The following is a 144,179-nucleotide window of genomic DNA, read 5'->3' as shown; positions in this document are numbered from 1 at the left end:
AAGAACATGCCCTACTTAATAAAAAAAAGTAAAGCAGTGGACACAGGCCCTGTTGTAAAAGAATATGGCAGCTCATTTGATGCTGTAGCAGAAGAAGAACAAAACTAACTGGACAACTATCCCAAACAAACAATGACAGCAAAAAATCTCAATGAATGGAGCCAATGGACATTGGGAGGGTGACATCATCCTTGGATCAGTGAAATCCACAGCATTTCAGAACTATCCAAGCCACTTGGACAGAACCCTCAGAATATGTACACATTGAGACTCTGGGTTGATACGGGGTGGCGGTTCCTCATTCCTGGGGACTGGGATGTGTGGAGAGTCATGAGTGGTTTCCCCCTTTTTTTCTCCCCTTTCCCCAGGAATAACAAGAAAAAATAGCAATGAATTCAGCCAATTTTTCCTAAATCTCGATTCTTCCTACCATGATTAAAAAATAATTTTTGATCATTATTTTAAAATAAAACTTATTTTAAAATAAAAAGAAAAGAAAATGTTTAATAAGACATCTTTATTTTTACACTCTACTTCATGTTACAGAAAGCTGAAGTCATACAAATTTCCTAGGGTCACACAGGAGTGTATTCAGACTCAGATGTAGCCAACCTTGGATTGCAATTTTGGGAGTGGCATTTTGAAATGTTTCATTTATACAATCATTTTTTCCTGTCAGAACTCCATTTTAAAATTCATATAAAAAGAATAGATTTCATGCATTCTGTAGACACAGGTCAGGTAAGACAAAACTTCCCTCTCACACTCTCCAGTTCATCAGTTTTTGAAACAGACATAATTGTAACCCACTGTGTATTCACAGGCCTCATTCATTCCAAACATCATATTCAACAAGTAAAAAGTCGGAAGGTCACAGCTCCACTTGAGTATAAACAAGGGGAAACGCCACAATTGTAAAATGTCTGCTTTATTCCAATTCACTTTTGTCATATTCTGTATTAACTGCTTTAAAGCAAAGAACATGGTCTTTGTCATTTTGATACTTTCATTATATCCATTTGCTGGTTCTTTTCTACTCTTTAGCTTATTATAGTGTAAAAGGAAGGAAAATATCCTGAATTCAGTTTCACTCTCCATGTTTTAAAGGAATTGTTCTGTATTATTTGCCTCATTGCAGTTGCATTGACTGTACCTAGCCAGAGGCCTGTGATTTTCACGAAACAGACGATCTGCCTCATGGGTGAAACATGAATTTAAATAGTAGAATGCATCAGTAATAACACTAAAGAAAAGAAGAAATCTTGGCATACTTATCTCTAGTAGACAGTTAAGTGGATCTATAATAGTAATATCAAAATGTAGTTATGAAGAATATGAGGGGATCAGATTTTTATCCAATTTATTTATTTGTGAGACAAGGAGAAAAAAATGAGAGGAAAATGCCCCCATCCACGATTTCCTTTCCCATATCCATGCAATGGGAGTGGCTGGGTTGGAGCTGAACCTGGGAGTGCAGTCCAGGCTTCCTGCGTGTGTGGTAATGTGTTCCTGATTACTTGAGCCATCATAGCTGCCTCCAAAGGTCTATGCTTGCAGAACACTGGAGTCAAGAGCTGGAACCAGAAATTGAGGCAAAGTATTCTAACAGAAGGCATGGGTAGCATCCTCACCACTCGGAGGAGATGACTGCTTCCTAGTAACCACAGGACCGCAAAAAAAAAAATCATGAAAAGTGTTTATATTATTTTTAAAAGATGGTGATGACTTTATAGACTATGCAAATTTATACTGTTTTCATATAAAACAGAACACCAAAAAAAAATGAAATTTTGCCAGAAAGGTAATGGCATGTAATCTGGTCTTGACATTTATTGACCCAGAAAATGAAAAAAAAATAAGAAAAATAAACTAATATGTAGTAAATGCATAATCAGCCATGAAAGGGTGGGAAAATGCTAGACGTCAATTGAGGAGATGGGGCTACGTGGTGGTTAATTTTATATCAACAAGGCTAAGCCACATCAGCCAGATATTTCACCAATCATTTTTAGAAGTTTATGTAGTAATGTATTTGAGATGAAACCAAAACATATAGTTGAATAAAGCAAATTATCCTCCAAAACATGGATGGACCTCATGCAGTCAGTTGACTGATCAAAGACTGGCCTCTCAAATGGAAGGAAGGACTAAACAGTCTTTGGACTCAAACTGCAACTCTGCCCTGAAGCTTCAGCCTGCCTGGCCTCCCTGAAAAGCTTGTTTGTTTCAAGCTTGTACTGTTTCATGAACCAAGTGCTTAAAATGGATTTACATCTGTTCATATGCAGTGATCTTTCAGAATCCCTGGGGGGTGTTGTTTGCAGCAAAATGGGATGAAACTGGAAAACATTATGCATAGTGAAATAAGCCAGTCACGGAAAGAGAAATACCAAATGTTCCCTCTCATCTGTGGTACCTAAAACACAGAGTACAAAAATGTATTCTATGTGAGTGAAATGACATTTTGAAGTTTGATTACTTGCAGATTTTGACTATACTCTATATTGATTTGTGATTTATTTGTTTGCTAATTCCTTACCTAATGGAGTGTTAACCTTGTGCTTATGAGGGGAACTGAATTTGTGTCACTGTAAAACTTTAAAAATAAATCAGAAAGGAAAAGGGTGAATGAGGAAGGCAGGCAGAAAGATGAGTAGGGTGAGAAGTATCATTATGTTCCTAAATCTGTACCATGAAATACATGAATTTGTTCACCTTTTATAAACATTTTAAAATATAGAATCCTTCAGATTTGATGCTGGGATTCCTTACGTTCACTGCAATCCAAGCATATTCAAATCCTTTCTACAAACAACAAGTACTACTTGGTTATAAGCACTTCTCACATCTACTTTAGATCATATCGGGATTATCAATAATTCCTAATACAATGCAAGCCGTCAAAAATTGCTAATGTATTATCGAGCAAAGCATGGCAAGAAGCAGAACCTCCACAGGTTCAGCACAGACACAAACACCCCAGGCACGGCTACATAACACATCACCAACAATATTTTCTTTTTGAACTTCAGTGCTTGAGCCTGTGATCCGCCACTACACAGGTTACCTCTTCTGGGGTGCACACATTCTCCAGGACTTGTTTTTCTGGTGAGCTATTAAAATCTACCAAAGGCCCCTGTCAATCCCAATTGGGAGAGCAAGAAATGCAAATGTTGAGTGTAAAACTGGACAAGACTCCAAAAGCTCATCTGCAAGTACCAAACCCTCCCTTCTGCCTCGGCAATTCTCACTCTGCTTTATGAGTGACTAGAGGCTAAAGTCCTCACCTTGAACGTGCCAGGATCCCATACGGGTGCCAATTCTAATCCCGGCAGCCCCACCTCCCATCCAGCTCCCTGCTTGTGGCCTGGGAAAGCAGTTGAGGACGGCCCAAAGCCTTGGGATTCTGAACCTGTGTGGGAGACCCAGAAGAGCTCCTGGCTCCTGGCTTCGGATTGGCTCAGCTCCAGCTATTGCGGCCCCTTGGGGAGTGAATCAATGGATGAAGATCTTCCTCTCTGTCTCTCCTGCCTGTACATGTGCCTTTCCAATAAAAATAAAATAAATCTTCCCAGAAGAAGAGAACAGTGATAGTGCTCAGGAAGGCAGAGGCTACACCAGGCGCTTGCTGGCCTGGGGAACCAATGTGCCCATGGAGGAGCATGCTTGAGTGGGGAGCTTGTTCTTCAGGAAAGGTGCGGTGAAGGCAGGTGACTGTGGGTCTAAAAGGTCTGTGAGTGCTGGGAGCCAGGCTGTGTTTGGGTGGTGGTGGTAGATTTTATGAAACACAAAGTAGGAGGCTCACTTCTTAATAAAAAAATAAATAAAAAATAAAAAAAGAAATTAAAAAAAAGAGAAATGAATCTTTGATAAAGTAATTGCACTATTGAAAGTGATACATAATGGAAATGATTCTTTAATTAGCATTGAGTTCCATGACTGGCAGCTCTTCCTTCTCTTGTAATCCAACAGAACTTGGAGAGGGGTGATAATGGGTCAACCTACGGTGACATACAGACAGGAAACACATGTTTCTCTCCTTCTATAAATCCAGATCTTATAGAGTTCGTGCCTTGACCAACACCAGAGACTTGTTTTTGTAATAGATGTAAGGCTAAAGAAAGAGGCTTAGTTACACATTTAAATCAGTTCTTATCAAGAACTAACATCATTACAGCATGATTTTCAATTTTCAGAGGAAAGATTTCCACTTAGCACAGAATCTTATCCTCCAGTTTTGGTTGCTACCTCTGTCACCTTTGGCTGTCTTCCTTGAGATGATGCCAGTAACCCAACACTTGTACCCAAACTTGCATTCTGTTTCCTTTAGCTGCAGCAGAACTAAGGAGCATCCCTCCTGCAGTTGTTTCCATAAAACTCAGAACCATGTTAAGCTGCCGCCTTCTATGTGTGGTTTTCCGCTCTCTAGGGAAACCTTGAAGCTGAAACCAGAGCAGAAAAGAGAAGCCATGTGTGTGACTGGGGAGGAAGGTAAAGGGAGTGAATGACTAAAGTCCCACAGAGAATTCTACAGCAGAGAAGATGGAAATTGTGATGCTGACGAATAGGTCATGAAACAGTAAGAGCAAGGAGGTTATGCACAAGTTCCATAATCCATGAATGTGCATCATCTAGCTTCTTTACTTCGTTTAGATGTGCATCTACTCTTTCAGATGTCATACTATATATATTTATGATCTATACATATATATATCCTAATAAAATTATCATTGCAAATCATTTAATATGTCACTAATTAAAATAAGTACAATAGTCAAGATATTAATTTGATTCACTGCACTAAATCTGTGATGCCTATCCTTTCATAAATATTTCAAAACTAGAAACAAAAAAATCAATATACACTCTTTCCTGACACAAGCTCTGCTTGTTCCTTCCACATCAGAAGGTAAGCCTCAAAAATTATCTTCTAGGGTCCAGGGCCTTGGCATAATGGGCTAATCATCCTGTGGCACCAGCATCCCTTATGGGTGCCAGTTTGCATCAGTGCTGCTCCATATCTAAGCCAGCTCCCTGTTTATGTCCTGGGAAGGAAGCATAGAATAGCTCAAGCCCTTGGGCCCCTATACCCACGTGGGACACATGGAGAAGCTCCAAGCTTTAGCTAAGAACCAGCTCAGCTCGCCATTGCAGTCATTTGTAGAGTGAATCAATGCATGGAAGATCTCTCTCTGTCTCTTCTCTCTGTGACTCTGCTTTCAAACAAAAATAATCCTTAACATTTACCTTCTATATGTCTTATGACTAAATTTGTTATTCATGTATTGACCCACTCTAATGTAATTTTTTGTAATTAATCCTAAAAATCAATAAAAACTCCAATTGGCATTGCCATCTAATTTTGTAATGTAATGAGAAATTCTATATACCAATTTCATAAATTCTCTGTCTCATTCAAAACAAAAATTGTATTTTCTTGGTAGACTTTTATCATTCCCTTTTCTCTTTCCCATATTGGGATATTTCGCTTTATTTTTTTTCTCTGATTTGGTCTACCCTGCAAAACTTGAATGTTCTCACAATCAAGTTTGGGTTGCTTTCTCCGCCTACACTTTCTTCCCACAACGATTGCCACGATTGAGCTTTTGATAGCCACAAGTAAACCTTTAGCAGTTGCATTCATTGTAAGCTACATGCTCATACATCCAACTGATAATGAATGATTGCACTTCAATGTGTTCCAGGCAACTTTTGGAGGATGGCCCTGCTCTTATGTTCCACTCTCGAAGACTGTAGTCCACGATCAACTAAAATAATTTCACTGTTCCTTTTTCTTGTAATACTTCCCATAGCCAACAATAAGTGCTGTTGCTGATTGTCATTCCTTTCCCCACAAAAAAGAGAAGCCAAAGGGCGGCTGAACTATATGTGTACCATTCATCTCTATATCCTCAATAACTCTATATCCTCAGTAACTCATGTTACGTCAGTGGGGAAAGTGAATTTTTTTTAAAGATTTATTTATTTTTATTGGAAAGCCAGATGTACAGGCAGGAGGAGAGACAAAGAGGAAGATCTTCTGTCTGATGGTTCACTCCCCAAGTGACTGCAACGGCTGGAGCTGAGCTGATCTGAAGTCAGAAGCCAGGAGCTCTTCCAGGTCTCCAACACCGGACGTTCAAGGAGAGAACTTTAGTCGCTAGGCCATCGTGCCGGACCTGGGAGAGTGAATTTTAAGTATAACTTGAATGTAGTTGTAAATTAAATTAATTCTGCCACTCATATTTTATATTGATAAATATTAATTGCAGAATTTGGCTTGAAGTTTCATGATAAAGAATAAACAAATGTCAGAGGCTTGAATAGTAAAAAAAAAAAATTCAATAAACAATGTAAAATAACTTTTGAATACCGACACCATATTTACCATATTGTTCATGGACTTCTGGTCAATGACCATTTAGTGAGGGAACCAGCAGATGGTACTTCTGTTTCTCCCTCTCTAACTGTGATTCAGTGGTTCAAATGAATAAAAGTCAAGCTTTTAAAAACATAGTACTTAGGACCTGGTGCAGTATGCCAACGAACGTGTGGTGCTGTCTACAGAAACGATTCAATGTCTGTATGAAAGTAGAAACATTTGGATCTATCATGATCGCTTAGTGACGCAATCCTTGCCTTGCAACTACCAAGATCTAATATGGATTGAAAATTCGCTCCAGTTCTATCCAGCTCTCTGCTAGTAGCTGGGAGGGCAGTGCAGGATGTCTCAAGGCCTTGGAGCACTGCACCTACGTGGGAGACCCAGAGACGCTCCTGGTTCCACTTCAGGTCTGCTCACTTCTGCTGCTTGCAGCTACTTGTGGAGTGAGCCAGCAAAGAGAAGATCTTTGTCTTGGTCTCTCGTTCTCTTCTTCACTCTGTAGAGCTGCCTTTCCAAAAAGGATAAATAAATTTTAAAACAATAATTTGAAAAACCAGATACATTGAATGAAAGACTTCCCTAGCTCTCAGGAACCAATGACCTTGCACATGGATGTTGCTAAGCTTTCCTGGGACTTCTCTACCTAGGCAGCATTGTTACTCAGTGGAAGAGCAAACCCACAGTGACAGTGAAGGTATCAGGTCTAGTGGTTAAAAAGTCTGATGCTAGAAATGAATCTGTGAAATGAAGATTGTACTGCAGACGTTGACGCACAATGGAACTGACTGCCTTCCGAACAGCACGGAGTTCCATGCTCAGACTCACAGCTCTCCCTTTCCTTGCTCTCGCACAGGACATTGAGGGACCAAGGCTGGGGATGATGTGGTCTACACAGGGAAGTAGAGGCAGGGACCACACCTTTCTGTTTCTCTACGATTGCTGTGTCTCACAGGTCTCCCAAAGTCCATACCCTGACAAAGACCAAAGTTTCTTTTTTTTTTTCTTTTGAATGGTGAAAGAGTAAGGACAGAGGCCCACGCAAGCACTGAAATCAGTTCTTTCCAAGAGCCGGCATTTTTTCTGCATGAATATTAATTGCCATTCAGAGGTAGGATTTCCGCATTGCTCAGAATTCTGCCCTCCAATCTTGGTTTGTCACACTTGGCCCCAGGGTGCTGTCTTTCCCTGAGATGATGTCAGTGGCCCACAGAGAAACCCAGCTCTTTCTGTTTCCTTTAGTGGCAGTGGCTTTTACATCATATGCAGTGGAAGGGAGCAGAGTCTCTCTCGAATACGTTTTTGCAAAGCTCAGAAACTTTGTTAAGCTGCTGCTTTCTACTTGCTGTCTAGGAAAGCCATCCAACTGAAACCGCAGAACAGTGGGTGGCTGTGTGAACGGGCAGTAAGGTGAAGGGAGTGAATGAGACAGGGCCTCATGGGCAATTCAACCACAGAAAGGAAGGACATCCTGATGATGTGGGGACAGCTCCTGGAAAGCTGAGCGTGAGGGTTAGGGTGAGTGTTAGGTGCCAGAATCGGTGACCATCCATCCTCCGTTTTCTGCACCTCATCTAGATGTGTATATGTGTCTCTTTTAGATGTTTACACAAGGCATCATGTCCTGATGCATATTAACAGGACACATGATGCCTGTGAGGAGTGACAGTTTCTCAGGCTCTCTGGAATTCGTGACAGCATTTTGGGGTTTTGGCTGCCTCCACTGATGCATTGTCAGTTACTGAAATGTTGGGATGTGGTTCCCAAGAATTTAGAGAAAAAAAGCTAGTATCTCAGAAATGTAAAACAGTTACAATATTGTGAATTATGACTGTAAATAAGCTATCTTGCTGAGCACTTTAAAATGTCTGTTCTTCTAACATATACCTTAAAAGACTTTCTGAACTAATTCTATTTATGAGAAAGCAGATTGAGAGAAACTAAGCCTGAATAGAGCATTATCAGAATGAAAACAGTGAATTTTCAAGTTTCATGTTCTGGATTTGCATCTTAATTGGTAAGTTTCCTTCTATATCTGAACTATACACAAGTCACTATTGCTGTTTGGGTTTCTTGGTTCATGTACCTACAAATGATTTTAATCTATATAAAAGGAGATTTATTTATTTATTTATTTATTTTTTAAAGATTTATTTTTATTGCAAAGTCAGATATACAGAGAGGAGGACAGACAGAGAGGAAGATCTTCCGTCCGATGATTCACTCCCCAAGTGAGCCGCAACGGGCCGATGCGCGCCGATCCGAAGCCAGGAACCAGGAACCTCTTCCGGGTCTCCCACGCGGGTGCAGTGTCCCAATGCATTGGGCCGTCCTCGACTGCTTTCCCAGGCCACAAGCAGGGAGCTGGATGGGAAGTGGAGCTGCCGGGATTAGAACCGGTGCCCATATGGGATCCCGGGGCTTTCAAGGTGAGGACTTTAGCCGCTAGGCCACGCCGCCGGGCCCAAGGAGATTTATTTTTAATTGAAGGGAAGATTCACAGACAGAAGAAGAAACAGATGGAAAAGGTCTTTCATGTACTGGTTCACTCCACAAATGGCCACTGAAAGCTCAATTTGAGATGATCTGGAGCCAGCAGCCAGGAGCTTCTTCCAGGTCTCCAACGTGGGTGTGGAATCCCAAGGACTTGAGCCATTCCCTGCAATCCTCCGAGGCAATTAACAGAAAGCTAAATGGGAATTGGAACGTTAGGGATATGAACTGGCACTCGTATAGGATGCTATAGCCACAGGGTAGAGAATTAGCTTGTTGCACTACAGCACTGCCCCAGGATTTTTAGCCATTAAAAAATTTTGTTTATCATTTTTGTTGATCAATATATTTCATCAGATTTTGTGACCACTAGCTGAGGGCATTGACTCATAGTTTTCTTTCTCACATGGAAATGGAGGCAGTACAGCCCAGGCTATGGTGTCAGACAAAATCAGCCTGCTTTCCTTTACGGATTGCTAGATATATTATTTCAAGTGCTTCTTAAAAAAAAAAGTTCTCTTAGTGCTTCTGAATTGCTTTCTCTTTCACCTTGAGGCTAGAACCAAAGTTGCAATGTGAAAAGGAAAGCTTAAAGCTTATGGAAGATTATTTTCCATACTTTTTGACTCAACCGTTTTCCTCTATTTAGCATTCCCATAAAGCTGTCATTGCATTTACATAGGTGTAGTTGAATGGAAAGCCCTGCAGTTCTCAATACCACAAAGAAGAAAAAGGGAATCAGAGTCTTCAGATGATAAGACAGTCATGGGATTTTCTCTCTTTTATTCACTCTTCCACATACTCTATGGTGATTTCTGTTTATTGATCCTGCCAGTTTAGTGCCCACCAAGGCCTCCAGCTTCTCCTGCTTTCCCATTGTAGCCTTATGGTGACCGGTTTGAATCTACAGAACAGCTTTCTGTTATGCAACACAATTAACACTACTAGTATTCATATATTAATTCAAATAAAATTATCATTACTAACCTTAAATATGGCATTAATTAGAGTAAGTACAATTTTAGAAATGCTAATATGATTTTCCAATATGCTCCACCTATGAACCCTGATGTAACACAAATGTTTGAAAAAGCAAACATCGGAGAGAAAAATACTACATACTCTTTCATGGGACAATCCTATTTGTTCCCTTCACTGTAGAAGGCCAAACTCTCAAAACTACTTTCTGTTTGTGTTATGACTAGCCTTTCTTATTCATATCTTGATCTACTCTAATGTGGTTTCTGGTCATTCATTCTAAAAATCATTGCAAACTCAGGTTGTTATTGCCATTTAATTTCCTGCTGCTTGCCATTTATTTTCCACTGATTGCTGTTTGGAGCAAGTTATTTTATTTAGTGCACTGCTATCCCTCCCATGTTGTGCTATTCTATTTCAGATTCCTCTGTGACGTTTTGTCTGCAAAATTTGAATATCCTCACAATTCAGTTTGAGTTTTCTTTCCTTCTGTTCTTTTTCCTCAAGATGGCCTCCATGGTTGAGCTTTCAGTGGCCAGAAGTGAACCTGCAGCAAGCTCATTCTTTGTGAATGCTAATCTATCCCACCTGCAATGAATATTTTCATTTTGATGTGCATCAGGCAGCTTTGTGAGGATGGCGCTGCTTGGATTTTCATCTCCTAAACAGCCTCGGTCTACTGGTAACTAAGAGTACTTGATTATTGTTCATTTCTCCCATTCTAATTTTTCCCATCATTGGTGATCAGTGTGGTTATTGATTTGGGTCTTTTTTCTAGGCAAAAATCAATGCTAAAAGACAACAGATATACATTTGTATATGGGTGCTGTTCACCAATATACCCTATGGACGAGAGGCAAAATCACTGGAGGAAAAATGAATTTTCAGAATAGTTTAAATACCATTTTGGCAGGTAAATTAGTTGTATTAGACATTTTCTTAATATTGAAAAATAGCTATGGATGTGATAGCACAATATTATGTGTTTGGCAGAGTAAAACTTCAATGCTCAAAATAAAATAATAAACAACTGGATATGTCAAATATACTTTATTATATTGTTAAGCATGTGGCAAAATAATTTAAATCTCATAAATAAACAAATAAATATTTGACTAGATACACAAATAGATATCGGTACAGTCATCTGAACATGATTATTCTCATTTCTATGTGTCTTACTAATCCTTAAAATGTCTGACAAATTGGTTGAATTCACATCATCGGTACAAGAAACACGACCTTTGAAATGGTAGCACTTCACCAAATGCTGCATTGTGTATTAGAGAATGACAGTGATTTTTATATTGAATCATAGCTTATTCCTTTTTTTTTAACCTGTTTTGCATGCATACTGAAAAAGACATGGCTCTCAAAACTTCCATTCTGACAATCTCCCAGGCACAGAGACTGTATTTCTTCTTGGTCAGATAGCGACGGATATTTGCAAAGTATTTCTGCACAGCACGTTCAGAAGGAGTCTCTGTTGGAGTTGTCTCTTTCATCTCCACTTCCTGCATCACACAGGGTGCCAGGTCATTTAGCTGCCGGAAGAGTCTAGAGCACAGCAGATCACGCAAGATGGCCTTGTCCCAGGGAGGAGATGAGCGTCCTTTGCAGAACAGCGTAAAGACCTCCTCGATCATCTGAGAGACTAGAGCGATGGTTTGCTCATTCAGAACCTGGGGTTCTTCAAACACCTCCTGGGGTAACCCAAAATCATGAACGTCTTGTATGCAGGAGGAGTCCAACACCTTCTTCATTTCTCGCAGATTTTTCAAGGTCTTCTTGTTCTCGTCGCTGTGAGACTGAGGCAAACTACAGTTGAGAGAGAAGGCTGCCTTGCAGCTGAGCAGCGCCAGGACCAGCATAAAAGACAATGACAAGGCCATTTGGTTTTGCAGATGTGGCTTGATTGGAGAAGGTGGGTGACTCTGTCCCTTGGCCTCCTTGTTCTGTGAAGACCCTGCTTCATTCAACTGCCTAAAATAGGGGATGTGCTACTTTCCATTTCTGAATGCCACCCCTTACTTTCCACTTCTCTTTGTGCTTTTCTTCTGCACTCCTGACGTTGGTTCTGACCACTCTTCAACCCCCTTTTTCCATTATTGCCTCTTCCCTTCTGCCCAGTGTGCTGATTCAGAAACTGTTTAACTTAACATTCGGGTTATTTTTTCTTCGCTTTGCTTTTTGCGCTTTTATTTGTTGATGATAATGAATATTGAAGGACAAAGAGGGGAATTCCCATTAATTGGTTTACTCACTAAATGCCTACGTGAATGTTACTGTTTCTGCTGAAATTGAGAAAGTGGAAGCCGGAAAAAATTCCTTTTAGGTGACAAGACTTTTAATTATTCGAGACATAACTTACTACATGTGGCTTCTGCATTGGCAACAGGTTGAAATTTGAGCAGGAGTTGGGATTGGAACCCAAGTACTTTGATGTGAACATGAGCATCTCAACTGTTGTCTTCATTGTGAGGCCCAAAGTCTAACCCTCTTAAATTTAGTGATGGAACTATGTTTAATATCTGTTTATGTACATCTAAATATGTAACTTAATATTTTTATTCAGTTTGAGGTTAAGGATTTGAGGTTAAATGATAGCTACAAGCTCAGTTTAAACCTTAATTTTTTGAAAGATCTAATTTATTTGCACTAGTAAGAAATACAGAGAAGAGCAGAGACAGATAGGAAGATCTTCCATAATGACCAGTGCTGAGCCGATCCAAAGTCAGGAGCCAGGAGCCTCTTTTGCATGTCCCATAGTATTCAGAGTCCAAAGGCTTTGGGCCATCCTCCACTGCTTTCCCAGGTCACAATAGGGAGCCTGATGAGAAGTGGGGCTGCTGGGATTAGTAAACTGCCACTCATATGCAATCCCAGTGCATTCAAGGCAAGGACTTCTGCTGTTAGACTACCACACCTGGCCTCTTTTCTTTTCTTTTTTTTTTTTAATTTATTTTATGACAGTTTAATAGGCATTGGGGTCTCCCTTCTCCCTCCCCAAGCTCCTTTCCCTCCCAACGTTCTCTCTTCTAGTCTTACAATGGGTGTCTTTTGTCGATTTTCACATGTCCATCATACTGCTACTGAGGTATCTCCCAACAATGTAGAAGATTATCAAATTTATTTACTCTTCATTGGAAAATTAGATCAGATCTACTAAGAGGAGAGACAGAAAAATTGTCCATTTGCTGGCTCTAAATGACTAAATGGCTACAGCAGCTGGAACTGAACTGATCTGAAGCCAAGAACCAGGAGTGTCTTCCAGGTCTCCCATGTAAGTGTAGCGTTCCAAGGTTTTGGGCCATTCTCTGCTGGTTTCCCATGCCTCAAGCAAGGAGCTGTATGGGAAGTGAAGCAACTGGCATCAAATTGGAGCCCATATGGGATCCTGGCACTTACAAGGTGAAAATTTATCCATTGAGCAATCAGGCCAGACCTTAAAATTTGATTTTGAAATCACTGACCATATAACAAAATTTGCAGAGGTAACTTGAACTCAACTAATTTATCACATATATTAAAATGTTTTACATCCTTATGTAGATTAACAATTTATGAAAATTATGAAAGTCAATGTAATGAAATATTCAGCAATCATTCAAAACTGCTACATGCTATTGAAAAAATATTTCCTTAACTTTGTTTTGTCAACTTAACTGTCATTCTTGCTTCATATGCCAAAATATTTAATGTCCATTACTATTGCTATTCAACTAGATGTTATCAACATTTTTGTCTTCAGTACTTGACATAATTATCAATGTGTTCATTTTCTTCAGTAAAACTAAATAATAAAATCTGTGCATTTCTCAAAGGCCACAACAAGGTTAAAACTGTTGAGAATCAAAAATACATAATTTTCACTTGATCATTCACATTCTGAGACCAATTCTCAGAATGTGACTTGAATATCTAGCAATCCTTAGAAAATCCTTCAGACTCGGGCATCTTTTCTCCACAGGTCTGTAGCATTGATCTTACATACATTATGCCATGTTTTGTCAACTCAGTGTCAATATCTCATATGATATACAAAAAAACCTCATCAAATAAAAATAAACATGAAAAGAGTAACTTTTTCTTGTATATTGCTGAATTTAGGGATACCATGAACAATTATGATCTGTAAGATTTCTCACCTGCTAGTAAACTATAACACACTTGGAAATAATATGGTATTCAATGAAAATATTTTGCTGTGACAATATTCATTTTGTAATTTTGCATTAAATTTAGGTTTCCTGATGAGTTTTTAGAATTCAAATTCCATTGATTTTTCTCAAGTATAAGGAAACTGTCACCTTTTTGAATGTCAATTATGCCACAGGGAATGGGCTATGAAATCACCCTTTATGGCATGCTTGACATCGGGTGCTCCTTGACCTTACTTCCTTATTCCTAGAAAGCAAACATCATTACTCTTGCATTCCAGTTAATGGGAACAGAAAGAAATGGCAGCTGGTCCTGAGAAATGTACAGGGTTTCTATCCCAAACCGTTGATTTGCATGTCTATTTTGGAGACAGTACCAGATTGTTTGGATTATACTTCCCTGCAGTGTGTATTGAAACTGGATATTGTTATGTCTCTGGCTGTGTTGATTAGAATACATTAGTTATTCAGAGTCTTTTGTGTTTCCTCTGTTTTTTTATCATCAATTTTTCTAGATGTGAGAAGAATGTCCTTGGTATTTTACTTGGGATCATATTGAATCTGAAAATTGCTCTAGAAGTATGGACATATTGATTATATTAATTCTTCCACTTTAAGAACATGGAAAATTTGCATTTCTTGGTGTCTTCTTCTATTCTTTTATTGAATGTTTTCATTGTGTTGATCTTTTACAGTTTTAGTTGAATGTTTGCAAGTCAATAAACCTTTTTGCAAATATTCTGAATGGCACTGATGTTAAATGATATTCCTCAGCCATGGCAATGTTTATATCTATAAAGGCTGTTAATTTTTGTGTGTTTATTTAGAAAAATATATTTAGTTTTATTTGAAAGGTAGATTTACAAATCAAAGGAATGATAGAGAAAGATCTTCCATCTGCTGTTTCACTCCCCTAAATGGCCTCAACAACAGGAACCAAGCTGGTTTGAAGCCAGAAGCTTCCTCCAGGTTTCCATTTGGATGCAGGGTCCAAAGGTTTGGGCTTTCCCAGACCACAACTAAGGAGGTAGATCAGAAATGGAGCAGCTGTGACACAAACCAGTTCCCATATGGGATGCCAGCAGTAACAGTTGGAGGATTAGCATATGAGCCTCCATGCTGGCCTCTGTATGTTGAGTTTATAAACTGCAATTTTCCAGGTTCTCTGATTTGTTCTAATGCTGATGAGGATGTAGAGAGGAAGGCACCCTAATACACTGTTGGTAGGAATATAAAATATTTGTCTTCAACCATTATGTAACACAGGCTGCAGATTTCATGAAATCTGAAAATAGGTGTCCCATTTGAAATTAGCAGGTGAAAAGTTATTTGTACCCCATTGATTTTTTCTGTTCAAATCATAATAATATAGAATACAATGGGGCAAAGTGCTCTATAATTATCCTTTAGCATGCAAGGCACCATATATCCCTGGAATTCGGTTCCTTATTCCTGGAAAGCAAGCATCATCACTTTTGCATCCCAAAGAGCAGGAAGGAAATAAAAAAGCAAATGTCTGAATGTGATTTTGAAACGTAAAGAGAACAATATCATAATATAAAAAATAATCGCCATATAACTAAGGCACATCCAACCTGACCAACATGGAGATTAAGGAATTGAGAAGAGAAAGCCAAAATAATGGACGGAATGCATATTAAACATAGCAAGCAAGCAAAGGCTCAAAAAATACATATTACTTCTTTTTCTTTCTTTGAAAATAGCCTTTTCTCCCTGGATTAATTTTTAGTTCACTTGTCAAAAATTAGTTGGCTTTAGTCACGTGGGTTAATTTCTGGGATTTCTATTCTGTTCCATTGATGCTCGTGTCTTTTTTGTTTGTTCATTTATTTGTTTGTTTACTTGTTTTTTGGTTTTTTTGGGGGGTAGCTTCAGGGTGTTTTCACTATAATTACCTTATAGTATGTCTTTAAAATCTGGTAGTACTATGCATCCAGTTTTATTTTTATTGTTCAGATTGCTTTAATATTTGGGGTCTTCTGCATTTCCATGTACATTTTAACATAATTTTTTCTAGATGTGAGAAGAACATCAAAGGTGTTTTGATTGGGATCACATTGAATCTGTAAATTGCTTTTGAAGTAAAGGCATTTTGATTATATTAATTCTACCCATGAATATGAATGACTTCTCCAATTTCTTGTGTCTTCTTTATTTTGTTTTTAATGTTTTGTATTTTTGTTAAAGATTCCTTGCTTCTTTGGTAATATTTATTCCAATGTATTTAAACTTTTGCACTATTGACTTTTTTGTGTTGATTTGTATATCTTGTAACCTTACCAAATCTCTTATGAATTCCAACAGTCACTTGGTTCTGTTTCAGTTTGTATCCCCGTTTTTTTCCCTCTAATGGTTATAGCTAAGACTTATAGTACTGCATTGAATAGCAGTGGTGATCCTGGGTATACTTGTCTAATTCTGGGTCTTGGTGGAAATGCTTCCAGCTTTTTCCCATTCAATATGATGCTGGCTGTGGACGTGTCATGCATTACCTACTGCCTCGATTATACTGAAGAATATTCCTCCTTTACCATATTTGCCTAAGGTTTGTATCATGAAGATACTGTATTTTATCAAATGCTTTTGCTGTGAATTTTGAGATAATCATGTTTTTTTGTCCTTCAATGTGTTGGTGTGATTTATCACTTTTATTGATATGTGTAGTTGAACCATCCCATGTGCCAGGGATAAATCTCACTTGGTTTGGTTCAATGATTTTTTCTAATGTGCTGTTGGGTTTGGTTGGCTAGCATTTTATTGGGGATTTTTCAATGTTTACTCATCAGGGATATTAGCCTGTAGTTTTCTTTTCCTTTGTTGTTGTATTTTCTAGTTTTGATATTAAGATGATGCTGATCTCATAGAAGGAGTTTAGAAGGATTTCTTCCCTTTGAATAGTTTAACAATAATTGAAATGAATTTTTGGAAAAATTGGTAAAATTTAGCAGTGAAGCCATCCAGTTCTGTGCCATTCTTTATGGGAAGGTTTTTAGTATCAATTCAATCTCTGTTTTAGTCATAATTTTATTTAGGATTTTTATGTCATCATGCGTTATATGTGTCCAGGTTATATCAGGTTATATGCATCCAGAAAGTATCCATTTATCCTAGATAGTTTTGGGGGCATTACCTATTCATAATAATCCCTGATGATTCCTTATAAAGCTTTGGTTTCCATTATGTTTCCTCTTTGATCTCCTATTTTTATTGATTTGCATTTATCCCTCTTAATTGATCCAATGATGTATTTAATTTATTTTATTTTCAAAAAACTCCTTAAATTAACTGATCCTATTTATCAATTTTGTTTATTTCTTTGTTAATTTCTCTGATTTATTTCTTCTTACTAATTTTGGGTTTGCTTTACTATACATTATAGTTTTCTTGAGATGAACTAGTCAATCATTGATTTGATGTCTCCAATTTCTAGATGTAGGAACAATTTTCTATGAAATTTGCTCTGCTTCATCCGTAAGTTTTGTTATGTTTTGCTGACATCATTCATTCCAAGGAAATTTTAAATTTACTTTTGATTTCTTCTGTGGGTTCCTCTTTACTCAGTGATGTGTTACTCTTTCTCTGTGATTTTTTTAGAATTTCTTAAGTTGTTGATTTCAAGCTTAATCCATCAGTGATCAAACAGTATTTATGATATGATCCCAATTTGTTGAATTTGCTTTATTTTCTAGCATATGGTCTATACTAAAGTAATTTTCAAGCACTCTTGAAAAGGATGTGTGTTCTGCAACTGTTGGATGAAATGTTCTATAAATATCAGTAGATACATTTGATTCTTTTATTACAGATTAGCTTTGTTGTTTCTTTGTTGATTTTATATCTAGTCCACTTATCCATTGATGAAAGTAGGGTTTTGGCCTGGTGCAGTAGCCTAGCGGCTAAAGTATTGGTCTTGCATATACCTGGATCCCATATGGATGGTTCAAAGCTTGGGACCATGCACCTGCGTAGGAGACCTGGAGGAAGTTCCTGGCTCCTGGCTCTAGGGTTCGGATCAGCTCAGCTCTGGCCATTGCGGCCATTTGGGGAGAGAATTATTGGATGGAAGATCTTCCTCTCTGTCTCTCCTTCTCTCTGTGTATCTGACTTTCCAATTAAAAAATAAAAAAAAATCTTAAAAAAAAAAAAAAGAAGGGCCTGGTGCAGTGACCTAGCGGCTAAAAGCCTTTGCCTTGAATGTGCCTGGATCCATATTGGTGCCAGTTCTAATCCTGGTGACCATGTTTCCTGTCAGGCTTGTGGTCTGGGAAAGCAGTTGAGCATGGCCCAAAGCCTTGGTACCCTGCATCCACATGGGAGACCTGGAAGAAGCTCCTGGCTCCTGGCTTTGGATTGGCTCAGCTCCTGCCGTTGCGGTCACTTGGGGAGTGAATCATCAGACAGAAGATCTTCCTCTCTGTCTCTCCTCCTCTTCTCTGCATATATAACTTTGCAATAAAAACAAATAAATCTTTAAAAAAATCATTGTAAAAAAAAGACAGCATGATGTTGAAGTTTCCCATTGTTACTGTATTAGAGTCTATGTCTCCCTTTAGATCCAATAGCAATTGTTTTAAATAGCCAAGAGCACTGGCATTGTATGCAAATACACTTAGCATAGTCACAAATGTTTGTTGAATTGATCATTTAATCATCACACAATATCATTCTTCATCTCTTTTAATAGTTTTTCTGTTAAAGTCAATTTTTCTGAAAAAAAATTAAGGAAATAAAAAAGGAAGAGAAAAAGTCCAAATTTTTTGTTAGAATGGCTGCATCTGCTCGGTTTTTCTTTTTCTGGCATAGAATATCCTTTTCCATCTTCCACCTTCAGTCTATGTATATTTTTTTAGTGTGATGTGTTTCTTACAAGCCTTGAGTGACTGTTCTTGTTTTTTTTTTTTTTTAATGCATTCAGCCAGTTTGTATCTCCTTATTGGAGAAATTAGACATTCACAGTATTAATGGAAGGCAGCAACTTGGTCTTACCAGTTTTCAATAAATATTCCTTTTGTTTCTTTGGGTTTTTTATATTTTTAATAGGAAGTTGTCTATCATTAAATTCTTTCATTGCAATGTTTATAATTCTCTTTTTCTATATGGAACACATCCTTAAGCATCATTTGTAAGGCTGAACAAGTAGTGACATATTCTTTCAACTTCCCTTTGCTTTGGAATGTATTTCACCTATGTGTGTAAGTGAGAGCTTTGCTGGATGCAGTATTTTGGGTTGGCAGCTTACATATTTTAGAAACTGTACTGTGTATCTCTATTCTCTCCTAGTTTATAGGCTTTCTGATGAGACATAGGCTGTTAGTGTAATTGGGGATCCTATAAAAGTAATTTGGTGATCCTCTCATGCAACTTTGGAATTTTTCCTTTGTGGTTTACTGTTGAGAGTTTGATTATAATGTCTTAATGTGAAGAGTATTTCTGATCATTCCTAGCTAGAAGTGTGCTTCTTGTACTTGGTTGTTCTTTTTTTTTTTCCACATTAGAGGGTTTTTTCCTGCTATTATTTCACTGAATAGAACTTCTAATCCATTCTCCCCTTTCCACACCTTCAAAAATTATAATATATGCATGTTTGGTTGCTTGATAGTATCCCATAAATCTTAAATATGGTTTTCAGTTTTCTAGTTGCTTATTCTTCCTGCTTCTCTTCCTCCACTTCTTCCTCTTCTTTTGTCTGACTGAGATATTTCCATGGATTTGTCTTCTAGCTCAGGTATTCTTTATTCTGCTTTACTAAGAGTGTTGTTAAGGTTTTCCACTGTATTTTCTATCAGTCATATTGAATTGTTCATTTCTAGAATTGGTTTCCTTTTATTATCTTCATTTCTTTGCAAAGTTTTTCATCCATATTATGTTGGGGTTACTTTAGAACAACAATTTGTTTCTGTTTGCTTTTGAATAATCATCTGACCCATTTTTTCATTCATTGTCAGGTATTTGATCTATCCATCTTCTCATTCCAAACTCAAAAAGTCAATATTCCTCTGGTGGAATCATAATGTTTTCATTGTCTATATTTCTTGTATTTCTGTGTTTGTATTTAGGAATTTTTGGGAGCACTTGGCTTTTTGCTCTTATGATTTTTATCTTTCAGCTATGCCTCTGTGACTTGGTAGAGTGACTGATCCTTCAGTCGATATTGGGAGATGTGTAGTGGGTGGAACCAAAGTGCTCTGGTCAGTGCTGGCATATGCCATCAGAGTCCAGGGTGACTCCCAGGTTAGACATTGTGGATCTCCTCTTTTGCAAGCACGGGGAAACAATGATTCTGACAATACCCCATAACAGAAATCTGTAAGAATCTATGTTCTTTTCAGGAACATAAGATTATAGAGATTCTAATTCCAAGATAATTTACTTCAAAGATCTGCCTCCCACACAAGGTGATCTCACTTGGTGACACTCTCACAAGTGGAGTCATATAGTGTTCTCTATCCAAGTGTTTCCCTAAGAGCAACCTCACAACCTCACTGATGAATCAGAACTCAATATTGAGTCCTCCAGGATCCCTGCCCTCATCTCTACAATATGTGAAGTGCTCTATACCCCAGTGATGATCTTTTACTCTTACCTCATGACTTCCTATGCCATAAGCAGGGAGCTGGATCAGAAGTGAAGCAGTTGGGATTAGAAGTGGAACCCATATGGGATGCTGGCATTGGCAAATGGAGGATTTTAATAATCATCATAATAACATATTATATATTTATATATTGTTTATGTATTATATATTTAATAATAATATATTATATATGGTATGTATTATATATATATATTTCTCTTCTATTTTATTTTTAAATTTATGATACAATTTAATAGGCTCTGGGATTTTTCTTACCACCTCCCCAAATTCTCTCCCCTCAATTGTTTTCCCCTCTGTTATTACAATAATATAGTCCTTCATAAGCAGCCATAAGTCCATCAATGTGCTGTTCAAGTGTGTCCCGACATTGCTGTTACAGACAATGGCACACAGTCCAGCATCTTATTGTCAAGCTACATCCAACAATTTCATCTGGAGTCCTTTGATTTGGAAGCAGAGATGTATATTGCACCGCATCTTCACATCCGGATAAGTAAATCTCTATTACATCATTACTATACATTACCCTAAATGGAAAAGCAATAAAACAAAATTGACAACAGGAATAAACTTAAAAAATTACAACAAACATCATGGAGTTAAATAATCTGCTACAGAATTACCAATGTGACAACGAAGAAATGAAACAGAAAACTAAAAACCTTCTTGGAGAAAACGGTGTTACTTTATGATCTGTGAGTCAATGAATCATAAAAGAAAAAGAAACTATTTTGAATACATGAAAGTAAGAACAAAAGTATCAAAACCCACAGATTGCAGCAAAAACAGTATGGAAAGGGCTATTGATCTCGTATTTTGCATGAAGGATGCCTTATATCATAGAGAACATAAAGTATTTGTCCTTTTGGGATTGACTTATTTCAGTGAACATAAAGATCTCTAGTTGGGACCATTTGGTTGCAAATGACAAAATTTAACTCTTTTTAATGGCTGAGTATATTCCATGGAGTAGATATACCACAGTTTCCTTAACCACTCCTCTTTGGATGGGCTTCTGGGTTATTGTCAGTTGTCATAGCACTCTCCATATTGAATTCTATAGTGGTTGTACTAGCCTACATTCCCATCAGCAGTGAAGGAGAGTACATTTCTCTCCACATCCACACCAGCAGATGTTATTAGTAGAGTGCACAATTCTAGAATTCAAGACATACTACGAAACAGTGGTCATCAAAACAATATGGTACAGAAACAGTAAAGATCAATGGAACAAAATAGTAACATCAGAATGGAGCACACACATGTATAGCCATCTAATCTTTGGAAAAAAAAACTATAAACAATCCAGGGAAAAAGCCTGGTCTCTTCAACAAATGCTGTTGGGACAATTGGATAGCAGCCTGCAGAAGTAAGAAGCAAGACCCCACCAGTTACCTTATACAAAAATCAGCTTCAAGTGGATCAAAGACATAAATCTGCATCTAGAAACCATCAATCTATTAGAAAAAAAAACATAGAAAGCACTCTCCAAAATATAGGAATGGAGAAAGACTTCTTAGAAAAGACACCAGGAGCACAGGTAATCAAGGCCAAAATAAACAAATGGGACTACATCAAGCTGAGAAGCTTCTGTACAGCAAAAGAAATGATCAACAAACCAAAGAAGCAACCAACGCAATGGGAGAACATCATTGCACACTACACAATTGCTATGGGACTAATATCCAGAATCTACAGAGTTTAAAAAAGAGTTTCAGAAACTCAGTGACAGCAAAACAAACAACCCTGTAAAGAAATGGGCATAGGAAATTAACAGACATTTTTCAAAAGAACAAGTTCAAATGTCTAATAGACATACAAAACAATGCACAGGCTCCCTAGCCATCAGGGAGCTACAAACGAAAACCACATTGAGATTCCACCAAACTCCAGTGAGGTTGGCCTATGTTCAGAAGTCTTTATTTTAATAATATATTTTTAAATGCATGAGTAATTTTTGCCTGCACTGAGATGATGGCCAGGCTTTCAGGGAGGAAACAAAGTTTGCAACAGAAAAAAATAACCCACTTCCCTTTCTGCCCGCTCCAGACTGCTGTGGGGCCAGTGTCACCAGTACTGGATACACTGCTGTTGGCCATGAGAAGTTCATCACTTCAAGCTTTACCCCCTCTTATGGGATCAATCTGAAGAACCAGTTAACTTGAAACTGCACCCATTGGTATAGCTTGGTTGCCTGAGGACCTGCCAATGAGCCAATCAATATTGAAGACATTTATTTACTTCCAAGTTCTCAAGCTTTATCTGGCTCTGTCACTTTCATATTTTTAGATGTATGATTTGGTTTTCTGAGTAAAAGGAGTCATTGCCCAATGCACTCTCCTCCTAGAGTAATCAAAGGGTGGAAATGTCTAAACAGAGGCACAAAAGAGCTGTGGGATTCTATAACAACTCCTTGTGTGTAATGGGGAGTGATTCCTGCTCTTACTGTGTACTTGTGAGAGACAGAACATCAATGGATCTTAACCACTGCAGCTCAGTAATCAGCAGCTGAAGCTCCAAATTTTGACTGCATGGTGATTTTAGCAACTTCTTCCTAAGCAGGTGTTTGTCTCCTGCCTTCCCATAACTTCCCATAACATTTTCAGGTAGATTCTGTGCACCTGGAAGGACTGGTTTGAGATTGGGGTTAAAGTTTGACTGTACTAAGCAATGTAGGAGACATCTGCTAAATCAGTCCTCTTTCTTGCTAACTGGGAAACTGACACTTAGTCAGTTGATTCACACTTTCTGATTACCTTCAATTATAATATGCCACACTGTATTCAACTATGCCATGATTGATACTCCACGGGTTTCAGTTGGCCATCATCCTCTTCCCTATCTACTCCTACTTACGCCTTGCTCTAACTACTGAAGCAATGTCACAGTGATGTAAGCTGCCTCATTACTACAAGTGGTAAAGCTTTCTCCTCAATTTAAAGGCAAGCTAACAGAACCTCACATTTGTGAAATAGACAAGTTACTCTTTTATGGACCTTGGGACAGATTCCTCCCGATTCCCCTTGCACTATGTTCCCAACACAGACATACGGGCTTTTCCATATGCCTGTGCCCTATAGAACATAGAGCCGGGTGAGTCAGGAAGCCTTTGAAGACAGAGCACATTGTAGTTAAGGACATATTCTGGTCCTTTTTGTCTTTATACAGTGACCCTTTGCCAAAAGAGGACATGCTGTGCTTGAAGTTGGGATTATTTCTGAGATGTACAACTTAAAGTAATGGTCTGATTCTAGACGAAATTCAGTTCTTTCTTGGATGGAGTTTCTTTTTGGCCACAAAGAAAACTCTCCTGCAACAGGACAGATTTCCTCACCAAACTGAAACCTCTTATCCACACTGATGCCCCCTTTGTCCATCCATGTTGTTTGGTGACAAGATTCCTCTGTAAGGATCCCTAGCTATCAGGGAAATACAAATAAAAACCACACTGAGAGTCCATCTAACTCCAGCGGGATTGGTCTACATTTGAAACTCTGCCAACAACACCTGCTGGTGTGGATGTAGAAAGAAAGGCACTCTCCTTCACTGTTGGTGGGAATGTAGGCTAACACAAGCACTATGGAAGTCAGTGTGGAGAGTGCTATGACAACTGAAAATCTATGTGCTGAATGACCCAGCTATCCAACTTCTGGGAATATAGCCAAAGGAAATGAAATTTGCATGTGAAAAAGTGACCTGTAATCCAATATTCTACAGCAGCACAATCTATAATAGCCAAGACATGGAAACAACCCCAGGCTTGTTGAAAGTGAAATGGAGAAAGAAACTGTGGTATATCTACTTGGAATACCACTCAGCCATTAAAAACAATGAAATTCTATCATTTGCAATTAAATGGTCACAACTAAACTATTATGCTTTATGAAATAAGTCAATCCAAAAAGGATGAATACCATATGTTCTCTATGATATAAGGCAATCTTCATGCAAACACAAGATTTAGAAAGATAGGAAGGGAATGGGAAACATTGCAGGTATGAGAATTAGAAAAGAAATGTGATAAATCACTCATTTCCGTTTAAAAACTCAACTATTCTTCTAGGTTTTTCTATCTCTCTGCAAGCCACTATTTCAGGTCATCCATTCAAATGAATCAAAATTGCCTGCCATGTGAAAGGCAACTGCTTATCAGGCTTTTTAGAAGATAAAAAAGGGCCCAGAGCTGTGGCCTAGCTGCTAAAGTCCTCACCTTGAATGCCCCGGGATCCCATATGGGTACCGGTTCCAAACCTAGTTGCCCCACTTCCCATCCAGCTCCCTGCTTGTGGCCTGAGAAAGCAGTCAAGGACAGCCCAAAGCCTTGGGACCCTGCACCTGTGTGGGAGACCTGGAGGAAGTTCCTGGCTCCTGGCTTCGGATCAGCATGGCACCAGCCATTGCACTCACTTGGGGAGGGAATCAGCAGATGGAAGATCTTCCTCTCTGTCTCTCCTCCTCTCTGTATATCTGACTTTCCATTTAAAACAAAATAAATCTTTAAATAAATAAATCAGAAGATTAAATAGGATTGCAGTTTTTTAGGATGTCATGTAGTTTCTGAAAGAAGGGTGAAAACTCTCACTATTCTGCTATATGGCTTTACATAAAATATAAAATAACAGTTACCATATCCCACAGAACTCTCATGCTCTGATAGTATTATAAAAGCAGTTTAATTACAAATGAAATAAGCTACACCCAAACTGCAATTGCCACAAATGAACCTGCAGTAATTGTGCTCCTAGTGCAGTGCACAGTGTGTCTAGGAGGGCCTTGTGCCAGACAGCAGAAGCCTCCTATGTGTCTGGCCCCTCTGTCCTGGCCTTCATATGAGCTGGTAGATGTTGTGGCCTAGCTTGCCCCACCCCTATCCTTGTGTGTGCTTGTGGGTGCTACATCCTGGACCATCCCAGCTTGTTCCTAATCCCAGCACTCATGAGTATGGGAGAGTTCCATGGTCATGCCTAGTTAGGCCATCACTACTCCCAACTCTTAAGCAAACCAGCAGAGGATGTAGTTCCACAGGGGTGGGCCCACATATTCCTTACGGAATCTGCCCCTGGACCTGGTTCTCTCATTTGCAGCTGTGGTGGGGCTGTGTGGCTAGTTTGAAACAGGAAAATACTCATGTAACACTGTAGCTGTAACTACTCGAATAACCAGCTCCTCCCTAAAGCCCTGTGCTGAACTTCTAACTTGACTTCAGCAAATGAATACTTTTTAACTTCAGTGGCTAAATTGGCTAACAGTTTGGTAAGTTTTGGTAGTACTTATTTGCACCAATATGCGTTGGGGATAAGGGTCTGTAATTGTTGTGGTATTTTTCCCATGTAGTATCTTTGTGTGGATGATACTGATGTCTGGAACTCCTGTAGCTACTTGATATTCCTCCACATACTGTCAACATGTTTCCCTTTCAGTACTTGACATAGTAAATAATCTGTTGAAAAACTTCAAAGAATTAAAGAAAACGATATAAACTGTTTGTAATAATTTTCAATCCTATCTTGCGATCAGAAGCACTGAGGTCTGACATTAGCCCTGTTCACACGTCAGGCCCTGGGATTCCAAATTTCAGCAGTGTGTGCTGGGGCTACATGGTGGTCCCTGCCTGCTTTCTTCCTTGCAGGCACCAGAGTGGCGCTGCCCTTTTTTCTGTGACAGTTTCAGGTGGAATAACGAGTTTTGGCAGGGCTATATGGAGAGGAGCAAGGTCTGCCTCTGCTGCAGGACGTGGACCTGCAGGATGGAGATAACTTCCACCTTGACCTGGTTTCTCCACGATGCTGCCAGGCTCCTCGATGCTCCTGGACACAGAACAACTTAATAACTCCAGGATAGAGAACAAGACATGGCTGTAGGGATTTTCAGGGACAAATGACATTATGATGTAAAAGCATAATTTTTTCCATGTAGTATAAACCCAATATAGATAACTGAAGTATAATTTTAAAAAGGCATTTTAAAGTGACCCATGGGGCTGGCATGAGAGCTCCACTTTCTAGTCCTCTATCCACAAGTGCCAGCATCCAATACAGGTGCCTGCGCATGTCCAGCTACTCAGCTTTCCATCCAGCTCCCTGATTATGGCCTAAGAAGGCAGTGAAGGAGGGTTCATATCCTTGGTACCCTTCTCCCACATCGGGGACTGAAGAGAAGCTCCTGACTCCTGGTTTCGTCTCAGCTTTGGCAGAGGCAGCTATCTGGGGAGTGAACCAGCAGATGGAAGATCTTTCTCTCATTGTCTCTCCTTGTTTCTGTGAATCTGCCTTTCCAATAAAAATATAAATCTTTTTTTAAAATATAAAGAAAATGGCTCTTCATGAAGTGGTAAGGAGGATAAGTGAGGTTTGCAATAAAAACCCTTTAACATGCAAATGGATGCCCACTGACCCATGGCAGAATAGCAACCTAAAGGCTGGGTCTCTAATCCAAGGCACACTTCAGATTGCTGCCAAATTAAGGCTCTCCACTGCTGAGTGACACACACACACACACACACACGCACACACACACACACCCTGATTTCTCTTTCAATTACAATGTGTTACAGTTTACCTTAACACCTCTCATTGCATCCAGATGCCTACATACATTCATTGTCTTCTGTGAAGTTCTGTTCTTAGGTCTGTGCTCAACTATGAGATATAGTAACTGACGTCAATTAATAAAATTATTTCCTGATTATAAAATAAAGATAGATATATAGTACCTATAAACTTAACAAGCCACAAATAGGAAAGAGTTCATGTACCTTTAGGCAGGGGTTCTGTTGCTTTCCTTGCAGTTCCCCACGCAGAGGGGCAAGCCCTTCTGCTTCCATGTGCCAGACAGGCCCTGGAGGCAGTGACTAGTCAGGGGCTCTGGTCAGCTGAGCAATTGGAGACAAGGGGCCAAGTCACCCCAAAATAAACACCCATTGCCCAATGGGACGTGTTCTGCCGTTCTGCCAGAGGATGGGACTACTACTCCTTTCAAAGACACTGAAACTAAAGAAATTGAAATGTGGCTCAGCTCTTTCCAGCAAGGGGCTTCTTCTGGGGCTTCTTGGAGGAAGCCAGTTGGAGGAGTCAGGCCTGGTTTGACAGAAAGGAATATATACATTTAGACTTGATTGCCTTTGTTCCCCGTGGCCAGCAGGTGGCGGTGTGGTCCGGTAAGTCATCTCCTAGTCTCCCTACAATGGATTCTGCTCTCTCCTGTTCACTGCCAGCGCTGCTGCCTTGTGGTGACAGGGGTACTCCCTGCTTCCAAAAGTGTCATCAGGGAAACCTGTTATACAGAAGATTCTGAGAAAGAGTTTTGACAACTTTCGCTCTTCCTTGGTTTTGGAATCGTGATGGGAAATTAGTGGTGAAAACCCACAAGGAAGGAGAGAGCAGCTTGATGATGCAGCACTGGGTCACGCAGTGAGGCTGAAGGGCACGCCTGGGAGTTCTGCCCCGAAGAAGAAAGTGACTGTTGTGCTGTGGGAAAGAGAATGTGATTCAGGAAGTCACGGGGGAGAGGAGAAGGGTGCCAGGTGTCTGGGTCAGCCAGAGTGCTTGACGTTTATTTCAATTCAGGAGACTGCCTCCCTTCCACCTGCCGTCTGAACACGAGAACTGAACCTGTGTTTCCTGCGCAAAGTGACTACTCCACAGTCTTCTGTATTGCATTTTCAATTTTTGCTCAGTATTAATTTTCAATATAGCTAGCAATATATTTAGTTACTTGAATGTCCTGATGACAGTTCAATAAGCTGCCACTTTTAACATAGACTGGGTCTATGCTAGGAATTGATTGAATATTTAAATGAATCACCAAGCCCACCCCTGTTAAATTTCACTCAGAAAATCAGGATTTGAATTTTGTTTCCAGAAAAAGTTCCCAGAAATTTTCATTGATAATAATTTATTAATTAAAACAAATCAGTAAAATGTAAATATAAACATGTTTAATAAATTCACTTACAAAGCAATATAATATAAAATGTGTAGATTTTAAAAACAAGGAAATAATAAATACATATAAATAAATAAATAGATAAATACATAGATAATAGCTTCAGGGCTGATATCTCTTAGGCATTGCTACCCCTGCAGGAGCTGAACAACTTTTTAAGGATGTATTTCCTTTAAAATATTTGGTGAATTAATTATTTTTTAAATGCTAGGACTGATGCATAAATAAGAGCCTTTAGAAATGATCAAAGATCCATGTGCAGGTGTAATGTAACGTGTTAGTCAGGACGACCCTGAGTCTCCATCCTGGCTTCTTAGGCTTTCTTGTAATTTGATTGTTGAAGCCAAGGCTCTCAGGAGTTCCATTCTGACAATCTCCCAGGCACAGTCACTGTGTCTCTTCTCTTCCAGGTAGACATGGATTCCCTGGAAGTACCTCCTGAGGGCCAGTGTTGGGCTCTCAGTCGTCAGCACAGAGTCTTGCTGTGCCCTCCCCTGCACCAGGCAGCTGTTCAGGTCTTGCAGCTGCTGCTGAAGTGCGGTGTGCAGTTCTGCCAGGAGAGTCTTGTTCCAGGCAGCAGAGGCCTGCTGGGTGTGGAAGAGGTTGTAGATCTGCTGCAGCATCTCGTGGGGGACAGGCGTGTCCTGGGTCTTGTGGAAGTGGCTTGCATTCAGCACGTCCTGGGGGAATCGGAAGTCTCTTCTGTCCCTCAGACATAGACCAGGTGAGATTGTCCTCATCTGGACCAGCAGCCCCAAGGTCATCCTGCTGAGCTTGACAGAGTTCTCAGGCAGCTCACAGTCCAGAGACCCAACAGGGCCATAGCTGCACAGCAGCAGGGCTGTCAGCAGAGGGAGCAGGTGGGCCATGGGGTGATGAGGATGGTGCTGGCCTGGGTGAGCTGGAATCTGGCTGAGCCTAGGAACCTACGTCTCTGAAGACCTTCTGTTTGTGAATGACTTTTTATGGAAAACAGACAGTTTTTAGTTTCTGAATTCTGCTACATTTTTACTTTCCTTTTTTTGCTGTTATTTGTGTACTTTCCAATTTCCTAAGATGTCATCAATATAAACTTCATTTTTTTAATCGATGTTTAATGTTCCCCCTTAAGCTTCACATGTGCTAATCCAAATAATTATCTCTGAATTAAATAGAAAACTTTTTTTGCCCTGAAGTAAGTCAATAGTGAACTACACAGCTATCCATATGTATATACATATAAATACATGTGCCCACACTTATAAACATAATATATATGCATGCATACGTTTACATATATGCCCATGTATATGTATACCCATATATGTATATATGTGTACACCTTTATAATTTCATATGTGGACACATTTTTCATTAAACATTGTTTCCCTTTCTCAGAACAAGTCACTACACGTTTGTATATTTGCTACCTAGTTTCCCTTCCATCAGTGGTAAATAAACTCTTAAAACGAAAGAATGCCATTCTGCGCACATGGCTTTGTTTTTAGTGAGGGTGTTGATGACTATCAGAGAATGATCACTCACTGCCATTGTATTTTTTCCTCCCAGAGCACAAGCTGTGTTTTGTGTGTTTATTGCTTTACAAGGACCACAAAGTCATGGTCAATCAGACTTTGTCCTTTCCTTCCGCTCTTTCCTTACAACAGATCTGCGATGCTGCTAGGGCTGTGGCAAGTTCCTCGCAGATTAAATCCTGTTGCTTTTGAGATGCATATGTTGTGGAAACTCCACTTGCATGGTAGTATCATTTCCTCAGCACCACCTCATGGAGAAGGCAGTTGTCATTCCTGGTGACATTCTCTTCTCTGGAGACCAAGTGTGCTCAACCTGAACTCTTCCCAACTGAACCCCTGAGAGCAGCCTCAACATCCTGATGACTGCACAACTCCTTCCAGATAAGGGATTTGACTTGTTGTTAAGGTATTGACTCCACCACAATCCCAAATCTTGCCTCCAAAGTGTGTGAGGGATGCTTACCTGTTCATCTCTACCCACTCCGGGCATCCTAGAGTCTGATAGCCATAGCACAGTTTTTCTAAGTAGGTAAAAGAATTCTCCAATTACAGTTATTTGAACTGTCATAGCAAAGAATTTTTATCTTGCCATACAGCTTTTGTTTTGTTTTGTTTTGTTTTTTGACTCTTTTGCTAAACTACTGAATATTTTGCGCACTCAGAATTTTGGAGCTGAGCACATGGGCTTCAGTAGCGAGGTTTTCTGTCGTTTGAATTGGGGACCTTCTGTGTCCCTTTAGTCAGTGTGACCCCAGTGGGCTGTTTTGTTGTTTCTGGCTCAGCATGTGGGGAAACTGGGGTACTCAACTAATCAGAGGGAAATCGCATGCTTTCTTTGCTTGTTAAGTTTTCTTCTTAAAGTTTTATTCAGTTACTTTTATTAATTTGAGAGAGCGAGAAGGAGTTGTCAATCTCTCATCTACTGGTTTACTCCCACATCTGGGAGTAAATATCCGTAATAGGCAAGCAAGCCTGGACCTGACCAGAGCTGGGACATAAACCAGGATTTGGGTATCCTGATTGACTTAACTGTTAAGCTAAACACATGCATCTGTGTTTTTTTTTTTTTTCATTTTAAATTGTATAACTCCTTTTTCATGTAGTGGTTCCTTGAGCTGAGCAACGTTTGCTTATTCTTAGACCCCATCTGTTTCATCTTGAAGTTAATACAAGCCAAAGGAATTAAAAGAAGGAAAGCAGCTTGCTCCATTTTTTCTTTAATTTTCATTACTTCCGACTCTTTCTCTTTTCAGCTTTCCTAGAGAGCAAATCTCAGTTGTTTGTGAGCCAAAATAAAATGAATGCAACTCTGATGGTTATGAGGTGAAATAAGGGAAGTGATCCCTGATGATGCAAGGGCAAAATGCAAATTAGCTAAATTTAGAGCTGCTGCATTGGAGACCACAGACCATGACAGAAGGGAAGAATGAAGGTTGTGGCTGAAGAGTGCAACGGTAGGACAGTGGTTGCTACTGCCAGGAACTTCGAGATGGATCCGTCCTGGGTCAGTGGACTGCCCTCAGCCATAAATGGCCAGTGACCTGTGACTGGCTCTGAGGAGAGACCAGAGCATAGTCATAGCAATCACCTCCCAAGAGACTGAAAACCAGTCCCAGTCACTAGGTCACCAACCCTCTCTGCGGAAACTGTGGGCATTAACCCAATCTAAATACCCTACATGTTCATAACCCACCAAGGCTATGGAGAAACTGCCTTGAGTAATCTAATATTTTAAAAAGAAGGAATTAAATGATCCTGCTTTTAATTTCAATAAAAACAATGCTAATATTATTAAGATAACATTTTTCCATGCTAATGATAAATGAGCCATTTTTCTAAAATCTTGGTAAATATTAATTCAGTGCTTGTATCAATATTGTTTCGGTTACACTGGTTTCTATAGTATATTGGACAGAAATGTAAATAGGACAAGAATTTCGGATCAAAACCATAGATTTGAGACAATGCCATGTCTAGAACGCCTCATCTGAATAATTGAAGACTATATAGAGATATCAAAATTTTCATGGAAATGGAATGAAATAAGTTTAGTACTGGTATAAATTTTTTTTAGATATAGGTGTATGAAGGTCCTTCAAAAAGTTCATGAAAGGGCCCTTCGCAGTGGTCTAACGGCTAAAATCCTCGCCTTGAACGCCCCAGGATTCCATATGGATGCCAGTTCTAGTCCCGACAGCCCCACTTTCCATCCAGCTCCCTGCTTGTAGCCTGGGAAAGCAGTTGAAGACAGCCCAAAGTCTTGGGATCCTGCACTCATGTGGAAGACCTGGAATAAGTTCCTGGCTTCAGGCTTTGGATGGGCGAGCACCAGCCGTTGCGGTCACTTGGAGAGTAAATCATCGAATGGAAAATCTTACTCTGTTTCTTCTCCTCTCTGTGTATCTGACTTTGCAATAAAAGTAAATAAACCTTTGAAAAAGAAGTTCATGAAAATTGTGTATCAAAATACTGCATGGATTTCAAACATTTTTTTGCATTTTTTTAAAGCTTATTTTAAAATTCTATTTTCCCACACACTTGTCAAGTCCTCTCTTGGATGAAAACAGGGAATCTGTGAATCATTGAGAGACCGTGGCGTAACCTTTATGGGGCAAGGGCAGGTGAGTGGCCAGGAAATTTCAACTCTACTTTAAAGCAACAGGGGAGTGTTATCAGAGTTGTTCTTACGCTTTAAGGAAAGTGGACAAAATATCTTTCACTTTTTCAAGGGAATAGATTTTTCTGCTATTTGAATAAAGAATGAATGAATGAATAATTTCTTCAATGAACTGTAATAAAGCAATTTCATTCATCCATTAAATACAAATCCCTTTTACTGTAATTTTAGGAGTAAACCAAACGTACCCAAAAGTTTTCATTCTGCCCAGAGTCTGGTTCTGTGAGTTCTGGTTTTCTCCTTCAGGTCCTCACTTACCCCACCAGACTCTCCCCAGTCCCGCTGTGGTTCTCATTCCCAGATGGCAAACCACCCATCTCTACTAAAGTTTTGTCTATTGGGAGCCCAGTGAACAGTCTCTTTGCCTGTTTATAGTTCCATTAAGTGCTTGGTTTTTGAGTGTCAAAAACAAAACAAAGCAAAACAAAGCCTCTGTAGGAGCACAATTTGAATATATTCCGCTGAAGGATCTGAGAGGCTCATTATAAGACAGGAACATGCGTTTCTGACTAACCTTGGAACACCAAATATCAGACTGAATCCCCCAGTGCTATCTCTCCTTGTGCCTCCCTCTGGTTAAAGATAATAGAAGAAAACATCCCTGGCCTCAATACTACCTTTTCTTTTTGCTTTCCTTGACTTGTAAATAATGGATCAAAGCATACCAAAATTCTGTGTTAATGTCTTTTCCCTTTTTAAGCTTTAGTTAAGGTAAGAAAAACTATTCTACAGAACTTCTAGCTTCACGTGTAAGATAAAGATTAAAGAGAGCTTTGCAGGGCACCTGGGTTCTTTGGGGTATAGACTGTGTATTCTTAAACAAAATGCATCATCCTGAAAGTATGGATGATGGTCGCAATGTAGAGTAATGAAATCATTTCTCTGTTAAGCATCTTCTCTTTCTTTGGATCAGTGCTGACTTTCCACCCTTCCTCTGAGCAAGCAATGAACGCTTTCTTAAAAGGCTGTTTGCCAAGGAGAGTTCGGCGTTGACTCTTGCTCGGTGTGTTTGTCTCATAGTGATAGGGTTTTCTGTATGATGCACCAAAAGAGTTGCTTTTTTCTAAGACTGCAGCTCTGTATTGTGTGGGTCTTACAAGCCTTAACACATAATTGCTTCGCAAACATTTACTGAAATCTGAAACAAAGGCCTTGTCTTGGCTGAGCTCTAGCTCTATGACCCACACAGACACAGTCACATGGCCTGTTTCCTGCTGGCCCCGGAACATGAACACACAGGTTCAATGCAAGGGTCCTTTGAGTGAGGGAACAAATACAAGTTTTCTCTAGTAAAAGCTTAATGAATAAAACTAAATAATAAATCGCTGAACCATAAAGAACATTTTATTGTATTAGTCATATTGTAAGAAATCACATATACACAAAATAACATGAATCTCATAAATATTTAAATTTCAATAGATATTTAAATACATCCACTAAATACATGTATCTTCATAGTAATCTCTAAGGGAATAAATTTAAAGAGAAGAATACAATATTTAGCAGTTGGAAAACGTCTAATAAGTGACTGAATTCATGTCATCATTGTGGCAGGAATGCGAATCTTTGAAACGTCAGAATTTGCCCATGTGTGATATGTGTGTTAGCCAACAGGAATCATTTTCATGTTGGACTCAGTCTCATTCCCAGCTCTGTAATCTTTCTTGCAAGGTGCTTGATAACGACATGGCTCTCCAGGCTTCTGACTTCAGAAACTTTCAGGCACAGGGCTGTGTTTCCTCTCTGTCAGGTACAGCGTGATTCCATGGAAGTTTCTCCTCACAGCCAGCAGGGAGTCCTCAGGCATCAGGGGTGTCCCCTCCAGACTCACTGCCTGTGTCCTGCAGGCTTCCAGGGCACATAGCTGCTCAAAGAGTGCAGTGCAGACTGTGTCCAGGAGGGCCCTGGCCCAGGCAGCAGAAGCCTCCTGTGTGCTGTTGAGGGTGAAGAGCTGCTGGATGCTCTCATGGAACAGGAAGTTGGCTTGTGCCTTCTGGGCCTGGGGTCCATCCCACTCCTCCAGAGGGGTCTCAGTTGTGTCTGTCCTTCAGGCAGGAGAAAGGGGAGACTCTCCTCATTTGTCCCAGGAGCGTCATGGTCCTCCTGTGACCAAGGCCGTGACTGTGAGGGAGGTGACGGTCCAGAGAGCAGGTGGACCTGGGGCTGAGCACCAGCAGGACCAGCAGGAAGGGAAGGGGCGAGGCCGTGGGGGATCTGGCAGAAGCTGCTGCTGTGGCTGATGCTGTGACTCTGAGCCTGGCCCTCGAGGTCTCTTGAAAACTTTGTTCTGATGTCTTCAATAGTGGACATACTTTTTCTTTCTTTTTCTGAATGCCTTTCCCTTACTTTCTACTTATGTTTTTGCTTTATCTTATGCACTCTTTACATTGTTTGAGAGCATGGCTTCTTAAGCATTTTCTTTTTCATTAACAACCTTCCTCTTCCTGCATTCGGGCTCTTGCTAAATATTGCTCCTAACTGAACCTCAAAGAAAACTTAATAAATCAAATCTATTTATGTATATATACATATGCACTTCCCTATTTGTACTTTTTACATAAAAATTACAACCATCTTTTCTATTCAGTCTAGGAGCCAAAAATGAGTAAATAGGGGTCCTCCTTGAGGTACAGTAGATCAAGGCACTGCCTGCCACTTTAGCACCCCATATGAGCCATGGCTTGAGTCCTAGCAATGTCAGTTCAGATCCAATCCCTGCTAATGCACATGAGAAAAGAACAGAAGATGGCCCAGGTGCCTTCCACATGAGAGGCTCAAATGGAGTTTCAGTGTCCTGTAACCATTTGGGGAATGAACCAGCAGATGAAAGATCTCCATTTTAAAAATCTGATTATTTTGCTTATTTTAACTTAGTTTACTACAATTTTGCTTTGAGTGAGTAAATCAGCTTTAACTTTACTTCCTGCCACATATCCTGAGATTGAATAGTTTCCAGTTCTTAAAATAATTATTGGTGCCTTAAGCAATTTTAGAATTAAAAAACAAAACATTTCTAATTCTCAAAGCCCACAGCACAGCAGCCCCCTGGCAGGAAGCAGGTAAAGCTGACAAGAGAATCAGTGATGGCCACCTATTACGGTAGGACTCCTTGAGCAAACCTGGGGAAGTTCCCACTGATTTATAGCACTGACTTTTCATTTTTAATATCAGTGCTTCCTGTAAACTCAGGAAAAGGATCCTGCTAGAATTGGGCTTTGGAGAACTTACAATCACTGTAGCAGGTTATTTTATTTTCACGTTCCCCAAAACTGATGTTCACATCTCTGGTAGTAGTATCTGCCTTAATAAGAACACATCATTGTGAAAATATCGATTTGATTTTTAAAAACTTTGCAATAATGTTCAAATTTCCCAAAGAGTCTTTAGAGATTCTAAGAAATCCTTTTCAAATACAAGGGAATCATTGCTGTCCTAAATGTTAATATTGTATTGCAAATGTGATAAAGTAAATGGGCTATGCAAGTCTTCTACATATTATAACATTCTTATTTCATAGAAAAATACATTGTCATCATTTTCAGCTTACTTGATGGAGACAAAAGGAAATCAAATGGATGTCTAAAAATAACAGCTTAAGAAGGCAAGGCCAGCACTGTGACTCCACAGGCTTATCCTGCACCTTCAAGTGCTGGCACCCCATGAGAGCACTAGTTGATGTTCCAGCTGCTCCACTCAAGCCAACTCCATGCTTACGGCCTAGGAAGGCAGTGGAAAATCATCCAGGTGCTTGGGTCCCTGCACCCTGTGGGAGATCAGGAAGAAGCTTCTGTCTCCTGGCTTCGGAATGGCTCAGCTCTGGCCTTGTGGTTGTTTAGGGACTGAACCAGCAGATGGAATATCTTTTCCTCTATCCTTCTTTCTCTCTGTAAGTCTGCCTTTCAAATAAAGTAAATAAATCTTTTTAAAAGATTTTAAAAAGAGGAAAAAAAAGGAAAGAAACAAGAAAAAAGATATAGTATAACTTAATTATATTCAACCCAGCCAATGGAGTAAAGCAGGGGAGAAAATAATGGGAGGTTTACAGATTAAGGGAGAAATCAGGCCTGCACTGGAAAAGGTACTGAATACAACCTTAACAGAGAGCCAAGGAGAATGCAGAAGCCAACTGACAAGACTTTAGCCACAAGAAGGGCAAACGTTCTGATTAATGGACAAATGTGAATCAAGTCCTCCTACAGGTTAAATTTGGAAAACAAATTTTTTGTCATGTCTCAGATTCTATCTTCATCTAGCATGTAATTAAAGGAATTGATAATATGAAAGAACACTTTTCCTAACTTCTATAAGAGTCTTAGCTAATTTCTGCTTGGTTCAATATTTTTCCAGTTGAACTCTGCTTAAGTAATGGTGAGTTTCTTGTTTGTAAGCTACCATTCCTCTTCTTCACCATGCAGTTCCACATGCTTGTGCCAGAAATGCTACACCATGATTAATAAATTGGCTTCATATATCCTAGTTTTGCCTTTTTGAGAATATGTTATCATCAACCAGAATGCCTCTAAAAATGTTGTTATTACCTCAGTAATAAATTCAAAAGCAACTCTAAAACTCGGCACATATTGATTCATGTGTTTCAAGATCCATAAGCCCTATGATGTGTATTTATTGCATATTTAGGAGTGTGGCTCATGTTCAGGCAGGAGCAAAGTCACAGATGAATGAATGAGCCAAGGCTCCTGGAATGGAGCAAGTTGTGGACAGGGAAGCCCCTGTGGGGAATCAGGGAGAGTCCAGCGTTTGAGAAGAACTATGCTGACCAATGACCTGAGCCATCTGACCTGCCTGCTGGGTAGGGCCTTTTAGTTTGTAATCCTGTTAGGTTTGCTTGCCAGGCTGATTGCAAACTGACTTTGAGGAATGGACCCCGAAACTGGCAATTTCAGGATGGGACTAAGGAGGAAAGGCTTGGAAAACGTACTTATACAGGAGTAATGAACAGGCACAGAAATAGAGCAAGCCATGATGTGATTTTTCACTTTCTAAAGTGTATTTTAGATAATGTGATAATTATCAACCTTTATCCTTCAAGTCTTTGGAGTGACTTCACATACGCACAAAATAGTGAATGACCATTTGTGTCTTGTTTCTCCTTCCGTTCTCATGGAATAGTGAGTTCCAATCAATTTTGCTTTCCAAAGTTTGCATATAAGCTTTAGAATGCTGCTACTTTAGGTTCAAAACCAAGACTTTGGATCTTGTATCTTTGATCCAATGTTTTGACCTGTTATGAATCTCATCCTTCCCTATCCAAGGCTTTAGTCTCTTCTGTCCAGGAATACAGCCTGCAGTGCCTAATCTTCTCCATAGAATGCCTTTCCAAAATTAGTACATACCTCTGCACAGAGGAAATATCTTACCCAAATTTGTTTTCTTAGCTTCTTAACCCAATTCCTATAATTTAAAAGTCTTAATTTTCATGAAAAGAATAATAATTAAAATAGTAGAAAAATATGGAATCACACTACAAACATGTTCTGAAAAGGCAACTTAAGATACTTTAGAAATTCCTTGCAGTGTTTCAAAGGATTTTAGAATTGAAGATTGTGTGGAGTATAAAAAAATGGATAATGATTTGATTGAAGCAACATTTTCTACACTGATATTTTTAGCATTTTATTTATGTATCTATCTACCTATTTATTTGTTTATTTAATTATTCGAAAGGCAGAGACAAACCTTTGGCGAGTGAAGCCGCAGGCAGCAGGTCTCTATTTCTCATCTTCCTCTCTAATTCTGCTTTTCAAATAAAATGTTCTTAGAAAGCACAATGGAACTGGCTAGAGAAACAGTCATACTTACCTTCTTTCTTGCCTACCTTTTCCTTGAAGATTGTTAACTATAAAACAATGCACGTCAGTTTCCCTGCTGAGTTCTCAGACACAAGGACTGTATTCCCTTTCCTTCAGACTGAAGACGATTTCTTGGAAATACTTCTGAACAGCAATTCCCAGATAGAAGCAAGAGAGATTCTCTGTTCTTCCCAAAGCTATCGAGGAGCTAATCAAAGGAGATCTTACTCCAAGCAGCTCAGCACTGAAGTTGTTGAAGATCTATTGGAACAGGTGGAAACAGGTGGCTTGTGTCATTTCGATTTGGGTGACAGTCTTCGGGAAATCTGAAGCGGCATCTGTCATCCAGGCATGGTGTAGATTCCTCATCAGCTGTGTCAGTAAGCACGGAGGTTCCCCTGTTTTCCAGCCTCCATAGCGGAACCCCTGCGAATCCTGCAATGCCCCAGAAGGGCCGTGAGGCGGCGCGCGAGCACCGCTACACAAGGAATGCAAAGCCTGCCTCGCAGCACACTGGAAGCTGTGCCCACCAGGAGGAATCTTTGCTTCAGCTTCTCTAGATATTTGTCTTAGCTGGCAAGCCCAGCAAAACTCTTCCCTATGTTCTGGGTTAATTTTTTTTTTCCATAGAAACTTGGGTGAGGGTTTTTTTGGTTTGTTTTTTTCGTTTGTTTTTTTCTTAAGGAGGACTCTATTTAATCTGGAATATAAGGGTTCAAGGTCATACAAGTTGTAATTTGTATAGATTGGGGCGGTGTCTGACGCACAGGACTTTTCGGAAGACGATCCATTCAGAGACACCTCAAGAACGGATGGAGCGTGGCCATTCATTGAAAACCCCAGGAAGAGCGAGAGGTGCTCCTTTGTAGTACTTGTCAATGCTAGTTTTTAAAAAGCCTTATGAGGTTAAAGTAGTTGAAAAATAATCAGAACCTATTAAAACCACATCATTAAGAAAAATCACTGTCTAGATACTTTATTTGACCTATAAGAAAAATTTTTTCTCATTTTATTTCCCCTGGCTAATGAAAGTAAATGAAATGCAAGAACATCACCACTCCAACTGAGCATTGCCATGTATGATAGTTTAATGGGACTGGTTGACAGCTCTAAATAATTTTTGTTTAACTTCAAGTTGTTGAAGCTTCCTTCACAGGACTCCATCTTGATTCACATGGGTGGAGAGAAAAAGTGAATAACCTCGTGTACAGGCAGTTTGAGGTCATTCAGCAGGTCAGAACTTGTCATTTTCTTGGGAGAGAATGTCATAGACTGAGTGGCAGCTGCTGAGCTGGAGGGCTCTGGCCTGGTGAGAGGAGGTACACCTGCCGCGCCAGCAAGAGTGTTCACAGCTGCAAGGCTGCGGCAGTGCGGGTCACAGTCCTCGTAGCTAAGGCGATGGGTCAAAGGTAGGACTAACGACTAACACAGATATTAAAAGGATAGGCTGCTTGCTTCATTTGCGGACTGCCCTAGAAACAAGACATCTAAGTCATTTTCTAGATAAATCTTCCAAAAGGGAAGACCAAAATTCAAACCAGAACGCTTCCCTTACTTATAAACAAAAACAAAAACAGGAGCCTTTTTTTCTTTTCTTTTTTTTTAATCATGTCCTAGTAAGAACTGGAAGGAGCTGCTGTTCATTAATGTCATTTCTGTGTCAAAGGCTTGAGCTGTCCACCAAGGGAAAGCACTAAAGCAGTCATCACCACAGCCATTCCATGAAAATCAAAAACTCCCATGGGTACTTCACGTTGACAAGTCTTGCTTAGCACCCATGCACCAGCCGCAAAGGACACTGAGAATTTACATTCTACTGTCTGAAATTGGTGGATTAGTTTTTCATGGGTGAGTAACACCACAAACAAAACAAAACTCAGTGACTTAAAATCACAAATGTATGGCAGGTTTATAGGGCTTGGGATCTGTAAAGAAGGTGTAGTCAGGCTCTCATTTGGGGCTGCCTTCATTCACTTGAAGCTTATCTTGAGCAGGAAGTGCTCCTGCTTACTGGGGTCACTCTCAAGGCCACTGGCAGGAAGCCAGGGTGCCTACCAACAGTAACCTGAGCTGCTGCGAGGTGTGATGATGTTCTCTCATAGGTGGTAGCTTGCCTCTACCATTCAGTGATTAAGGAGAGATAAAGATGGAGGAAGCCAGGAACTCTTTTATGTCTTGGTTTCAGAAACTGTTATCAGTTCAAATAACATCTATGGTATATGTTTCATAATTATTAGTTTAATTTTTATATGGGAATCACTCTATGCAGCACATAGTCAAAAGAAGAGATTGAGAAAATTTTGAGAATATTTTTGAGAGCCATACTTAACAGAAACAGGATTTGTGATGTGGGTATGTTCCTTTGTGTAGAAAAGATGCTCTAGGGATAAGCAGGCACATCTTTGATAGACGATGTCAAAAGGAAACCATGATCATGCATGAAGGCTTGGGATCCTGCACCCATGTGGAGACCCCAGGAGGAAGTTTCTGGCTCCTCTGTTGGGACACAGTCCCTACAGGTGGGCATAAGAACTATGGTAGGGAGCAGCCCAAACCAGGCCGGGGAATGGTACCAATGGGTGTATATTTGGTACAGGTTGGGAACGAATCAGGCTAGGCTACTTCATATTACTCGCTGGTGAATCTGAGCACCAGAATGGGGTGTGGGTTGGGATGGGCTCGATCGCAACATAGACCAGTATACATTACTGACTTGCTGAAGTTAACAAAGCATTTATTATAGGTTTCTTTTAAAAGAATTATTTATTTGAAAAGCAAATCGACCGAAGATGAAAAGAGCTTCCATCTGCTGGGACACTCACCAAATGGACACAACAGCCAGAGCTGAACTAATCCAAAACCAGGAGCCCAGGAGCTTCTTCCCAGTCTCACACCTGGATTCAGGGGCCCAAAGACTTGGGCCATTCTCCACTGATTTCCCAGGCCACTGGGATATGAGCTGGCACCCTTATGGGATGTTAGCCCTTGCAGGTAGAGGATTAGACTATTGAGCCACTGTGCCAGCCCCTAATCTTGACTTCTAAAAACAGAAAACACATAACCTGAAAAATGAGTATGAGTAAAATCACCATACCATAAATTAGAGAAAGTTCTGTGACAAACTAGAGTGCATACATTGTCATTTTCTTCTGCTGAATACACACTTCCCTACTGATCTGGTCATTTTTATGGTTGGCCTGATACCATTGTGTCCAGTCATCTCCTTAACAATATTATGGATATCTCTACAGTTCTGAACTTACAAACCTATCTGTAGTTCAAAACTGGTTAGTAGCTGAGTTAAGATGGCTTCAATTGTTATTTCCCTGAATGAATTTCCCTGCTGCTCCCATCCTCCCAAGACCAAAGCTTTAGCAGCACTAGGTTACTCCCAGAGCTATAATTCTAATTGTTATCCACATCCTGACGCAGCTTCTCTTTCCTGTACCCACACTTACTCACATCTTTAGAGGTAGGATTGAACTGGAGGTTTAACCAGCCAGAAGTGCCAGCAAAAAATCCCAAATCCTCTCCCAGACATGGAATCTGGGGTTAAAAGAGGGATCTCTGTTTAACACAGAGGTACTTTCAAAGCCAGCTACAAATCTGTTACATTGATACCAGGTAAGTGATGGGATTAAAGAGACAATGAGCAAGCTAGACAGGAGTACAGTTCTAGTCTTCCGATGGGCATTGTCCTCCCCACCCACCTTGTTGATTGTTGGGTTATTCTGCTCACTCAAAATGTTCTTAGAGACATACACATGGTCCGGGTGTAGTGGCCTAGTGGCTGAAGTCCTCACCTTGAACGCACCGGTTTCCTATATGGGTTCCGGTTTTAATCCGGGCAGCCCCACTTCCCATCCAGCTCCCTGCTTGTGGCCTGGGAAAGGACGGGCCAAAGCCTTGGGATCCTGCACCCATGTGGAGACCCCAGGAGGAAGTTCCTGGCTCCTGGCTTCGGATCGACACAGTACCAAATGTTGCGGTCACTTGGGGAGTGAATCATCAGACGGAAGATCTTCCTCTCTGTCTTTCCTCCTCTCTGTATATCTGACTTTGCAATAAAAATAAAATAAATCTAAAAAAAAAAAAAAAGACATACACACTATTTTCTTGGGTTTTACTCTCCTGAAGCACTTCTCCTGATGCTGTGGCAGGTTTCTAGCTTTAATAAGCCCCACTTTACTTACACACACAAAAAAATGGAAATGAAGCTATCATAGGCTCAGCAAGGAAGAATTGTGGATGAATAGATGGAATTCATGAAATCAGTAATGACAAGCCACTCTAACTGGCTAGAAGACCCCTTTCCCCAATCTGCAAGATGAGGTGATAAGGTCCTCAAGTGTGTATGTAAATTGTAAGTATCATAGGTTTTGTGAAATATCTGTGATTTTACCATCTAAAGAAAGAGATTACTAAATTGAGCAAAAACTGCTCAATATAAATGTGACAGTGAATTTTAGTCCATAATTTAAGATGAGTTAAAAGGTAGTTTTTAGAAGATCCTAGTCCTGGTAGGAATATTTTTCTTGTAATGTTAAGTGTACTCCACAAGCAAGTCACATTCTGTTTCAATCAGAAGTTCAATCTACCTTTCACCTAGATAAACATGTACTCTGCTATCTGGCTTTGGGTAACAGTAAGCAAATAATAATAAATCTATTGTATACAAAGGAGGTTGTAAATCTTTATTAGAATGATATTATACTGTATGGAGGTCGAATGAAAAAGGGGCTGAACATGAAACCGGAGTCACATGACTCTTGGCATGCCCAATGCGTCCTAAGACTGAATAAAATATAATCTCACTCCTTCATTGTATAGAGCAGAGGATCAAAAGCTACCCTTCACAAGGCACAAAGAATCCAGTGTTTCCTGTCACATCCATCCTGAAAACCCCTTCCTCTGAGATGCTTTGGAAAATTAGGAAATACACAGTTGATACTACTCTTCTGGCTCACATAATTAAAATGACAACAACAACAAACCTTTTTCTAGTCCAGGAATGGCACTAAGAAAATTTGGATCAGCTCTCCAGCAGTCATCTCAATGAGAGTATGTGTGTGCTTCTATATGTGTGCTGTGCCCCCAGGCCATGCTATTCCCTTAAAAATCAATTGCTTAGGGCCTGGTGTGGTAGCCTAGTGGCTGAAGTCCTCACCATGCACGTGCCAGGATCCCAGAGTGCAGGTTCTAGTCCCGGTGGCCCCTTTTCCCATCCAGCTCACTGCTTGTGGCCTGAAAAAGCAGTCAAGGACGGCCCAAAGTCTTGAGACCCTGCACCTGTATGGGAGACACAGAGGCTCCTGGCTCTTGGTTTCAGATCAGCTAAGCTCTGTCCATTGCAGTCACTTGGGGAGTGAATCAGTGGATAGAAGATCTTCCTCTCCGTCTCGCCTCCTCTCTGTATATTTGACTTTACAATAAAAATAAATGAAAAAGCAATTGCTTAGAGACTCTTATCAAGCCAATAGACTAGGAAATGTGTTAGTGCACTTAGCACTCACAACCTCAACAGTTGTACATTATGTGCAATCATCGAAATAACTACCTTTTATTTTATCTTTCATTCAGCCATTCAAATGAATGCCCAATAAGGGGATACTACAGGAAACAGATACAAAAAAGTATTACATCATAGTGGGACAAATTTGAAACAATCCATTTTTTAAAGAATTTTACAGAAGTCTGGTGAGGTTACACTAGGAAGTAAATAATCAGAGCATCATACTGAGTTGGGTATCTTTTAAGTAGACTTATTCTGTATCACTTACTCCCGAATTACTATTCAAAAGGTTTGAAACTTACAAGGTCATGTTACTAGTCTGGCCAAATTCTCTTCTAAACTACTTGTACAAGTGGCAGTATGCTCAGCAATGCGTGAGAGTACATTAAGTCTGCTCTCCTGTTTAAGACACTCGTAATCCTGGGACGTGTGGAAAGTCATAAGTAGTTTCCCTCTTTGTCTCTCCCCTTCACCCAGAAACAACAAGAAGAAATAGCAAATTTGGAAGCAATGAATACACCCAATTTTCCCTAAACCTCAATCCTTTCCACCCTAATCCACCATGTAATCATTAAAATAGAATTTATTAAAAAAAAAAAGCAAACCCATAATCCAACACTGGAATATCTGGGTTCACTATCCAGCTTGCCTCCTGGCTTTAGCAGACTCCAGAGAAGTGGTGATGATTAAAGCAGTTGAGTTCTTGCTTCCCATGTTGGAGACCTGCACCAAGTTTCCAATTCCTGCTTTGACCCAGATCAACCCATTGCAGACATCTGAGTGAGCAAGTAGAAGCGAACTTTTTCAAACCAAACAATTTGCAGACTTGACCTGAGAAAAACGAAGTTGTCACCTCAATATGTGCTAAGTATTTGTGATGAAGGTATGTAACTTTAATTTCCTAGGACTCCCAATTAAAGCGGTATCTCCCTTTAACAAAGTAAGTTTAAACCTAAAATTATCACCCTTTAATACTACCTGTAAGACACAATGCCTTGTGTCACCACCGTAAATTTTTCAGAAGTAATCATTTATTTAATATGTGAATAATACAAACTAGGTCTCCATAATATGCAGACAATATTACTCTTTAAAGTAAGGACAGAATCCATCTGCAATCACTCACTGCAGGAATTAGTAAGAGCCAGTAAATGCAGATATAAAATCATTATGCAAAAACCACATCTCATACTACTGCCAATCAGACTTCATAACGAAAACAAAATCCCACTCATAATAGAAATCTACATACCAAAGAACACTGCAGAAGACCGGGAGGCAAAAGGATGAAAACTAGGGCATGTGAGGCTGCAGGGTGATATAAAATGGAAGAATTGGTTTACCTGTTTAAGCATTATTTAATTACAAAGAAACAAAGTTAGATAGGAAACAGAAACTTTCTCACAGAAAAAAAAAATTGTACAGTAGGAAAAAGCAGGGCAAGTACCAGCACGGTATATCATTATCAGCAATAAAAAAGTAACATATCAACATTACATAAAAAATAAATGATAGCAAAATTATCTCAAGGTCAAAAATGCAAAATGATGGACAGATTTCGCCTCAAAAATTAACTGAATGGCCTTGTGGCTATAAAACTATCACAGATTGATTACAAAAAACCAATGCAAATGCCAGTTAAATTATATTTATTATGTAAAGAAATTATAGAATTTGATATGAAAAACAATGCAACTGCAATAGTTATCACAAGGGCAAAGGACAGGAACATCTGACCTAAAATAAAATACAGCTACCAGAAATACACAATTATTCAATCTCATTATCAAAAAAAAAAAAATGATTAAGATGCCGTTTCTTGCCTATTCAATACATAGTTAACAGCAATTTCTACATTTTTCTATCTTCTAAATAGATGCCAAATATGCTTTTAGTGATAAAAAAAACTGAGTCATTAAAAAAAATAGTATGAAACTTAGAAAACATAGAAACCATTAAAATGAATCAATACTTGTACAGGCAGTTAGTAAAGTTCAGATCCCTGGAAGCCAATTCCTTTTGCCTTGGTTCCTGAGTTTATTTATGAGATTGACACTAGAGCTGTTCCTGATTTACGACAACAGTCCACCAGGTAGAGGGATATACATATAAAAGCCTATATGTATATATAAAATGTCTTCTTTTCAAAGTAAACAACTCTTCCCAGAAACCATCTCTTCAGAATCACTCATTACAGAAGACTTCTACAACTCCTTTTGCTGATAAGGTCCCACTAGAACCTCTCCCAAGTAATTCTCAAGCAGCAGATTAGCACTGATAGCCAACAAGCTGCATATCTACTTTAGTACCATCTGCAGCACAACCGTGCTTTGCCCTTTTCACAGATGGCTTCTGAGGGAATCTGAAGTTGGTCCTGTCCTTGAGATGTGGCCAAAAGGACATTTTTTTTGTTTTTGTTTTGATACAAAAGAGTGTATCTACTGCTTGCTCAGATCATAACCTTGAATCAGACCACACAGTTCATGAAGCGCATGAGCTGGAGTAGCACCAAGGGCAATCAATCACCCAATCCGGAAATAACCCTGGTACAGTGACTGAACTTCAAATCCTGTAGTTTCATTCAGAATGTTTTTCTGTGCTTTTTTTTTTTGTCATATCCTAAACCTTACTGAAAAGGTAGGAAGAAAAAAAAAAGCCATTGTGCTCACTTCAGCAGCACATATACAGAAAAAAAAAGCAAATTCTATGAACTTTCCAAAATAATGTGTATAAAAGCAACTCTAAAGAAAACAAATATACAAGAAAATATATGAGCACAAAAATTTAAGCTTCACAATTTATAGCCAAATTCAGCCAAATGGCAAATATGGTTGCCAATTTAATATGTTGTAAAATGTACCTATCTAAATTCAGTATGACTAAACTGATTTTTATTTTGATACTAAATTTCCATTTAAATAGCTGATTTATGGAAAATAAATTCAAATTTAAAAACAATGTTACTGTGGCTAAAGTGCCAATTAATTTTAAAATTATCAGTGTGCATATTTTTATAAGGTATGCATATATTTTCTTTCACTCATTCTGTGTCTCCAGGAGAGAAAACAAGTGCTGACTTAGGGCTATACTGGTTTCTCTGATTAATATCTTGCTATTTCTCCTATCTGCCTAAGAAACGTCACATATTCTGTATGCAACTACAAAACCTAATGAGTTGATAGATATATCAAAAACTGAAAAGAGGGAGGTGGCCAGAAACTGGTGACCTTTCAGTTATTATTTTTAGTCAGAGCAAACCTCCCTTTGATGATTTCCAAAGATGAAAACTTTGAAGGACTTGAACATAATTACACACTTACTACAGTCACCTACAATTTGACTTACATAACACCACAAAAGACATCTAATTGAAACATTGTTCTACATAACTTCTTTCATTTGTTAACAGTTGGCTATGTGGAATACATTTTCCGAATGCATTTGTTAACCATTAGATAAACACACTACGCCTAGCAAGACAAATAACATTACCTTTATATCTAACAACTACCAATCACTGTAAGAAGATACAACTGAAGGGGAAATAGGTGACTACCCATGATGCACGGCAAGGATACTGCACGTTAGAGCTAAGAATGATCTGAGGGTGCTGAAAGGGGCGACTCCCGAGAAGGCGATCCAGGGTTTTCTTCAGGGGGAAAAACCGTGAGGGTACAAGCGCGAATGCCACCAAGTGACTCTGGAAGGTCAAAAACTTTATGCCACTCATCTTTTTCAGGGTCATATTTCTGGACTATTTCCACCATGCAACGATTGTTCCAAGAATATCCACCAACGACATAGATTTTATTTTCAAAGACAGCAACTCCAACATCACTTTGGCCCCTCAGCATGGCAGCAATTGGTGTCCACTGGTCAAGGGTTGGTGAGTAGTATTCACAGCTTAGAACGTCATCATAATCACTCGTTCCTCTGAAGTGGTTGCCTCCGATGACATACAGCTTGTCTCCAACTGTACACATGCAATGCAAGCCTCTGACGGTGGTCATCGGAGCCTTCTGAGTCCATTTGTCAGTATCAGGGTCAAAGCACATGAGCTCGTTTTGGAAAGTGTCATGAGTGATTCCTCCAGAAATGTACATTAAACCCCCATACACTGTTCCAGCATGGCCATAGTGGGGCTCACTCATTTTTGCAACATAGCTCCACTCATTCATTCTCGGGTTGTAACATTCTACTGTGGCCAGTTCACCAGCTGCACTGCGTCCACCAACTGCGTACAAGTGTCCTTTGAGAGCGCTCAAGTGGAAGAACGTGCGCTTTTCATTTAATGATGCAACTTGCATCCATTTATTATACCGAGGATCAAATCTGAACACTGTGTCCACGGCAGTTTTTCCTTTTGTATCGTAATTACTTTGACCACCAACCACATAAAGGAAATTTCCGATGACAGCAATGCCATGCTGGTACCGAGGGGCATCCATGGGGGCTAAAGATCTCCACTCCTGTGCCCTTTCATCGTACATCCGTAACTCTTTACTAACGACCAGCTGCTGCCTCAACACTCCCCCTAACGTAACCAAGTGAGTAGAGTCGGATCGGATGGCAGTTCTGTCTGTTTGCATCACTGGCTGCATATAGGGCATCATTTGGTAATTGCTGGCCTCCAAAAGCAAATTCACACAGGTGTTGTCTGTTCTCATGAAATCTACAGTCTGCACGTAATTGATGAGGTCCTGTGGGGTCATCAGTGGAAATCGAATATTCTTCATTAATTTTGCAGCATAATCCATCCGAGGATCTTCCAGCCTTAGCCAGCGACAAGCGGCCTTGAAGAGTTCAAGTTCAGTACAGTGCTTAAGACTGTTACTGGAAAGCACAAAGGCAAGCCGCTCAAAAGGGAGTTTGAGAAACTCTCCAGTACTCAGTAATGCAGGGAAGTTCTTCAAGATGAAATTATTAACATATTTATCCACTTCTATAAGATTGTAGGTGTTAGCAATTCGTCCAACCTCCACACAGTTATCTAATGAGACTCCAGATATGAGAAAGACTTTGCAGAAATCCAAAACAGGTAAGATCTGTAAAAAGCTAGCAGCTTCAAGAGTGTCCTGAAGATTGTCCATGTTAAGAGACAGCTTTGCAGTATAGATAAAATCAATGATTTTCTTCAGACCAACCTTGTTCACGCCATGAAGCTTAATGCACATCAAATCTTGCTCTTTCATTCCACCTGTGAACATAGCCTTGAAATAATCACTAGCAGACGCCATCATGGCTCTGTGAACGGGGAAGATTTCATCCCCATCGCCCGGGACCAGGGTCACATCACAAAGCAATCCTTCTATTCTCAGCTGATCGAAGCCTTGCAGAACCACTGAGCTATGAGTATTGCTGGTAAAGAAACGCGTGGTTCCTGCCTTGCCAGGCTGTAGATGGGCAGAGACGCCCATGTCGCCGTTACCGAGGGACACTTTCATGTGAAAGCCTTCCTCTGGTACGAAGGCGCTCACTTCCCTGACTGAGGGCCGGCAGTCTCCGCGGCGTCCCTCAGGACACACCAGGGCCGTCGCCCTCTGCACACCGTTCAGCAGCTGAACCACAAAAGGCTGTGGACCTCAAAGCTAACTCTCAAGCTGATGATTCATCACCTGAAGGCAGGGAAACGACCCGGTTCACCTCGTCCGGCCTGCGCCGCCGCAGCTCCTCCAGCAGATCCGCTCGCCGCCGCGGGGGAGGCGCCGCCACGTCCTGCCGCTCTGCGGCTCGCTCACCGGCGACGCCGGACACGCCTCGGCGGCCGGCTGCGCCCTTCGCTGCGTCGCCGGCCCGTCGCCACGGCCAGCGGCCAGTCTCCGAGCCAGGGCCTGGAACACGGCCTGCGCCTGTCGCCTCAGCCTGGAACACAGGATCAGCGCAGGACGCCGAGCCGATCCTTCCGGAAAGGCCAAGTCCCAGGATCCCCCGGGCTAGGAGCGGCCGAGGGACCCACTGCGCCTGCGCAGCCGCGTCCACGCCCCGCCCCCACTCCAGCGAAGTGTCCGGGAGGGGTTGGGGCGGCGAGCGTGTGAGGCACCCGGTGGCCGGTTAGCTGCGCCTTTGTGGTAACGTTTTCGCGGTGCCTTTCCTTTTACACGTAGATACTTTTTCTCCTAAGATTTAGTCTTTTTTTTTCTTATTTGAAAGGCAGATTTTCAGAGAAAAGGAGAGATCTTGCATCTGCCAGTTCAGTACCCTAGTGGCCGCTTTCTCAGTTCATAATCGGGGAGCTGAATGGGAAGTAGAGCAGCCAGGACAGGAACCAGTGAGCATACAGTATGCTTTCACTGGCCGGTGGATGATACACCTGTTGAACCACCGCACTGGCCCTGCAAGTATATAGTTCGTTAAGGTCTATGCTTCCAGGGCCCGGCGGTGTGGCCTAGCAGCTAAAGTCCTCGCCTTGAAAACCCCGGGATCCCATATGGGCGCCAGTTCTAATCCTGGATGCTCCACTTCCCATCCAGCTCCCTGCTTGTGGCCTGGGAAAGCAGTCGAGGATGGCCCAAAGCTTTGGGACCCTGCACCCGCGTGGGGACCCGGAAGAGGTTCCTGGTCCCGGCATCGGATTGGCGCAGCACCGGCCTGTTGCGGCTCACTTGGGGGAGTGAAACATCGGATGGAAGATCTTCCTCTCTGTCTCTCCTCCTCTGTGTATATCTGGCTGTAATAAAATGAATAATAAAATCTTCAGAAAAAAAAGGTCTATGCTTCCAGGGTTCTGGTTTTTGAATAACAATGAAATGAATAAAAGCTCCTTATTGAGCGGCAGTGTGGCAAACTAATGGTAGGGGTTGGATGCTTAACAGTTTTTCTCTGTAAAGCACTTTATGATTTTTATCCCATGCAATTTTTTCCATTTATTTTTAGTTATTATTATTATCATTTTATGATACAGTTCTATAGACTCTGGGATTTCCCTTACTCCCTCCCCAAATCCACTATGCCTATTGGGTTCCCCTGTATTATTACAATAAACAGTCATAAATCCATCATTGCGGGCATGGACAATGGCAGAGAGTACAGCATCCCATTGTCAAGATATATTCAACAGTTTCATTGGGAGTTGATCTTCGATCTGGAAGTGGTTTTGGCTCATATTTTAAAATTTTTATCCTTTAAAACATTTGTTGCTACTAAAGTGTGACCATGTGAATGTACCTGAATTCTGCATTTCTAGCTTACTGATGCAATGCCATGATTTTTCTCATTTTTAAGTGGCTACATCATTTTCTGCTACCTACGTAATAGAATTTGTCCGTTATTTGCTCCTCTCTATAAACTTTGTTGTCCTACAGAAACTGAAATCAGCTTAAAGAATCTTACCCCTTGGGGGTGATGTTTGATAGAATATTGGCAAAGTCTCATATCAGGCCAATATTTCCGAAGTACACAATGGGTTTTCCACTTTGCTACTGATTTTTCCTCAGTAAGCACTTTAATAACTTGCATTTCATTAATTAATATAATAACATTTTGACATGAATAAATAAATACCTTGATGAGAACTCTTTCAATATTTTCAAAGTCTTAGGTTATTACTTTCCTAGATCCTGCTATTGTTTTTATGCATATACAGACTAATTATATTTTTATTACACTCACTCTCCCTATTTGATATAAAAATGGCATACCATACACGTGATTCTGCATCTTTCCTGCTTTCAGCTTCATGTTTTCACATGCTCCGTGATTTCATAATTCAGTTTCTTTATAATAGCTTTTTTTTTTAGTTATCATTTTTTGAAATAGTTACAAAGGGAGGGGGAAAGACAAAGAAAAGAATCTTGCATCCCCTGATTGAATTGCTCAACTCCAGCGGAAGCCTGGAGTGTGAAATTGTGTCTGGGTTTCCCACTTGCATGGCAATGGAATAGCTGGGACTTCAACTGGTTGTCAGTAGAGGATACTTGTGTTTCAGGCTGAGGCTTAACAGGCTGCACCGCAGTGTCAATCCCTCTAGTTTTAAGCAGTTGTGTTTTTGCCAATGGACTAAGCTGGTCATGAATTATGTCATCAATCTTCAAATGATGCACAATGAATCTTCTTCCTTTTTTTTTTTCTGTTGTTTCTGGTGGGTCACAGCAAGGTCTGAAAGACTCAGGCTACCGTGATTATTCAGGAGATGATCCAGGGCGTCACAAAGCTCTCAGCACAAGAAGTGGGTGGTTGGCAGGAGGCTGCCTGAAGAAATATTCCACAAACCTTGGTCAGCAATGGGAAGGCCTGGAGACTTGCTGCAGGAGTTGGGGGTGGAAGGATCCCCATCTGTATAACTCGACACTGCCTGTGAAGAGGTGTGTCCAAGGAGTCAATTCCTCTGGAAAAGAAAGAATACATCTATACCTGGAAAGTTGTCACAGAAAGAAATGATCTGTATTTCCTGTCATGCTTGCCAACAAAATAATAGCTCAGAAACAAGACCTGCATGCTTGATTGATTTGTTATTTTTAATGTTTGTTGATTCGATTAAGAGAAAGAGAGAGACAGAGAGTTCCCATTTGTTGGTTCACTCTACAAATGCCCATAGCAGTGAAGGCTGGGGCAGGAACGCAGTCCAGGTCCGTTTCACATGTGTGGCAGCAATCCAGTTACTCCGGCCCTGCTGCCTCCTATGGTTTGCATTGGCAAAAAGCTGGAACCAAGAGCTGGAACTGCACCCACATGGGAGACCCAGAAGAAGCTCTTGGAACCTGGATCCTGGCTTTGAGTTAACTCAGCTCTGGCCATTGCAGACATTTGGGGAGTGAATCAGTGAATGGAAGACCTATCTCTCTGTGTCTCCTTCTGTCTGTAACTCTACCTTCCAAATAATATAAAATCCTTAATTTAAAAGATTAATGATAATATTATTATAATTAAAAGATTTGGAGATACTTCCCTCATCAGATGGAACAGTAAATCCAGATTATGAAAACTCTCTTTCACAAAACCTCAGGTAAAGGACCAAGACTGGATTAAAACCACAGAAAATGCTAATAGCACCAAAAAGAGAGGCTCAAAGAGCAAGAGAAGGAATAACTTTGTAAGTAAGAAAGTAGATTTTTAAATGGCAAAAATCCAACTTAAAGAAACCATCCATAACTCACTATTTGAGATTCTGCATGAAATTTCTGATTACAGGTAACTCAACTTCTCTGAACCATAGCTTTTCAAAGGAGTTTAAAAGGTGGGGTGGTGGCAGACGCTGATATAAAGTACATTTTAAAGCAATGGGATATGTGCTTGCTTTGGCACAGCTTTACTAAAATTGGAATGATACAGAGATGACCATGGCTCCTGCACAAAGATGAGACACAAATTCATGAAGTGTTCCATACTTATAAATAGCAGAATGTTGAACTTGTGATTGTTGCTGAAGGACTGTACTACTGGAATAATATGGGGGAAAACAGTGGGTGGGTGGCATCATGGCCGAAGGGGAAATCCCTGTGCCTATAGAACAGTATCATGTAAAAATAATAAGGCACATGTGGTAGTTCTTTCCTCAAAGTTCATGTCCCACTTGTCATTTGCTCAATGTAGATCTGTGTCAGGACATTACATTCTATAGAATTATTTGAAGTGGTACTATCTCTTTGCAGCTGACAGACCCCAACTCCCTTCTGCCCCCCCAAAAGAGCTGAAATCTGGCAAAACCTAAAACACTGAAAACCAAACATATATGAATCATATCCAGAATGTGGATAATTTATATAAAGTCAGCGTAGTAGCTTGAGTCACTCTCTGAACTAGCAAGGCATTTCATAGGATGAAGTGGGAAAGCTATATTGTATTCTGTTGCTAATTCTGAAACCTGGCACACTTCTCCTGGCAGCTCTCCCTGCTTTCCTGGATCTATTCCTTTGTGTCCAGATCACGGGAGCCTCCTTCCATGCAGAAATTACTGGATATCCTCTTCACTTCTCTGTTTATGTATGTTGCTTCCCTTTAAGCAGAGCTACTTCCTATTCTATATTTAAAGTACTTAAAACTTCCCTAGATAGTTATAAGTGAAAGTAAAAGCTGAGTGATACTTCAGGGTTTTTGCAACACATATGTAAGAGAAATCTCCCTTTAAAACATTAATATTTTTAGAACATAAAGGCAGTCCAGGTAGTTCAAAGGAAACTGAAATCAGAATCCTGTAACAGGGTTGGCTAATAAAACCTTCACAAGGGTCTGTCCCCCTCTCCCCCCGCCGATGGCCAAGTGTGACAGGGCCAGAGACCAGATAGGTGAAGAGTGTGTGCCTGAGCTGCATGGTTCCCAAGTAGGAATTGACAGTAATGTTGACAAAGTCACAGTGATTGTAACAAAGAAGGTATATTCCCTGTGGATCATGGGCCCACTGTAGAGAGAAAAAAAAAGGACCAAAGTGTGTCCCCTTCCTTGAGTTTCCTGTACAGATCCAAAGATCCAGGTTAATGATCCCCTCAACATTCTGGCTGATGTTGAGAAGAGGGCAGAGTCTATATATCAGTTGCAAAGGAACATGTTTTGAATGCAGTCTCATGTAGTGGGGCATGAAATTTTTCAGTGAATAGTAAATTCCCAGTTTCAAAAGTTTAACAGGCCCCTTGACTTCACAATTAAGAAAATATATCAACTGTAATTTGTAGGTAAGTATTTCTGTAAGGACTACAACATCTCTTTTGCTCCTGAAACAGCAGTAAAAGAGAACAATTCTGATCCACATATGCTTGACAATTCCTTGTTGTCCCTTTTGAAAAGCACAGCTAATGATGATGTTTTCACTGAACCTTATTCCTTGGCAGAACTGTTAACTCATGATGCCAAATCCTAGAACCTGAACCTGCTTCAAAGCTCTTTTAAAGCAATTTTTAAAGTGGTCAGCCTGTATTACAATCAGTGATATGGGACCCAGCGTAGTGATCTAGCGGCTCAAGTCCTTCCTTTGCACGTGCCAGGATTCCACATGGGTGCCGGTCCTAGTCCTGGCAGCCCCATTTCCCATCCAGCCCCATGCTTGTGGCCTGGGAAAGCAATTGAGGACAGCCCAAAGCCTTGGGAACCTCACCCACGTGGGAGACCCGGAAAAGATTGTGGACTCCTTGCTTCAGATCGGTGCAGCTCTGACCATTGCAGACACTTGGGAAGTAAATCAACTGAGAGATCTTCCTCTCTGTCTCTCCTCCTCTCTATATATCTGATTTTGCAATAACAAAATAAAATAAAATAAATCTTTTTTAAAAATTAGTGATATGTTCCTTTTCTGCTTTGTTCCTGAAAGATAACAGTTGCTCCCGAAGGAGAAATATTTGCCTTGATTCATCTCAAAATATCAAAGAATGGCTTTTGACAATTCTAACCTAAGTTAACCATATTTTTAGCATTTAATTAAAACACACTAGTGATACCCTGAGTGTCTTTAAATCAAACTGTCTTTTGGTAGAACTTCCAAATAAAAGGAAATATTACTATGGGAAACTCAGAGAAGATATATGATGGCTTGAGTCCCTGCTAACCACATGGGCGATTGGATGAAGTTCCTGGTTCCTTAGTTGGGCCCAGCACAAACTCTGGTGAGTGAATGGGGAATTAATCACTGGATGTGAGATTCTCTTTTTCTCTCCTCTCTCCCCTCCTCTCTCCTGTCTCTTTTCCTTTCAAATTTCCTTTAAAATGTACATTTAAAATAAATATACTGAGCCTGTGCAGAATTTAAGGAAATGATTTCAAATTCCACTGCCTATATAATCAGCAAAATGAGTTGTCTCTGTGTGTATAGATAATGAGATGAAGCCAGGCAAGGATAGCTTGATCACATGGGAACCCTCCTCAGGAAGATGTCATGCAGAGGATATCATAAACCTCATGCTCATTGCTACCCTTCATAAAACCCACTCATACTTTGACGTATCTTACAAAGTTCTCTCTCATCAGAGGGAATAATGTGAGTGACCGGTCAATCAGAATTGAGAGGTGTTGCCGTTAGAGACACCTGTGCACTCAGGCATGAGAAGCAGGGACAGAATTCCCAGCTGCTTTTGTCTGCGTGTTTAGTGTTCTCGCTGTGTTGGATTTCATCTAATGTCATTTTTGTTTGGCACAGAAATTTGATGGAAGTGTCTGATACTTCTTCCTAGCTCTCCTCATGGGATGCCAAGGCCCCAGAGCAGCATGGAATTGACGTGACAAAGAAAATCCAAAAGGGAAGAAATACATAAGCTATCATTGAAATGGTGTTGGTACGATGGCTCAACAGGCTAATCCTTCACCTGCAAACCCTGGCATCTCAATTTATGTCAATTTATGTCCTGACTGCTCCACATCTGATCCAACTCCCTGCTTATGATCTGGGAAAGCAGCAAAGGATGGCTGAAGTAATTGGGACTCTGAACCCATGTGGAAGACCCAAAAGAAGCTCCTGACTGCTGCCTTCAGATTGGCTGAGTTCCAGTTGTTGCAGCCATTTGGGGAGTGATACAATGGATGGAAAAAATCTTTCTCTCTGGCTCTCCTTCTCTCACTAAAATAAAAATTTTGCATTTCAAGTAAAATAAAAATAAATGTAATAAATGCCAAAAAAAAAAAAAAAAAAAAGAAAGCTTTCCTTAGAGTAATAAAGAAAGGAGTATCGGGAAGTCCGGGCCCAGGGAGACTGTGAGCCCCTGAAGCTTGCCAGGGCCGCCTGCTACCTTGAGCCTCCTATCTCCTGTAGAGATCTGCATCTTTTGAGCGCAGTGACAGCAAGATCCAGACTCTGCGAGGAGAAATCAAACACCATCATGGGAGCTGATGCTCTTTCACATGCAGAAGCTGGGGAAGAGTCTGATCTTTGTCAGCTTTGTATCTGCTGAGTTGTTACTTTGGCCTCCTTATCTGACATCTCCCTGCTACTGGACCCTGCCACCCACCTCTTTCCATTTAATCAGCACTGCCAATGGATGCTCTTCTGATTCCCAATGTCTTACTTCCTTATCCCATAATATTCACGGGATCATTTTATTCCACCATTTGCCTTTAATTTTCTACTCACAGCATGCAAAATAGCTGGGACCTTTTCCCCACTTTGTCAATATGACTTCCTCACTTCACTCACATTTCCCAAGTCAATCTTTCCACATCCAGCTCTCCATAGTCTGATTCAGGGACTGATTCCTTGGTCAAAGTCATAAAATTCCTTGGAAAAAACTCTCAAGCAGGACAGAGAGAAGACGCTAACTCAAGAAATTCAGTCTCTACCCTCACTTTTGGCTAAGAGAGGACAGATGGCCATTAAATGCTGCCCCTTCTAATTTTGCTTCTAATATGCTTGCAGAATTAGTTTTTCAGAAACAGTAATTGATTAGTCATCATTCTTCAGAGAACTGGGAACAATAGGGTATTTTTAGATGTATGAGGAATTGAGTTACAGGACTATGGAGGCCGAGAAGTCTTACAATATGCTGCGGCAAACCAGGGAACCAGGAAAGCTGGTGCTGTGAGTCAGTCTGGACGGAAAGTCCTAACAACCAGGGAAGCCGTTAGTGAACTCCAGGCCAAATTGACAAACTGAGAACACAGTATCGGGGACGGGGGTCAGGCAGTATTGATGTAAATCCTGGAGGGATGTGAAAGAGTGAGAGAAAAATGGGTGTTCCAACTCAAAATGACTAAGTGAATTTGACTATACTCCTCCTTTCTGTTTATTTGAAGAATTGGAGATATGGGTGACAGTAAAGTGAATGATTTCTGACTCGGGTAAAAATGGAAATTGTTTACCGATTCAAATGCTAATATCTTTCAGAGGCATCCTACAGACATTCCTGGAAATAAAGTTTTGTTAGCTATTAGGTATCCCTCAGCCCACTCAAGTGCCCAAGCTGACAAGAAAGTAATCATTACAGATTGCACACAGGATGAATGGTGTGTCCAAGTGTATAGCTGTCAAAGTATTGGGTTTGTTTCATAGGATTTAAGGAAATGGCAGAATCATGGAAATCCTATGTCTAGATTTGTATTTGTAAACCAAATATACCTGACTTCATTCTTTGCCCAGGCCCTGCAATGAACATAATAGAAACCCAGTTCTCTGTTTCATCCTTTTTTTAATTTTTCTTGGACGGCACAAAATTAAATAGCTATCCTTTAATTTCTTATTTCATTTGTCTCTAATTGAGGGCATTCCAATTGTAAATGATACCACCACAGTCTGTATCTTTGAAATGATGTGTATCGTAAGAAGGAGGAAGGCCTGGAAAGTCAAGGAGTGTGACGGAGTGGGCCATATATTTTCAGCTGTCTCCTGTAACAATGACCCATCAGGCATCACATTGAAAACTGAAAGTATGTTGATACTGCCCGTGTCTGATTAAAACCAGTATTAGTCAACTGGAAAGATGGTGTTAAACTTTTAAACTCAGAAGCCAGAACTTAGGAGCCAAAGCACATTCATAATGTTTTGAGGTTGCTCCAATTCATGTAATTCTTATCTCTTCTCAACTTGTTTGTTAGACCTATGAAGTATTTCAATGTTCTTGCAGTAATTACCCCACACCACATATTGATGCAGATGGCCATGTCATAAGAAGCATGCACTGGATAATTTTAAGAGCTCATGAAAAATGAAACCAAGTTTATTTCAGTGTAAAATATTTGAAACACATGCATAGTTCTTTTATAATGTGGATTAAGTTGTATTGATCTCATAGGATTAAAGATTCCTCTCTGAACAGCAAAAGAAAATAAATATGAGGAAAACTGTGCAAAATACAAGACCAATAGATATATAGGTAAACATGTGTGTACATATAGTCATTTAGAGAAACTGTATAAGAGAAACTGTCATTTTGAAATGTGAACATATAGTGCAGTATGCATCTCTACTTCCAAACCAAAGATGGACTCTATGAAAGCATTCAATATACCTTAATAATGGGATGCTGGACTGCCTGCCATCGTCTATACCTACAATGTTAGAATACACTGAAATAGCAGAATGATGGACTTATGACTGTTTATGAAGGATTATACTATTTTAATAATATAGGGGAAAACAATGGAGGGAGGGAGGGAAACTGGAGAGGGAGGGAAGGAAATTCTGGAGGCTATGAAACTATCATATAAAATAAAATTAAATTAAATTAAAATTAAAATTAGAAAAGAAACTAAACTTCACTATCACACAAATAGAAGGCAGGATTTCAGGTAATGAGGCCCTGAGTACAACAAAGCAAAAGGGAAAAAAAATTCTGATCATGAATCTGGTATCTACGATGTGGTACAGTTTTAATTTGCACAAGACCCCATTCCTTTCCTGGCAAAAGCAGGAATATGGACAATATACCCAAATTTTAACTTCCATGAAAACATTTATCTTATTACCACATCTCATTTCTTCTTTCATGACATACTCTGGGCCATCAAGGAGCACAGAATTTCTGGGTTTGCATTTTGAAAAGTGGCATTAGTGGAAGCCAGGGTTGTAGCTCTTAGCAAAGCTTCAGTGAGCACTCTTTAGTAATTGCTCCATGTGAAATGTGTTCACGGGCTACCTGCTTTCCTATCTTGCTTCCTCCCCAGGGTGGCTACAAAACATGCCAACTGAATGTGTGACTGTATGCATAACACCTCAGCCCTTTGACTGTTAAAAACTATTTACTCAAGGTGTGGCAGTTGGTAAAGCAGTCATCTTTTGCTCTTCCACCAGTAAGAGGTAGTCAATAAGAAAGCAGAGATGAAAGCGTTCAAAAAAACTGGAAAGAGAAAAAAATAGACTATTTTCAGTTGTGGGGGAGAAATTTCTTTGTTTCTCTACTATCTGTGGAAGGGAACTGGATTCAAATCTAGGGACATGAACACTGAACCATGACCTGGGTTGTATTACAGCATCTCTCATCTACCAGGTAGCCTAGTTCTGGAAAGGTTGAGAGACAGCATAGTTTTTCTTCAAAAAGTGGCATTTAGAAAAGTAGCCATTTGACAGTGGACACAGGCCTGGGTGATTAACAGGTGAGGAGCAGGGAACATTGCCAGGCTTGATAAGTGAGATTTTGTGCCAAGGCTTACCTAAGAGATAAGCAAGTACAGCTCTAAGATCTGCTATATCTGTTCTGAATACACAGCAAACTCACATATCAGTTCTGTTTCAGGGTGGTCATCCTGGAAAAGGAAGCTTCTCACTGAGACCGACATGACAGGCTCTGTGACATCGCTGTAAAGCAACTGGGTCACATAGTCAGCAATGAGAGGAATGTCCATGTTGGGCCACACAGGGCCTGCAGGAAATGTGTAGGGGTATGAGGAAAGGGCTGGAGTTCAGGTGAGTGCCAAAGGAGCAAAAGAAATGAAGAAAAGCAAAGAATGACCTCCTGGGACAAGGTAGGGTTGTCTGTTACCATTTCCATCTCTGCTTTTTTCCCCAGCACCTGACTCAGGCTCCACCTGCTGGTGACTGAGTAGAACTCTGAAAAAGGGAGATGTATTTGCTTCCACCTTGGGCAAAGTATATGAGTACTAGTGCATGCAGTTAGGTGCGGAAGGAGGCTATCCTTTAACACAAACGGAATGCCTGCAGGGATATTCTCAGGTCTGCAAATGCCCTTTTTGAGTGAGTTATATTCTGCTAGGTATACTGTCTGCCATTGCCCAGGATTTTGTATTCAGTGCAAATGTGCAAATAGTTGGCTTATAAGGGTCCAATTGCCCCATTTGATTTTTATGTGCTTAGTAGGAACATGAAATATTCTTAGCAGGACACACAAGGCTCTTGCATCACTGATAGTTTCTGCAACTTACGACATGAGTGTAGTTGTTCTGGGCTCACACTCATGACATGAGTGTAGTTGTTCTGGGCTCACACTCAGCCCCCTGAAGACCACACGGCTAAATGTTACACTTGATTCTTCTACCCATGTAGTCTGAGTCAACAGCATTAAAGAGCCAAGTGGAATGACTGCCAAAAGCAAGAGCCACAGAGAAGTAAAATCTCTATGAAATAGAAAAAGAACTCCTGTGGCCACCACATGTACCATTTCATTTGGATAAGAGGTTAGGGTTGATGTGTAAATTAATCTGAGTAAATTAATTCATCCATGATGATAGAAGCCTTATGACCTTATCACATTTTAAAGGTCATTATATATAATGTAATGATTTAAATATAAAGACATAAAGAGAAGATATAAAGATATATAGACGATATAAAGAGAAATGGTCCCACCTCATAGTACCTACTTATACAATGGAGATTACATTTCACCAAAAGTTACTACGGGTCATTTAAACCATAGCCATAGTAAGGTAGTCTTCATGAAATATTACTCAAACAATATTTTAAACATTTTCACTACATCCCAGTTTCATCATTAGCATATGGTAAAAGTGCCAACCTATTGACTCTCCCAGACCTGATCTCTGGAATGTGGGTGACATATAATGGCTAAAATCACATCATTAAATGCATCGTGCTATGGTTATTCTGGTGTCTAAACTAATGGGAAGCACCAATATTTCATGGATTTCAAATTTTTGTTTATTCTTTCCATATTTTATAAAATACTTTAATGTATATCTATGATATATAACTGAAAAAAATGAAAAAGATTCTTGATTATAAAATTTGCATCTTTGGTTTCACTGTCAATAAATTCTGATAACTTAAAGCCTTGGACCACTAGGGAATCAATTCTTCACTTTTTGAAGTAGTAAGCACTGTGGAGAGTTTGATGGATAATTACATTAGTTTATCTATGTGTCTGATGTGCTCTGTGTAACATTTACAGAAAAGGCTTTGGATAACAAACATTATTCAATGGGTTGCTTTTTAAAGGTGTGATATGTCCAGAAAATCTTTCTAGCTCACCACATAGTCCTGACTTATTTTGTATATGTGGATGGATGTGATGAAGTTTGATTAAGCATGTAGCTATTTAAATCCAAAGAGTGCTGCAGTAAGAAAGAATATGCCTATGAATTATATATGTAGAAGACTTCTTGATCAAATTGTATATGAATTTCAAACATTATGGCAAATATCCCTTATAAGCAACACAAATTTACATTCAAAACAATGCATAACCCTATTTACATTTCCATACACTTATCAACTCTTCATAGCTGATCACTTTAATTCTTCTTTCCACTATTAATTGCTCTGTTAGTTTTTATTCAATCAAGAAAATAGGAGATATACTGATTTGTTAATAAAGAGATTTGCATACAGGCAATTGGATAAATTTTGTTTCTGATTTAACAAAGAAGTAAGGGAACAATGAGAAGAATCTTAGGTTTTCATAATGTATAAATGGGGGACAACTGAAATGAGAGTTGCCTTAGCGCTTAAGAGAAAATGGTATCAACAATACCCTCAAAAGATCAATACATAAAGTATTTAAAGTGATATAAGAACCTTCAGGCAAGATCAACAGCTCTTTTAATATTGTTTTTGCTACATCTCAGGAGGTTTGATGTTTTTGTTTTTACTTTCATTCATTCAAAAAAAAGTTTTTGTTTTTCTTATCAATTTCATCACTGACTCATGGGTCACACAAGAACATCGTTTGCTTCAGGATTTTACTTCTTGCTTTGATTTTCTTTTTCATTTCTTCAGTGGCACATCGGTCATTAAGTAGCATGCTATTTAACTTCATGGAGTTGTAATTGTTCTATTTTTCTCTTTGTTGTTGATTTTGTTTTATGGCTTTTCATTTAAGGGGATGTATAGATACTGTGAAGCAGAGACTATCACATCTAGATGTGAAGATACAATGCAATGAGCATCTCCACTTCCAAATCAAAGATGGATGGACTCCCAATAAAACTATTGAATGTATCTTGACAATAGGATGCTGGACTTTCTGCCACTGCCCATACCTACAATGTCAGGATATACTCAAATACCAGGATGATGGATTTACAACCTATTGTGTAGGACTATACTATTGTAATGGCATGGGGGAAAGTGTATGTGGGGAGGGCAAGTATTTGGGGAGGGGAGAAGCAAAACTCCAGAGCCTATGGGGCTATATCATGGAATGATAAAATAAATAACTTTTTAAAAAGTCATTAAAAAGTGATTCTGGCACAATTATATACAAATGAGCATAGACACAAGATTCATAGTTTACACAAAATGAAAATACTTCACAGGGGCCGGCACGGTGACTCAGCATGCTAAGCATTTGCCCTGGTGTGCTGGCATCCTACTTCGGCTGCAGTTCATGTTCCGGAACCTTCACTTCCCATCCAGTTCTCTGCTTATGGCCTGGGAAAGCAGCAGAGGAATTTGGGCCCCTGTACCCTGTACTTTGAAATATATCATTTAGAGAATTAAAAGATAAATTAGAAGCTTTGCAGACATCTATGTAGGAAATACAATTGTATTGTAGCTTAAATTTACAACGATCATATAATTAGATCATAAGATGACAAACATCGAAAGTGATCTGGACACCTAACCAAGGAAGAATGCTAACAGCAAATAAGCACACCTTATGATTAGGCAAACGCGAAGTAAAACAGCAAAGACACTTCTCTTCATTCATTAGAATAGCTCAAATCCCCAAATGTGACAGTACTAAATGGTGACGAGCATCTACAGAAATAGAAATGCTAATTTGTTCATTATGGGAATGCAAAGTCTTACTGCCATGTGGCAGACACTTTGGCAGCTTCTCACGGTTATACACAGTCTTGTTGTACACTTTGACATTCACAGTGAGATGTACTCAGCTGGTCCGAAATATTATCCCTACAAAAAGTTAGCACACCAATATTTGAAAAAGCTCAATGCATGATCATCAAATATGGAAGGATAAAGATGAAGTTTCATATAGAAAGCCAAAATGTACTGTTTTCTTTGAACTGTTATTATTCAGTGGTAAAGAGATGAACTATTGAGTAAAGTAATGGAAATGAAAGCATCTTAAAAACAATAACAACGACATTTAGTTGAAAGGCAGAGTATCAGAGAGAGAAGGAAAGAGATTTTCCATTCACAGGTTCACTTCCTAAATGGTTACAATAGTTAGGGTTAGGCCAAGTTAAACCCAGGAGATGGGAACTCCATCCATGTCTCCCACTTGTGTGCTAGAGACACGTGCATTTGGGCCATCTTTTACTGATTTCCTGAGTGCTTTAGAGCGGTGGATTGGAAGCAGTGTAGCCAGGACTTGAACAGGTACTACAATATGAATTGCAGTGTGATAAGCAGACTCTAACTTGCTGGACTACAACACTGGCCAAGATGTATGTATCTTAAATGGATATTGAAAACTGAAAGAGGCCCTTCGAAAAAACACATTCTGTGATTGTTTGCACAGCAAAGGCTGGACTCGAGAGAAGTCAGGAGACCAGAACTCCATCCAGTTATCCCCTGTGAAAATTAAGGGTCCAACTACTTGAGCTATCACTCCCAGCTCAAATCAGGCAATTCGGTGCAGGATGCAGGTATCTGAAGCAGTGAGCTAATAATGGCCGTACTCTAACACTTACCTCTATAACAGTTATATTTATTGTCATGCTCTCCATTCAATCCTGGGATCTACTGATCTCCTTATGAGATTTTAGGTTGCTTGCATTAAGATTTGCAGATGTAAGATATGCTCTTTCAAATAAAAAAATAAATATTTTAAAAAAGGAAACATCTTGACAATAGGATGCTGGACTCTCTGCCATTGTCCATACTTACAATGACAGGATACACTTAAATAGAAGAATGATGAGCTTAATGACTGCTTTTGAAGGACTATGCTGTTGTAATAATTCCAGGGGAAACAGAGAAAAGGGGACTTGGGGAGAGAGGGAGGGAAATCCCTGAGCCTACTGAACTGCATTGTAAGATAAATAAATAAATGACAACAACAGCAACAAAAAGGAAAGAACAGTATCAAAATCAAGCTAGTTTTGGCTGTGACTCAATGAGCACCATGAAACTCGATTAGGAGTTTTTGAAAAACCTAACTCGTCCTATTCTGGGCAGAGGTTGTGGCATTGGCACAGAATCTGGCAAGCCTGAAGAAAGTTTTCTTTTGCTCAGACCATATGTTTCTTAAATGATTTTGACACAGAATGCATAGTGGTATATAACAGTATTTATTGGGAAATTTGAGATTTTAAAAATGTCTGTGTCCTTAATTGAAGGTGGGTTGTAGAGCTAAATTTTGAGCTATTGTGCAAGATTTTTTTTTTCCACACTGTCATTTGTGATATGTTTCTATGAGAATCTTTGAGATTAATGCTTTGGTTATAAGTTATTAAACAAGTTGAAAGGGTCATGTACTTTAACAATCTAATTATCCATTTTTCTTTTTTCTCAAGATACTATAATGTTATTGTTATAAGCCTGCTTCAATCCCAGCAAAATGGCCCAATTGGCTAGCCTCCACCTCCAGATACCAGCACCAGATTTGGGTGTTGGTTCATGTCCCAGTTGCTCTACTTCCCATCCGGCTACCTGCTTGTGACCTGGGAAAGCAGTGAAGGATGGCCCAAAGTCTTGAGACCCTGTACCTACCTGGAAGACCTGGAGGAGGCTCCTGGTTCCTAGCTCCTGGCCTTGAATGGGCTCAGCTCCAGCCATTGTAGCCACTTGGAGAATGAACCAGCAGATAGATCTTTAACTCTGTGTCTTCTTCCTGTCGATCTGCTTTTCCAATAAAAATAAATCAATTTATAAGCATACTTCATCTTATCATAGAGATGCAGAAATTCTTCTATTCTTTAACATCATTTCCTAAGTTGTTCCTATTTTAATTTGTGTTTGATTACCATTTTAAAACATCAAATTTCATGAGGATCATAAAATCTTGGTAATGTACATTTAACTAAGTTGAAATGAATTTAATTGCGACAATTTCCTCGTGTGATAGAAGAGTGAACCAATCAAAGAATTTCTCTCCTTACCTCCAAGGTACAAAATAAAGTAAGGTTGTATCAGAAAAAAATAAAATAGCATCCAACAGTAAAAAGACAAGGAAGTAAGAGATTTTAATAATTTGAGCTCAATAATTTGAATTGAAAGCATGTTTAAAAATTAAACAGAATTCTAAAATGTAAATTTTAAGTAATTATTTATATCATGCGATACAGTACTTCACGCTGAATCAAGACTTGGCCAGGATGGGGCCAGCACTATGGCACAGTGGTAAAGCTACCACTGACATCCCAAATGGGTGCCAGTTTGAGTCTTGGCTACTCCACTTCCAATCCAGCTCCTTGCTAATGTGCCTGTGAAAGCAGCAGAAAATGCCTCAAGTGCTTGGACCCTTGTACCTATGTGGGAGACACAGAGGAAGTTCTTGAGCTCCTCTCTCCTGGCTTGGGACCAGCCCAACCCCAGCTACTGTGGCCATTTAGGGATGGAAGGTCTGTTTCTCCTTCTCTCTGAAACTTTGCCCTTCAAATAAATAAATAGATATTTTAAAAAATGGATTATCTTGGAGAAATCACTAACAGTTCTGAGCCTCATTTTATCTCAAGCATAAAGGTGGGGATATTTTAAAAAATGTTACAGTAAAAATTTTTTTTAAAGTATTTGGCAGAGTAACTTTTTCAGAGAGATGACTTACATACATGGAAGAGGACACAAATGTGAAAGTTCCATTTTTTCCCCATTGTCTCCTACCATCTCTCAGTAACTGACCACAAAAATGTGATAATCTAAAAATTAGAATTTTGTCAAGTGTTCTGCAGAAGGTTAAAAAATGGGTACCCCTCATATTGGAAACCACCAATTTTTATGATCACTTGTGCAACGGTGGCTTGTGTCAGTATCTGAAAGAGAGAGTGCTATGCTAATGACAGAAGTGGAAGGATGTGTAGTCTTTTGCTGATTCCACTCGTGGCATGTTGCTCCCTCCTATTTTCTCTCCTTAATCTCATTCTTTCACTACCACATCACAATAGTTTTCTCCTTCCCAATGTAGAAATCCCCAGTGCACTGCGCTCAGTTAATTACTAACCTACACTGATCAGGCATACAGCTGCTTCCTGTTCCTTTGCGGCTTCCGGGATTCACTTTTTGCTGATGTAACCACCAACTAAAAGCATGAGTAACAGTTCCAGGTTTTTTTTCTTTTTAGAAATTCCCATGTGTAAGGCATTTTTATTTTCTTCCGGTGAATATTTATAGAAATGAAGCAATGCTTTTATAATGATGTAACAGAAGCTGAAGCAAGAAGGAAATAGAAAGCAGATTTTACAGGGTAGGTGGTGAGGGAAGCGCACTTCATATTTAATGGTATAGACGAAGACTGCCGCCTACTGGCCACAACAAAGACAGACACCAAATTCTTGGAGGGCAGGCTTTGCTATGCATTCTGTCTCTCTGCAGATCTTTTTCCTCCCAGAAAGGAGTTGTTTCTTGGACAAAAGTGATTTGAATAGGAGGAGAAGTCTGTTTCTGTAATTTTCGTATCTTAGGGAGAGCTCCCAGATTCCCATGGAATGGGGCTATGAGGAGGGAGAAAGAGTCCAAATGTATGGGCTGTTTCCACCCTACAAGCTGATGTGAAAAAAATCGTTCCATTCACTTAGTTCACCTATGGGAAGGGGAGGATATTATTCCAGTGTCTGATGCAAATGTGTATTCCTCCCTCATACACAAGCCAAACCTCACTGCATGGGGAAAATTATTCAAAAGGCAATACCACTTAAAATCTCTTAAATTGCCGGCATGGCACAGCTTCTTTTGAAAACCTGACAAAAGGAACAATCTGAACAGGAGTGCAGGCACATGTAACAAATAGAATGGAGACTTCCTAACAGCACAGTTATCAGTAGAGTGTATTGGAAGATTATGATGTCTAATGGCAACAAAGATATTGTGACAATTCATTTAGTAAGTTCATTGAAATGAGCACAAGGGTGGATCCATGTTCCATGTTCACAGATGGTGCACATGGCACTGAGAAGGCGCAGTAGTCAGAGTCCGGAACACTTCCTGAGGATTAGGATCCAAAGACAAAGAAACATAAAACCTAGATAGATGATCAACTAGAAAAATCTAATGTGAATATCTGTAAGTGTGTCGTATCACATCCTGAAAGTTAATCATGAAGCGGGTGGATGATGCAGACTGTGGACTCCAAGCAAGGAAATGGATAAACAAACACATTCAACTTCTTGTCTTTGAAAAGAGAACCTCATGAAACTCATGAGGAAGTCAGTACATGCTTGGCTTTTTATGGATTTCATGGGAGGCGAGCTGACCAGGACTTGGAACACATGACCTACACAGGCCTGCATCCAGAAGGAAAAGGCTCCATGTGTCTGCACGGTCTGGTGTGTTTGCACACAGAGAGACAGGCCAGTGGCTGAGACATGATAAACCTTTTATTTCTGGTTTGGTAAATGTTTCTCAAACCAAAAAGAAACCAGATTACTTAGGAACACAGATAGTACATCTTCTGTCTTGATGTATTATTTAGTGGCAGTGAAACAATTCACCCATATATTCTCACTCTGCACAAAACTAATGGGACTCTGGGCTAAGTTAATGCTGAAGTTTTGAGTTTTTTAAAAATCACGACCCTTTACTAGCATTGAGCTTTTCACTGTTACAGATTGCATAACTCAGTTCAGCAATCGTCTATGTTTCAACATTAGATCCGTTTTTCCATAGCTGTGTGCCTCAAAACATTGTCTGGAAACTCATGAAACATGTTCTGGGAGATCACAAGATCAAATTGCTGTCATTGTACTGATGCGGAATGTTCTCTTTTACTCTGATTCTGCAGTGTCTGGTGGTCCCTTCCTGACGTCAGGTGATGTGGAATGATGTCATTACTCTACAGGTTATAAAAAGTAAGCTTCTATAATCATATATTATGCTTTTGAATATTGATTTATGCATATGAAACATTGATAAGTATTGTTCACATGAACAAGATCTCACCAGGTCTTCAGTAGCTATTCAAGTGTAAGGTATATTTGGATCAATAGGCTTAAGAAACTGTTTTCAGGAAATCTACTTGCTCTTAATGGTCTGTTGTGTAGGTTTTATTTTGCCTTGTGAATATTTCAGAGATATCATTTGACTTAAGGCAGAATTCCTAACCATTTTTAAGGAGGAATCTTTCTTCTGTCTTTTAAGCCATTGGCTCCTAAACAGCCCTCTCCTCTTCTGGAGGCATCCTTGCTGAGTAAATTTTGTAAACTCAAACTATTTTTCCCAATGTCAACAAAGCCTTTATTGGTTAATGTTGCTTTTCAGTCTGAAGCTTTATTTTATGAGTTTTTATTAGGATTGAGTTGGAAAAAAAAAATCAAAAGCAGTGTGGCTGAGTTTGCAGTTAAAGCTAACCTCTCCTTTGTCAGTAGCCTTTTAAATTCACTTACTACTTCCAAACAGAAAGGTGCATGGGTGGGATTATTCCATCTTGGTCACACCTTAGGTCTTTCCAGGACTTACAAATCAATCATTGTTTGGAATATAATGCTGTGAACAGATTTTTACTGGGCTCTACCTGTAGACAGTGCAAGAGGTGAGAGGTGGAGCTGTCCTCCTTCTAATTGAGCACAGCAAGGTCTGAAGGAAGTCTCCTGTGGGACCTGTGAGGACCTCAAGAGAGGCCAGAGGTCCCAGGGCTAGATTACTATGAACAGAAATTGTTGAGTGTTTTAATTTATTCTAAAAGTTGCAAAAAAAAAAAAAAAACCTCAAGGCCCAAAATAATGAGGCTGCCAGGAATCACCAGTTAATTGTCAATCATGATAGCTAAACTTCTTTTTAAAAATTTATTTATTTTTATTTGAAAAACAGACTTACCGAGAGAGGTAGACATAGAGAGATCTTCCATTTGTTGGTTCACTTTCCAAATGGCTGTAATGACTGGAGCTGAGCTGATCTGAAGCCAGTAGCCTAGAGTTTCTTGTGGGCTCCTATACTGGTACAGGGGCCCAAGGACTTGAGTCAGCTTCTGTTATTTTCCCAGGCCATAAACTGGAAGCTGGATTGGAGTTGGGTCAACCAGGACACCAACCGGCACCCGTATGGGATGTTGGCACCACAAGCAAAAGATTAACCTGATACACCACTGTGCTGCCCCCAGAGTAATCTTTGTATTGCTTACAAACACCTAAGTTTTGTTTCCTAACAAAGTTGAAATGAGAGGGTGAACATGATGGACTAGTGGCTAAATCCTTGTGTTGCACATATTGGGATCTCATCTGGGCAACGGTTCATGTTCCAGCCGCTCCACTTCCCATCCAGCTCCCTGCTTGTGATCTAAGAAAGCAGTAGAGAATGGCCTAAATCCTTGGGACACTGCACCCGCATGGGAAACCTGGAAGAAGCTCCAGACTCTTGGATTTGGATCAGCTCAGCTCCAGCCATTGCAGCCGCTTGGGGAGTGAACCATTGGATGCAACATCTTTCTCTCTCTCTTTCTATCTATAAATCTGCCTTTCGAATAAAACTGCATTTTTTTTTAAAAAAAGAAAGTTGAAATGAGAAGCAAAGACTCTAGAATGACAAAAACTATAGAGAAAAATACAGGACCCCTTTCGTCTTTCCATTACTTCCCCCTCCCTTTTTTTTTTTTTTTTTTTTTTTTTTTGTATAACCCTTGGGATAATGTAGAAAGTAAGATAGCAAGATAAACCTTGCTCATAACCCATCATGTGAAAAAAAAGCATTACAAAAACTAAAAATGAAACAACCACCAACTCTGAGAGGAAAGCATTCCATTTCTGGCTTATGTGCTGTGCCTTGCTGCCCTGGATTCTGAGCCTGAAACAGAGAGAAGAACAAAGCAACCCAATGAAGCCACACTGACTGAGGGTGCACCAGAAGCTCCATGGTTTCTGTAATACTCAGATGAGTTTCTAATGAGACACCAAGTTGTGCCAGGCTCAAAAACTCCAAGCATATTGAATAGTTGAAGTGAAACAATTGACAAGTTATCGGGGGCTGATGCTGTGCTGCAGTAGACTAAGCTTACATCTACTGCGCTGGCATCCCATATAGGCCCCAGTTCTAGTCCTGGTTTCTCCAATTGTGATTCAGTTCCCTATTAACGTGCCTGAGAAAGCAGTGGAAGTTGGTTCAAGTGAAATGTGTCCCTGCACTCACATGCAAGACCCAGATGAAGCTCTAAGCTCACAGTTTTTGGATCAGCTCAGCCCGTCACTGTTGGCCATTTGGGGAGTGAACCACTGGGTGAAAATTCCTTCTTCTCTGTCTTTCCTTCTTTCTCTGAAATGCCATGTTTCAATTTTTTTTAAAAAAATCTTAAAACAATTGAGAAGTTAAAATTATGTGGCACAATAGAAATTATTTGGCTGCAAATGTTGAAATTATTATTATTTTAAGTTGTATTTATTTATTATCAATCAGAGTTAAGCAGAGAGAGGAAAGAGAGGGGGAGAGTTAATTCTTCTACCTGTTGATTCACTGCCCAGGTGGATACAGCCTCCAGTGCTGGTCAGGCTGAAGTAGAAGCCGGGAGTTTTATCGGTGTTTCCCATGCAGCTGGAACTGATTCAAGCACTTGGGTCATCTTCTGAGGCTTTATCCAGGCCACTAGCAGGGACTTAGATCACAAAGAGAGCACATAGGACACAAACTGGTGCCCACTTAGAATGCCAGCAGTGCAGATGACAGCTTTCCCACTATTCCACAACTCTGGTCCCTAAAGTTGGAATTATAACTGGAAGCTTTTTTCACATACTTAGGAGAAAGACATTTGCTATCAGAATCCAAGGACTGCTGGCACTCTTTGGTAGTGGGAGATATCAGTCATATAGGAAGTTGTCTCTGAGGTCATTCTTCATGTGTCCTGGAAAGGAAAGGAAATTTCAGGAATCAATGAAGAAAATGATATGTAGAAACAAATCCTTCCTCAATGAGGACATGTGATGTCATTGGGCTGTGATGCGATGGCGCTTGGGATTTGAGTCTGGAAAAGTGTAGGTTGAGGACAGTGAGGTAGTGCTCGGAAATAAATTGTTTTGGAATTAGAATCTCCAGAACCCTTTGTTCCTGTAAAGATCCTGAATCAGTGCTAGGGATGATATTATATCCCATGGAGTACTATTGATCTGCAGTAGAAAACATGGGATGAGGGACAATGTCTAAAAGAGCCCTCAGCTTGCTGCTCTGGTAAAGCATAACCAGACAGATCTGCTAGTATGGTTTGCAAGAAAGAAAAAACATGGGGCCATGTGGGATGGCTTGAGGGCTAATCCTCCCCTTCCAAGTGCCAGGATCCCATATGAAAATCAGTTTGTGTCCTGGCTGCTCCACTTCCCATCCAGCTCCCTGCTTGTGGCTTGGGAAATGGGTAGAGGATGGCCCATGTTCTTGGGAACTTGTAGCTATGTGAGAGACCAGAAGAAGTTCTTAGATTCTGGCTTCGGATCAATTCAGTTCCGGCCATTGTGGACATTTTGGGAGTGAATAGTGGATGGAAGATCTTTCTGTCTCTCTGTAGATCTGCTTTCAAAAAAAAAACCCAAAAAACAAAAAACAAAAAAACACCTTTAAAAAAAAAGAAAGAAAACAAAGAATCTATGGAAAACAAAACAAAACAAAACCAAAAACACCAGTAAACAAAAAGTTCATTCTTCGTTCTAATGAGTTTATTTGCAAGGATAAGGTCTTGGAAATAACAAACCAAATACAGAAATCTGAAAGGCTGAGGGCAACTGGTTGCATATGTATGGTATGGAGGTTGGAAATACAGCTGAATATCAGGAATGAAAACTTGTTTTAAGAACAGAAAGAATAAACATTTATGCATGCATTTTCAAACTTTTTCATGTATTTGAAAGGTAGAGTTTTACACACACATATACACATGCTGCCAATCTTTCTAGTGGTTCAAGTCCCAAACAGGATCTGCAATTGAGATGGGACCCAATTTATACTAGCAGTCAGGACCTTCACTCGGTATTACAAATAAGTGATAGAAACCCAATTGTCAGGGAGTAGGAATGCTGGTGGGGCACTCATACAGGACAGCGACATCTGAGACAGCATTTTACCAACAAATTTAGCCATATTTATAGAATTCGGAAAATGTGTGTAATGTGACTTAACAAACACACACACACACACAATCACTCATGATTTTAGGATAAGATGCTTCTTACTTAATTATTAGACATCTATTTCAATTGGCAAACAGCTGAAATACATTGGGGGAAATTAAACAAGAAAAGTTTATCCAAATGTCATTATCTTAGGCAGTACAGAGAATGTACAAATGAAAACAAAAAAGGAAGTAAAACTGCAGACTGAGAAATGTTCAGAAAATGAAAATCTCTCCTTCCCTATATAAAAGTCATGCATAGTTTGAAGGTCTGCAGAGAACCCAGAGTCCAAGACTCACCCAGATCCCAGCTCAGCCAGGCTATCACCATCCTCATCGCCCCATGGCCCACCTGCTCCCTCTGCTGACAGCCCTGCTGCTGTGCAGCTATGGCCCTGTTGGGTCTCTGGGCTGTGAGCTGCCTGAGAACTCTGTCCAGCTCAGCAGGATGACCTTGGGGCTGCTGGTCCAGATGAGGACAATCTCACCTGGTCTGTGTCTGAGGGACAGAAGAGACTTCCGATTCCCCCGGGACGTGCTGAATGCAAGCCACTTCCACAAGACCCGGGACACACCTGTCCCCCACGAGATGCTGCAGCAGATCTACAACCTCTTCCACACCCAGCAGGCCTCTGCTGCCTGGAACAAGACCGTCCTGGCAGAACTGCACACCGCACTTCAGCAGCAGCTGCAAGACCTGAACGCCTGCCTGGTGCAGGGGAGGGCACAGCAAGACTCTGTGCTGACGACTGAGAGCCCAACACTGGCCCTCAGGAGGTACTTCCAGGGAATCCATGTCTACCTGAAAGAGAAGAGACACAGTGACTGTGCCTGGGAGATTGTCAGAATGGAACTCCTGAGAGCCTTGGCTTCAACAATCAAATTACAAGAAAGCCTAAGAAGCCAGGATGGAGACTCAGGGTCGTCCTGACTAACACGTTACATTACACCTGCACATGGATCTTTGATCATTTCTAAAGGCTCTTATTTATGCATCAGTCCTAGTATTTAAAAAATAATTAATTCACCAAATATTTTAAAGGAAATACATCCTTAAAAAGTTGTTCAGCTCCTGCAGGGGTAGCAATGCCTAAGAGATATCAGCCCTGAAGCTATTATCTATGTATTTATCTATTTATACGTATTTATTGTTTTCTTGTGTTATGCTTTTAATATTTGTAAATTTTATTAGATATTATTTTGCCTTGTAGATAAATTAGTCATGTTTACATTTTATTAAGTTTTTTCAATTAATAAATTATTATCAATGAAAATTTCTGGGTGCTTTTTCTGGAAACAAAATTCAAATCCTGATTTTCTGAAATTTAAGAGGGGTGGGTATTGTTTATTCATTTGTTTATTTGTATATATCTTATATGCAAGTCTATGCCTAAAGTGGCAGATTACAGAATTGCCATTGAGACAGGCAAGTGATCAAAATAAACACAGTGCTTGCTATATTAGAGCTTCATATTGAGAAAGTTGCATGTATATTTATTTAATTTCACTTACATAAAATACTACAAAGAGAAGGAAATGAAAAAGAGGACAATTACACTACAAGTTTGGGTCCAAATGATGTTGGAAAGGACAAGTAATACTCAATTTCCTTTACAAAGTACCTGTAAGACCCAAAAGTATGGAAAGTCCTACTGAAATCTATATATAAATTTGTGGGTTTTTTTTTTAATGAACAACAGATGCCATGCATGGAGGTGAAAATTAGTATTACTTATTGCATATCTCTCCTCTTTTTATTTTTGAAATATCTGTATCAGCATCATTTTCATAAGATCAATGTATTGGTAAATCCTACTTTTGTCTTGAATATTTTACCTATTTTAATTAATAATATACTAGAAAAGTTGTAATGATTATTATTACTTAGATGAATACACTAGTATATATATATAATTAAGTGTAATAAATGTATTCATTACTTATGTTATCCATGTAACATTATATATTATGTAATTTTAACATAATATCAGTATATTAATCCAAGTAGTGTTACTTATATTGCATATAAGTAAGCTGCTGTATTGCACACATAGCTAAGGTGCAGAAAGCAGGTGATACATCTTCTCTACTCTGGCACTTGGCATGTTCTTTCCCTTGTTCCCAGCATCTCAGGATCCATTCTCACATCATCAGAATTTTTCTCCTCTCCAAGGTAGAATCCCCCTTAAAATTGTTGCCCATTCACACTCTCTGTTCTACTGTTCTTTCTGCTTAATGGTTTCCCTAGAGAATAGAAAACCACAAAGTAGAAAGTAGAAGTTAAATAAACTCTGGGTTTTGTACCAACATTGACAAGACAAATTCTCCTTTAATTCAACTGTGTATGATGTAATAGTAGCTGCAATTAAAGAAAAGTAAAAGTAGGGTTGAGTTTATGTGTGGGCTTCTGACATCATCTCAGGAAAAGATACCTCTCTGGAGCCAAGTGTGATGAGAGCAATGACCAAGAGGGAAGTCAGGATTGTGAGTCATGTGGAAATCTGATGTCTGAAAATTCTGTCTTCAGATAGCACCAATGGTAGTTCTTGGAAAGAATCGATTACTTTGCTTGAGTAAGTCTGTTTTCTTCCCTTTTCATCTATTAAAAATCTCTGGCTTTTTCAGGGAATGGACTCTGGTGATATGTGGCAATTGTGGGAACAAATATATTTTCCTGCCTCTGTTCCACAAGCAAACATCCTGAGCCTCAGTCATGTATTGTGGAACTCCAGGGGAAGGGAGAGCTACCAGTCTGAGGATGGACCTCAGTGCTGGCCAGAAAAGGCTTACATCCACTGTGCATGAATGTATCAATAGGACAGCCTCAGTTGAGAGACTTCTAACATCAAATGTCAGATATGAACTGGTAGACGAAATACCCTCATGGTCACTTTACATAAGGTTGTTGATACTTCTACTAAAGAGAAAACTTTGCCTTGGCAGCAAAAGAGCCACGTCTCAAGAAAACCAAGGAGTGTGTATGACTAAGATCATTGTCTTCCGAAAGCTAGGGAGGTTGTCTTATTCAAACATATCAACTTTCATATACAAATTGAGCCATTTTTGTAGATGGCACCACACCTTCCTTGGCATCTCTTACCAGGCAGAGTGACGATTGCTGAGGCAGCATGGAGACTCTGCACCTGCTGAGGAGCTTCTTGAATGTTGTCCTTGGGTTTTATAATCAACATTTGGATTTGCTGCTCTCATGCCTGCGTTTGACCATGGCCTTCACAAATTTTAACAGATTTTGGCTTTCTCTTTTTAATCTGGATGCACCAATCAAGGAAATGGGCAATGGTTGGAAAAGATAGGTTTCTAAACCTATATTGCCAGGGCATACCAGGAGAACTGATCCTGCAGAACAGGTAGCTCTCATAGAGGTAAATTTCACAGGCTCAACCTATGGAGGTTGAAAAATTTGTTGCAGATGTGTTTTGTGGTTGCGCTTGTAATGACTGCATTTGTAGTGAACTTGTACTGGCAAGTTGTATTTTCCTAGACAACATATTTTAAAAACCTTTCTTTCCCCATCATATTTACATTGTAGTAGGTATTATATGTAATCCAGAAAAGATTTGAAGTCAATGGCAGAACATGCATAACTTATTAGTGAGAACTTCACTGTTTACATAAAGGATTTCAGTATTCTGGGATTACTTTAATTGTAAGGATTCCTGGCACCAGGTCTCCATGTATTCTGAGGCATGACTACATGAACAAAAATGCATTTTAAGGTTTGACTCTTAGTGAAAATTTGGCAAATCTAAGCTCTATCTATAAATGGGCCATTCAGTCTGAAATCTCAGAGTAGAGCTGAAATTTGTGATTCAAATTTTTTGCGTCATAATCCCCTCTTCCTTTTGGGAGGCTGGTCTTTTGTACTGATCTTCAATTGATTAAATGAGGCCCATCAACACTATGGAAGATTGTTTTGTTTAAAAAAAAAGTTCAATTTATGTGAAAGGCAGAGTAACAGAGAGAGAGGGAAAGAGAGATAAAGAGAGAAGGAGAGGCAGAGGGAGAGTATATTCCATTTGCTGCTTAACTCCCCAGGTGGCTTCAATGGTCAGGGCTGGGCTAGGCCGAAGCCAGGAGCCAGCAGTTTCTTTCAGCTCTCCATGTGGGTGTACAGTTTTAAGCACTTGAGCCATCCTTTGCTGCACTCCCAGGTGAATTAGCAGGGAGCTGGATTAGAGCTAGAACAGCCAGGACTCAAACTGGTTCCCATATGGGATGCAGGCACTACAAGTATCTCTTATGCTACTTCTTACACCATTACTTAGGCTTTTGGAAAATAATTTTTAATACTCAGAGTCTATAGACTGTGATTTAGTTTCTAACATACTGTCAAAGAACAACATAATAGTTATTAATGACATATCTGGGCAATGGGGCCTAGCCAGGTTGAAACAAAATGAATTACCAAATTGTTCCCTTCCTCTCAATTGATATCTAGCATTTTTCAGTTTTGTCTCTCTTCCATCCTTCAGTGCCTGCTTTTGTGGTCTATATAGCTTAGCACATTTTTCTTGTTTTCTCAGCAAATAAATTCTGAGGCCAGGCTTTAAGTCATTGCCTCTATGGTTCTCTCTGTTGTTGCTGCTTTATATGAAGAAATTAGAAATTTGCATAAATTGTTAAATAATCATCACTTTTTTCAGTGACCTATTTTTCATAGTTTTTCTGTGGACCTCTGTAAAAACATACTTAATTCTTTGTTCCATCAACATTTTATGATCATTGGCAATAAGAGATGAATTTCTACAATAATTTTCCTTCACGTGTAATAATCTTGCTAGACCTATTCATAGAAAAACTTTCCATTATATTAACATCAACTACATCCCTCATCTGCACTGAAATGATCAAAAATACATTTTCAAAGATTATTTGATCTAACAATCTGATTACCATTAAGTGGGCTCATCTTGTGGTTAGAGCATCACTCATGTCCTGGGCTGGGAAACATTTGGTTCAGTTTCTGCCTCTGGTTCCTCACTCTGGCCGTGGGAGCTGGCTGGGGTGACTAAGGAATTATGTTTCTGGGACACACTTGGAAGGCCCAGGCTGGGCTCTTGGCTTCAGCCTCAACCCAACCCTGACCAATGTATGTATTTGGGGTTTCTCTCTCTTCTCTTTCTTCTCTTCTCTGAGTCTGACATTGTGGAACATGAGGTAAAGGTGCCAGCTGAGACACTGGCATCCCTGATGCTCCTAGACTGGATGCTTCTTTTCTAATCTAGCTTCCTGCTAATGGAATGGAAAAAATAAGAGAGATCACCCACGTGTTTGCACACGTGCCACCACACGGAAGACCTAGATGTGGCTCCTGTACCCTGGCTTTTGTCTAGCCCAGCCCTGTGGTGGGCATCTGGGGACTCACCCAGCAGATGGAAGATGTCTATTTCTCTCTTCCTGTAGCTCTGATTTTGGAATAACTAAACAAATACTTTAAAAAGGAATTGAATATATTTTTTAAAATATCTGACCACATGATATTCTCCATAAACACATTTTAAATACTGTTGTTATAGACACATTTCATTTTTTTAGTTAGAGAAAACTATGTCAAGATTTCTCCTATTCTTTATCACTATTATAAATGCGTTCTCTCTGTATATAATTTTGATCATTTATTTCAGCTTTTGTGGGATAGACAATTAATACAATTGTACTAGAACAATTTCCTCAAAGGATAGAAGAGTGTAATTGGATTAAGGACTTTTCTTTAAAACATATAAGATGAGGAATAGAAAAGAATCAATAAAAATACAACTCAGAGCACCAATAGAAGAACACAGAAGTCTGGTGATCAGGCTGCTGGCTGGAATGCCTGTGTCCCACTTGGCTCTGGCTCCTGATTCCAAGGTCTAGCTCATGGAGACCCTGCTAGGCAGCTGTGATCACTCAAGTTGCTGAGTTCATGCAAATGCCTGTAGAAAACCTTGGCTAAGTTCTCAACACCCATGTCTCCCCCTCTTACATGCATGCACTTTTGCAGTCAATGAGGAACAGATGAGTGAACGGGAGACCCTGAGTGTCTTTTCCTTCATCTGCATCTCCTGCTCTTGTTGTCACTAAAAATTAAAAAAAAAAAAAAGGGAAGGAGCAAAATCCAGTGTGTCACGTCAAAACAAAGGAACTCAACATAGGAGACTTTTGTAGTTACCCAAAGCATGCCATCTGAAGCTGACACTCAGTCTTGATTCTGCCACCACTTTTGTGTGATTCTAGGGAATTCATGTAGCTTCTCTCAGTCTCAGCTGTCTCAGCTATAAAAAGGAGTTAAAAAACAGATTCAATTTTTATTAAACACATCAAATGTTAAATTCGAAATTTTACCAAAAGCAAAGGCATTTAAGCATGAAGACTTAAAGGATAATATTTTATTATTATTTCCTAAAGAAATCTGTCAGAGGCCCGGCACGGTGGCCTAGCGGCTAAAAGTCCTCACCTTGAACACGCCAGGATCCCATATGGGCGCCGATTCTAATCCCAGCAGCTCCACTTCCCATCCAGCTCGCTGCACCGGTGTGGGAGACCTGGAGGAGGTTCCCGGATCCAGGCTTCGGATTGGCCCAGCACCGGCCATTGTGGTCATTTGGGGAGTGAATCATCGGATGGAAGATCTTCCTCTCTGTCTCTCTCCTCTTCTCTGTATATCTGACTTTCCAGTAACAAATAAAATCTTAAAAAAAAAAAAAAAAAAAAAAAAAAAGAAGAAGAAAGAGAAAGGAAGAAACAAGTCTGTCAGAACGTGGAGTCTCTCAGACCCTCACGGTAACAACCAGCAAAAAGATGACTCTAAATGTGAGAATTCTGGGACATGTTCTGCAGAAGACTGTGGAGTAGTCACTTTGCGCAGGAAACACAGGTTCAGTTCTCGTGTTCAGACGGCAGGTGGAAGGGAGGCAGTCTCCTGAATTGAAATAAACGTCAAGCACTCTGGCTGACCCCGACACCTGGCACCCTTCTCCTCTCCCCCCTGACTTCCTGAATCACATTCTCTTTCCCACAGCACAACAGTCACTTTCTTCTTCGGGGCAGAACTCCCAGGCGTGCCCTTCAGCCTCACTGCGTGACCCAGTGCTGCATCATCAAGCTGCTCTCTCCTTCCTTGTGGGTTTTCACCACTAATTTCCCATCACGATTCCAAAACCAAGGAAGAGCGAAAGTTGTCAAAACTCTTTCTCAGAATCTTCTGTATAACAGGTTTCCCTGATGACACTTTTGGAAGCAGGGAGTACCCCTGTCACCACAAGGCAGCAGCGCTGGCAGTGAACAGGAGAGAGCAGAATCCATTGTAGGGAGACTAGGAGATGACTTAACGGACCACACCGCCACCTGCTGGCCACGGGGAACAAAGGCAATCAAGTCTAAATGTATATATTCCTTTCTGTCAAACCAGGCCTGACTCCTCCAACTGGCTTCCTCCAAGAAGCCCCAGAAGAAGCCCCTTGCTGGAAAGAGCTGAGCCACATTTCAATTTCTTTAGTTTCAGTGTCTTTGAAAGGAGTAGTAGTCCCATCCTCTGGCAGAACGGCAGAACACGTCCAATTGGGCAATGGGTGTTTATTTTGGGGTGACTTGGCCCCTTGTCTCCAATTGCTCAGCTGACCAGAGCCCCTGACTAGTCACTGCCTCCAGGGCCTGTCTGGCACATGGAAGCAGAAGGGCTTGCCCCTCTGCGTGGGGAACTGCAAGGAAAGCAACAGAACCCCTGCCTGAAGGTACATGAACTCTTTACTATTTGTGGCTTGTTACGTTTATAGGTACTATATATCTATCTTTATTTTATAATCAGGAAATAATTTTATTAATTGACGTCAGTTACTATATCTCATAGTTGAGCACAGACCTAAGAACAGAACTTCACAGAAGACAATGAATGTATGTAGGCATCTGGATGCAATGAGAGGTGTTAAGGTAAACTGTAACACATTGTAATTGAAAGAGAAATCAGGGTGTGTGTGTGCATGTGTGTGTGTGTGTGTGTGTGTGTGTGTGTGTGTGTGTGATTCAGCAGTGGAGAGCCTTAATTTGGCAGCAATCTGAAGTGTGCCTTGGATTAGAGACCCAGCCTTTAGGTTGCTATTCTGCCATGGGTCAGTGGGCATTCATTTGCATGTTAAAGGGTTTTTATTGCAAACCTCACTTATCCTCCTTACCACTTCATGAAGAGCCATTTTCTTTATTTTTTAAAAAAAGATTTATATTTTTATTGGAAAGGCAGATTCACAGAAACAAGGAGAGACAATGAGAGAAAGATCTTCCATCTGCTGGTTCACACCCCAGATAGCTGCCTCTGCCAAAGCTGAGACGAAACCAGGAGTCAGGAGCTTCTCTTCAGTCCCTGATGTGGGAGAAGGGTACCAAGGATATGAACCCTCCTTCACTGCCTTCTTAGGCCATAATCAGGGAGCTGGATGGAAAGCTGAGTAGCTGGACATGCGCAGGCACCTGTATTGGATGCTGGCACTTGTGGATAGAGGACTAGAAAGTGGAGCTCTTATGCCAGCCCCATGGGTCACTTTAAAATGCCTTTTTAAAATTATACTTCAGTTATCTATATTGGGTTTATACTACATGGAAAAAATTATGCTTTTACATCATAATACCATTTGTCCCTGAAAATCCCTACAGCCATGTCTTGTTCTCTATCCTGGAGTTATTAAGTTGTTCTGTGTCCAGGAGCATCGAGGAGCCTGGCAGCATCGTGGAGAAACCAGGTCAAGGTGGAAGTTATCTCCATCCTGCAGGTCCACGTCCTGCAGCAGAGGCAGACCTTGCTCCTCTCCATACAGCCCTGCCAAAACTCGTTATTCCACCTGAAACTGTCACAGAAAAAAGGGCAGCGCCACTCTGGTGCCTGCAAGGAAGAAAGCAGGCAGGGACCACCATGTAGCCCCAGCACACACTGCTGAAATTTGGAATCCCAGGGCCTGACGTGTGAACAGGGCTAATGTTAGACCTCAGTGCTTCTGATCGCAAGATAGGATTGAAAATTATTACAAACAGTTTATATCGTTTTCTTTAATTCTTTGAAGTTTTTCAACAGATTATTTACTATGTCAAGTACTGAAAGGGAAACATGTTGACAGTATGTGGAAGAATATCAAGTAGCTACAGGAGTTCCAGGCATCAGTATCATCCAACAAAGACACTACATGGGAAAAATACCACAACTACAGACCCTTACCCCCAACGCATGTTGATGCAAATAAGTACTACCAAAACCTTACCAAACTGTTAGCCAATTTAGCTACTGAAGTTAAAAAAGTATTCATTCGCTGAAGTCAAGTTAGAAGTTCAGCACAGGGCTTTAGGGAGGAGCTGGTTATTCGAGTAGTTACAACTTTGGGGTTACATGAGTATTTTACTGTTTCATACTAGCCACACAGCCCCACCACAGCTGCATAGGTGACTGGTTACTGTAGAGTCCTGGAATTGAAGAATCGTTTGTAATCACCTATTCCATCTTATCTCCTTCCATGTATCCCTCTGTGTTTAGGACACTCCACTGAAACAGTTGCTTACCTGTATACCTGCTTTCATTTAAAAAAAAAATACATCTTTGGGGCTCATACTTGTGGCATAATGAATTAAGCCACCTCCTGGAATGCCAGCATCCCATATCAGTGCTGGTTCAAGTCCTAGCTGCTCCACCCAGAGTAGGGAAGTCTTACTCCTGGCCTCTCAGGGCAGACTGAGCTCCTTGAAATCGCCAGCTCTTCTTAGACCAGAGGTTGAAAAAAGTTGAAGCAAGCCACAGCATTTTGACAAATTAGATTATATTAAAAATGCATCCCTTAGCATCCCAGGCTCCTGCCATTTCTCTGAAGGTGACTCATTGCTTCAAGTCCTGAATTCTCTCCTTCTGATCAGATTCCCTGCTAATGGGCCTGTGCAAGCAGCAGAAGATGGTCTGGGGCTGAAACCACGGTACAACAGTTAAGTTTCTGCCTGCTGCACCTGCAGTTCATCTGGCAGCTGGCTGAGCCTCGGCTGCTTCTCCTGTGGTCCAGTTCCCTCCCAATGTGCTGAAGAAAGAAGCAGAGGATGGCCCAAGTGCTTTGGCCCTGTATCTATGTGGGAAACCTGGAAGAAGCTCCTGGCTTTCCCTGGCTTAATTCCAGCTATTATAGCCATTTGGGCTGCGAACCAGTGTATGAAAGAGTCTCTGTCTCTCTCATTTCTGTCTCCCCCTTATTTCCCTTTTTTCTCTGTATCTTGCTACCCTCTCCTCTCTCTCCCTTTGCGTCTTTCACTTTCTTTCTGCCTCTCTGCCTCTCAAATAAGTAATCTTAAAATAATGTTCAGTGCATCATAAACCAATGCAAAGAAAGTAATCTAATTTTATTCCTCTTTAAAAGTCGAATGATTTAAAATTATATTATTATATTGCCATATTACTAATATGCATTTTGAAATTTTAAATTTTTAATGTAATTTTTTACAATGTAATCCATATAAGTCAATAAAGATAATTATTGGCTCAAAATTTAATGAGAAAGTTCAACATCAATATCAATAGTTCTGGGCTTTGAATTGACTTTAAATTATTCTATAATTCAGTCTACAAATGTCCCCATGATCTAGGTCTTACACATAGTGAGGAGGCAGCAATCCAACTGCCAAGTCATCGGCTGCCTCCCGGGATCCAGAGCAGTAGGAGATAATGTGGGAAACTGGTCTGGATTTGGAACCCAGGAACTCCATTGTGGGAGAAGGTGCCTTAATCTGTGTCTTCACAAGTTTGGCAAAAGCTGGCTCTTCAATAGTTGTACACTCAGCTTTTAGCTTATTTTTGCTCTCAACTCTGAAACGATCAGAAACTAATAGAAAACATTCACCGTGTACAATTTCAGCTTATGTATTTAGTGATACCTGGAGTACACACATGGATTATTTGTTATTCTGATTGCCAATTGGGAGAATGAACTTCTGAAAGGTAATGGGGGCAAGGAGAGGAGACAATAATAAAACAGTGATGAGAACCAGAAGTGCGAATACATGCGGAGTACGAGGAAAAGGAAAACAGAAGTAGAAAGTGAGGGGAAGACACTCAGAAAATGGAAAGTAGACTGTCCACTATTGAAGCCATCAGAGCAAAGCAAGGTCTTCAGAGACCCTCGAGGGCCAGGCTCAGAGTCACAGCATCAGCCACAGCAGGAGCTTCTGCCAGATCCCCCACGGCCTCGCCCCTTCCCTTCCTGCTGGTCCTGCTGGTGCTCAGCCCCAGGTCCACCTGCTCTCTGGACGGTCACCTGCCTCACAGTCACGGCCTTGGTCACAGGAGGACCATGACGCTCCTGGGACAAATGAGGAGAGTCTCCCCTTTCTCCTGCCTGAAGGACAGACACAACTGAGACCCCTCTGGAGGAGTGGGATGGACCCCAGGCCCAGAAGGCACAAGCCAACTTCCTGTTCCATGAGAGCATCCAGCAGCTCTTCACCCTCAACAGCACACAGGAGGCTTCTGCTGCCTGGGCCAGGGCCCTCCTGGACACAGTCTGCACTGCACTCTTTGAGCAGCTATGTGCCCTGGAAGCCTGCAGGACACAGGCAGTGAGTCTGCAGGGGACACCCCTGATGCCTGAGGACTCCCTGCTGGCTGTGAGGAGAAACTTCCATGGAATCACGCTGTACCTGACAGAGAGGAAACACAGCCCCTGTGTCTGGGAGGTTGGGAGCGAAGAAATCTGAAGAGCCATGTCGTTATCAAGCACCTTGCAAGAAAGATTACAGAGCCAGGAATGAGACTGAGTCCAACATGAAAGTACTTTTTGCTAATATACAATATTAGCAATTTCAAAAATTTTCACTTCTGCAATAATGATGACATAAATCCAACCAAAGTTTAGGTGTCTTAGAACTACTAAACAATATCCCATTCATCACTACAACCAGTGGTCTAAGAGATGACTAACTAATGCATTTATTCATTTAATTAAATATTTTTTAACTTATTTGTACTTTTATGAAATCTAAAAGATCTTTGTCCATATAATATCATGTGAATCTTTGCACTGTGGGTTAATACGACAATATATATTCTGTATAGGCATCCAATTTATCATTTTGCCTAGTTCATTAAATTGTTCCTGTAGAAACCTTGTATTTACTGTCCTTTAAATTAGATATTCCAGGGAAAGTGTTACAGTTCAGTGGGTTAAGGCATTTACCAGGAAGACCGAGAAGAAGCAGGAAGCCGACAGAGCGGGGATGCCTGACATTGGAAGAGCAACAGAGCGGAGTGATGACAGCCATGTATTAAAGAAGACCAACTTGTTCAGAGGATAGACCAGTGGACTCATGGACTCATGGAAAATGTGGAAGGGAGTACCCATTATATTGGGGAATTAAATGAAAGTGATGACGTCATGTGATCTTTGGTAGAACTAATGCATGGAGTAAGTCAAAAGGTGAATAAAAGAAGTTAGTTATAACAGATACAGAAACGACTTTTGAAAGATTTGGCTTCTGAAGTGGAGGAAAAAAAAAATTAAGGTGTCCTGGAATAGAATGTGGAATGCTTCCTCCCTGCAGAGGTTTCCTTTTGTGAAATATGTTTGTATATGAATAGATTACACAGGCTTGATATAACGGCAAAGCATACCAATGTATCTGACATTTCATATACTTTACATCACAGCATATTGTATTGCAATACAAATACTCCTTACTGTGAGTAACATATTAATCAAAATAGTGTTAATTATACTAAATGTTGGTGAGTCGCTCTGTTGATTGAAACCATCCACAGCAGTGGGAAAATGTGTGGAATTAGAGACCTTGGTGGGGAATGATTGGCACAGTCGGTCCATGAAATCACACAGGAATACATGGACAGTTAAATCGGATAACTACTTTAGGAGCTTGTCTTTTCACCTGAGGAGTCTCTTTCTTTCGCTTTGCATTGTTTCTTCTCACCTCAAGTTATCCAGTTCCATAGAAGCTTTAAAGAGTGTTGAATGAAGAAAACAGGGCTGTAGAAGAAAATCATGAACAATGATCATATATATGCCTTTTTATGTTTTTCAGTTTACTTTGATAGTTTGGTTTTAACCTCTAATTGGAAGAGAAAGCAAATCAGAAGCAGTATGAAAACTCTTGTCGAGAAAAATATTAGGTAAAATTGTGTGAAGCTTTTAAAATTTGGAACCAGTAAATAGCATTTATGGTAACAAGCTGGACCTTACTGGCCTCCATTTTCCTTGTGAGACACAGAGGCTCACCTGTAGTAGGAGGTGAGTGCGTCAGTGAGAGGTAGTGACTGTCAAGGTAGAAGGAGTCATTCGATCTGGAAAATAGCATGGGCTACTTTGTGTCTAGATTTTGGGATAGATTCTTGGCAGCTAATGTACCTGCAAAGTATATTAATGCTTTTGATGCATTTACTTTAAATAATGATATATTTATTTACAAGAATAATTTATTATTTTTATTAATGACAATTTTAATATAATTTCGCTACTCAGTTTTTGTTCATTCTTAAGTACAAACAGATGACAAACTCAATCCTTCATCAAAATGCCTAACTACTACTGATGATAACATGCTTTTTGGAATTATTTGTTTAATTGAACATTATTTAACTTACCTCATTCCCACCTCAGCCAATGACAACAGCTTTTTACCACAGTTCCTTTTATGCTGGAGCTAAGTGTAGTGACAATTATTTCTTAATACTTCTTATAACTTCCTTGGCTTTATGACTACAACAGTCTCATGTGTATCCACAAACAACAAAATTATCTTGGACATCAAGATCGATAAACTTCTTTCAACAAGTTGATAGTGGAAATCGTAGTCAGAGGTTATTTTTCCCCAATATTTCAGGCACGTGGCATGTTATCATCTATGAGTTAAAATATTATTGGTACTTTCCTGTTTTCTTTATGTGAGGGTATGAGATGACTTTATGGAAAAAAATTTGAAATGTGTCCTACCATTTTTAATACTGACCACCACTAGAGAACCCTAGAAGCACAGAGTGTTGCTGTGAGTTCTAGAAAGGTTGAAAAATTGTCATTGTTCGTTTCCATGAAGTGTCTTTTTCAGTTGGGATGTGGTGGCTTCTATAAATATCTGAAAGAGGATCACCCAGCGAGGCGTGGTGCACCCAGGTGAGGCATGAGCCTGGATCCTGCTGCCTGGCAAGAGCCTCCCTTGCTCTCAGCACTTTAGGTTCCATCCCTACGGCATTGCCATTCCTTGCTCTGTGCACTAGAATTCCCCCCGAGACTCTTCTCCTTAGAGCTAATTCACACAGCTGCTCTCTGTTGAGTTGTGGTTTAGACTGTTTTCCCTCGATAGCAAAACACCACAAATAGAAAGCAGAAGTTTAATACAATTTCTGGGTTTTGAAGGAGCATCAGCAATGGAGACTTTGCACTGCATATTAGGCAATAGCAGCTGTAGCTAAAGGAAAACGGAAGCAAGGTCGAGTTTGTGTGTGAGCCACCGACGTCATCTCGTGAAATCCAAGTGCTCTCGAGTGAAGTGTGAGGACAGTGAGCTAGACTGTAACAGAGGATGCTGACCTAGCCAAATTACCAAAAAAATTCATCATTACTTCTTGCCCCTTCTCATCTGCTATTAATCTTCTTACAGTTTTTGGTTGTTTCCTTCCATTCTTTGGTGTCTGCTTAGGTGTTACATAAAGCAGTTTGCGTTTCTTTCCTTTTTCTTTTTTTCTGAGTAAGGAGTTCTGAGGTCAGGCTCTATCTGTTACCTTTTTGGGAAGGTCTCTGATTAGGCCCTATTTTATATAAGGAAGTCAGACATTTTTATATACTAAAAAGTTACCACCATTTATTTTGTAGGGTAGCCATTTATCATGAGTTTATCTTGGACTGTCTATCGCAAATTTAATCTACTATAAATTCTGCTCCATCAAGATTTTATCATGTAGAAGATGAGCTTTTACATTCAGTTCTGCCTTAATCATCCTAGAACCATTTATGCAAAACTCTTTCTATTATACTAACATCAGTATATCCTTTATCCTCAATGGAATGGCTACAGAAAATAAAACTTCAGAGTTCGTGTGCTAAATAATTTGGTTACCAGGACCTGGTGTGATGGCTCAATGGCTAAATCCTTGCCTTGCAAGTGTAGACATCTATGGATGTTCATTTATGTCCCATGTCCCATCCATAGCCCTGCCTGTGGCCTGGAAAAGCAATAGAGAATGGCCCAAAGCCATGGGATCCTGCACCCAAGTTGGAGACCTGGAAGAAGCCCCTGGTTTCAGTTTGGCTCAGCTCCACTCTTTGTGGCCACTTGGTGTAGGAGGACATTGTGACCCTAGAAGGTCAGTGAGCACAGGATTACAGTTGGTTGGATAATATTTGGAGGAGAATAACCAAATGGCTACCTTTTGTATACCTTATTGGATATCATTTGCATAAGGACAGTTGAGTGGAGAGTATGTGTATGAGAACACCTGGTGGAATATACAAGACAAAAGAGTTCCAAACAAAAGCATTGATGGTTTTGTTGATGAGCTCAATACTTCCTCCCTTATCCTGTATGGCCCTCAGTGTATAAAGTTTGATGCCACTAATAAACTACGGCTTTGACCATCAGTCAGGGTCCACGTGTGTTATTATCCGCTCCGTGCACCAAGTCCATTGCTGCAGGACAGCGTCAACTTGGGGAGTGAGCCAGTGGATGAAAGATCTTTCTGTCTCCTTCTCTCCATAAATCTGATCTGCCTTTCCAACAATAAATAAATACATCTTAAAAAAAAAAGAAAAAGCATAGAGAGGGCAAGGAGTATGTTTAATTTGGGGACTGGCACATATTTTGGAATTCTAAAACAGGAAGCTCTTACATTTGCCCATACTATGTGAAACAAGGTTCCGCACTGATTCTTGATTATGGAAGCAACTCTGTGTGATCCCAGAAAGCTCATGTATGTTCTTGAGCCTCAGCAGCCCCAACTGAGAAATGGGGTACAAAACAGGTTAAACATTATCAGTCTAACTTTAAACTTTTAGTTGAGAGGAAACTTACAAAAGTTTCAAAAAGTATTTCTTATAGTCAGGCCTCAAAACATGGCAGTTCTTGTCTTACACTGACCTACAGAAATCCATCCTAAGGGTGGATGTAAGTGCCTGCACAAATGCAAGTCTGAAAGTCGGAGGTGAAGAACTGACATGTCCTGGACAAGATCGGGGATCACTCCCAGCTTGAGGGAGCCAGGTTTCATGTGTGTGTGAACTGAAGGAAGCACATTCTGTAGTCACTGGCTGATTCTAACTCCTAGCACATGCCTCCTTTCCTTTCCTGAACCACAGTTTTCATTCTCATTGCACACAAGATAGTATCTTTTCCCGGGCGGAAATTCCTAAGGTGTGCTCCGCAGTTGCACTTCGTTCACTTTTACTGCATGGTTAGTCATGCAGCTGCTTTCATTTTCTTGTTTTCTCTTCCCCTTTCTTTCCCCTTAAGAGTAAAAAGCCAGCAGTTCAAAATGTAGGTTCTATTAGAAACGTCTATGAAAGGAATTATACTGATGATTAAATGAGGGAATGCCCCTGTCACCATGATGTAACTGTAACAAAAAGAAAGCAATGTTTTCTGGGGACTACTGAAAGATTTTCACAGCAAGGCTGCCACCTACAGGTCTAGATGGAAAAGGACAAGGTCAAGTCTGTAGATAAGATCACTTTTTGCTGATGCAGAGGGTACCTAAAGGTCAGAGCGCTTCCACAGAAATGTACTAATATCAGTGTCACCAGCCAGGGGCACATGCAAACCACAGCAGCCTGAAGAGGAGAGGAAGGAAGGTACTCCAGTACCAGCCCCAAATTTGTTTTCTCCCTAGTACTCAACAAGAAATCACAACACAAGAAAAATTATTCATGGGGACAATAAAACCCAAGGGATTTCTTCAACTCTGGATACAATATAGTTTCATTTAAAAACAAACAGCATGAAAGCAGTACTTGAACAGAATGGACAAAGTGTGTATTTGAGTCTATGTATCAAGAAGTAGCACAAATTCTTCCAAGCAAGAGAGATAAGAGTATTATTATTACATGGCAGGTGCTAACGGCAGCAATGGCCTTTGTTGGAAATCATTCACTTAACATTGACTTCATTAAAAACATTGTTGGATCAATCTTTTCTCTTTTTCTTCTGGTTGTTGCATTCTGCACTGAATATGCCAAACCTTTCCTGAGGATTACACTCCCAAAACAGAAAATATAAACTAATATAAAAAGCGAATGAGAACCATTAGTCATTGATGTGTGTCTATTAAGCAGTTACACAGCTTTCATGACAGTTAATCGTGAAGCTAGTTGGAATCCTTACAAAAAATCAAAGAGACTTGCATATAAGAACCCGATTTTTATAAATGGAGATTCCAGTTAAGTCTGCTGCAATGGTTATCCCTGGCTCCCCCTGCAATGATTTAGGCTGAGGTAGAGAGCATGCTTCAAGCAAGGCCCAGGGTACCAACTTGGTTCCTCTGCCAGCCAGCCCCCTGGAAAGCAAGGTACAAACCTGAGCTCATGAAGTTCCAAGAGTCTGATATTAAGAGATTGGTAGACTTGCTTTCAAATGCTTTTGATGAAATTCTCATTAATTTCTAGGCACTATTTAATTGGCAGCAAATCTTTTCTTTGGAACTATTGAAAAACATTTTGTCTATCTTTTTTCTTTTAGGCAACTGAGTGTTTAAACCACAAGCCCGTTTCTCTGTAAAGTAGCAAATAGCCAACCTGCGGCATCCAAAGTGGAACTTGGAAGCTCTGCTGCATCATCCCTCATGCTCTATGAATTCCATGCCCGGGTCTCTTCTTGGTTCATAAAGCCAGTGTCCATACCTATCAGTTTTCACCCCTTCCAGACAACTCATTATCTTATCTCTCCCTATGCATCAGAATGGTTCAGAATGGTTTATCCCTCTAGAAATATATTATTTTTCAATGACTATAACCCAGATATGGTTATTAATAGGACTGAGTTAACGTTGCTAAAGGAGCTTCATAAAGCAATGTTCCAGAGTTAGTAGACAATACATTTCTGACATCATGGTTATAATACCAGCATTATATATCACTACCAATATGCATATTGAGGGCAGAATTTGCAAGGACCATTTAGTTTCCTCTATTTGAGCATATTTCTCAAAACAGTCTTTTGGTCTGAGGGAGGATTAGTAACCAGGAAAAGTGCTCAGACAGGGCTAATATCCACTGATAGGCTACAGAGAACTAGCACCATCTTGACTGGGACTGGTTTTCAGTCTTTTGTGAGTTCATCGGCATGATCGCATTATTCTCTTGTCAGAACTAACTTCAGGTGGATTGAATGGAAAGAGAGTTAGGTTACAGGTCACACACAACTCAGAGCTGTCCAGGGACACAATAAGGTGTCATGGTGGAGCTGCCTGCAGAAGTTTCCACTTCCTGGTTGTGCCCTTCAACAATGACTTCCATTCTTCCCATCAGTCTCATTGCTGGTCCCCAAACTTTACTAAGTTATACTTTGTGATTTGTCAGAAAACAGTTAATTCCTTTCTTTCACTTTTATGCTGTTAAGATTACATTTATTTTCTTTTTGTCCATCTTTATTGGAAATGAGAAATAAAGAAAATCCCATGTCTTTGAAAACTTCGGGAAAAATGGAGCAGTTCCTTTGTTCCTCTCTTCCTTCAGTTCGTGTTATCCCCAATATAGAAAATAATGCAGGAACTGCAAGATACTTCCTGGAAAATAACTACTATGTAAGGAAGGTGTTATGAAATTGTTATTGTTTAATTACTAAATAAAAAACAAGTAAAAGAAGGCCACTAGTTTCTACAATGCAAACTTCTAATGAGAGACAGTGTCATCTGTGAATATCCTGTACCCAGCTAGAAATTACTGGGCTATGACGTATTCAAAAATTCAAGTTAATAGAAGGGAGTTTTACAAAATGTGGTTATCAAAATAATAGCTATTTGATCTTTGAAGGAGAAAATAATTACATTAGCATTGTTCCTTCATCTACTTTAGCTTTATACTTTTGCTAAAAGTTTTTTTTTTTAATTACAAAGTCAGATATACTGAGAGGAGGAGAGATAGAGAGGAAGTACAGCTGCCGGGATTAGAACCAGCAGCCATATGGGATCAAGGCGAGGACCTTAGCCACTAGGCCACGCTGCCAAGCCCGTGCTAAAAGTTTTGTGTTTGACAATTATCAATAATTTTTGATAACTAGGGAAAATGCATCAGGTAGGGAGGTCACACCCCTGAAAGCCCCCATGTGTCTTACACACAGGCCCAGGGGTTTGCAAGATTTCAAGAATTTGTGGTTTTATGCTTTTTTTTTTTTTTTTTTTTTTTTTTTTTTTGCAGCAAAGAAAGAAATTTCCCTTCAGTAGAAGAGTTCAAACGTCACTAGGTTATGACAAATGTCTATTCCAGGGAAAGGTTATCAGTTTATGGGGATCTCATCCTCTGAAAAGGAACCTTGGAACTGTTTGGGCTGAAGATTATCACTCTGGAAGAGAGGGGGGTGTGGCTAGATAAGTAGCATCTTGGAATTAGAATCTCCATACCCCTAAACACATGAGAAGACCCGGGTTTTTTTTCTGGGAGGATTGCTAAACCTGAGAAACATTGTAGATCCACAATAAGATGGTGGAAAGAAGGGATGATATCTAAATCCATCCTGGCCCTGGTGAAGCATAACTACTTAGACCTTTGTGAATGTCCTTCACCAACAAATGTCACCCACTACTGTGGCAAAAACATCTAGTTAAGACGAGAATCTTCATCGTAAAGAGCTGTTTTCCCAGATGAACTAAGAAATCAGCAACAAAATGTAGAATTGTCTAGGGTCAAAGAAGCCTGAGTTCTATGTAACGTAGGGAGGACAGTAACATGGACTCTACAGTAGGGCTAAAAATTAGTTTAAGAGCAAGTGAAAAGTGTTTTTATATGTGAAAATGTATGTGTATATGATTATTTAAGTATATACATAGATTTTTGATTTTATAGAAAAGATGTTTTTCATTTGATTGATAGGCATATATTTATGTATGTATATCTGCATGTTACTAAGAAAGCTGATCTTCTATTTCAAAAATTAGTGAAATATTTAGTGTGATTTAGTGTGATGTCTTCTTAGGCCATAAAAATTACACAAATGAAAAACAAAAACTGAAAGTGAAACTACAGAGAATGTTCTGAAAATGGAAACTATCTTTTAAAAAAATACATGTATATAAAGCCATGAATAGACAGAATGTTTTCAGAGACACCAGGTTCCAAGACTTACCCAGATCCCAGTTCAGCCAGGCCAGCACCATCCTCATCACCCCATGGCCCACCTGCTCCCTCTGCTGACAGCCCTGCTGCTGTGCAGCTATGGCCCTGTTGGATCTCTGGGCTGTGAGCTGCCTGAGAACTCTGTCCAGCTCAGCAGGATGACCTTGGGGCTGCTGGTCCAGATGAGGACAATCTCACCTGGTCTGTGTCTGAGGGACAGAAGAGACTTCCGATTCCCCCGGGACGTGCTGAATGCAAGCCACTTCCACAAGACCCAGGACATGTCTGTCCCCCACGAGATGCTGCAGCAGATCTACAACCTCTTCCACACCCAGCAGGCCTCTGCTGCCTGGAACAAGACTCTCCTGGCAGAACTGCACACCGCACTTCAGCAGCAGCTGCAAGACCTGAACGCCTGCCTGGTGCAGGGGAGGGCACAGCAAGACTCTGTGCTGACGACTGAGAGCCCAACACTGGCCCTCAGGAGGTACTTCCAGGGAATCCATGTCTACCTGAAAGAGAAGAGACACAGTGACTGTGCCTGGGAGATTGTCAGAATGGAACTCCTGAGAGCCTTGGCTTCAACAATCAAATTACAAGAAAGCCTAAGAAGCAAGGATGGAGACTCAAGGACATCTTGAGTTGATTTTCATCAATCAATCTGCCACATTACATTTACATAAGTGTCTTTGATAATTTCAAGAGGCTTTTTGCTGATTTCAGTAGAATTTATTCAATCAAACATTATCAATGTTAATGTATGTGTATGTGAAGAATATTTGCTTCTATGGACATGTATATTTTAGAGAATGCTGCTGGTCCAGATGAGCAGATGATATTTATATATTTATTTATCTAATATTTATGTATTTATTTATCTATTTATTTTCATTTTTGGATGTACACTATTTATAATAATTATTTTATGTGTAATAACATGTCCATCTTTACACTGTATTATAAGTTAAAAAAGAGTCACTATTCTACATTAACTGTTTATTCTATTTTTATTAAATTCTCAACAAAATTTTTCAGGCTCATTTATTCTAAAAATAGAATAAACATTCTGTATTGTATTGATTAAATTTTTTAAAACTACAGTAAAATATCCTGAAGAAACTCACTTATGAAGAGAAAATATTTATTTTGATTCATAATTTTTAAGTTCACATGATTTAACCTTCAGTGAAGAGTTTCACTATATTCCTGAAATGGCCCCAATACACTGTGACAGAGGAAAAGGGTGGGCTTGCTTCACCCTTGAAAACAGCTATGGTGGATCACGGTAGCCTATCTCAATAGCTTTCCCAAAGCCTCCCTTAGGGCAGCATAACTGGATTAAGTTTTCACCCTTGTTGTACCCTTAACATGAGACTTTGTAACATATCTTTAAGCATATAGGCTCTTCGAAAATACTTAAACTAATATGTATGAACCATTGATTGAATCAAAGCAAACAAAGGATGGTCAACTACATCAGTGGTAGTGGCAAATGATGGAATTTCTTTGCCAAATTTTTCTTTTTCTGCATCAATTGTGAGGACCCTGTGTTTTTTCTCCTTCATTTTGTTAGTATTATGTATCATACTTATCAATTTATTTTCTTTTATTAAACCATCCTTTTATTCCAAAAATAAATAACACTTTACCATGTTGTATAATCACCTCAATATACTGTTGATTTTGGTTTGTTAATATTTTTAAATAGCTATAGCTAGTTTGTTTAGCACCTCCTCTGTTCCCTCTCCTGATTCTGAATTTCTTCAATGGACCTTCACAGCAACTCTGTACGACAGACATTTGATCATTTTCCCAATGAAGAATGTGATCATCAGAGAGTAAATGTATCTGCATTCTATGTGACAGGTCAGGATTAGAATAGAGATCTTTAATCTTCAGGGTCCCACAAGATGATGGGATAGGAATGTTTTGAAATATGTGATTCTACAGCTGGAGATGAAGTCAGAAAGGAAGATGAATCACTACAAGTTCTTAATACAGGGACATCCAAAACAATCTTGACTGAGTATCTCATATTAGCCAAGATGTCTGTGGACTTCTGGCTACCCCAGAAGCAACAAAAGATGCCTGCCGTCAGCCCTGAAGGCCTGGTCAGATGAGAGCTGAAACAGCAGAAGTTATGGATGAAAAGGGGAGGTTGGTACAGAAACAAATCAGAAGAGAGTGACAGCAGGGTAGAAAGCCCATGTGGCTTCTCAGACGGGAGAAGAGAAGCCAAGCCCAGGGATTCTTGAATTTCGAACCATGGAGTTTTTGTGACACCTGCAATGATCAATAATTTCAAAGTCCTCTTGTGTTCTCACACTAAACTCCTTACTCTTCAGCTAGCCTAATTTTTTACTCCTCAGAACTTCAACCTTTTTAATTGTTTAATGATATAAATGCTTCATTGTATCATGAAAAATATTGAATAACAAAATGCATTTTGTTTGTAAAAACTCTGATTTTTATATAGGCAGCCTGATTTCATACTTGCATCATCTAAAGTTCATTGAATAATTTGAAGTGCAGGTTTCTAAGCGACAGAAAAATGATTTCATGGATTGGTATGGTGGTGCTCAGGGTTAAGCTGCTGTTTGTGACACTGAAAAGTGGAGTCCAAGTTCAAGGTCCAACTACTCTCCTTCTAATACAGCTTCCTGCTAATGTGCCTATGAAGGTCAGGGAAGATAGCCCAAACACTTGTGTCACTTCCACCCATTTAGGAGACCAGGACTAAGTACGAGGCTACTCGCCCCAGTCTGCCCCAGATCTGGCATTCGTATTTGGGACATGAGCAATGGGATCATCTTTGGCGAATTGATTTCTCAATAATTATACTTTGTTTCATTCACTTTGCTGTCTTCAGTGCTAGGCTGGGTGTAAATCACTAAAGAATTATGTACTTTTTGCATGGTTTAACAGCAGTATTTCTTTTATATATATATATATTTATTATTTTATTAATTACATTGTATTATGTGACATAGTTTCATAGGTACTGGGATTCTCCCCACCCCTCCCCAAACTCTCCCAACATGGTGGATTCTTCCACCTTGTTGCATAACCACAGTTCAAGTTCAGTTGAGATTCCCTCATTGCAAGCGTATACCAAACATAGAGTCCAGCATCTTATTGTCCAGTCAAGTTCAACGGCTTCTTAGGTAGACCCTCTCTGGTTTGATTACAGAGCCAGCAGAGTATCATCCCAATCAATTAAAAGCTCCAACATACCATCAGCAAAAATTTACATCATTATCATTTTCTTATTATTATTACCTCTCTTTCCTACCCCAAGCATTTTCTTACATTATTTGTCATGATTGACAATCAAAATAAATTTTAATGATACAGATATATAGCATATCTATTTCTATGTATACATAGGTATTTTTACGTAGAAAATATGACACTAGCTCTTTTTTATTAATTGCAGACTTAATAAGATATTAAACTTAAATTTAAAACCTATTGATACTGAACTTCCTACTAAATTTGTGCAGCAACTTTCATTTCGTACTATTTACTGTAATGCATCAATATAAATTACATATTAACATTTCTAAATGTATAATGGTAAATTATAATAATAGTAATGTAATGGATATACTTCAAAATCATTCTGAACATTTTTGAAAAGATAAAATATTAAATTATGTTCTAATTGACTTTTGGTGCACTGTGCTCTCAATTTTTCCTCAAATGAGAAAATCTTTTAACTGTACTAACCAGTAAATGTTTAACCATGTATTAGCAATATTTTCGTCTATAGTTGACCTAATTTTCAATGTGTAAGAATACTTCGCAGAGCATTGTATTAAAGTCACAAACATGGCCCATCTTTAGCATAGCAGAAAATAACTAGCGGGTGTCAAATACAGAGCCATACATAGAAACACAAACTCTGAATCACACAACTCCCGTAATCAAACAATACAGAGCCTTATCCTTTTCATGGCTTAGTTTGGCATCCTCCAAGTCATAAATCCCCTACTTTTCCAGTCATTATTAAGAATGGGTCAAGTCCTCAGGATGTGTGAGACCAGTCAATAGTTGTGACATCATTTTTTGCAAGATTTTTTGTTTGAAAGTGAGTGACAGAAAAATAGGACTAGATAAAGCGCCAGAGTGAAGATTTGTGAATGCCTTCCAATAGGAAGAGAAAATCTGAGAAAAAAGCTTTAGTAAAACAAAAAATGTGATTTTCAATTATGACAAATAAATTCTAAGAAAATGCTAAGGGCAGAAGAGAGCAAGTAATAGGAAGGTTTTCATTGCACTCATCAGAGATGTCCCATCAGACACAGTACACAGCAAACAGAAGCAGCCCTGCTCACAATAAGCTGGTCAAGAACCCAGTGTCCCTGTTTAGGATCTTTCAGATTCTGATTTCACAAGAAGGAGATCAGGATTCACACTTGCTCAACAAATAATCCATAAACGTGAAGTTGATATAGGACACAGCACTGTATGAAGAACGGATATGCTTCGTTTCATGTCCTCAGGATGTGGAGCAAAACCCATGGCAAACCTTGAGTTGATTGTTCTGAGCATTCCAACTAAAGAGAAGACATGAGGATGATGAGAGATGTGAGTTCTGAAATCATTCCTAGCACTGATATATGGAGCACAGCAGCCTGATGATTTGAGAGTCTCAAGAATCATTTTAGCACCTGTTACAAGCTATATTTTCTTCTCAAAATTTAACCAATCAACCCAGTACACGCAAAATTATTCATGTGGTCAGTGCAAGACAGGTAATGTTTTCAGCCATGTTACAGCCTCCTTTAAACATAAAGCAAAATCAAGGAATGCTTAAATTGAAAGGACATAAACAGGTATATAAATTCACCCAGTAATAAGCTGGACAGAGCTTTACCTGCAGGACAGACAGCTGTGCTGAGTGTCATGAAAATCACACTTGCTAATGGCAGCAAAAACTTGAGAAACCTCATGTATCTAGTTCAGTTAAAAAGAGGACAATAGTGGACCAATCCCATTTACTTTTTGGTGAGTGCCTTCTGTTCTGATGTATACCACATTTAAACTGATATTTAGAACCTATTCCTGAGGGTTAGAGTACAAAAAGTAAGTAAGCAATATATTTATGATTAAAATAATCATACCTTTATCATTTTCAAATTAACTCTGACTTTATTGGGGTATTTATTTCAACTCTGTTATTTTAGTATATTGAATGTATAATAAGATGAACTCAGAAATATAAGACAGACATGCTAAGCACTGTAACTAAGTTTGCAGTCAAAATCCTGATGGACAACTGAGGGCTGCCCACTGAGCTGGGAGGGCCTAGTTTCCTGCCCTTGTGCTCATCTTCAGTAGCCTCAATTTTTTCCCTCTGCCATAGCCCTTTGTTCCAAGAGCGACAACTCTGAATTTCACTAAATTACGCTTTGCTCTTGTGTCATTATAGATAACTTCCCTTATTTCGTTTTTTTGACTCTCAGAGTTTAGTTCTTTTTTTTTTTTTTTTTTTTTTTTGTTCTTTTCGTTTACAAACCACAGTTGACTTTTGCTTTCGAGGAAAGTTGTCATGAGAAACAAAGATCTGAAGTACTGAAAATAGTAAGCAAAATGGGGAGGCCCCTTGGTCTTGCTTTTACTACCCTTGCCTGCATTAACCTCAAGGTGAAGTAGAAGGTGCAAACAAGAGTAGTAAGACCAACACTTCCCAGTAAACCACTATGTGAAAAAGAAGTCATCAAAAAATTAAAGTGAAAGTCATGAACAATTGATTGCATCATCCTGTCTCGCTGCCTTGCCTGAAACAGACACAGGAGAACAAAGGAGCCCAAGTAGACTGACACTGCTTGGTGAAATGCCTGAAGGGCTCTGAGATATGGAGTTCTTATGAGAGGCAGTATCATCACTGGCACCCCTGTGTCTGGCTCAGGAACTTTGATGCCAAGAAGTGTTGTTCAATGGTTTAAGGAAAAGCACTGGGCAACACCATGTTTAAGACAATAAAAATTATTTGAATACTGAAAGTAAAATTTGGCAAGGTCCTCCAACTATATAGACAGAGAAAACATTAGCTATTAGAATCTGAAGACTGTTAATACCTATGGATGTGGAGTGAAGAAAGTAGGAGGTCACTACTGAGTACCAGTCTTTCATACAAATCTCTGGAGGAAAGAACAAGTCTTAGATGATTCATTATTTTTTCAACAAAGAAAAAAAAATGCCTATTGGTGGAAGAGTTCTAAAGTCATAAAAAGGTGGTGAACCTCTTACCAGGGAAAGCATCTATAAGCTTACCCTTCACAGCCTTTCCTGTTACCTGATGTCGTAACTGCCTTTTGAGTGGGGTAAATCTTGGGAAATGACAATATGTTGGGTTGACAATAACTACATCCAATCCCTCTACATAACCAGGATTCCTCCTGGGATATTGTCACAATCTTAGGGACTTTGCCAAACATCAGTATGAAAGCAGTGTAAAGAAGGAAGGTCTATACTATTCCTGAACTTGACACTCTAGTGAAGCATAACTGCATGGACCTGCCCAGGTGTGTTCTGGAAGGAAAAGAAACAGCGGAGAATCTCATTCACTAACGCTCATCAGATTCTGCTGTGGTGAAACATCCAACAGAATCCTGTTCTTAGGACTAAAATGTTATTTGCTGTAGATGACCTGGTAAATCACTAACTAAATGCAGAAACCCGTAGGATCAATGCAGAACTTCCCATATACAGTAGGAAGGGAAAAATGGAGACTATTATCAGTACTGAGGTTGTGCAATGGCTCGGCTGACTAATCCTCCACCTCTAAGCATGGGGCATCCCATATCGGTACCATTCATGTTCTGGATGTTCCACTTCCCATCCAGCTCCCTGTGTGTGCCTGGGAAAACACTGAAGGGTGATCTAAGTCCTTGGAACCATGAACATGTGTGGCAAACCTGGAGGAGGCTCCTGGCTTCTGGCTTTGGATTGACTTGGTTCTGACTGCTATGGCTACTGCCATTTATGGAGTGAACCAGTGGATGAAATATCTTTCTCTGTGTCTCTGCTTCTCTCTGTAAACTTGCTTCCCTAAAGAAAATAAATAAATAAATTTTCTAAAATACCAGAACTAAAAATGGTTCCTGTAACAGAAGAGTGCATTTTTTAAAAGATTTATCTTTTATGCCAAGTCATATATACAGAGAAGAGGAGAAACAGAGAAGATCTTCCGTCTGATGATTCACTCCCCAAAGTGACCACAATGGCCGGATCTGAGCCGATATGAAGCTAGGAGTTAGGAACTTCTTCTGTGTCGCCCATATGGGTGCAGGGTCCCAAGGCTTTGGGCTGTACTTGACTGCTTTCCCAGGCCACAAGCAGGGCGCTAGATGGGAAGTGGGGAAGCTGGGATTAGAACCTGCACCAATATGGGATCCTGGCGCATTAAAGGAGAGAATTTTAACTGATAGACTACTCCAGGCCCAAGAGTAATTTTTAAATAAGGTAAAGACCTTTGAGTATCTGTGGGGGAATGGTTATTTAGAGACAAACATACATCTGACTGCTGTTTCTCATTTGCATGTATCACTTTGAATTGGCACATCTGAAATTTATTAGGATTAAACTTTCATCTCAAATATAAATGACATCATGTTAGATGTCATTTTGTTAGGCATATGCAAAATCAACAAATGAAAACAAAAAAGGAAGTAAAACTGCAGACTGAGAAATGTTCTGAAAATGAAAATCTCTCCTTCCCTATATAAAAGCCATACATAGTTTGAAGGTCTTCAGAGGACCAAGGTTCCTAGGCTCAGCCAGACTCCAGCTCACCCAGGCCAGCATCATCCTCATCACCCCATGGCCCACCTGCTCCCTCTGCTGACAGCCCTGCTGCTGTGCAGCTATGGCCCTGTTGGGTCTCTGGGCTGTGAGCTGCCTGAGAACTCTGTCCAGCTCAGCAGGATGACCTTGGGGCTGCTGGTCCAGATGAGGACAATCTCACCTGGTCTGTGTCTGAGGCATAGAAGAGACTTCCGATTCCCCCGGGACGTGCTGAATGCAAGCCACTTCCACAAGACCCAGGACATGTCTGTCCCCCACGAGATGCTGCAGCAGATCTACAACCTCTTCCACACCCAGCAGGCCTCTGCTGCCTGGAACAAGACTCTCCTGGCAGAACTGCACACCGCACTTCAGCAGCAGCTGCAAGACCTGAACGCCTGCCTGGTGCAGGGGAGGGCACAGCAAGACTCTGTGCTGACGACTGAGAGCCCAACACTGGCCCTCAGGAGGTACTTCCAGGGAATTCATGTCTACCTGAAAGAGAAGAGACACAGTGACTGTGCCTGGGAGATTGTCAGAATGGAACTCCTGAGAGCCTTGGCTTCAGCAGCAGACTTGCAAGAAAGGCTAAGAAGCAAGGATGGAGGTCCAAGGATATCTTAAGTTGATTCTCATTGACTAATTTCCAATATCACACTAGTACATGCTGCTTGGATTATTTCTAAAGGCTCTTGTTTATGCTTTAGTCATGGAACAAATGCTTTGTCAGTATATTAAGGAAGTATTTTGTTAAGAACATTCAGCTCTAAGGGTATTTAAGCAGTGACAATCTTAACATTATTTATTGAATCTAAATATTTATATAGTGTCCTGTAATATTTATACTTTTGTATAACAGATTTTTTTACATTGTATTGAAATTAGAGAACATGTTCACCTTTTCATTTTGTTATATACTATATTTTGCTATTTATTAAATTTTTCCTTTTTTATTAAAAGTTATTAATACAGAAGAAACAGAAGGCAACTACATTTTCCTCATTCCTCATCCCCAAATTTCCCTTCCTCCTTTTTCTTCTTTACTTTTTACAAAGGCACAATTTTACTCAATCTATGACCACAGACTTAATTTGTCACTGATCATAATATTCAACAAATGAAAGCTAGGAAGACCACAATTCCATAGTTTTATATACAAGGGCTAGAAATGTGTATATAGGGCTAGAAATGAGAATAACATCCCAAGATGCCCATTTCATTACCATAAATTCTTTTAACCTATATTAACTGCCACGTGTCAGAAATAAGATATGGTATTTGTCTTTTTCAGACTGGCTTATTCACTAACCAGTCATATTGAAATTGTTGCAAAAGGCAGGATTGCATTTGTGTGTGTGTGTGTGTGTGTGTGTGTGTGTGTGTGTGAGGCTGAGTGATTTCCTATAGTGTGTATACACCACATTTCATTTGTCCAGTCATGAGCTGATGTACCTGTGGGCTGATTCCATTTCTTAGGTATTGTGGACTGAACTGCTATAAACATAGGGAGAGTATACATATAATTCTTTCATGTGCTGATTTCATATCATTTCAATAAATTCCCAGACTTGTTAAATTCTTAAAAGTAAATTCTTGAACTTCCAAACTCCAATCTAAATGCTAATTTTCAAAGCCAAACTGCATAATTAATAAGATCCATATTATTTGTGATATTTATATTTGATTCATCTTTCCATTCAAATCACATATATATAATGTAAGACAAAAATGGTGGCAGATTTTGGAATTGCTGCTAAGAAATACAAACTCAGATTCTGCTGTTTTAGTACTTTTAATGCTGTTTAACACTGTTTAATACTGTAATAGCATTATTAGATTTAAGGCAAAAGAAGCACCATGGGCCAATTCCCCTTGTTTGAGTCAGTGTAAAGTGAAGTCAAGCACAATAGTACAACTGATGCTGGGAAGGAAAACAAACAGTACTGGATCTCTTCCCTAAGCTGCCTCAGAAAATGAAGTGCAGAAGTCTTATTGATCATTGGATACTTGGTTCTAGAATGAACCTCAAATGTCATGGATGAAGGTAGTAACCTGAGATTCTTCATTACATGCTGGTGCTTAGGACGTGGGCATGGATGTGGTCACTTGCGAATGGAGGGTAGAGTGAGAGAAGGACCTAAGTGTCATGCTGCAGACTCTCAATATTTCGAGGCAGGCCTGGGAAGGAGTGTGTGCAGAGGGCACTGAGGAGTGGCCAGCGAAGGGATAAGCAGTGTTCCAAAGACGGTTGCTGCGTTTAGGGAATTCAGATTGAATTGTCTCAGGAACCTGAAATTATCAGTCACTGGTGGCTTTAGAAGAATCTGGTTTTAGAGGAATTAATGGTACAGAAAACAGATGAGGACAAATTGGAGAGGAAGCACAGGAAGAGGAACAAGTAGTAATGTGCACATTAAATGATTTGGGGAAACTTGTTTGGTCACTAGAAGGATTAAATGCAAGATTTCAAGGAGGCTATAGGGTTAAGTCTGGTCATACTTTTTTCTGTTTTCATCATACATCTGTCCATGGATTATTTTCAAAGAAGTGGTGGTTTGGCTCAGAATATATAAGTGGCTTAAATATTTAATTCAGTAATTCCTTATTGATTTGGATAAAATACTTACTTTCAATGTGAAGATTTGGTCATGAATTTCAATTCATTTTTCAGTTAAATTTCAAAATAAAATTGTATCCTTTCTGTTACTAAGTTTTCCCTGATATATGTTGATAATTTATATTATTTATGATTTTACATATTTAACTTTGAGTATAAACATTTTCTGGAAACTGTAGCTGTATTCTCTATATTCCACTTGTTTATATCCTAATCTGTCTACAAAGAGTTGCACAGTTCACTTCTCATTAAAATATCTTTGACAGAGAGCCATACATCTCTCTAACCATATTCATTTTTTAATTTAATGTCTTCAACTCTCTCTTATAAATCTGTTTTTACATTAAATTTGTATCTCATCAGAATAATGAAGTCTATGATAATCTAAATTGTTTCCTACTAGAGTGTCAAATCTTTTGTTAATCCTTTATTTGATTGATGTCTATTATGTCTTTTTGATAGATCTAATCACTGTTTGTCTTCTTATTATGAGAGTAGTATTTCTTTATTAGTACATTTTCGTTATTGTTCATATTGTAATTCTTCAAGCTAGCTAAGTCCAGGAATTACCTTTGTAATTTTTAAGTATGACTGTTTACATTGTTTCATCATTAATTTCCAAAGTGGAAATTACTATAGAGGAGAGCTTTCATTTAATTAAATTCATAAACATTTTTATGTCTCAAAATGGCTAATTATAATGTATATCAAAGAATGAAATACCTATTTGAAATGAGTGGCAGAAGCTGGACCAAAGTGAATTTCTACTGCAGCTGGACAAAGAGAAAGTTATTAAATACAAAGTAATAATAATAGTAATAACAAAGTTATGTCATATAAAAACGCAACATTAGCCACCAAAGTACAAAAGAGGAAAGAGAGATTAATGACCCCATAAATTTAAGTTTTGCAAGTGTGTAGTCTATTGGTTAGGATCATATTTGGTAGTACTTGGGTTCGGTGTTAGGAACAGACTTGAGCACTTTAATTCAGCATCCTACTAAAGAAGATTTTGGGAGGCATCAGTCAAGGGTCAAGATTTCAGGTTATTGCCATTCCCACGGGACACCTACATTGAATTCTTAGTTACTGTCTTCTGCCTTGTTCCATCCCCAACCATATGGAAACTGGGGAGTGGATCAAGCTGTGGGAGAAACATCTTTCCTGGCCCTCAAACAAATAAGCAATGAAAAAAAAAAGTCTATTTACTTGATGCTCATGTGCTGTATTAGACTTGAACAAATAAACAAGGATGAGATTGAATCAGTAATAATCTCCCCTCCCCATTCAAAAAAATTCTTGGATGAATGGCTTCACTGATGTATCATGTACATTTTAAAAAAAAATGTTTACTTATTTTTAATGGAAAGGCAGATTTACATAGAGAAGGAGAGGCAGAGAAAAAGATATTCCATCAGCTGTACTCCCCAAATGGCTGCAATGGCCAGAGCTGAGTCCATCTGAAGCCAGGAGCTTCTTCCAGGTCTCCCACAGAGGTGCAAGGCCCCAAGGCTTTGGGCCATTCTTGACTGCTTTCCCAGGCCACAGCAGGGAGCTGGATGAGAAGTGGAGCAGCCAGAACATGAACTCATGCCCATATGGGATGTCAGCACATGCAAAGTGAGTATTTGGTCACTGAACCACTACACCAGGCATATTCTGTCACATTTTAAAGGAAGAACTAGTATCAATTCTTCTCAAAGTATTTCACACAAACAAAAGACAGGGAGTCCTTCATAACTCACTTTATGAAGGCAGCGTTCTGCAAAATACTTTTAAAAGAACTTGAAGTAAATTTAAGCAAAGATGTGAAAAGTGTCTATAATAAAAATTGTAAAACATGAAAGAAAGAAATATAATATACAAAGAATAAAACTTTTCCACGCTCATGGACTATCATAAAATGCCGGTACTACAAAAGTAATTTATAGATTCAGCGCAAAATTTCCATCAGAATTCCAATGACATTCTTTCAGAACTAGGAGAAGAAAACTTAAAATCATATGGAAACACAAGAAACCCTGGATAGCCAAAACAAACCTAAACAATAAAAACAAAGCCAGAGGAATCACAATGCCAGATATCAAAACATACTACATAGCTCCTGGAACCCAGCAGATGGTACTGGCAAAATGCAGACATACAGAGCAATAGAACACAACAGAAACTTCAGAAATAAATCTGTGTGTCTTACACCAATTAATCTGATAAACAGGCTAAGGACATTCTCTACAGAAAGAATTGTGTCTTCAACCAATGGTGTTGAGAAAATTGGATTTTCACATGAAGTCTGAATCAAGACTCCTGGCTTACACTCAACACAAAAATCAACTAGAAGTAGATAGAAGATATAAGCATACTCTCCAAAACTATCACTGAAAGGCTGGTCTGGGCAAAGACTGTGAAGTTCCCAAAAGCACAGGGATTAAGAGCATCAAGACAAGAAGCTTCTGACAGCCAAAGAAATGGTTAACGAAGTGAATGACAGAATGGGAAAAGATATTTGCAGCAATATATCCAATAAATAGTTAAGATCCACCACATTAAGGAGCTCAAGAAACTAAATAACAGTAATACAAATAGTACAGTTGAGAAATAGTAGAGGATACCAACAATCATTTTTCGAAGGAAGAAGTACATCGGGCTAACAGGCACATGACGAAAATGCTGGGGATTTGGGTCAGTGTTGTGGGGTAGCTGGTAAAGCCGTCGCCTGTAACATCAATACCATATAACTATGCCAGTTCATGTCCAGGTTGCTCCACTTCCAAGCCAAATCCCTGCAAATGACTTGGGAAAAGCAGTGCATGGCTGCTTCTACCCACCTGGAGCCCCCGGAGAAGGTCCTGGCCCAGTCCTGGCTGCTGTAGTCATTTGGGGAGTGAATCAGTGGATGAAAGTAGTGTGTGTGTGTGATTTTGTAAACTTGGCTTTCAAATTAAACAAATCTTTTTTAAAAATTGCTCATGATTACTAGCCATCATAGAAATGAGATTATTGCAAATAGACTATTTTCCAAAACAAAACAAAACAAAACAAAAAAAATCAAGGGCCCTGCGCCGTGGCCTAGTGGCTGGAGTCCTTGCCTAGAATGCACCAGGATCCCATATGGGCACGAGTTCTAGTCCTGGCAGCTCCACTTCCCAACCAGCTCCCTGCTTGTGGCTTGGAAAAGCAGTCAAGGATGGCCCAAAGCCTTGGAACTCTGGACCCACGTGGGAGACCCGGAGGAAAGTTCCTGGCTCCTGGCTTCGGATCGGCGCAGCACCAGCTGTTGCACTCACTTGGCGAGTGAATCATCGGAAGGAAGATCTTCTCTGTCTCTCCTCTCTGTATATCTGACTTTGTAATAAAAATAAATAAATCTTAAAAAAAAATCAAATGTTAACAGACTTGTGGTGAAAAGGATACAATGATACATCATGATACTAGCAATATAGAGATTCAAATTAGGACAATCATTATGGAAAACAGTTTGTAGATTCCCTAAAACACCAAGAAGTGATCTCTTGTTTAATTCAGTCTAGCTCGTCCCTGATGACTAGATAAAAAATGTGTTATACATATGCAATTGTATATTACTCTGTCATGAAAAAGAGTGAAATCTTAATATAAATATTTGAAAAAAAAAAGTAGATATGGCTTGGGATCATTACACTGTGTGAAATAAGCCAGACTCAGAAAGACTAATATCCCATTCTTTTGCCTGGTGTGAAATTAACGTATTATAGAAGAAAAAACCCTATCTTTTTAAAAATGCCTGAAAACTTGAAGGAGTGTTCATAGGATTGAATTTCAGACTGACATGCTTAGAGCATACGTGGTTCATAAACAGTGTTCAATTAAACCTTCAATTTTAATATTGCTTGTAATTGTTTATCTGTATTGAATATGAGTGACACAATTCGGGATTATTCAAGTGTCTGTATTGCTTCAATAACCACGGAAAAGGTACAGAAAATATAATTATTTAATTTTATTAAATTGTTTTATTGATTCCCTATCTCATTTAAAGTCAGTCTTGGGAGTTGTTTGAAATTATTCCCTCTCCTGATTATTTCTGGAGAGAATGGGAGGGATAGCTGCAAAGCAGGTTTCACAAAGCTGGAAGCCACCCATTCACAAGAACTGCTTTGTGAACTCCTGTCCGAGCAGCCAGCTCACTACTGTTTGTTTTCTTCAAGTTTGCCCTTCATTCTCTACCCTTGCTTCCCTTGATTTGTTGTAGCGAGTATAGTTAATTATGTTTTGCACTTATTCACTGAGAGATTACATGCTTTCTATGAATTTTAACATGTTTCCTGTTTCCCCCTGCATCCTGGTGCAGTGATGAACAAAGTTTACTTACTTATTATATTAAATTGAGAAAGAAAATGAATATCTGATAATACAACAAATGTAAGAATTACGGGAACATTCATTTTTGGTTTTGTGCTCATCCATATTGTGTATATTAGCACATGATTTGCTGTTTCTTTTAAAAATATATTTATTTATTTATTTATTTTTATTGGAATGGCAGATCAGATTTATATAGAGGAAGAGAGACAGAGAAAAGATCTTCTACCTGCTAGTTCACTTCCCAAATGGCCACAATACCCAGAGCTGAGCCCATCTGAAGCCAGGAGTCGGGAGTTTTTTCCAGGTCTCCCACATGAGTGCCTGGTCCCAAAGGCTTTGGGCCATCCTCTGATGATTTCCCAGGCTACAAGCAGGGATCTGAATGGGAAGTGGAGTGGCCAGGACATGAAACAGCACCCACATGGTATCCTGGCACTTGCAAGGTGACAGTTCAGCCATTGAGCCATCATGCCTCCAAATCAATCAACCAGGAGACATTTATCTACATGCTGTGGTTGGTTAGCTCTTGAATTATTTGCATATTTTTGGCTTTTATGGATGAGGCAGTCACATCTTTGGGTTGCTTATATTCTAAAAATTATTTCTTGCTGTATTGATTGGTTAATTTGATAAACAAGAAGAGACATAGGTTTCCATCTGCTGTTTCACACCACAGATAACTGCAACAGCTTCAGTTGACCTTCTACAGGTGCTTTTTTTAATCTGCATACATTAAGGTTCACTCTTTATGCTGTAAAAAATTATGACTTTAGAAAGTGCATAACATCATATATACAAGTGATTGAACATTGACAAAAAGAATGATGGAAAAGGGAGATGCAATACCTCTAGGAAATTCATTCAAAGAAAACTTCATATCAAAGAAGACTTTCAGGGGATAAAAAAGGTAATTACAAAATAGTAAGGATCAATTATTCCAGAATAAGTAATAATATTATTGTGGGAGTAAGGGCAAGTTGTCTGAACAAGGAAAAGATGTGCTATTTTTTGGCTAAGGGAAAATAACAGAACAAAAGGAAAGGAAATGTGTTTCTAGGGAAGAGTTGGATGAGTTGCAATGGAAACTCCACAGAAGGAAGAGTGATGCTGTGGAGTAGCATGAACAGTGCAAGTATTATAGTGAGCAGTACCAATAACTTTATGGCTGAATTATAGCCAATAATTCCAATTCCTGTTAAAGTGTTTGAAATTCGGAAATGGAGAGAATCCTTTCAAATTCCCTCTATGAGGCCAGTATGACCTTAAATTCAAAATAAGGAAAAGATATACAAAGAAAGAGAACTACAGATTAATATTCTTCGTGAACATAATGAAAAAACTTTGCAGCAAAACACTAGGTAATTGACTCCAACAACACATCAGAAAAATCATTCACCAGGACCATGTAGGAATCATTTCTGGTACACCGGGATGAATCGACAGATGCATATCAATAAATGTAATGCATCACATTAGCAAATTAAAGAATAAAAACCATATTATATCATTACAATAAATGAAGGGAAATCATTTGCTAAAATACAGCATCCTTTCATTGTAAAGTCTTAGGCAAACTGAGTATAGAAGGATCATTTCTCAATGCAATCAAGGCAATATATGACAAACCTAGTATCAATGTCAATTTTCCTAGGTGGGAAAAATCTGGAAAAGTTTCCATTGAGTTCTGTAATCAAACAAGGATGCCCACTTATGCCATTGTTAATATAGTTCCAAAAGTTTTACTTAGATCCATTGGGCAAGAAAAATAAATTGAAAGGGATTAATTTTGGGAAGGAGAAAGTTAAATCATCACTGTTTACAGAAGACATGATTCTCCATATAGGGAAAATAAAAGATTCCACAAAGAGATGATTGGAACTCAGCACAGTTTGGTAACATTGTAGGATACCAATCAACACATAAAAATCAATAATCTTTGTATATATAAATAATACCATGGTTCAGAAAGAACTTAGAGGATCAGTTCCATTCACAAAAGACACAAAATTGAAATATCTTGTAACAAATTTAACCAAGTATGTGAAAGATCTATACAATGAATTCTAAAAATATTTTAAGAAGAAATGGATGAAAATAGAAAAAAGGAAACATCTTTTATGTTCATGAATTGAAAGAATAAATATATCAAAAAGTCTATAGTACCAAAAGCAATTTAGAAAGTCAATGTGATTGCAATCAAAATAACAGTGATATACTCAGATCTAGAAACAAAGTATTACAATTTATTTGCAAACGCAAGATATCCAAATAACTTGAGCAATCTTAAGCAACAGAACAAAGCCTGAGGCATCACAATATTATACTTCAAGGCATATGACACGGTCATTATAATCAAAGCAGCCAGATACCGGCACAAAATCAGACATGCAAAGAAATGAAACGGGGGAGAAACCCCACAAAGCAATCCACATATCCAGAATCAACTGATCTTTGGTGAACTAGCTAAAATCAATCCTCGGATAAATGACAGTCTCTTCACCAAATGGTTCTGGGAAGATTGGATTTACAAAAGGATAACTGTGAAACAGCAGCCCTACATTTAATGTTATACAAAATTGATATCAGATTACTAAAGGCAAACATTGAGGGAAAATGAAACTGAAGCATCGGTACAGGTAAAAAGGCTTTGGAGAAGACTCTAAGAGCACAGGAAATAAACTAAAACTAGATAAATGGGATTATATCAAGCTTAGAGGCCTTTGACCTACAAGGGACACACTCAGTTAAGGGAGGAGGTGACCAGTGGAGTGGGAGAAAATATTAGACTATTATGCAATAGATAAAAGATTAATATTCAGGATCTATAAAGAGCATGAGGCACTCAGCAGCAAAAAGCCAAACAATCCGGTTAAGCAATGAGAACTCCCAACAGGGTTGACCAAAAGCGATCTTCACCACGACACATTATAATCAAGCTCTCTTCAATCAAACATAAGATCCTTGAATGTGCACGTGAAAAAAATCAACTGACATATAAAGGAATGCTAAGCAAACTCACAGAAGATATAGGGAAACTCAGTGAGTGGGAAGGGAATTGGGGAGAATATAAGGGAAATCCCAGGGCTTATGGAACTGTATCATAAAATGATAATAATAAAAATAAGTAAATAAATAAATGATCAAAGGACACGAAGAAGCATTTTTCAAAGATCAAATTCTGCTGACCAACAGAAACATGAAAAAATGCTCAGGATTACTAGTCATCACAGAAATGCAAACAAACGCCACAATACAGTTTCGCCTCACCCCAATTAAAATGGGTGTCATCCACAAGCCAAATAATAATAATTTTAAAAATGCTAAAAAGATTGATAAAAATGTGGGAGTAAAGGTAGCTTAATCCTTTTCTGTTAACTAGCGAATGTTAATTAGCCATTATGGAAAATGCTATGGACATTCCTTAGAAATTTGAAAAAAGATATGCCATATACCACCTATCTGCTCCTTGAAATTAATCCAGAGGAAATGAAAACAGCCTATGAAAGAGTTATTTGTATTTCCTTATTTGCTGCAGCTCAATTCCCTCTAGCTTAAGTATGGGATCAACCCAGATGACTAGTAACTGATGACTGGGTAAAGAAAATGAAATATATACACACACTATGGAATACTACTCAGGCATAAAAAGACTGAAATTTTGACTTTTGCTGCAAAAAGGATGAAATGGAAATCATTATACTTAGTGAAGTCACCTTGAAAAAAACAAATATCATATGCTTTCTCTGATATGTGACAATCAATATAAAATGCAAAATGTATATAAAAATGAAATTGACATTTTGGTATGTGATTGTCATTTTTTAGCCCTTGCATATACTTCTATGGGAATATGGTCTTCCTACTTTCTACTTGTTGAATAGCATGATTAGTGGAAAATGAATCCTGTGAATTTGGTATGAATTAGAATTATGTCTTACAAAACTGATGAAGAGTTGAGGAGGGAGGGGGTAGGCGCAATACGGGAGTGAGAAGCTCAAGGTTATTTTGTTGAAAATGTACCTATAAAATGTATGAACTATGTTCTTTTTATATCAATTAACATTTTTAAGAATCTTGATGTGTAGGAACCAAACAGCATCTAAGTTTATAAAACAAGGGTTTACCGATCTGCAAGAAATAAACAAAGCTACCCCTGTGGTTGGAGACCCACATCTCACTTCATTAATTGATGGGTTCAACAGACAGCAAATCGGTAAGGATGCAGTTGAGACGAATAGAACCATACATTAAGTGGATTTAATTGGTATTTTTAGAATAGCGCTTGAACAACAACCTATCCAAAGATCTGAGCAACTTGAGATCCAAAGACCAAAAAGGAACAGAGCAACACACTAAATTACAATGGGCCAGTCCAGCAAAGCATAATCAAGTATTCAAATCATAGGAAGGCAAAAGACTTTATAGCATAGAATTATGGGATTTTCAATAAAGAAAGGGCTAACGAAAGCTTAAGAGGCCAATAAAAAATTGAGCAAATGGTACAAAGAAGCCATTTAGAAAAGTGAAGATAGCTCTGAGTGAAATATATACATATGTCCAATATTCAAGTTCTTTTGAATTAGTTTAGTTGAAGAATTGCAACTTACCCAATGCCATGGGATTCAACATTCAGACATTGGAATCAGCATCTTTCTCAGTGTCTGCTCCATTATTTTCAGTGATCTCTGTGATGTAGTTTTGACTTTGCTACAGTGTGACCTTCAAGTTATCAACTATTTTTCCCTTTTCACTTTCATTCAGGTAAACTCACTATCTCTGGGCTTGGGAAGTAGAGAGGGGTACTGGAAATATTATTTAGTAATTGCATAAACCTCAAAATCCAGAAACTTTGCCAGTGAAGAGCCCTTTCCACAGTGGCTGCATGTGGTTCTATAGCATCTGAAAACAGGATAATCACAACAGACTTCCAGTCACAACAGGCATCAAAGAGACACACATGTTTATGTACTACTGGACATTGTGAAGAGTATTCCTGGATTAGTTTGATCATTGGGAGAAACTCCTTTTCAGTTTTTTTTCTTTTGACACCTTTGTTTCCCCAGAAAGTTCATACATGACCTATTATAATTCTTGGCTACTCTGTACTCAGTTTTGGGGAAGAAGTTCTTTGAGGCTGAAAAAAAAAATCAAAAATTTTACCCAGAATTAAATAAAACATAACCTCACCATAATTTTCGATGAATAATTAGGAATTACAAAAAATAAATGTATTGGAACCTTGAATGAGATCATTATACTATTTTCCTAATTATGTCACTAGTCTGTATGTGATCGGCTGTTTTTTTTTTTTTTTCTGGGTTAGACAGCTCAAAATACCTGAATTTTGTATTTTTGTAGGTTGACAGTTTGTTTCCATAAATTAGAGAAGGGGAATCAATCCTCTCGAACTCAATCCGAGTTATAGGTAAAAAGGGACAAAGCAGAGTAAACAAATTATTACAAGTAATATCATCTGTCAATAGCTAGATTAACTCAATCTTGTATTATTTAAGAATAAAAATCAGAAGTTCTCCAATGTAGTGACAGTGGACATTTGAGCATTATGTTCAATCTCTTTCCCAACATCTGCTCCAATAATTCAAATTCTTTTTTGGTGGCTCCTGTGTCAGGAGCCATGTACTATAGCCACACTGAAGCCATTTTGAATATAGAACTACAGGCGAGTGGAAAACCCCCGGTTGGCTAGATGCTTGGGAAAGAGGTTATGAAACTGATCACACGCCTAGTTTCAATTATTTCTAGCAATTGTTTCAGAATGTGATTCATGCTGTACCTGCCAACATCTTGTTACTTGTTACCTACACTATTGTTGATATGGTGGTTGCTCAAGAACAATCGGTCTTGAGACCATGGCTTGCATCCCAGTTTCTCCTTCCCTCCCAGAGCCTTAGTTACTGAAGAATATAAAAATCCTCAATCGAAAATAATAAAGTGACAGCTTGATCAGACCTACTGTCTTGCTGCCCATTCTTTGTGTCTCTTGTTCCTTCGTTCTCTCCTAGGTTGGCTGCGACCCCTGTTGACTGTCCTACTGGACGGGACAGTCCTGGAAATTTCTATACCCTGGATCCAAGAATGGAAGGCAAGATTTCCTCCCTGAAGTGTCAGAAGGACTTTTCTGAAGAGGACTACTTGGTTTTATGTTAGCTGTTAGAATATTAGTGTATATCTATGTTTTGGATATATTGATAACAAAATTTAAAGTCCTTCATATCCCTTGAAAGCTATTTTTGAACTATTTGCGCTCTATGTGATCTGAAGAATAAAGAAGTTCCTGACTGGCCCATGAATAAGGAAAGGACATAAAGAATTGTTCAACCTTGCTACATTAGGTAAGGACTCTGTTGTCAGTAGGACTAACCAGACTGATGCATAGAGACAGGAGGAGTGAAATTACAGCAGCTATCCTGTGCTTCAGGAATCCCATATTTTAATGCTATTACTCTCTCAAAATTTACAGTTTCTATTCAGCCTCTGTTCTGGAAACAGTGTAATAAAAGTGTTTAAATCAGCAAAGGCTTCCATATTCAAAGTTTGCACATATAATTGGCATACTTGTGCAAAGGCAATTGATTTAAACTAAAGATACTCTTATGTTTTCTTACATTTAGGTGTTTGGAAACATTGTTCTGACTTTTAATTCTTTCTTCTAGCCAATCAGAAAGAGATTAGAGCAAGACAAGAAAACAAACATGAGTTAATAATTTTCTAATTTGACACAAACAAAATAAATTACAGTATTTATGCAGATTGGGAATATTTAGGTAAAGAAATAATTGTTCACATGCAAGAAATTACATTCCAGTATTGTATGATGTGGGAAACATTTTGGATTGCTGATTTTGCTAAACTACTTTCAATACTGAATTATCTAGCACTCAGGGTGATAGTAGCATCAAGATGTAGACAAATGCTGGGTGAAAGTGCAGCAAACACAAGGAGAAGAGTACTTGGCTTGGTGCAAGTCAGTGCATTGAAGCCTGAAAATTTGAGAATTTTATTGATAATGTGGATTTACTTTTCTCATGATGGTGTGAATATTCAATCTCTTCATAAGACTTCTTGCATGTAGAAGACCTTGGGCTGGGAACATGCCAGAGCTAACACTCTGGGTGTCTCAAGCAATCCAGGTTGGCTAGAAGAGCCTGCCTGGTTTGATGTTTGAACTATTCTTCCCATACTTGGTTACTCACCAAGTTGTTGTACACCTAGAAGTAGAAGGACAACTGGGAGATGATAAGAATTGTTCTTGTGAAATTATTTGCTATTTTGTTATTTCATGACATTTAAGGCATTATTATAAGATAGCAAGGACATTCTATGTTATGATTCCAAACTAAGAAATTTAGTTTAATCTCAGCTTAATTAACAGTTGAAATTTTGCTTTAATTTGTATTGTGGGATTCTAATTAGGCAGGAATATTTACTACCGATTGGTTTTGCTTTTTGTAGTGCGTCTCCAGATCCTTCTCTATAGTTGCGTGTTTGGGGTTTTCATAGATAATAACAACTAATGTTTACACAGATAACTATATTTCAAATGTACTATTTAGTATAAATCAATCCTGGTGACTTGTGTAATGTTATTATACATTCCTGATATACACAGTATATGAGCAACATGAGGTATTGAACAATGAGCAAAGCTTCCCTGTTCTACTTGAAAACATACATTCCTTTTGCAGCAAAGATTAAATCTTTTGGGGAAGAGTACTTTGGATCTTTGCAAGATCAGTTAAGGCTTACTGGCTAGCTCAGGTTAGGCTCAAAACAGATCTGAGCTCTATGGGGTGAGTTGTATTTGTTTCTTTTGACCAGCAGAGAGCGCACCCTCCACCTTTTGTACCTTCTTTTCCCATGGTCTCACAAAGTCGCTGTACTTGGATATATCTAAAGAATGTAGTTTGGTAAGTACACACACACACACACACACACACACGTATCCTACAGCCATCCAGATAGTGAAGATGCATGTCAAAATCTTCCCTGTGAATCTCTGGTCTCCACCTTGTCTGTCTTCAATCTAACCTGCCTTTCCTTACCTCCTATCAGTCCATCACTAATTTGCTCTCTGCTCCTACAGACTACATTGTAATACATAAGTGAAGCAACACAATATTCAGCTTCATTATTTTGAGACTCAACCACGTTTCATCATGTTTCTGTTATCTTTCTTTTTATTGCTGAATAATATGTCCATTTTATGGACATATTACAATGTTTTACAATGTATCATTTCACTTATTAGTGGACATCAAGAATTTTTCCAGGAGTTTGTCACACAGATAAAGTTGTTAGAAAATATATTGACTTGTCTTTTTGAGAATATGGGTTTTCACTTCTCTTACGGATGTACTGAAAAATGTGTTGACTACGTCATATGGAAGATATATGCTTTACATTTTAGATAGCTATTAAGCAATTTTCAAGAAGTGGTTGTGTCATTTTCCATTTGTACCTGCAATGGAGCGGGGCTCCAGTCATGCCACACCCTCTTCTGCCCCGGTTTTGGATGACACACATGCTTTCAGTGTACATTTCCCTAATAACTAATGATATTAAGCATCTTTTCATGTCTTTTGTTAGGAGTCTCTATATCTTCTTTGTTTAAGTGTCTTTACAGATCTGCCTCATGTTTCTCCAAACAGTTTACATAAAAAATGTCAAAGAATCTAAGCAGCACCGATTCTTTTTCCTCAACTTGTGTCTGAACTGCATTGACTCATGGGAAAGCCTGGATAAAAGGCATATCTTACTGCTTCTCCAATTAAAACAAAGTTTCTCATTTGTTGTTATTGAAAGGCAAGATGCAGTTGCCTGAGATGGTAAGCCATGTGAGCCACACCTGTCTTCTCTGAGATGTGTTTGCAGACTCTTCACCGCCAAGGCACTGGATGCATGCAGTAGGACCCTCTTGGAGCTAGTCTGTGGACATGATAAAGAATCATAACACCTGATACCAAGAGAGGAAGAAGAGATCTTCCTAAGGCAGGGATACTTGTGTTCAACTTCTGATTTCAGTGCCTGATTCCAGCTTCCTGCCAGTGCAGGCCCTGAACGCAGCAATGATAACCACAAATAAAAAGAGAAACAAGAATGATGGTCAATGATGGGTCTAATAAAAATTTGTTCATGTACTTATTTACGGTGTGGTGCTTACATTTATAGAATACTCTCATTAAATGCATAATTATTTTATTTTATTTTATTTCTGCGATTTCTTAAAATTTTTATTTGCTGGTGTTCTTACCTATGTCTAGGACAGGAGAGTTTTACATTTGAACTGAAATAAAGTAGCCTTCCCAAATTGCTCCTACTTCACACAAAATATAGGATAATTCTAGTGATAAGTTTATGACTATTACTAGAGAACTATATACACATGTAGGCAAAGGAGATGACAGAAATGTGGAACAAAATTAAAAGGCCTGATGTGAAAAAAAAAGAAAGAAAAAAGCCTGGTGTAAGCCAGTAATATGTATGAATGGACTTTAAATGATAAATTTTATTATTTTAGTTAACATTCACAATTATTATATAAAATTATTGATTGCTAAATTATGAATTCAATATTATTTTGATTTCTAAGTATTAAATTGTACCTGCTTAATAAGTGATGATGTATAAGTTATTAGCAATTATCATCACCTATACTAAGCTATTGTCTGGATCTTACCTAAAATAAATAGGTCAGTTTTATGATACCATTTTGGTGACAGAGACCAATTAAGAGCTAGACCAGAAAAGATCTGGTAAAGGAGATGCTGAACTAAAAGCAAAAAAAAATCAGAGCCTGAGTAATAGACATGGGTGCTCTCATCCATTATATGCTACATCCTGTTCTTTGATTTTCTGTTGCTTAAGTTTTTCCTTGATTTGTATCCATAAGGAAAGATGGAAATGTGTGAATGTGGGCGGAGTATCTGCTGCATAATAGGCACTGAGAAGCAGCCCCATGGGCTTTGTTCACGTGTTTCCTAAATGGGAAGTGCTCAGTGAAAGAGACAGTTCTGTAGGAATAAGGGCTAGAAATGAGACAGCAAAGAATCAATGCCACTCCACTGTTTCTGGTTAACAAATAACCAGGTTGGAATGTGTGAGCACTGGGAGACTTTGTGGTGGGTGGTCCTGGAAGCACCCGTACATTGTGTCTGTCTGTGTGCAGGAGGAAGGGTAATGTTCACATCTCTTTCTATATGTTTATGTGTGTGTGTGAAAAAGGTGAAAGCGATTCAGCTACATCAGCAAAAACGCTATTATTGACAATGCAAAAATATATAAGGAATACTTTGGATATTAAACAGCTGTCAACTTTATTTGTGTCTGATTATGTTACATTCTTTATGGGTTTGGAAAACGTTATACTCTTAAAGCTTGAATACAAAGCACCCTGCTAAGAAAATAGAATGAGGTCATTACTGAACTTGACCATAGGCCACAAATGCCTAAATTTGAGTTGGGATATTTAGTTTTGAAACATTCAGAATGACATAGTGGACTAAACAATGTAAATAAGAAACCTCACATGGAATCAAAATATATTTGCTCTGGTTATTTGACAATGTATACATTTCAAGATTTAAATACTGTTTTATTTTTTGTTTGTTTTTAAAAGAAAATTTTCATTAATATTTCAACTTTAGGCTATTTTTAAGTGGAAGACTCATTAAGATTTTGCTTTCAAGCTATTTTCTAACAGGTGGATTCCAATTTGAGCCAGTGACATAGAATAACATTACACACTAGAATGTACTGGCTTAGGGCATTCACAGTGAGAATAAACTAACCCAAGGTACTCATGAGTCTGGGAGCATTTAGTTAACTAATATTAGAGCATGTAATATTCATTCTTAGTAATCATACTTCAGACTTTGTTTTTAAAGGATTTATTTTTTTTATTACAAAGTCAGATATACAGAGAGGAGGAGACACAGCGAGGAAGATCTTCCGTCCGATGGTCACTCCCCAAGTGACTGCAACGGCCAGTGCTGCGCCTATCTGAAGCCGGGAACCTGGAACCTCTTCCGGGTCTCCCATACGGGTTTGCTTTCCCAGGCCACAAGCAGGGAGCTGGATGGGAAGTGGAGCTGCCGGGATTAGAACCGGAGCCCATATGGGATCCCGGCATGTTCAAGGCGAGGACTTTAGCCACTAGACCACAGCGCCGGCCTGCGGACTTTTGTTTCTAACCAACACTCAGTCTTTCAAATTCCCTGTTCAACAAAGATACTCCTAACAACAAAACTAAGATGGAAAAATGTTTTTAAAAATTCCCATTAGAAATAATTATATAGTGCTTTAAAGGTAAATATATTAGATAAAAATTTGCTGAGTCAATACATAGCTAATAGAAAAAGATATATCTAGTTTACATAAATTAAAAAGACACTTTAAAGATCTCATTTATACTGATTCATCTAATCATACCAGTCTTAATTAATCATTATTATTTCTTGACTTTCTGTTTCATTCAACATACTGTGAAAAGATTATATACAAGTGAATATTCTTCTCCTTACTGAATTTAGTGGTTGCATGGTATTCTACATATGCAGGACCCAGTAAGGAATTTCTCCATCCAGATCTCCTCCCAAATTGCACAAATTCTTCTGTGCTGACAGTCTAAAGATCTGCTGGTGCCATTCATTGGTGACATATTCACCTGGCATTTCGTCTGCATCTGGCTCTCATCTGTGAGCCTCCAAGGGAATCTGAAATGTTTCTTATCTTCTAGGGAATACAGAAGAAAGACTCTTATTGGTACAGAAGCTTAAATGTCTCTTCTTACCCATATGCTCTCCATGAGCAAGGAGGGTTGCAGCAGAGTGCAAGCCCTCAGCAGATTTTCTATCTTATTCAAGCATGTTTTCATTAGATACTATTCAGGCACATACTGGATACATATTTTGGAATTAAAAATAGGAGTTATCAAAACATTCGTGTATAATGTATTTTATTTTGTGTTTATGGTTTTGGAAAATGTTACACTCTTAAAAAAAACCTGAATATAAAGCTCCCTGCTCAGAAAAAATATTTTTATCTATGTATTTCAATATATTATACACAGTATACATATTTCTCTATATATTCATATATTTTTCTATATATATTTATGTTTTTTCTTATGCGCTGTATCAGCTTTAGTCTGAACTCTACTGCCCATGAGTACAAAGCCTTCTCAGCTAGTGTCAGGGTGTTAGACCAGGCTCATATGGATCCTTTGACAAAAAATGACGAACAACTCCCTAAGAAAAACCCATTCTGATGGAGGAGTTACGTCTATGACCTGTTCCAGTCACAGTAACTGCTAGGAGCATATATGAGGTGACAGTTCATGTTCTGGCTGCTCTGCTCCCCATCCAGTTCCCTGCTTGTGGCCTGGGAAAGCAGTCAAGGATGGCCCAAAGCCTTAGGATCCTGCACCCGCATGGGAGACCTAGAAGAAGTTCCTGGCTCCTGACTTCAGAACAGCTCAGCTCCAGCCTTTGCAGCCCCTTGGGGAGTGAGCCAGCAGATGGAAGCTCTTTCTCTCTGTATTTATATCTTAACTCTGTGAACTCTTACTTCATGCTGGTTATCTTCTGCCTACCCATGTTTCCAGTATTCAGTCCAAAGGAATGAGGAGAAAATACTATGAAATCTTTACTTACAGCAAGTACAAAAGCTAACACAGTGTCCAGCTATTTTGCATAAGACAAATGATGTTTTGGATATAGCAATAGAAAGAGTATTATATTTTATAAGACTGTAAAATGGATTAAGTGTTATTATTTCTATGTATTGCTTTAATATTTTTCTAATATATCAAATTTTACAAGCTGAGACAAAGGTATATTGCACACATATAGAAAAGGGATCACAAAACAATAGCCTTGAAAGTGATGAGTTCATCTTGCATTGAAAGAGCAAGCTTCTTAGAGGTGTGGAAACTCCCCCAGTCAAGCTTAAGTGGGGTTGTATACCTCGTAAGTGGAAAGAGGAAGGATGAAGTAAAGTCAGATTAAAATCAAAATCAGGGTTCTTTAAACAAAACGAAACAAAACAAAAATTGTGTAACTTTCATCTACCTAACAAAGACAAGTATGCATTATTTTCATGAACTTTATTCTGAGTTAAGTTCCAATATAAGACTTGCACTTAATAAGATCCCTGCTAAAAGTAGGAGAACATTTAATCATTTTTAAATTATTTATTTATTTCTATTGGAAAGGCAGATTTTAACAGAGACAAGGAGATACAGAGAGAAAGATCAGGCTGGTGCTGGTGGTTTCTGTAACCTGGCAGGCGAAATCATCACTACCACCTATCACTAAGCTGTTCAGGTCAGTGGCACATACAGAGCAGGTTACAGAAGCCATTGTTGGAGAAAATCAAACTGTCAGTTGAAACGTAAGCTCCCATCTGGAATTCTGCCTTATAGATTGTGTCCTTATTGTTTCCTTACAGCACAAGGAAAGAGCCAGCTGTTCATCAGAAATAATCCATTTTTTTATTCCAAGAAGTAGCTTATCTAATGTTTCGTACAGGAATAGTAGGGACTGAAATGCAAAAATAAGGATTTAGGTTCTGAGTACAGGATCTGGATTGTCTACACTTTGTGTTGTGACTGCACGTGCTAAATCATGGCTCTAGTTTTTTGGTAGACATTTAATGATGAACAGTTTCCCAGGCCCGCCGTGGTAGCCTAGTGGCTGAAGTCTTCACCTTGCATGAACCCGGATCCCATATGGGCACCAGTTCTAATCCTGGCAGCTCCACTTCACTTCCCGCTTCCCCCCTCTGTGGCCTGGGAAAGCAGTCGATGATGGTCCAGAATCTTGGGACCCTACATCCACTGGTTTCCGATCGGCTCAGCTCTGGCCATTGTGGCAACTTGGGGAGTGAGTCAGCATTAGAAGATCTTTTTCCCTGTTTCTCCTCCTGTCTGTAAATCTGACTTTCCAATAAAGAATAAGTAAATCTTACAATCTTTAGAAAGATCAGGACAACACTTGGTTCATAAAGCTTATTCTGGCTCTTCATTTTATACTTTTTTTACTTAGTGATTGCCAATTCATTAGAAAATAATTTTGTTATGGTATAAAAATCTTACAAATACTCATTTTTTTTAAACAAGCAAAATGCTTGACCTCCTAAAATGCAAATATCTAGCACATAAAACATTCCTGGCTTAGAAACACTAGCCCTTCACTTATGGAAGAGGTGAGATGTGTAGTATTTAGTGGGAAAGGTTTTATTGGTCTCAATGTAAAGCATCTCACCACACAGATTAGGCTATTATTATTCAGAACTCCACTCCACTGTTTCTTTATTTCAGTAGAAACTCGTTGGTTTCTTTAAGAGTTTGGCTATAGGCCATCAAAGCGGACTCTAAGACAAGGATTCTCAAGCTGGCAGCTCGTCTGAGACTGCTATGGGACCAACAAAAGCATGAGAACTGAACGGAGGAAAAGCTGAGCAGTCACACCACACAGTTAGACAGTAACAGGGTGCACCCCGAGGCTGGGATGATCCTTCAGGGCCAGAATTAGGGATCTGGGCCTGTGAATCTCCACATATTCATTCACTGGATATAGGCAGACCCAGGAAAAAGAAGAAAACTAAGTGACCCACTTCAGTCAAAGGCAATTCTGTACAGGGGCCCAGTCGAAGAAGCTGCTGGCTCCGTTTGCCAACATTCACCTTAGAATGCCTTATCTTTCAGAGGTTCTGCTTTGCTTTGTGCCCACAACACATTCTTTGTCCAATCACTATTGTTATGCTTGCAGGTTTGATTACACTTAACTACAAGGAATGAGGATCAGAAATTTACAAGAAAAGCAATTTTACGTTTAGACATTTTCATTAGAAGGTAATTATCGCCATGAAGTTCACCTGAGGTTTTGTAGTCTCTACATAACAGTTTCCTCTGAGAAGGAAAATGACTGTCTAACCTTTCATGAAAAGGCAATAATAGCAAGCAAGAACTGTCCTCATCAACCCTTTCCTAACTAGGCTGCTCAGTGTTCTCCAGGGACCGTTGAAAAGACGGTATCAGTCACCACAGAGACACTAAGCCTTTGTGTGTTAAATGATTACCAAGAACAGCTGTATAGTTACAAGATCAATAGTAACACCATCATTTGTGAGTTGTGAGAAAAGCAAATTCTCAGGGTCTGCCACAGATTTAGGAGATCAGAAAGATTAATGGTAGGGTCCTGCAATCTTTGTTTAAAAAAAAAGCTACAAGTAATTTTGGTGTATGTTGGAGGAAAGCCTTAGTACATAGCTGGTGATAAGCACTGTCTACAAGGCCTTCAGCAGGTGTCACATTTGCTCTATTTTTAAATTTCAAAAGCAAATAATTATACTTTTTATGGTTCTTAAATGAATCTATGTTCACACACACACATACATACAAAAGTTTGATCTGATAAAAGAATAGAAATGTCATCCTGAGTCTGGTACGGTAGCCTAGGAGTTGAGGTCCTAGCTTTTCATGTGTCAGGATCCCAAATGGGTGTGAGTTCATGTCCTGGTTGCTCCAGTCCTCATCCAGCTCCTTGCTTGTAGCCTGGGAAAGCAGTAGAGGATGGTCCAAAGCCTTGGGACCCTGAACCCACGTGGGAGATTCAGAGGAGGCTCCTGGCTTCAAATTGGCTCAGCCCTGGCTATTGTCAGCCCCTTGGGGAGTGAACAAGCAGATGAAAGATCTTTCTCTTTGTCTCTCCTTCTCTCCGTAAATCTACCTTTCCAATAAAAAATTTAAAAACAAAACTTAAAAAAAAGAGGAAGATATGCCACCCTGCAGAAAATACTATTGTGACCACTTTAGTGCATTTTTAAAAAGATGTATTCATTTTTATTGGAAAGTCAGATATACAGAGAGGAGGAGAGACAGAATTGTGGAGTTGATTCACTCCTCAAGTAGCTGCAACAGCCAGAGCTGAGCCAATCCGAAGCCAGGAAGAAGGAGCCTCTTCCAGGTCTCCCACGTGGGTGCAGGGTCCCAAAGCTTTGGATCACCTCGACTGTTTTCTCAGGCCACAAACAGGGAGGTGGGTGGAAAGTGGGACTGTGGGGATTAGAACCAGGGATCTGGGTGCATGCAAGGTGAGGACTTCAGCCACCAGGTTACCATGCCGAGCCCATTTTAGTGTATTTCTTTTCCAATGTTTTTTATGCATACTTTACTTGTGGAAAATATGGTAAGACTATGCTTGTTTCTGTTTTTTTATTTATATATTTCTTTATTTGAAAAGTGAGTGACAGAGAGAGACACAGATATATTCTGTCTGCTTGTTCATTCTCCAATTGGCTATAATAGCCAGGGATAAGTCAAGCCAAATCCAGGAACCTGGAACATATTCTGATCACCTGGATGGCAGGAGTCTCCAATGCACCTGCCTTCCAGGTGCATTAATAGGGAGCGAGACAGGAAGTAGTCAAAATGGACTTGGATATTGTGTACAGGTAGTATAAGATGTGGATGAACTCACCACAGCCCTGGCCCCATGCCTACTATTTTGCAGTCTGTTTTTGACTTAGAGTTTGTTCTGCACAGTACATGTAGATGAACGAGGATGGCTCAAGTGATCCAGCCTATGAGGTCAAATGACCTTATTTTTTATTATTATTATTTTATGATACAGTTCCATAGGTTTTGGAATTTCCCAACCCCCTCCCCAAGAATCTTCCTTCCCCCACTGATTTCCCCTATATTAATACAGTAGTATAGGTCTTCAGAGACAGTCATAAATCCATCATTGCAGTCATGGACAATGGCAGAAAGTCCAGCATCCTATTGTCAAGATATAGTAAACAGTTTCATCGGGAATCCTTCTTTGATCTGGAAGTAGAGATGCATACTGCATTGAATCCTCACATCTGGATATGATAGTCTCCATTAAACGGTTACTATACATACCCTTAAATGAAAAGCCACAATACAAGATCAACAATAGAAAGAAAAGAAGAAATTTACAGTACAATGAAGTTAAATAACATGCTACTGAGTGACTGATATATAATTGAAACAATGAAGAAGAATATTAAGAACCTTTCTGAAGACATGGTATGAGTTATGAGTCAGTGAAGAAATGAATGAGAAGAAAAAAAGAAAGAAAAACTACTTTGAAGAAATGAAAATAAAAACAAATACACAAATGTCCATGAGTTACAGTTTCTGTTGATCTTTGTTGGTGCGATATGTCTCCTGTGGGCAACAGATAGATGGGTTTTGTATTTTTAATCCAGTTACTAATTTATGGCATTGGATTGATGAGTTTAAGCCATTTACATTCAGGGTTAATATGAATAGGTGGCATTTTTGCCCTGTCATTTTAGGATTGTCCATTGTTTGATTTAGTCTTCTGTTGTTATTTTACTGGGATGCTCTTCACATTTGCCTTTGATTTTGGTGAGTGCTATTAGTTTCTTTTTTTATGATTATGTTTATATTTAGCAGTTTATAGTATTCAAGCAAGATTTTACAGAACTTCATGCATCTTAGGATAATCAAAACTGATTTATAATTCTAACAAGCCATATATTAATAATTGAGGAGTAGAACAGTCTTTGGCGGGTGCACAGAGAAATCTCCAATTTCTTAGCTAGTAAAGAATTACTGAACTCTGCATCCTACCTAGTGAATTCTAGGAAAGGCCACGTCAGGAGCCTGACCAGTAAGGTACAGAATGAGTAATTTTAGGCCAGCTGACATTTTCCTGTCTGTTCAAATGTTTTCATATTGGTCTCTGTCATCTGAGCTAATTATGGAGCTCCTGAGTGACCCTGGTGGTCATTGCCAGAGAGGATGGGGAGCCAAAGTTAGACCTAAATAAGGACCAGAAGGAAATGTACAATTCTTCTATCTCTGAGACCCTCCCAGGGCTCCTGTTTGTTGTTCCAGTGAAAATGACCTTAATTTATCCGAAACCCATCCACATGGTTCTATCTGGAGTAAGTCTTCCAAAGTATGTCTCCTCCCTGATACCTCAAAGCTTAAAATTCTGGTGTAAAAATTTTAAAAAGAGAATATATCTTTAAAAGCAAGAAACTCCTTTAGAAAAGATTTATTTAGAAAGACATGGAGGACGTGGCATGATGGCACAATGACTAAATCCTCACCTTGCCAGTTCCAAGATCCCATATGGGAGTTTGTGTCCCAAATTCTGCACTTGCCATCCATCTCCTTGCTTGTGGCCTGGGAAAGCAGCATAGGATGGTATAAAGCCTTGGGATCCTGCACCAATATGGGAGACCCAAAAGAAGCTTCTGGCTCCTGGCTTCAGATTGGCTCAGCTCTAGCCATTGTTCACCATTTAGATAGTAAATCGGCAGATGGAAGATCTTTCTGTCTTCTCTCCATATGTCTGATCTGCCTTTCCAATTAAAACATATGAATCTTAAAAAATAATTTAAAAAAAAGACAGACATGGAGACAGAGACAGAAAGATCTTCCCCAGGGGTTTATTCCCCAGATGCTCACAAAGCAAGGAGCCAGGACTTACATATGAGCCTTTCCAATAGCTGGCCAGGGCCATAGGATTTGGATGATCTTGTACTTCTTTCTCAAGAGTGTTAGCCAGAAGCTGGATTGGAAACAAAGTAGTCAGGATTCGAACCGGCATCTGAAGTGGCTTTCCCACTGCACCTCAACACTTGCCTATGCCTCCAAGTAGGCAATTCTTATTTTTGTGCTATTCATTGACATAGTTACACAACCAGGATTTCAACATAATGAAGCTAACTGGTGAAGAAAACATTAATGTATAAAGCATTGTTTTTAGTTTCTGAGTGTTAGTTGCTGTGAATTTCCACTTGATAGCTCTTCCATTCTGCTTTCTGTTCTTAAGAAAAAAAAATGACTAGAAGAAATATTTCTTAGGGCAATAATGCAGAGAGCATTGTAAGTGTACATAAAGAAAGCCAGGGTCAAATTATTATTGTCAGAGACATAATTGCTTGCAATTACATTGCACAATGCTATTCAAGTTAGTGATTTCTAGAACATGAAGAACACAGTGTAGGTTTTAGAGCTAAGTCGAATCAGCATGGATTTTGTGCTCTGGCATTTGCTGGATGTGTGGTTTACTATTATTTTAAGTCAGTTACTTCATCTTTCAAGTCTTGTTCTCACCTGAGAAAAGAGGAAAATAACAGAAAGTATCTTGCAAGGTTAATTTGAGAACTGAATAGAGAATAAAGGTTTGGTTCTGAAAACTTCCTTATTTTCAGGAAAAGAAACACCATAAATTATATAGGCCATGAGAAGCAAAGTGACCTGTAGTGGCACTCAAGTATGGCAAATATTTCCCCTTCTCTCCATTTCATTACCTTTGTATGAACCTGAAGGTAAACAAATCAAATCCTGGGCCTTCGTGTGAAGTTGATGAAAGGCTTGCTCCTGAACGTTGGCCTTTTTCTTGTCCCATTCCTTGTTGCTAGTGGCTCTGACTCTCCTTCAGGATCCTATCCACTTCCTATTTCTTCCTTTCAAATCAAATCTAGAAGCATCAGCCACTCATTAACATACCCACATGCACTAATTAAACTGAATTGCAACATGGTTTGCTGCTCAGAAAGCTTTGACATTTAGTAATAACCTATCTAAAACTGAGTGCATTATATCTGAAGCAGAAAATGACACAAAGTAAATAGAATTATCATCAAGAATTTGGGGCCAAGGCTGTTAGGGTGGGAAAGTCAAGGTCTCAGTCAGCATCAGGCACTGACCCTGCTTTTATTGCATGATAATTTCTGAGAGCTCATGGCTAGAAGAGCTGAATTCCTTTCAACCTTATTCTCTCCCAAGAGCAGGAGCATCTGTGCAACTTGGACAAACATCTCTCCAGTCCTGCTCCTTCAGCCATATCAATAAAGGACAGGCTGGCTCAGTACTCTTTCCTCCAACCTTGATTTAATTCTTCCCTTCACCAGAAAGGCTGCTTCATGCATGCCTCATGTCTTATTAGACACATATTAACCCATTTCTGTTTTTAATAGAAGTTTCAAAATTAAAGTTAAAATTGATCTTCCCCCCAAACCTCTCAATCCTATCTCAGTCTGTGCACCTTTCCATCAAATGTAAGTAATCATTGTAAGTTGTTTCTGAAATGTTCTTTCTTCATGCATGGTAATTACACATCTTAAATTGATTTCACAGATTTATCCCAAATGTAGCATTTTATTTCCACTGTTTCAACTGCCTATTTTTTGTTCATCTTTTTAGTACATACAGAACTCTCATTCTTTTCTTTTCCTGAATGCTGTTTGTTTTCAGATGTGGGGGATTTGTGGCCCATGAAATCATTCAATCTGGCCCTGCCCAGACAACCACAGATGATACTTGAAATCCAATAAATCTATAGCAAGCTAGCTCTTAAGTGTGTGACCCAAAAGTGATTTTATAAATAATCAAATGTCTCTTGGCACCAAAAAGCTTCCCTACTTGGGCTGCATCAACCATCTGTAAATAGAAGTATCAAATAGTTTCCTCTCTTCAGATATTCAGTCATGTTTTAGGTAAGTCATTTCACATGCATGTGTAAGTATTTTTATAGGATGCATTGCTAGAATTGATTAATCAAAAACTGCCATACAGCTATCATTTTGATACCACTAACTTCTTCCCCATAGTGATCATCTCAGTTTCCAGAGTTTTGAAAAATTATATCATCCCTCCCCAATGTTTTCATAAGTGTTTTATTTTGATTTTTATTTGTGTGTGTGTGTGTGAGAGAGAGAGAGAGAGAGAGAGAGGGAGAAAGATTCTATCTGCTGGTTCAAGAATACTTCTTTTATTTTGTAAAACTTTGAACTTTTTTCTAGTAGGTTACAAATGGTATATTTGTAATTTTAACTCGTATTTTATGAATGAGGTGGAATTTTTTTTTTCTGCAAAACTTTCATGTTATTTGGCAACATTTATATTATGCCCCTTGTAACCTAAAGGTGTAATACTATTTTTCAAACATTGCAATGCAAATCACTGCAGCATTTTTCCTTTTTTCATTGCCTCTAGAAATTTCTGGCAAAAAGAAAATTATTGAATTGTATAAGCTATGATAAGGAAAAGTATTATTAGAATAGTGACATATTATATATAGCTAGCACTTTTTATGAAAATGCAATCATTTGAAAAATATGATATATTAAATTTATTCTATTCATAAACAACTTTTAAAAGGTAGAAAATACAAAGCTACATTATAAAATCAAGACAATTGTCATCAATAACCATGGCCTTAAGACATGGGTAAATATATACTTTTTTATATAGGAACATATATATACACACACGTATACATGAAAAATAAAATAAAAATAGAACACTTTATGTCACTTTATGATAAAAGAAGTGATTACATCTAAAGGAGTTACTGTTGCTCCACCTGCTCATGCTTTTCAAGACTGTAGGCAGCTCTGGCGCCACACTATTCAGGGCTCTGTTTCTCCTGGCTGAGCCTTCCTGTGAGTCTGAACACAAAGAAAAGACACCGGTTGATTTCCACCTGGACAATGGTCCAGGCGCAGCTACTGTACTCCTGGGTTTCCAGGTAGTCACAGATCCTTGTGAAATACATTTTAATCTGTAATCTGAGGTTCTCACTACCCACAGTACCATTTCTCTGTTTTGTTTCCAGTTCTATGAATCCTTCTAGGTACTGTAGCTGTTGATGAAGCTCAGTAAGGATTTTTACCAGGTAGTTTTTCTTCCCACCATCCAGGGCAAAATTTTCTTTGATGAGGATGAGTAGCTGCTGAAATGTCTCATGGAGAACAGCCAGTACTTGTCCTTTCTGGTACTGATAAAGATTCACAGACATCTGGGGAAGCCCGAAATCTTTCCTGTATTGTAGGCATTGCTCAATTGTCGACGTTTGAAAATTGTTCCAGGATTTTAAAATCCTCATGTTCATTCTTCTTTGTTGGAAGGGGACCATCTTCAGTTCCAGGGAAAAGATTGTGGATGAGACCAGCAGCACCAACACAATTTTAAAGAAGTATTTGCAAAGCATTAGGAAGTTCAAATGCACTACTTAGCTGACGATTTAGTAAAACTCCAATACCAGTACTAGCTTTTCATGCCTCTCAAATTATATTGCAAGGTGTTCTCTTTCGTTGTTTGTGTGTGTGTGTGTGTGTTGCCATTTCTCCAAGTTACGCATTAGCTGTTCTGCTTGCTTTTTTATGGTGTTCATGGAACACTTCCCCTTCCTCCTTTGTGTTGGGTATTTGAGAAAGTAACCAGAAGAATTTGTTTCAATGTATGCTTCATTTGTGAAAATGACAGATTAGTCATCCAAAACGATCTTGAATTAATATCAATATTTATTACACACCAAGTTTCACTCAATACATTGTGCTTTCTAAACACTTAGTCAAGCTTACTAAAACTCTTCTGTTGAGATGAGTGTTTTTAAACAGTAGTCTTTCATTCAATAATATATGTCAGAGTCTTAGACTCTCTCATAATGGACTTGGAAAAAAATTAAAATCCACGCAGACTATCAAATTTAAAAACTTAAGTAGAATTGTAAAATTTTCACAAACACTTGCGCAAATTAACCTTAAAATATATGTCAACTATCTCAAATTGTTTATGTCTTACCCACTCAATTTAATATCTAGAATTCTAATTATAGAAGTAGTGTGAGGGCCCAGCATGGTAGCCTAGCTGCTAAAGTTCTCGCCTTGCATACGCCAGGATCCCATATAGGTGCCGGTTCTAATCCCGGTGGTCCTGCTTCCCAAGAGAGGAAACTGTAGCCATGTCCAGCCCAGATCACCACCCCCATTCTGGCCCCCATGCTCACCAGTGGGAACCCCAACTCAATCAGAGTGTTCCCTTAGCTCCTCAACAAGGCCTGTTCCCAACCACAGAATTAATGCGTACCAGCAGAAATTGCAGTTCCAAAGGGGTGAGCCCACATACCCCTCATAGATTCTGCTCCCAGATCTGACTCTCTCACATGCTAGTGTCATGGGCTAGACTAACATTACTCATCCCCTGTTCCGAATCACACTGGTAAGTACTTTGATCTAACTGCACCAAGTAGGCCCTCAGTCTTAACTTTAGCATGCACCAGTGAGTGGTATTCAGTGGTGGTTGATGCTAACTACCCCAGCTCAGCTGTCCCACATGTGCTTGTGCTTCGGTCTGTCCCTTAAAAGTCCTCCCACTCCCCCCTTAAAATTGCTCAGTTGCAGCACCTTTGCTAACCCGCAAATACATTGGCCTTGTTTATGAAAGTCCCTCAGTAGTCATTCCTCACCTTGACCTGACCCTCAAGTTCTCACTCACCCCAACCTGAACCATCTCCCAGACTTCCTGAAAGCCCACCTCTCAAGTCCCCAAGGTGTGCCGCCAGGCTGCCAGAGCCTCTCCTCACCTGAAGAGTTAAGTTATATGGCTGCCCGCACCTGTGCTGGTCCAAAAAGCACTCAGGCCAGAGGAAACTGGGGCCTCACTGGGTCTCCCTCCTCCAGGGAGTTAAGTTGCCCACTTTATAATTTTTTGTGTATTTAATACTGTCAAACCAGCATACAATACTGTAATTAAAAATATGATACTCTGTGTTTAAAATACGTTAAAATAGTTCTGCTTTAATAAGAAAGGAAATTTAAACTCAACCAAAGGATGGCAGCAAAGCACCAATACTTAAAGTCTTGCTGGCATCTCCTTTTTTGTTGGCCAGAGGAATCACAGGTTCATGGCACTTGGTGGTCTGAGTATTAATGTGTGATCAGCAATGCATGATTATTTAGATCAGATGAATATTTTCAAAGTGCATAAAATGATTGCTCCCCCTCCCATTTTAAGGTACTTGCTAATTATTTTTATTAGGCATTTTCCTTTTATAGTTGGAATGCTCTAATAGGCATTGATGCTTCCTAACTGTCTATTGCCATATTTCCTCCCTTTTATAACAGGGGTAGGGATGCTGTAGGTAAAACCATTCTGGATTTTCTGCCCTGTCTTAGTGTGTCTCTTCCTGTGATACCACATCTAGCTTTACTCCAAAGATAAGCATTGTAATTCTCAAAAATGTCCATTTTCTATTAAAGATACTATTGGGATAAATGAACAAATCCAAATGTAAGGACAGAATATGTTATGTGGTATTAAAGTAACAATTTGATTTCAAAATTTCATGATTGCATTGTACTACATAGTAGGAAGATATTCTTGTTAATAAATATGCATCAAAGTTCAAAAATATTAACCCCATCTGATTAGCAATTTCCCTGAAATGGTTTTCTCTCCTGTGTCTTTAACTTTTTCATTGCAAAAAAGAAAATGCATGTGTCTGCTTTTAAAGATTTATTTTATTTTCATTTGAAAGTCAGAGTTACAGAGAAAGGGAGACAGAGCCTGAGATCTTCCATTGCTAGCTCACTCCCTAAGTGGCCTCAGTGGTTGGAGCTGAGCGGATCTGAAGCCATGAGCCAAGATCTTCCTCTAAATCTTTCACATGGCTCCAGGGGCCCAAGGATGACCTGAGTCAATCTCTGCTGCTTTCCCAAGCCATAAGCAGGGAGCTAGATCAGGAAGTGCCTTCTGGGTAGCGAGTGCAAAGATCCTGGAGTGACAGGAAGATGGGACAGGCAGCCAGGTAGGTGGGAAGATGCCGCAATGTACCAAAGGTAACATAGAGGCTGGGGACCCCCCAGGCCAGGTCCCCTTACCTCCCCATTTCCTTCATCTGCCCATTCCCCTGTCCTGTGCTCATGAGTGTGGTCTATGACCTAGAGTCTCAGCGGGCCAGATTGCTGTCCTGCCCAAACCTCCCACCATCACCCTCATCAACCTTCCATAAGGAAGCAAAGTAGTAGAGGGCCTTGGGGGGTCCTGTGGCCCCCACTTTTCAAAGAATCCAACCAGCTCTGGGAGGACCCCCCCTTCCACTCTTATCATGTTTTTAAGGCTTGACACCTGATCAGTAAGCCAAAAATAAAGATCCCTTGAATTGGTTCTAATATTATTACATAGGCAAGAGAGGTAAAAGAATAAAATACCAATGAAATTGCATGGTGAATGATGAAATGTAAAAGTACACCAGAATAAGACCAACTGGAGTATCTTTTGTTTCTAAATTTATTGACCCTGAGCTGTAAACTTTCCATCTGCAGAGCGACAAGCACAAAGAGCCTAAGATTAAGCCCTGAGAAACATCACTATTTAAAGAAGGAATAGAAAAGGAGATCATAAAGTGTCATAGTGTCTGGGTTAGTAGAGGAAAATCAGTTTTCATGAAGGAATGACAGTTGTTTAGAGTGTATGAAGGGTAGGTACTTGAATACGTATGCGGGAAGTAATTACATGGAAATGGTCAACTTAAGTAGACAGACTTTTCAATAGAATATTAATGGTGAAATACACATTTCAATGCCTTTAAAAGAACATAGATGATGTAGCAAAAATTTAATCACTATGTGGAGGAGAAAAATTAATTGGAAGCCATTATTAGAGATTCAATCTTGAAAAACTTTTCTTGTTTTTTATGTTGTTTTATTTTTAAAGTGAGGAACATGCTCTGCAGGCTAGAAGAAATTAGTAGAGATGAAGTGGTAAAGCAGCAAAGAAAAGGAAAGAGAGGCTATGAGAAAAGGAGAGGGAGATGGAGAAAGAGAAGGAACCAGCGTATTCATGCCATGCTTTGTCTGCAAGAAGAGAAATGGTTAGGATCCATGTAGGTTAGAACACAGAGGCCAAAGAGAAAGTTGACAGTTTCATTCTGGTGATTTAACTTCTTGGTGAAGTGGAAGGACTAGCTATGAGATGAGTGCATGCCATGGCACAGGCTCCTTCCTTTGCCTTCTAGAACCTTTCTTACTTTCCAATGGATCTTCTCATTTGACTGATATACTCTTATGTTCCATTCATAGTGCTTATCATAATCTATGCTTAACATCCTTGTGAATACTTAATATATTTCTTCCCTCAGAGGACACCACCCAAGTCTGTGTTTTACTTGCATTAAAAATGCATGTCCTACTATACATACAACGTTTCTGCACTGTAACATAGGAGAGACTAAATAAAAATTAAATGGAGGAGCAGGTGCTTACTTTAGTGAATGAGAAACTTTCATCCCACATTATACTAACCTGGGCCAATTCCAAACTCTGTGTCCCGACTTCAATATTTCCTGCTGATGGACACCATGGAAGGCAGTAGTGTTGACTCAAGGGGATTCCTGCCATCCTCCTGGGAGACCTGGATTGTGTTACTCCTGGCACTAGCCCTAGCTCATTTCCAGCCATTTCAGAATTTGGGAAATGAGACAAAAGATAAACATTCTCCCAGTGTTATCATTCTGCTTCTCAAATAAATCACTGAAAACTTAAAATGCACATACTGGATAGATAAATGAATTTCTTCAATACGAAAGGGAGAAATAGTTTTATACTGGAAGATGGGGGACAATATTCAGGACTGTAATCGCAAGAGTTAAGAGAAAAAGAGGCTGATACAGTAAAAGATCAATATTGGAGGGTAGAACAGGGTAGAAGAGCAACACTGAAGATATGAACACTTAGGCTGATTATGCTGAGTCAATGGTGACAGATGAGTCTGAATTTTATATAAATGATGTAGTTCAAGAACAATATAGTCCTAAAACTTTATTATGTCTAATGTCCTACTGGTGTCCTCTTGCATTATTCTTATTGGATCACAATGTCACGCGCACATGCACTGCTGTAGCACCCAAGACAACAGTGACCATTTATTGTGTTACTATTGTGAGACACTTTATGATGGCTTTTTGTATTTGGTCTCAATCACCTCTTTTTGTTTCCTTTTCAATCATTAGATTCTTGTAGAGATTCTTTGGCAAATAGACTAAAACAAGAGAGAATGTTAGTGTAATAACGCATCAAAAGTATAGTATTAAAAAGTTGCCTTGCAATGGAGAGATTTTCCTACAGGTGTTCCATTCTGACAAAATTAAAACACCTACAGTCTTTGCAGATTAGTGTTAAAATATATACTATGCTTTTAAAATATGCAAGCAAGGGCATGGCTATTTAGCTTTCCCAGCTTATTGAAGAAACCATCTCTTTTCTAGGAAGCCCATTCATTACCTAGCTGTTTTGGTTACTATAACCCTGGTATAATAGTTTTGTATTGTGATGCACCTATATTAGTGCTTATTATTCTTTTTTTTGTATTTTTTTTTTGGTGCTTATTATTCAACACTGTTTTGCCATTCATGGTCCTTTACATTTCTATATATGTTTTATGATTATCTTTAATTTTGTGAAGAATGTCATTGGTATTTTGATGGCAATTAGATTAAATCTGTAAATCTCTTTGTATCTACCTGTAAGTATGGAAGTATTTCATATTCCGTGAAGTTTAAGTACAATTTTAAAGATACTTATTTGTGTTTATTAGAAAGACAGAGTCACAGAGTGGAGGGACATAGAGAAAGATCTTCCATCTGCTAGTTCATTCCGCAAGTGGCTGCAACAGCTGGAGCTGAGCTAATCTGAAGCCAGGAGCCAGGAGCCTCCTCTACATCTCCCATGTGGGTGCAGGGTCTAAGGACTTGGGCCATCTTCTTCTTCTTTCCCAGACCACAAGCAGGGAGCTGGAAAGTGGAGCAGCTGGAATGTGTACGATACCCATACAGAATGCTATTACTCGAAGGTGGTGAGTAAGCTGGTTAAGCTATTGTGCCAACCCCCAGTTTTAAACAAACTTTTAAAGTAAATAAAACCAAAATGAGAACTTCGTAATATCAAAAAGAAAAAAAATATGAGCCAGGCATGGTAATCATTATTCTGAGGGTATTTCATGATGAAAGGATTAGTAAACTAGGAAACTGGAAAGGAACGTAACAGAGGAAAAGTGAAATAGAGAAGGCGAGAGACATAGGACCCTGAATAACCATTTAAGACGGACTCCGTATGCACTGAAAAGAATCTCCTTAGGAAAGGTTAAGAAATCATGTGCAGCTTCTTTAACCCTAGATGTGTTTATTGCTGACTAATACCCAACACATCACTGGCTGCTGGAAGTATTTGATCTGTAGCGCTGCTATCTCTTACCAGTGCCAGGCTTTGGTCTAAAGGAATCACAAGTGTTACCTCACATGATCCACGTGATCACCTGTGAAGTAAGTGTCGTTATCCCCCATTACATAATTAAGGAACGGAAACATCAACACAAAACCTCAATGCTGTGATATTACTAAGATGACACATAGTATTTCTATTTTTCACAATGTTTTTAAGAGACAAGTCTTATCAGAATTAGATCACTATTAAAATGAAAAAAAAGGAAAGAAAAACAAACAGCTGTAGTTTAGGAAAATTAAAGAAAATTCTAAACAGAATCATCTGGGATACCTAGTTGTTGCGATGAACAACCAACAGGGTCAAGAATTACCCTGCCACTATTAAACAATTTGAAAACTAGACACAATATAGGAACAAAAACTTCACTCACCAGATAACTGAAGGGCAAGGTTGTGAACCATGACAGGCAAGAAATAAAAGAAACTGTGTCCTTGGGGTAATGTTTGGACTGTGCTTTAGGGATAAGAAATCTCCCTGGGCAATCTTGCAGAGTTGGGGGGACAGAAATGAGAACCTGAGGAATTCAAAGCAGTTAACATGTGCAGTGAAGAATGCTCCTTAAGAGAGTGACCAGCAGAGAGTTTTGAAGATTTTCACAATACTTCTTTAAAAAAAACACAGTTGAATTTTTTAGTTTTTAACAGACTGAATATGATTGGTAGATGAAAAGACTAAGAGGTAGTGATATTCCCATCTTTCCTCCCTACCATGTGCCTTCTTTCTCCCTCTCTCTCTTTTTTTTAAATAACAGATTTTAAATTTATGTTACAAGAAGTTAATACTTCATGGAATAAGAAGTTTAGGAAGTAAAAAGCAAAAAAGATCCTCTTTTAATTGGAATGCCAATAATGGATATAACCAATAATTGAGTGGAAAAATGACCATTTCACCCATATACAGTAATTTTTTAAAAAGATTTATTTATTTGCTATTGGAAAGTCAGATATACAGAGGGGAAAATCTTCCGTCCAATGATTCACTCCCCAAGTGGCTGCAATGGTCATTACTGTGCTGATCTGAAGCCAGAAGCCAGGAGCCAGGAGCTTCTTCCAGGTCTCCCACTCAGGGTCCCAAGGCTTTGGGCCATTCTCGACTGCGTTCTCAGGCCACAAGCAGGGAGCTGGATGGGAAGCGGGGCTGTTGGTACACAAAATCGGTACCCATATGGGTTTCTGGCACATCTAGGTGAAGACTTCAGCTACTAGGCTACCGTGCTGGGCCCCATATACAGTAATTGCTAAAGTAATCACAAATTATTAAAACTATAGTAATGTAACATTCTTAACCATTGACATGACAAAGGTTCAAACAAAGTTCTACAAAACCATATTAGCTGCAGTACTGAAGCACATAGACATTTCTTTCTTTTTTTATTTCAAGATTCCACATATAAAGGAAAACTTGCAGTATTTATCTTTCTGGACCCATTTTATTTCTTTCAACACTATGCTCTCCATTAAGACTTTTTTTATAATCGAATAATATTCTATTGTATATATATAACACACCACATTTCCTTATCCTTTCATCTGATGAGGGACTCCTTAGCTGATCCCAAATGTTGGCCATTGTGACTAGTGCTGCTATAAACATCATAGTACTGGTATTTCTTTGATTCATTATGTTCAAGTCTTTTGGGTAAGGTATATACTCAATGGTGGGATTGCTGCATCATATGGCAAGTCTACTTCTAGTTTTTAAAAGAAATACGTACACTGTTTTCTATGATGGATGCACTAATTTAAGTTCCCATCAACAGTACATAGATGCTTCCTTGTCAGTATTTATAACTCTGTGTTTTGGATTTAAGTATTCAGACAGAATTGAAGTGGTTTAGATTTGTGCTTCCCTGATGAGCCTTTTTTTCACATATTTATTTCCATTTGTGTTTCTTCTTTTGAGGATTATCTATTGAAGTCCTTTTCCAATTTCTCAACTGGTCTTGTTGGGTTTTGCCACTGAGTTTTTTTTTTTTTTAGCAATTTTCAATGTGTACACACACATATATAACTTAAATATTCTAGATACTAATCCTGTTGGAGAGGTGGTTTGCAAATATATTTTTCTTGTTCTATTGGATGTCTCTTCACTCTATTGGTTACTTTCTTTCCTGTGCTTACGGCTCCTCTGGAGTCTTTAGTGAATATTAATCTCTGTATATATCAGATAAAGCCTCATCAGGACCAATACACACCATTCCTAAGGAAAGAAAAATCATCAGGGAGCATTAAACTTAGACCAAACAACTATATTTAGATTGTGTTCTTATGCTTTAAGATTTTCATTTTCTCTTAATTCTTACACATTTTTTGACAAACTTCAAGAAAAAAATTGAGAGTACATTTGAGTCTGGATATTATTCAAATTCCCACCAGTCGATGGAGAGACTTTTTGAATACATACAAAAATCAGTAAGGATCTCAAAAAGGCAGACTTAAATGTGGTGCTAAACCAGCCCCAAAGTAAAGACTACTCCAGACCTAGCTTTTAAAAGAACTTGAGAACAGGAGCTTAAATAATCAAGTTAACCCACATCCAACATTGCTGCCCGCCAGAACAAAGTCCTCAAAGGAACAGCACACGATCTAATGCACACACACATCACAGCATCTGGCACTCAACAATAAAATTAGAGGACATAGGAGACAATAAGAAAATGTGATTTATAATCAAAAGAAAAGGTTATCTAGTGGAAATTAAATATGAGATGATGGAATTAGAAGACCAAGATACTAAAATGGTTACTTAATATAAAGATATCATTGGTTCACGGTTGTAGAGGAAATCCAACATAAATATAACAAGACAAGAAATCAAAAAGAATCAAAAAAAATAAGATTTAAAACACTTGAAAAAATTAAAAAGAATCAAAAAACTTAAGATTCAGAAAACTTATCAGTAGGTGGGATAAATAAAACCAAATACAGCCAAAACCATCCAATGATTATAAGTATAATCAGAATCCACGTCTTTGTATTGCTAAGGTTTTAGCATTTTCCCATGATGGGGACTGCTTTGTGAAATGCTACGTTTAACAACGAAAGTATAGATGTCACTCAGGCAGTGCAGCCATGAGTAGCGGGAAACGTGGAACAATCTGAAAGTCAAGGCAAACATAGGGTTATATCCTGGTTCCTGAATTTAACAACTAGATGAACTTGCTTTCAAATCTTTGATGGGGGAAGGTGGTAATTATGTTAGTGAAGATGTTGTTTGTGACTCTTGTATCCACATCAGAGTGCCTAGGCTTGGGGTGTTCCAACTCCTCCCTTGATTCCAGCTTCCTGTTAATGCAATCTCTGCCGTAAGCTCAAGTGCTTGCATATATGATGCCCACCCTCTACCTTACAAGTAAATTTTTAAAAATCTTTAAAAAGGTGTCTGTGTAATGGGTAGAGTTTCAATTACTAGTTTGAAACATGGCTGCTCCTCTTCCAGTCTGACTCCCTGCTAACAGACCAGGGGAAGTAGCAGAAAATGGCATCACTACATGCGTCCCTAGATTCACATGGGTGACCCAGGACATGCTCCTGGCTCCAGACCTGGGCACTTCAAACTTTTCCAGCCTAACTGCTGTGACTCTTAGTGGAGTGAACCAGTGCATGGAAAATCTCTCTTTCTCTGTTTCTCCTTGTCTGTAATTCTGCTTTCAAATGAACAAATAAAACACAAAAAAATGCATTACCTTACCTCTTAAAACTCAAACCAATAATTACAGATAAAAAAGATTACAGGCTAGAAAGATTACAGACAAAAAAGATTTTTCAAGAGCTGGAAGAGGACATTCCTGAAATTCTTGCCTCGGCTCAAGAAACTAGATAAGTATCACTGGTCGGAGGGCGTGAGCAGGGTTAGAAAAAGTGTGGTGTGTTCATGTGTCTAAGAGAGGTATACCAGGATGCCAAGAAACCTTTTGAATCAAGCTTCTGTTCACTTTAAAAGCCAGTGGAGTAGATGATATGAGTGAACATCCTTATCTTAATGAACATATTTATCATATGTGTGCAAAGTCTCAAACTATTACCCTTCTAACCTTAAAAATATAATAGGCAGGTCTGGTGCAGTGGCTCAGTAGCTAAATTCTCACTTTGCATGTATTAGGATCCCATATGTATGCTGTTTCATTTCCTGGCTGCTCTGCTTCCCATCCAACTCCTTGTTTGTGGCCTGGGAAAGAGGTGGAGGATGGCCAGAGCCTTTGGACTCTACACCCGCGCGGGAGACCTGGAAGAGGCTCCTCATGCCTGGCTTTAGATTGACTTAGCAGCCGTTTGGAGAATGAACCAGTGGATGGAAGATCTTTCTCTCTGTCTGTCCTTCTCTGTGAATTTGCCATTCCAATAAAAATAAATAAATTAAATATATATATATGTATATATATATATATATATATAAAACAGGCACTTTAAGTAGGAATTATCATATATATTGCACCATCATGAGTTAGCAAGTACAGTGAGTCAACTTTATTAAAGTGAACGCTCTGTTTTCCCCTTAGAACAAAAACACCATATTGGAAAGTCTGGTTCACACTGAGACAGCCCTGGCTTTGAAATGCAGCCTTCCAGTGCCTGGAGAGGTGATTAAATGTTAGTAAGACTTTGTTGAGCCATATTGATAATATGCAATTATCAGCATTAAATAAAATAACATTTATAAATTACATAACGTTAGCAATTCAATATTTACTTGTTTCTTGCCCTTTGGCAGATTTTGCCTACCCACGTTGTGCATTAATTTCCAAGTCATATTTTTTTTACATGCTAAGTTATCTTTCTTTTGGGGAACTGTACTAAGACTTCGTTCCACTGGGTCTCTGGCATTAACTCCCTTATTTTAGAATTGTCACTTCTTCCTTTCCTGCAGCAATATTTACGGGATTAAAAGAAGCAAACGGCAAAGAAATAATTATAATCTCAGAGCTTAATCACATTTGGGATTTGTTAATCTAAGTGTCAACAAGGAACTCACTTTGCTTTGTTCACTGATAGAGCAAAAAGAAAAATAAACCAGAAGACTATAAAAATATGAAAGAACTAGAACCTTTGCCCTTTGCTTTCTTAATCTGGTCTATGTTTTAAGGCTCTAAGCAATTATCAAGTGACAGAGTGGTCTAAAATCAATACTGTGTACCTTGTGTAACCACTAGAGATCAGACAGAAAGGCTGGTGCCTGACCTGGTCCAGTGATTAATGAGTTTGCTGAGCAACGAAATCTTACTACCTGGCCACACATTTTTCTTGGCACAGCCAACAACCAAGACTGGAAGGACTACTAGTGCAGAAACTACATCCTAAAATGGTTACAGGGAATGCTGCCATTAGTGCAAGTGTTATCAAAGAACACATGGAGGAATATCAAAGTGACCTATAGACTGCCGAGCCAAGAATCCATGTTCATCTGAATGACGGGCAAAAATATCCCTGTGGATTAGGTAAGATTTATTATCTCAAGTAAACAAGGCACTCTGCAATTAACACCAAACTCGGACATTGCTGCTTTAAAATAAACTTAATTAGGGATGAATATACGATCTCCAAACATTTTAATTAAGGCTGAAACCTGTGCTTTAAGAATGCTAAACAGATTTACTTGTGTTCAGTTTCAATTTTTCCTGGGCTTAATTACATGTATTACATGTATGCCAATTTATGCTCAGGACTAACTTCCTGAAGGAATCCTGGCTTGACCCCATCTGTCAGTGTCAGGTTTCACTTTGACTAACCTGGGACTCTAAGAAACCCAATCTGCACTTCTTAAATCACATAATAATGTGAAACAAGAAAGGCCAATCCAGGGTGGTGAAGTTTAGAAATGTCTTCTCAGAGTGGCTCCTCTTGAAATTCAAGAGAAGATGGCTTGGAAGTAGTAACACACATCCAGCAAGAGGTAGCAATTGGGTGGAACAAGTTGGAAAGATGTCAGTGTCTGCTAAGTTTCATGTGTGGAGAGAGACCTCCCCTTTGGATGAGGAATAAAGGTTCTTAAAATTATCTTTACACACACAAACAAACGTGCTCTTTGTCTCTGTAACTGTGTCATAGATACAGTCAGGGGTTGTACAATGAAACCATTGAATTGCCTTGGGAGTATGAGCTGAGCTTCTTCCTACTCATCTCAGTCAACCTGGAGGTCAGAATAAGATTAAGATCACCCTGAAGTGAATTAAGACCCGGCTGTGGGGGCGGTGCACTGATAAGCTTTATATTTAAAATTATATAAAATGATATATAAAACTTCAGCCAGGCAGAATCAAGGAGTCAGAAGGTCTCCCATGTTGGTGTCAAGGACTCAAGTGTTTTTGAAGTTGTGTATTAATATGAAGCTGGTATCAGAAGAAAAGTTGATACTCCAACCCAGGCAATCCACCAGGAAATGGAGCATCTTATCCAGTGGACCAAATGCCTATTTCCTGATAAATTTGAAGAAAATTTACTTCCCAGATCCTCAGAATTGTCTTTGTTGTTGAACCATTAACATGTATATTTATGCATAAAACAGAAAATGATTTTTAATAAACCAAGTCTATTTTAAAAAATGTATTCACTTAAAAGGTAGAGAGAGAGAGAGAGAGAGAGAGAGAGAGAGAAAGAGACAGAAACAGCACTGCAATCTCTTATTCACTCACTAAATGCTTTCCCTGCTGGGTCTGGCTCAGAGTTGAAACCAGGAACCAGGAGCTCAACATGAGTCTTCTAAATGGATGATAGACACCCAGTTACATCATGGTTGCCTCCAAGGAGCTGCATACAAAGAAACTGGAACAGAAACCAGAGACAGAGAATAATTTATATTATAGAAAAAGAAAGTAAACACTATGAAATGATTATCAGCTTTGAGATTGAAGACTGAGAAACAAAGTATTGCAGTACTTGCACTTCTAGGTTGCCATCATGTGAGCTATTTAAAAAATATACAATTGTGAATTATAACTCATGACCCCATATTTTTTGTAAAGTCACATTACCATCTTGAACAATACAAGAAGGAAAGTGAGTCTTCTTCCTTCTCTCCTCCTCCTCCTTTTCCTCATGTTCCTCTTCCTCGTCCTTCTTCTGATGGCCTAAAAATTTCATTTGTTTCATTATTAGGAAATAAACCAATAAGACCACAGATTCTCATATTCAATGGCACAACAGTTTTGCAAGTTGAAGCTAAGATAATTTACTGGTAAAATGAAGTAATAGCAGACATTTCCCAATTTTACACAGTAAGTTAATGGAGGGAGTTTTCTGAATTGTTATCATGTCCCTTATAAATTTGTCTTATGTCACTAGTGTGGATGATTTATCTTGGCGTCTCAAGATGGTATATGATATGCCCACAGTATACAGCTGTCACTGAAATAATTTGTGGTGTTCTGTTAAAAGCATCATGACTCCTAGATGTTCTTTTCCTTAAATAAGTTAGAAAACAATAGACTACAATCATTGAATCACCAGCATGTAGGCCATTTCAAACTGTGGAATGAGAAAGTTGAGCAGATGTGCTTCTTCTAGGACTGAAGCAAAAATGAGGATATTGGAAGTGGTCCAAATAAAAGAAGGGCATTTTGCAAAAGGCAATGTAGACTTCCATTGGTACCTAGGTGGGCTCTGGGGACTTGGGGACTTGGGCTGTGGGCCAGTAGAGCAGAGAGGACATGGGAACTCTTGCATGTATTTGGGTCCTGGGTAGCAGGGGATGGTGGAGTTAGGGCCCCAGGCTGGCATGCTGGCATGGTGAGATGATAGACTGAGCTTGGGGACTCATTAGCATGCTTGAATCCCAGCTGAGTGGAGAGGTAGGGTCTCAGGCTGGTACATGTGCTGGAGAATTGGATCTGGGATCCCAGGTGGGTAGGCAAAGCTTCAGGCTAGCATGCTACCCTGTCACCCAGTCAGAAGCGAATGGATTGGGGATCCTGTGTGCTTGCAGGCACGGGGACTGTGGATTGAGTAGGGGTGAGGGTATGGGATGTGTTGGAGGGGGAACCACTGAGGGAGCTCATTGTGGGTGAGGAATGACTTCTG

General features: G+C 39.3%; 8 protein-coding genes, 1 non-coding gene and 1 pseudogene across 9 annotated transcripts; 5 read left to right on the top strand and 5 right to left on the bottom strand.

Annotated features, from left to right (window-relative positions):
- Positions 1–11,172: 11,172 nt before the first annotated feature.
- LOC101533081 (interferon alpha-1/13-like) lies at positions 11,173–11,745 on the bottom strand. Its single transcript, XM_004581235.2, has one exon. The coding sequence runs from the start codon at positions 11,743–11,745 to the stop codon at positions 11,173–11,175; it is 573 nt and encodes a 190-aa protein (XP_004581292.2).
- A 17,109-nt stretch (positions 11,746–28,854) lies between these two features.
- Positions 28,855–29,442, bottom strand: LOC131481959 (interferon omega-1-like). Its single transcript, XM_058672918.1, has one exon. The coding sequence runs from the start codon at positions 29,440–29,442 to the stop codon at positions 28,855–28,857; it is 588 nt and encodes a 195-aa protein (XP_058528901.1).
- Positions 29,443–34,407: 4,965 nt separating this feature from the next.
- On the bottom strand, positions 34,408–44,399 carry LOC131481831 (interferon alpha-6-like; annotated as a pseudogene).
- A 1,322-nt stretch (positions 44,400–45,721) lies between these two features.
- On the bottom strand, positions 45,722–50,032 carry KLHL9 (kelch like family member 9). The gene has a single exon (XM_004581075.3). The coding sequence runs from the start codon at positions 49,531–49,533 to the stop codon at positions 47,680–47,682; it is 1,854 nt and encodes a 617-aa protein (XP_004581132.1). The 5' UTR covers positions 49,534–50,032; the 3' UTR covers positions 45,722–47,679.
- A 3,279-nt stretch (positions 50,033–53,311) lies between these two features.
- LOC131481978 (U6 spliceosomal RNA) lies at positions 53,312–53,416 on the top strand. Its single transcript, XR_009246683.1, has one exon. It is a non-coding gene; the product is annotated as a U6 spliceosomal RNA (small nuclear RNA).
- Positions 53,417–73,393: 19,977 nt separating this feature from the next.
- On the top strand, positions 73,394–73,981 carry LOC131481969 (interferon omega-1-like). The gene has a single exon (XM_058672949.1). It carries the CDS (start codon positions 73,394–73,396, stop codon positions 73,979–73,981), a length of 588 nt encoding a protein of 195 aa, XP_058528932.1.
- A 10,144-nt stretch (positions 73,982–84,125) lies between these two features.
- On the top strand, positions 84,126–84,813 carry LOC131481830 (interferon alpha-6-like). The gene is given in 2 exon segments (XM_058672254.1): positions 84,126–84,418; positions 84,420–84,813. Coding segments are annotated over 2 exon segments (687 nt in total).
- An 8,566-nt stretch (positions 84,814–93,379) lies between these two features.
- Positions 93,380–93,967, top strand: LOC131481971 (interferon omega-1-like). The gene has a single exon (XM_058672958.1). The coding sequence runs from the start codon at positions 93,380–93,382 to the stop codon at positions 93,965–93,967; it is 588 nt and encodes a 195-aa protein (XP_058528941.1).
- Positions 93,968–101,153: 7,186 nt separating this feature from the next.
- Positions 101,154–101,741, top strand: LOC101532360 (interferon omega-1-like). Its single transcript, XM_036496570.2, has one exon. It carries the CDS (start codon positions 101,154–101,156, stop codon positions 101,739–101,741), a length of 588 nt encoding a protein of 195 aa, XP_036352463.2.
- Positions 101,742–129,412: 27,671 nt separating this feature from the next.
- Positions 129,413–130,097, bottom strand: IFNE (interferon epsilon). The gene is given in 2 exon segments (XM_004599971.3): positions 129,413–129,535; positions 129,537–130,097. Coding segments are annotated over 2 exon segments (684 nt in total).
- Positions 130,098–144,179: the final 14,082 nt, after the last annotated feature.

Source organism: Ochotona princeps, chromosome 14, assembly GCF_030435755.1.
Source record: "Ochotona princeps isolate mOchPri1 chromosome 14, mOchPri1.hap1, whole genome shotgun sequence".
Taxonomy (NCBI): Eukaryota; Metazoa; Chordata; class Mammalia; order Lagomorpha; family Ochotonidae; genus Ochotona; species Ochotona princeps.
Note: the sequence above shows the minus strand (reverse complement) of the source record. Positions and strands in the feature narration are given on the sequence as shown.

Bases quoted from the DNA above. Each gene is read 5' to 3' on its own strand.
- LOC101533081 (XM_004581235.2), bottom strand. From the start codon at position 11,745: ATGGCCTTGTCATTGTCTTTTATGCTGGTCCTGGCGCTGCTCAGCTGC.
- KLHL9 (XM_004581075.3), bottom strand. From the start codon at position 49,533: ATGAAAGTGTCCCTCGGTAACGGCGACATGGGCGTCTCTGCCCATCTA.
- LOC131481969 (XM_058672949.1), top strand. From the start codon at position 73,394: ATGGCCCACCTGCTCCCTCTGCTGACAGCCCTGCTGCTGTGCAGCTAT.
- LOC131481971 (XM_058672958.1), top strand. From the start codon at position 93,380: ATGGCCCACCTGCTCCCTCTGCTGACAGCCCTGCTGCTGTGCAGCTAT.
- LOC131481959 (XM_058672918.1), bottom strand. From the start codon at position 29,442: ATGGCCCACCTGCTCCCTCTGCTGACAGCCCTGCTGCTGTGCAGCTAT.
- LOC101532360 (XM_036496570.2), top strand. From the start codon at position 101,154: ATGGCCCACCTGCTCCCTCTGCTGACAGCCCTGCTGCTGTGCAGCTAT.